At 46.9% G+C, this 121,896-nt stretch overlaps 2 protein-coding genes across 4 annotated transcripts; one reads left to right on the top strand and one right to left on the bottom strand.

Moving 5' to 3' along the window:
• Positions 1–9,329: 9,329 nt before the first annotated feature.
• Taf5l (TATA-box binding protein associated factor 5 like) lies at positions 9,330–35,859 on the bottom strand. Of its 2 annotated transcripts, none has more exons than XM_021169896.3 (5): positions 35,626–35,859; positions 22,547–22,691; positions 21,054–21,158; positions 16,029–16,753; positions 9,330–11,126 (listed from the first exon to the last, which is right to left on the bottom strand). In XM_021169896.3, exons 2-5 carry the CDS (start codon positions 22,686–22,688, stop codon positions 10,329–10,331), a joined length of 1,770 nt encoding a protein of 589 aa, XP_021025555.1. In that variant the 5' UTR covers positions 22,689–22,691; positions 35,626–35,859; the 3' UTR covers positions 9,330–10,328. The 2 variants fall into 2 exon arrangements, with proteins under 2 accessions (XP_021025555.1, XP_021025556.1); XM_021169897.3 differs by lacking the exon at positions 35,626–35,859 and adding an exon at positions 35,289–35,507.
• Positions 35,860–35,893: 34 nt separating this feature from the next.
• Urb2 (URB2 ribosome biogenesis homolog) lies at positions 35,894–63,116 on the top strand. 2 transcript variants are annotated; one of them, XM_021170568.3, is made up of 10 exons: positions 35,894–35,966; positions 37,880–38,018; positions 39,496–39,672; positions 42,311–45,641; positions 49,322–49,482; positions 51,000–51,110; positions 52,553–52,795; positions 55,562–55,649; positions 59,496–59,635; positions 61,569–63,116. In XM_021170568.3, exons 2-10 carry the CDS (start codon positions 37,893–37,895, stop codon positions 61,764–61,766), a joined length of 4,575 nt encoding a protein of 1,524 aa, XP_021026227.1. In that variant the 5' UTR covers positions 35,894–35,966; positions 37,880–37,892; the 3' UTR covers positions 61,767–63,116. The 2 variants fall into 2 exon arrangements, with proteins under 2 accessions (XP_021026227.1, XP_021026225.1); XM_021170566.3 differs by having other exon boundaries at positions 35,947–36,263.
• The last annotated feature ends 58,780 nt before the right edge of the window (positions 63,117–121,896 follow it).

The raw sequence follows: 121,896 nt of genomic DNA, 5'->3' as shown, positions 1-121,896 counted from the left end.
ACACAAGCATAATTTGATCATGGAATAAGTGACTGGATATTTGGAAATGCATTAATATATCATCCTAATACACTTAAATGGAGAATATGAAAAACTGAAAAACTCTGACACATCAACATACAAATCTGTATGTGTGTGTGTGTGTTTGTGTGTGTGCTGGGGCTAGACTCCATGCCTCATTCATATTGGGCAAAAGTCCTACCACTGAGTCCCAGTCTCAGCCCTAAAGTACACATATCCAGGAGTCCAAATGACAGAGAGGCAAGGAAAGGGCCTGAGGTCAGCTAGAAGTTCTATGCCTTACCCAGTGTAGGGCACAGCCCCCAGAACTCCTCAAATCCCATCGTTTTGGGGGAACTTAATAAGGTTTCATTACACAGCCTTGCATGATTAAATAATCAGCCATTGGTGGGTAGAGTACATGCCTGGAATTCATAGGTGATGGTTATTTTTCCATCGGTGAAATGAGCCAATTCAAGCCAGATTAGGATATATTAAGCCGGGTGTGGTGGCGCACGCCTTTAGTCCCAGCACTCGGGAGGCAGAGGCAGGCGGATTTCTGAGTTCGAGGCCAGCCTGGTCTACAGAGTGAGTTCCAGGACAGCCAGGAATATTAAAGGCAGGCACATTGGGAAGCTACTCTTTGATGAGTTCACTGCCCCAAGGACCAAGGCCAGGGGAGTCACCATGGGGAGAAAAGGGGGTGTGAGGGAGAGAGAGAGAGAAAGGGCGCAAGTGCAGAGAAAGAAGGGGAAAAAGGAGAAGGAGAAAGAAGAGAGGGACAAGAGAGAGGTGGGAGAGGTGGGGAGAGAGGGAGGGAGGGAGGAGCAACGTCACTGTTATTAAAACAACAACAACAACAAAATAGGAAAAACACATGAGAATAACCCCCGATGGACACACGGCTGTTGTGGTGGTGGGTTGTTTAAGAGGGATTGTGGAGGTTTGTTGAGACATGGCGTCACTGTTGTTTTGTTGTTGTTGTTTGGCAGAATGTCTCTATGTAGTTATTGTTAATGATTTTGGTTTTCCACAGCATCTCCTGTATAGTCCAGGCTGCCCTGGGCTCCCTATGTAAGCTCAGGCCATCCTCAGACTCACAGTGACTCTCCGGCCACTGCCTCCTGACTGCTGGAATTGCAGCTGTGCACCCTTAAGCCTGTGGATTAATGTGATGAAGCCAGCATCTTTCTTAACTTCAGGCAATCGTGTTAGGACTGAGAACTGAGAAGGGAGGTAGGAATCTGATCTACACATCACACTAGGAGCTGGGTGCAATAGCTCACAACTATAATTCCAGGACCCTGAGGCTGAAGCAGGAAGATTGCTGGGTGTTCAATCCCAGCCTGAGTTCCAGGCTAGGCTGAGCTGAACGGAGAGATTTTGTTTGACAAACAAAACAAAACAAACTCCACTCCCTAAAAACAAAAACAAAAAATAAAAAAATCCGATGAGTAAACAAAACAAAACCAAACCAAAAAAAAAAAAAAAAAAAAAAAAACCAAAAAAAAAAAAAAAAAAAAAACACCCAAAAGAAATAAAAAACGCTGACACAGTTAGCTAACTTAAGTGTTGGAAGAGTTAGCAGGGCGTGACTGACTCATGCAAACATGAAGTCAAAATGTGCCGACAATTTATTGCTCAGTAGTGGATGAGGGACCAGCAGATGCTGGGCGGGAGAAGGCTGCTCACACTTTAGGTGGGAAAGATCTTTACTTCAAAGATACAGTAAACTCACACGTCACACACAAACCTAGTTAATTTTCAATGTGGCAGTGCCTGATAACTTGAGGTTACCTTTCCTCTGAGATATCGCCCGACGCACTGCCAGCTTTTCTTATCTTTCTCCCTTAGCTGGAAACGCCCTCATCAGCTGTGAGCAGCAGAACAAACAGAGGTTTCCTAGCAGGTCTGCAAGAGTCAGACTTCACAGGGAGACCCCAATGATCGTTCTGCCTGGAGCTTTTAGGGTTCCTCTTTTCCAGCCAGAAACTCTTTGTACCATTGTGGCCTCATCTCAGACTCAAGTGTTTTTTCCAACCTGGCTTTGGACTTTTGCCCCTCCTGCCCCTACCTCCCGAGTGCCAGGGTCACAGGCATGACAGGGTTACAGGCATGAGTCTCTATGCCCAGCTTCTTTGGGGCCATTTTAAATCTGAACCAAACCACCCTGAATGTTACCTTGGTTTGTCTTCAAGCCTGAGAAGGCCCCATGTCGTGGAGGGAGGCCCACAGTATCCCAGCTGCCACTGCTGCCTGTTCCTCTCATTGTCTTGCTTATTTTAAAGCCAGGAGGGCCTCACTTTTAGCCCTGGCTGACCTGAACTCAGAGGTGACCCTCCCTTCGTCTCCCAAGTGCTGGAATTAAAGGCTTGTACCACTTCAAGATAGATCAGCATGCTGCTGTTTAAGGTATCTTTCTGGAACAAGCCCTTTGGTAATCAGTGAGAGTGGAAGAGAGATGCCTGCCGCCAGCCGACGGAAACCAGCTAGCTCCTGAAAGGCTTCTATTCTGGGTCCTGTTTACATTTTCATTTTATACTCTTTTAAAACAGTGGTTCTCCACCTTTCCTAATCCTGGTGACCCCAGCCATAAATATTTTGTTGCTACTTCACCACATTTTGCTACTGTTATGATTGTGATGTCACTGTGATATGCAAGATATCTGATATGCAGCCCCCAAAGTGGTCACGACTCACAGGTTGAGAACCAGTGCTCTAAGAGCACAAGGTAGGGAGGGCAAGCCAGCAAGACCTTACAGATGCTGACATGGCAATCGGGTTGTTAAGGGCACTGTTTGTCTGCACTGACACAGTGTTTCAGCCATTTCCCCAGCTCATTCTGTTTCAGGTGGCCAGTGAGGTTGTGTCTGGCACACAGATAGTGTAAGCAGTGCTTTAGGAAAATCACTAAATAAATCAATAAAGCAGTATCTAGTAATTTAAAAATTTTTATTCTACTTCAAAATCCTTACCGTGATATTATCATATATTACAAGCTATCAAAATATCTTTTTTAAGGCATAGAAATGGTTACTAAAAGGCTCCTGTGCCATTGGTGGTAAGTGCCTGCGATCGCCCAGGAAGGTGAGGCAGAAGGATCACCAGGTCAAGGGCTTGCGAGGGAAATTCACCCCAGGCAATTTAGTCTGACTTTATCTCAAAATTCAGGTACATAAATGGCTAGGGATGTAACTCATTGACAGTGTTCACCTTGTACATATAAGGACCTGACACTAACCCAACACTGCACACGCACACAGTCCTGGGTAGGGATAAATTACGCCCAATCTTAAATCTCCACAATTCCTTAGAATGGGACTGTGTTTGGAGATAAGGCTTTAATGAGACAATTAACATTAAACAAAGACATCTGAGCAGGTCTTAGCCTAACACAACCAGAGAAGATAAGAATAGACACCCAGAGGCATGGCCATGTCTAGGGAGGAGGAGGGATCTACAAACCCATGTTCAAGAGAAGCCATCCCTGGACTTGTCGACGTTGGACCTACAGTCTCCGGAACTGTGAGATCTGTTTCTGTGGGGGAAGCCTGGCAATGGGGTGCTCCAGCAGCCTGATAGCCACCAGGCGTGGGAAAGATGGCTATCTCACTGGGCAATGCAGAAAACAGTTTATGCTGCTGCCATCAAAGAACACTACTACATTCCAGGACAAAGGAAGAGCTACAGGAGATGCCCACTGTAGTGATCTTAAAGCTAGAGATACTCTACCCAGCCTAGCTAGACAGGCTTTTGAAATGAGAGCCTATGCTTTGCAACTCCTGAGAGGGCCAACAGTTCAGACATCTGACAGACCCAAGTCCTGTCATCACAACATTTGATAATGGCTTAGCAGGTGTATGTCACAGATACAGAAACAAAGATGTCTGTATTTGCTCAAGTGAAATAATGATGTCAAATGAGTATGTATGGTCAACCCCAGCCCAGGCCCTGCACTGCCTGGCCACACTGGCTTTGCTCTTCCTGCTCCACTGTAAAGGTTTTATTCCGTGTTTTCAGAATGGATTCTTTTTTTCAAGGTTTTTTTTTTAAATTTTTTTATTGGATATTTTCTTTATTTACATTTCAAATGTTTCCCCCTTTTCCCTTTGTAAGCCCCCTATCTTATACCCCCTCCCCCTGCCTCTATGAGTGTGTTCTCCTACCCATCCACCCACTCACTCCTGTCTTCCTGCCCTGGCATTCCCCTACATTGGGTCATCGAACACCCTGAGGCCCAAGGGCCGCTCCTTCCACTGATGTCCAACAAGGCCATCCTCTGCCACACATGTGGCTGGAGCCATGCAGGAGCTCAGGGTGGGGTGGGGGAGCAGTCTGGCTGGTTGATATTGTTGCTCCCCCCATGGGGCTGCAAACCCCCTCAGCTCCTTCAGTCCCTTCTCCAACTCCTCCATTGGGGACCCTGTGCTCAGTCCGATGGTTGGCTGCAAGCATCTGCCTCTGTATTTGTCAGGTTCTGGCAGAGCCTCTCAGGAGACAGCCACATCAGGCTCACATCAGTACTTCCTGGCATCCACAATAGCCTCTGGGTTTGGTGACTGCATACGGCATGGATGCCCAGGTGGAGCAGTTGCTTTATGGCCATCCCTTCAGACTCTGCTCCACACTTTGTCTTTGTATTTCCTCCTGTATTTTGTTCCCCCTTCTTCTTTTTTTAAAAGTTATTCTTTTTTTTTTTTTTTGATTCTCATTCTGGCCCCACTTGCCCTTTATTCCCTCTTCTAAGAAGCACTGAAGCATCCATACTTTGGTCTTTCACAGTCTGGTGGGTCCTCAGAAAATTGGACATAGAACTACCAGAGGGCCCAGCTATACCACTCCTGGGCATATACCCAGAAGGTGCTCAAACATGTAATAAGGACACATGCTCCACTATGTTCATAGCAGCCATATATATGCCACTATGTTTATAATAGCCAGAAACTGGAAACAACCTAGATGCCCCTCAACAGAGGAATGGATAAAAAAATGTGGTACTTTTACACAATGGAATACTACTTAGCTATTAAAAACAATGATTTCATGAAATTCGCAGGCAAATGGATGGAACTTGAAAATATCATCCTGAGTGAGTCACAAAAGAACATGCACCGTATGCACTCACTGATGAGTGGATATTAGCCCAAAAGTTCAGAATACCCAAGATTCAATTCACAGACCACATGAAGCTCAAGAAGGAGGAATAGATTCTCTTATGGCCTGTGAGCATTTAGATTCCTGGAAAAGCCGGCCCTCTGCCTTCTGGTTAGGAGGGCTCTATACAAATGCGCAAAGCATGGCAAGTATCTTTAGAATAACAAATACGGCATTTTAACAGCAATGGAAAAAGTAACTAACACAGTGTTGACTCAGAACTCTGTATGAAGGGCTCACCGTTCAGGAATTGGTGTCTTTGTTTACACTCAACAGTGGAAGGTCCAGGGGCTGTGCTTTCCTTCACGACACCATACCACTTTCCAGACTGCCTACAAATTTGAATTCTTGGAGGGATTCTTGAGTAGCTTTTGAGAGCAATGGCAGTTGGCAAAGGGAAACTGTGGGCAGGTGGCGCCCTCTGGTGTTATGCTCTGCGCAGACCTTGGGAGCAGGCCCCTTAGCTCTAGTGTTACAGGCTCTGGTGCAGACTTAGGAAGGAGAGGTTCTTCAACCCTTGGCAATATCAGCGTCAGAGCTTATGAATGGGCTTAGTCACCAGGACTCCTCAGCACTGGATAATGGTCAGCACTGAAGCTCCTGGGTCTGGACTGTCTGAGACCCGTGGCTCTGAAGCACTGACCACCCTGTAAACTCTATAGCAACCAGGTCGAGTTCTCCCCCCTGCTTCATCTCTACTCCCCACCCCCACCCCCCACCCCCTTTTGGATGTTAAGACAGAATCTCAGACTGGCCTCAAACTTGTGGTAATACCCCTGCATCAGCTAAGCTCTGGTACTACAAAATGAGGTATGATGCTCAGTAACATTTGTAGAAAGGAATTTTAACTTTTTTTTTTTTTTTTTCCCCGAGACAGGGTTTCTCTGTGTAGCCCTGGCTGTCCTGGAACTCACTCTGTAGACCAGGCTGACCTCGAACTCAGAAATCCACCTGCTTCTGCCTCCCGAGTGCTGGGATTTTAGCTTTTTTATTTAAAAAATACTTGGCATCTAATTCTTCTTATGTGGCTGTTTTGTCCGCATGCCTGTCTGTACCACATGCATGCTTGGTGAGCAGGGAGGCCAGAGGAGTCTCAGGTGCCTGGAACTGGAGTTACAGGTAATTATGAGCTGCTAGTGGGTGCTAGTAATTAAACCTGGGTCAGTGCTCCAAACCACTGAGCCATCTATCTCTCCAGTGTTTTATTTTAGATTGGTTTTGAACTTGGGTGATCTTCTTGCCTCAGCCTTCTGTGCTGCTGGGATCATACACTTGCACCAAGTCCAACTCTACTGTCCTCCTGGCCCCGCCCATTCTCTTTAGAGCCATTTCCACGGCCTCTTCTCAACAAGTGAGCCGAACAGGCTGTTTATATAGCCAGGTAGACTGCACTTCGATCACAGGGGACAGCTTTGTATTTGTACCAGTCACATTCATAGCACTGTTTCAGATCAGACCCAGCAGTCTCCACTACTACTAGACAAAGCGCTTCCCCTCCCTGACCTAGGTGGAGAGGCCTCGGGATTACCTGGAGTTCAGAAGCTTATTACAGAAAAACTCCAGCGCCTACCGGCTCTCCTCAATAAGGAAGTCAAGTTGTCCTAACCCCAGCATCTCTTACTGACAGGAAAATGAGCATCAGCAGTGCGCACAACTAGAACTTAAAGGATTTTACCTTACCATTTAGTAATGCTAATAATGATTTTAACCATGCTTTAACAAGGTTTAATAAAGGCCCAGGGCTTTAGGGTGTGGTATTCCTTCCTGCAAGTCTACTGTTCACCGGATACAATGACAGCCCAGAAGCTATTCAAGTCCAACTTGATGAACAGGTTTTACAGACGTGACTTAGAGGAACAGAGGTGACTCGAGCAGCTGCCACAACCCAAACCTCACCCCAATAAGAGGATTTCTTTTCCTTTTCTTTGGTGTGAGACAGGGTTTGTCTGTGTAGCCCTGGTTAACGCAGAACTCACTATGTAGACCAGCCTGGCCTTGAGCTCAAGAGATTTGCCTGTCTTTGCCTCCGGAGTGTTGGGATTAATGGTGACCTCCACTATGCCCAGCTGGAAGAAGACTTAACAAAAGCTGCCATCCCTGGAGCTCTATGCACAACGTGTAGACAGCTACAGCACCCGTCTCCCTTAGCAACTGTTTCCTGCTTATAACCTCAGAAGATGATCATGAGAACTCCTGCCTTCTCCTAACAGGGGATGCTCCAATCTGCCTCTCCAATCTAAAGGCAACAACTACCCAACACAGGGAGAGGCGGGGTCCCCTACTGTCTGATGGGTACACAGTGGCAATATCCACTGCAGTAGCCTAAGATTAGGCCACTTTTTCATCACTGTGCTCATGAAGGTAAGAAAAGGACATCAAATCCTTGGAACTAAGGAAGGAGTGAAGGAAGGTTGCAAGGCGCCACGTGGGTGCTGGGAAAAAATGCTTGTAACCTGAGTGCTCCAACCCTTTACTTTAACAGAGGATCACACTAAGGCTGCCCAGTCTGCTCTTAGACTTCTGCTCTTCCTGTCCCAACCTCCTACATAGCTGGACTACTTGGCCTGGCTCTGGGAGACCCACAGCAATTTTTTTTTGTTTGTTTTTCGAGACAGGGTTTCTCTGTGTAGTCCTGGCTGTTCTGGAACTCTCTCTCTAGACCAGGCTGGCCTTGAACTCAGAAATTCACCCGCCTCTGTCTTCCAAGTTTTGGGATTAAAGGCGTGCGCCACCACACCTGGCCCCACAGCAAATTTTAAACCTAAATTAGACCCCAAAGTCCTTCCACGGCATCTTGTCTTGCATTGGCAGCTTGAAACCCTACTACTGATGACACTTGTTGACAAGTTAGAGATGGTAGTAGTTTCGATTACCACAGCATAACACCGTCTAATACAAATTCTGGTCTCCAAACAGATACTTGCAATTACCTAAATTGTCCTTCAGTGGCTCACATGGACAGGGAGTGCCTGAATCCTTTACATTTAATGGTAGGGGGTCAGACATTAACAAGACTCCGAAGTGGACACTTTTCCTTTGTGACAGGGTATGACCAGGAGATTGTAAGCATGAGGACAAACACAAGAAATGCACAATCATGGCATCCTTAAAACTGAGAATTCCCGATTTGACTTGATTTTTCCCACTTTTTTTTTTTTTTTTTTTTTGAGAGGTCTTGCTGTGTACCAAGCTGGCCTCTTACAGTGGTCCTCCTTGCCCTGCCTCTCATAGACTGACGCACATACACTGTAGGTGTGTCTGCTACAATATGGCACACACACACTGTAGGTGTCTGCTACAATATGGCGCACAGCAGTACCACACTTTTCTGAAAACGGAAAACAAACTCAACCTTTCCATCCTAACTTATCTGTATTGTTTTCCTAGCATAACGGAGGATTTCAATGTAGACCACCTCTTGGCATAAACAACTCAATTATTTCTCTTAATAAAGTAGACTAGAAGGATACACCATCTCCAAGCAAATTTCTGAACCTTGGGCCTATCCATAAAATATTAAAGTCGCCAGGCAGTGGTGGCGCACGCCTTTAATCCCAGCACTCGGGAGGCAGAGGCAGGCAGATTTCTGAGTTCGAGGCCAGCCTGGTCTACAGAGTGAGTTCCAGGACAGCCAGGGCTACCCTGTCTCGATACCCGCCCCCCTCCCCCCAAAAAAACCCAAAATTAAAGTCAATCTATTTTAGCATTATTCTTTGTTATATATATGTGTGTGTGTGTTTTGAGACAAGGTCTTTATTAATCTAGCTTTTAGACCTCTTTGAGTTTACACCTCTTTGGGTTTACAATGGGATTTCTTTTTCTTTTTGTTTGAAACAGTGCCATACCATGTACCTATCTTTGGCTACCTCAACCTATGTAGATCAGGCCAGCCTCAATCTTCTAGAGATCCACTTTTATCTGCCTCCCAAGTACTGGGATTAAAACTGTGTACTGTCATGTCCACTGTTCACCTCTAGTCAGCAGCTAGCAACACTGGTGTATCACTGCTGCAGGTAACCCAACTGAATGACCAGAAGAGTATGATACAAAGTAAACTCAATAGAACACGGCAGACTAGTACATCTGCTCCGTCTCATCTGGCTTATGCTCTGCCCACTTCTCTAGGTCCAGTGATGCACTCGGCTATTCTGAAAGTATAAATAAGATGCCACACATTTTTTTTTTTTGAAACTAAATACATTTTAATAGAAAACAAAATACAAAATAACTCTTTTCAGAAAACAGAAATATTTAATCCTTTAGCAGACATCAAAACTTGCTTTGTCCTCAGAGCATGGTCAATACTTGCGAGTGCGCATTCATGATTCATCCCCTGTTCACTACCGACACTGCAGAGAGGTGGAAGCAGTGTCATCGATGGAGAAAAAGACCAATAAGCCACAGCTTGGAATAAACAGTTTTCTTTAAATCCAGCATTTCTCAAGTCTATCTTGTGACTTATTCAAAATTATTCTTTATCATAATTTTGTTGATGGTGTAGGGATGGAACCCTGGGTAACTGGGGCAGCGCTGAGGCCTACCCTCTGCTCACCACAGTGCTTCTCCCCAGGGTACAAGTGCTGACACAAGTGCAGCCAATGAAGAACCTCCTTTGCCACCATCCCTGCAGGAGCTACCTGCCTGCCCACAGAGCACAGCACATGGTGCCCCTTTCTCCTGATACACTGGGCCACCAAAGTCTGAATTCCCTGAACCTCAAAATTCCAAGTATTATAGCCAGTGCCGGGAGTCACTTGCTGCCAGTGCTAGGTTTCTTCTTCTCAATAATAAAATTATTAATTATAATAATAAAAATCCTGGTTTTATCATCATGGAAAAGGAAAGACGTCATCCCTTCCTTTCCTAATTCCTGTTCCCACTTCCCTCAAGGGGCAGCCACAGGAGAGACTGTCTACAGCTGCTATAGGGAGAGTTCTGCACCTGTTCCAGTACACCCATGGTAGAGGCAGATGCAAAAGCAAGGTGCCTGCATGAAGCAGGAGGCCTCGAGCCTGGGAGCCTCCCAGCTCTCAACTCGAGTCTGGTGCATCAGGGCTGTGTTGAGTGCATGTGGGATAGGGAAGGGCTCTTTTGCAATCACTGATTCGGTTTTAGCAAGTCCTGGACTGTGACCAGTCTTCCAGCCCCACCCAGTCTGCCACCTGGATAAAAACTTAATGTTCTTGATTCTCTTGTGTGATTCCAGTCACCAGGAGGAGGTTGCAAGCCATGAACTGTACACTCAGGACGTTGCTCATCTGCCCAGTGTACACGCCCACAAGCTCACCTGAAGAGCCGTCAGCAGGTGTGTTGCAGCACGTGCTTCTGATGTCCCAGACACGCACGGAGTTGTCCATGGAGGCAGAAGCAATCAGACCGCTGTCCGGGCTAAAGGCCAGACTGGTGATGCTGTCCGTGTGGCCTCTCAGTTCTTTAAAAAGCGTCCCAGAGGCCAAGTCCCACAACTTTAACCGCTGGTCCTCACCAGCAGATGCCAAGTACTTACCATTGGGAGAAAAGGAGAGGGAGAGCACGGGGCCTCGGTGACCTGTAAAGAGCCGCACCGAGTTCCCCTGCTGGGCACTCCATAGCCGAACAGTTTTGTCAGTGGAACCTGTAGCTAAGTAGTTTGAGTTGGGGTGGAATTTGACACAGTCCACATCTGCCAGGTGTCCTGCATATATCCTCAGCGGGTACGTCCGATCAAAAGACCACAGCCTGGCGGTACGGTCATGGGATCCACTGGCAAAGTACAGGCTGAAGGGGCTGATGTCCACGTCCCACACAGGGTAGGCATGTCCCTGATACAGCACAGTGTTGGTGAAGCTCCCCAGGTCCCAGTATCTGATGGACATATCTTCAGAACAAGAGAGCAGCCCTGAGCTGTCTGCAAGGAACCGTGTGCTGTACACTGGGCCACAGTGTCCCCGCAGAATCTTCATCTCTGTGCCTGTATTATCTTCTTCATTCTCCTGGAACATAATGGGTGGGATGGTAAAACACACAAGAAGAAAACATTGAGTGGTCTTACAAGAAAAACAAGCCTCAGAGAGAAAAAGCAGAGAGCAGGGCCTGCCTGGGAAGCAATGTCTGTCAGAGGGCATGCTCTTCATGGCCAACCAGCTGACAGTGCCCAACCATAGGCCACATCAGGTGGAAGATTGGGCCTTACTCTCAGTGAGGATCTGACAGCAAGGCAAGCTTTGGGGGCAGCCACTATTCATTCTGATAGGTATTTTCTTTTGAAAGACTGACTTTTAACTAGGCATTAAGTTCCTAGATTCTACCAATGGCACTGTCTCAGCTGTCAGTTCTTACTAATCACATATGCCACGTGATTCCCTGTTTCTATTCTACTTAATGAAATCTTAAGGAGATAGGCCTGGTAGCTGTAGCACTGAGAAATTCTCCACAGGAAAAGTCTGAGCTCAAAGGCCAGCTAAGACCCACTGAACACCTAATTAGAAGGATCTGAAGAACTGGAGCCAAAGTAAAACCTAACCGTGTAGAAACTTCAGGCCAGAGTATACAGCCACCAGCCAACCATGGATGCCAAGAGACAAGAGCTGGATGCAATGACCTATCTGCAACACCAGTCCTTAGGATTGTCAAGATTTTGATACTGCAGAGACTTTGGGGGAAAAAGCAAAATAAAAACAAAGGAAAAGAGGGGAAAGGAAGGTAGAGTCTCCAATATGTCTCCTAAGGTAACAAACCATAGACTGAGAATGACAATCAGGGGTGGTGGCACACACCTTTAATCCCAGCACTCAGGAGGCAGAGGCAGGTGGATTTTTGAGTTCAAACACAGCCTGACCTACACAGAGAGTAAGACTGAGAAAATAAGAGTAAGGGAGAGAAAGAGACTTAAAATAGAGTTAAGTAACTCATGCCATCCTTGGATTAATTTTCCCATGGAAACACACACGTCCACAATAGTACTTGGAGGTGAAGTATGCTCCCACAGCCTTTGTCTAAATCCACTCCTCCACCCTCTCTCAGGGAAGCTCCTGAACACTGGAGCTGTGACTCTCCACTGCAGTGGCTTCTAATGTGAGACAACCGAGCTTTGTTGGTTCCTGCATCGAAAAAGATCTTTTTAGCAGGGGATTGTTTCTTTTACTTGAAAACTACTAAGTCAAAGCAAGATAATTGCTTCTAATGTGTGTGGACTTGAGGCAGTTAAAACAGTGGTGTTTGTCTGCAATTATTCCAACTGGCTACTGTGGACACTTCAAATTATAAAGCAAAAACATTTGGTCTCATCAGACACCACCAAGAACATTTTCCCCCAAGAGGTTTAAAATTTCCCACATGACTCATTCACTATTCTGCATCATTAAGTTTATATGAGGGCCATGGAAGCAAGAATGACCCTAAGCCAATTACAGACCCCTTGGCACGAACTATGGATTAGAGGTGTAAGTGGCCTTCTTTTAGTGGAGAGTGAGATCTGCCTGCAGAAGGGACACATGAACCAGGGCTGTGGCAACCTTCCTCAAGCCTTGACTAAGATTCAAAGACACTAGAACATCTGTTACTGCCAACATCACAGCTATGATCTCTAGTGTGGCTCAGCTCATGACCACACAGGCATGTGTGCCATCCAGCGGCTAAGTCACACATGCCAGCCCAGGAGTCCTTGCATGTCCTCTTCTGCTGACAGAGCACATTCCAGAAATCCCTGCTGTGCCATGTTCCCTGCAGTTAACAGATGTGTGCAGTGCTGATTTGTACAGCATGTTTATGCCAGGCACCCAGATAGACTCTGGGAGATCTGAGCTTCAGTCCCAAGCTCTTGTCCTTAGCTTTCAGCACGTGAAGCAGTTACTTCTATCCAGGATTACGGGTATGTTAAGAATTGGAGCCATCTCTTTCATCCCAGAGGTAGGCCACAGATAGAGGTCTACAGAGTGAGTTTCTAAGACAGTTGGGGCTATGCAGAGAAGACCTGTCATGGAAACAAACAAAGACCCCTCCCCTAGAACCGGAAACAGTTGAGTCTGCTGCATAGCACGAGAGACCACCGGGGAAGGAAAGCTAGTCTACGGGGCAGACATGCGTCAAGTTCTAGGACAACACAAAGGTTAGATGTAGTGTATCACAACTTAGCTTATACAGGGAAATAGTGTCCATATCAGGGTAAAAGGAGTAAAATTAACTCTGACACTAACAACCCCTTATAACAGACTCATACACTAGGACTACCTGAATACTACTAATCTACACTAGAGTTTCACATCGAAGTAAGAGACACACTGCTGACTAACAGGGTCTCATGGAGCCTAAGCCGGCCTCAGAATATTCACCAACAGCATGCTGGGATTGCAGCCACTCCCCATGCTAGCAATAGAGCCCAGGACCTTGACATATTAGGCCTTACTTTTTTTCTAACCCAGGTCACGGATTTATCCGATATATAAAGTTCCCAAGACTTTAAGTAAGGTATGTAAACTCAATAGTTTAACTCCTTTCCATAAGGGTGTGCACACCACAGACCAGAGGATCGAGTGGAGTGGGTTCTCCTTTACCTTCATATAGATTCTGGGGACAAAGCACAGGTTGCCAGGCTTGTATAGCAAGCATTTTTACCCATTGAATCATCTGGCTGACATAGCTCAACGGTTGTCTACTACACTTACCATACCACCATAATACACTGCTTTCACGTCATACATACAAAACTCCAAGCCTGTTGGCAGTCATTGCTCCTTTTCTCATACTTAGCCTATTTCATCAAAAGTCAGACTTTTGATGAAACACAGAAAAGCCTTCTGAGACTGGCACTTTAAGGTAGGAGAAGCTAAAATTCCATGTGCCAATGCCCCACCATTCCTTTTCACAGTTACATATTTCACGACTGGGACAGATCACAATTTTGTTCATTTAACCTTGGGGATTTCAGCCATACTGCCATGTCCATTTTCACAGTTTCTTATGTGGAGTCACACTTCCATCTCTCTAGTCTATTCAGAGCATGGAACTGTTAGGTCTGAGCACTGACTTAATTGGCTATTGTACCAAACATCAAAGCAGAGTTTGCTAACTGGGTCTTTTACTTGGTCTGTGGTTCCTGTCTCTTTCTACCTTATCTTTGCAACTCACTTCTCCCCGCCTCACTCCTATAGACAGGCGAGCTTCTGACCCTCATTGTAAATTCTCTAAGAAAAAATGTTCAAATTTTCACTGAAAAGACATTAAAAAAACCCCAACTATCAGACTTTTACTTTGCTTCCCCCTCAAAATGTTCCTTGTAAAAAACTGAATAAAGAAAACATGCCCAGCCGGGCGTGGTGGCGCATGCCTTTAATCCCAGCACTCGGGAGGCAGAGGCAGGCGGATTTCTGAGTTCGAGGCCAGCCTGGTCTACAAAGTGAGTTCCAGGACAGCCAGGGCTATACAGAGAAACCCTGTCTCGAAAAACCAAAAAAAAAAAAAAAAGAAAGAAAAAAAAAAGAAAACATGCCCAAACAAACGGCAGCCCGAAGGCTGGGTGGAGCACACCGGTCCCAAGCGGTGGTGCCATTTTATGCTGAACTGTCATTTGTACTATAGCTACTTCATTGTCTAGGACACGGAGGGCCTAGGTTGGCAGTAATTTAATAATTTAAGTGTCAGTGTGATTGGACTAGAGACAGTTAAGCATAGCAACCATTTCTGTGATCACTGAGGCTCAAGGCACAGGCAGCCGATGGACACTTTCCTTTCCCCGGGCTGTGTTCCTGACTACCCTAGCTAGACAGGAACAGCAGCCTGCCCTCTCTGCTCTGATACTATCCTGGGTCCAGTCACACTTCATATTCTTCAGCCCTGGAAAATGCAGAACCCACGCCTTCAAATACACCTTTCCATGCTTCAGGGACACCATGGTGCCCCTCCCTTCTATTACCACTACACACACACACACACTTTAATCTCCCAAGTCTGTGCCATCAAAGGTAACAGGTAAGTCAGCAGCACTTCTGTACCTGAGGAAGCTGACAGCAAATGAGCAATAGCGCCTCAGCTGGAGGCAGGAGCTCAACAGCCTCCAGTAAGAGAAGTCTGAAAATGCAACCCAAGTCACCTGGAGCGCCCTAGAAATCAGACTCCACTCACAAGCCAAGAATCAAAGCTTCAAGGTCAGCATGACTCAGGATGAAGCTAGGGCCAGCATGTGTACAATCCCCACAGCACTCTCATGGCTGTGGCAACTACCCAGAATGACTTACTTCTCAGTGTCCTGCAGGTCACCACTAACAGAAAAGCCCCAGCTTTTGTGGGTGCTCAAGAGCAGCTCATTGTGTAGGCTGCTTCCCTCAGTCCATGCTCTTACAGAGCAGAGACCCTAGGACTGACCCTCAGGCCACCCCGTGCTTGCTCCTTTCACTGCTGCCCAGACAAGTCACCCCAACCACAGGCTGCTGCACTGATTAAGGAAACACCACACTTCTGGGCCCCATGTCTCTTCTCCGGGTGAGGCACAGAGCCCGGACAGGTGCCTCGCCATGCACTTTATGTGGCCAGGCCGAGAGCCACATACATTTCTGCAGGGGAACACTGCTACATGCAGACCCTGAACTACAATTCTGCTCCTCACTATTTGAACTTGCACAGTGCACATTCGTGTACATGCGACAGACATGTCATGCAATCCCTAAGTCAACACCAGCTGCAGCTCTGTCCGTCAGGCTTAGTGGTGTCACCTGCTTTCCAGGCAGTGACACAACACTGCCTACCCTCAAATAATGCTGAGTGTTGGGGAAAGAGCTTTCCTGTGCATCATCAGTGCTGTATCTATCATCTGACCGGAGTCCAGCCCTGGCTGCCTAGAAGGGAACTACAGATTACTGTTTCAGTCAGACAGTCAGGTTCAGGTTAGGCTAGCACCCTACCTCCTCCTCCAGAGTGTCACAAGCTAGACGGATCCGGGATGTGTCCACATGGTGGGGCTCTGATTTCAGCTTTTTGGATCGCAAGCTCCAGAGTTTTATGCAGGAGTTGTCAAACCCAGCAGCCAGCAGTTTGCTATCGGAGGAGATCTCTGCAGTATTCAGCAGCTGTTCCGTGTTATAGAAGGCATAGAAGCAGATGGTGGTGAGGGAGGGAGGTCCATCCTTGACCCGCTTGATACTCTCCTGCAAGACTTCCAGGGCAGCCTCGTTCTGCAGAATAGGGCTGGGCACCTCTGGAGGCTCCAGGCTGCTGCTCTCAGTGCGGGAGGAGCCACCGCTGGCGTACAGCTGGTAATCTGTCCTCTTGGCAGGCTGCACATCTAAGTGAATGTGCACGGCAAGCACCTTGCACAGGGCAGTGTTGTTGTCGCTTTGGAGGTAGCGGATAAGGTAATTGTAGCTATCTTCCTGGAGACGGACGACATACTTGTTGTCCAGGAATGCACGAAGCTGGAAGTTTGACAGAATGTCCTGGATGGTTTGCGTGGTCTGCAGCTGCTCGATGACGTCCTTCTGACTTGCATTGTGCAGGAACATCCCATGGAAGCGGCTATAGAAGCTTTCCACAGTGCTCTTGGGGCCACTCTGGACCAGGTTGAGGTGGAGGTAGACAAAGAGAGGGTAGAGGAGAGGCATAACTTCACGGCTGTACTGGGAGTCAGAATCTGCAATGAGGAACAGTAACACTCAATAACACTGGAGAAACAGGCTTCTCCTACAGCCCATACTTCCTGCCCATACAGATCTAGTGTTTCAAAATCTTCCTAATCAAACATGGAAGAGCAGACTATGAGGTTCAGTCATGGTCAGGGGACTTGGCCATGCCTTGTGACCGCTCAGCAGCTGTGGTTAGGCCTACAGTCTAGGGTCTTCTTCATTACTTAAGTCAGAAACCCATACTTCTGAGAATCCTTAGATGGGTTCTTGTCAGACTGAGTGCCATACAAAGACTTTTAACCTGATCAGCATCAAGACAGAAACACAGTATGTTCAAAATCTTCTGGGTTGCAAGGTAGAGATGGTGGTGCATGCCTTGAATTCCAATGCTTCGGAGGCAGGTAGACCTGTGTTTGAGGCCAATGTGATCTACACAGAGAATTCCAGGCTGCCAGGAATACACAGAAAAAAAAAAAAAACCTGTCTCAAAAAGTCTTCTGGGGCTAGAGAGATGGCTTAGCAGTTAAAAGCACTAACTGCTTTTTCAGAGGACCAGCAACCACATGGTGGCTCACCAAAAGGTTTAATGGGATACAATGCTCTCTTCTGGAGTATACAGCTACAGTGTACTCATATACAAAAAATAATACACCTTAAAACGAAACAAAACAAAAAACTTCTGGAAGGCACTTAGCCTTGGTTCTGTAAGCACTGTAGCCAAGAGTAAAATCAAAGCTCATTGGCTACCCAGGCTGGTCTGCCCTATGCAACAGTGAAGAAACTCATTCAAAGCTTTTACTTGCTTAGTGAAATTTCCCTTTGTAGTGAGAATTACAAATTAGATTTTTTTTGTCACTGAGATCATTGAGACCACTCATTAGCTGGAGACTTCACTGTCACGACACTCTGATAAAGCGTGCTGAGTTGCTGGGTGGTGGTGGCACATGCCTTTAATCCTAGCACTTGGGAGGCAGAGGCAGGCTGATTTCTGACTTCAAGACCAGCCTGGTCTACACAGTGAGTTCCAGGACAGCCACGGCTACACAGAGAAACCCTGTCCAAAAACAAAAACAAACAAACAAACAAAACCCCCCAAAGAGTGTGGAGTTGAGCTTTAGTGTCAGCTGAGTGAGAAGAGGTGCACAGGGCACACCAGTGTGGACCAAGCTGAGGACAGAAGGCACGGGGCTCTGCAGATACAGAGTGAGGGACAGAGGGCAGCCACCATGGCAGTGCTAGACACTTGAGGGCAGCATGGTTGATCCTGGCAAATCCATCTGTAACTTAAACTCTATTGCCTTTTGGGTTTTACCTGTTCTGTATTTTGAGGAATCTGAATTTTGTACAGAAACAAAACATTTGTTCATGTCTCAGCAAGTTGAATAAAAATGCAAGCCAGTACATACGTTCTGCAAGAACGTATTTTCTATTTAAAAAGAGCTGTTTCACAGCAGGAGCACAGGTAAACACCTAAGATGTGATCACCCAAATGTGCAGCAGTGTGAACCTCCACAGTCCTAACTCAATGTGGGAGAGACAGTTTCTCCAGAAAGCACCCTGGTCTGTGATAAAATTACTCAGTCAGTAAAAAATCACTCTATACCTTCATGCTGTAAAACTACTTTTTGGCTCTCTCCACCAGCAAGATGCCCAAAGGAAAGAAGCTGGCCCTGGCCCCCACTGTCATCAAGAAACAGGAGGCCAAATAGGTGGTCAATCCTTTCTTTGAGAAAAAGCCCAAGAACTTCAGCATTGGGCAGGACATCCAGCCCAAAAGAGATCTAACAAACTTCGTCAAATGGCCCCGCTACATCAGGCTGCAGCAGCTCTAAGTCCCTCCTGCCATTAACCAGTTCACCCAGGCCTTGGACAGGCAGACAGCTACTCAGCTGCTTAAGCTTGCCCACAAGTACAGGCCAGAGACAAAGCAAGAGAAGAAGCAAAGGCTACTACTGGCCTGTACTGAGAAGAAAGATGCTGGCAAAGGGGATGTCCCAACTAAGAGAACTCCTGTCCTTCAAGCAGGGGTCAATACAGTCAACGCCTTGGTGGAGAACAAGAAGGCTCAGCTGGTGGTGACTGCCCATGACGTAGACCCCATTGAGCTGGTGGTTTTCCTGCCTGCCCTGTGTGGAAAGATAGGGGTGCACTACTGCCTCATCAAGGGTGCTCTGGTGGAAGCTATTAGGACCAATTATAATGACAGATATGACAAGATCTGTCACTACTGGGGAGGTAACATAGGTCCTAAGTCTGTGGCTCACATTGCCAAGCTGGAAAAGGCAAAGGCTAAAGAACTCACTAACAAACTGGGCTAAATGCACACTAAGTTTTCTGTACATAAGTATAGTTAAAAACAACAAGAAAGCCTACTTCTCACTCCTGTGTCATCCTAGAATCATCCATCAGGGAACAGACTGCATCCAGAACAAGGGTCTCGGGCTCCTCCATAGTACAATTACCCGTGTGTGGCTCAAGTGCGCTCGTCTGGCTTCCTCACTGGAAGTAAGGAAGTATGTATGTATGTATGTATGTATGCATGCATGCATGTGTATATGAGTATCACTAGGTTTTTATTTTTTTAAATACAGTTTTTAAATTTTTTCTGTTTAGAAATTATTTTCTTTTTGTATATGGGTGTTTTGCCTCAATCTATGTCCATGTACCATATGTGTGCCTGGTGCCTTCTTCAAATGCCAGAAGAGGGTACACCCCTGGAGCTGGAGCTATAGATGATTGCTAACTACTTCATGGGTGACAGGATCCGAACCTGGGTAATCTTGTAGAGCAGCCGGTGCTTTTAACCCGAGCCATATCTCTAGCCCCCCAGTACAGTTTTTGGAAATGATCTTTATTTGTGTGTGTCAGGTTATGTGTGCAGAGGGCAGAAGACAACTGGCAATTGGCTCTCTCCTGATGCTGAGGATGTCGGACTGAGCTTAGGTTGCCAGGTTTCACAGCGAGTATCTTTTTGCCTAACGAGCCACCTCTTTAGCTTTTCCTGGTTTGTTTTATCACAAGGTTTCATGAAACCTGGGTTGGCTTCAAACTTGCTATGAGGATGTCCTCTGTCCTTGAACTCTCAATCTTCGTGTCCCTGCCTCCCAAGTACTAGGATGCTAGTATTCTTGGACAAATTGTAGCCCTGGCTGGCTTCGAACTCATCCTGCCTCAAACTCAGTCATCCACCTGCTTCTGCCTCCTGGATGCTGGGATGGAAAGCGCATGCCACCACACCCCAAGCCAGGATCTGCTGATCATTCTCCATCCGGGCGGGGTGGAGAATTCCTCTTAGTTCTTGTCTGGTGCTTCCAGCAAGGAGACGACACGACTCTCATCAGAATCAACATGAATCTCTTTCTGCAACTCTTCCACTTTAGGTTAACACCGGCCATCACAGGTCCAGAAGACATGGTTTGACTTAGCTGCCCAAATTGCCTCTTCACCTCACAGGCAAGGACGTGGAGGTTCCAAAACAGGGTAAATGGCCCTGCTTAAAAGCAACTGTTTTTAAAAACTCGCATGAATGAGTAGGAAGCAAAGGGAGCACATCCATGATTCTGTCTCCTTGGTCACTCTCTGGCCTACGTAAATGACACCAGCTAACGGCATCTGACTTATGAGCACTACCCCAAGAGACAATATACATTTCAAACTCACTTCACTTAAAGGATACTTTTGTCCATGGCTGATCTGACTTTCATTCAGAGGAATGTGGAGAGACTTTTGGGGCCGCTTGGCAGGAATTTGACCTTGGGCCAGGACAAGGAAGTGAGTTCAGGGAGGAATCAGATTTTAGGCTAGGACGGGGAACAAGTAGGCTCAGATATCGTGGACTTCCCAACAAGCCTTTAGAAAGTGACCACGGGACTCTGTTTACTGCCTTGCCTGTTCTTTGTGTTTATTGTATTGTTGCTTGTTCCTCAACCTAGAATTGACATTACTTGATGTTATTAAAATGGTATGAAAGCAGATTGGAAAAAATAAACCTGCCTCAGCCTCCGACCTGGCTAGAGTCATGCTACAATGTTGTCTAATTGTCTTTTTTCTTTTTAATCCTTACTCCTGCCCTGGAGAACCTGTTGACTGAGCTGGCTTGGTCAGAGGAAGTCATAAATTACGGTGCCAAAAGCCACAGGCAAAGAGAATAAATAGGACAGGCAGAGTTCTCCATCCTTGTAAACTTTAACCTCAAGATATAAGTCTCACAGTTTCATTTGCATGGAAGCATTGTGTTACAAGTGTGGTGGTACTTTAAAACACTAGGCTTGTGACAGAATCCATCACCTGTCTTCTCAGAGGACTCACCAGTAAGAAAGCTCCTCAGGCGTCCAAACTGCACTTCATACTGCTGGGGCTCTGCCTGGCATGGGGCTGCAGACACCGCATTGGTACAACCAGATTCTGATTGGACTAAAAGGAAGACACAGAGACAGGAAGGCAGTTACTGTCTACCACATAGCAGGACGGACAGAGGGAGAGCACAGAGTGCAATGGCATCTCTCAGTAGTCTCTAGGACCTTGATAGACTGGGACAGGATGCTAACACCCCTTTGTCTCCCTTCTTTTCTGATATCCCATAATACTAGGGCAGAAGATTGAATAGCTACAAAGTAGGAGAGGTTAAGAGAAGACATGCACGCAATATTCCCGAGATTTATCGGAAAATGTCTAGCCCATGATAACATGGTACATGTGCTATGGCCTGGGTTTGTCAATCTGAGAGGCCAGGCCTTCCAATATGACAGCTCACAACTGTATGTAATCTAGTGCCAAGTGATTTGGCACCCTCACACAGGAGGGAAAACATACATGCAGGCAAAACACCATTTTTTTAAATAATGCACATTAAAAAAATATCTCAAAATGTTTTTTTCTCCCTGAGCAGCATTTTTTTATCTCAGTGCTATGTTATGCACAGCTATCAGAGAAGGATCTCCCTCAGGCCTATTGCCTAGATGTGAAACAGGGCACCACAGGGATGATGGAGTGTGGGGTATCACTTAGCATGGCATGGGGAATGAGGATGCTTGCAGTGTTCTGGGAAGCTAGCAGGAGCAGCAGCCTGGGGTCTCACTCTTTAACATGCAAGCATGCCCCCTTTGACTTTATCCTTTCTTCTCCTTTCTCCTTATGCTGGAATTATAGGAGCATGTCTATCACACCTGGCCTGAGTTTTGCTTCCTAAAGAAAAAACTTAAGCTTTCTGCACAACCCGGTATAGAGTCTACACCGTACTGCTCTTGATTCCTACGTAACTTTAAGGCAAACTTTCACACGACATCCAGAGACACTGAAGCTCCTCTGCAAATGGAGAAAGACACCCTCAAATTCCTTGCAGCAGCTGGCACCCACTTAGGTCGTACTGACCTTGACTTCCAGATGTCATCTTTAGTGACCTGAAGAAAATGTCATATGTAGCTACTACATTGTGGATGGAGGGATATTAGTGAATACAGTAGGACTGAGGGAGTCCACAGTATAGGCCTGACTCCCTCCCAGAAGCAAGGTTCTGTGGCAGCAGAGGCCCTGCTCAAGGCACGCACTCAGGGTCTTATAGGGGACAAAACGCTGCACCTACCACCAGGGACACAGAAAACAATCTGGACTCTCTGAGGAAGGAAACACGGCTCTAGCTAGGGCCTCCAGAAGTTCAGTGAGGATAATTTTGAGGGACAGGAAAGATCTAAAGGCCAGTGCCCCTCAGAGCTGCTCACTGAGGCTTGGTAGCCTACCCTTTGCTGAGAATCCATATGGGCCCTGACAGCTCCCGTTCCAGGACAGCCATAGGACCCTGATACCTGTGAGGTTGGCCGCCATCTCCTCAGGGGTCTGTGAGAGTCTCAGGCCTTGCTTCAAAGGGCCTTCTGAGTCTATGTACTGCCGGCGTTTGAGGTAGCAGGACACTGCCACCTGAACCTGCTCCGTGCGCACACGTTTCATGACCTAAGAACAGAGAAAGCATGGTGTAAGGGATGGCAGAGGTGTCACAAAGCTGTTAAGACAGACACTGAAGGGACCCAGTGAGGACACAGTCTGGGTTATAAACCTACATTCTCTTTCATTTTATCTACTTTTCCAAAGGCCATAGAGCCAGCGTCTTTGGGGGAGACCAGCAGGGGTAACACCCACTGATCACTCAGACAGCACATGGATCTTCTTATCAGTGCTCCTAGCATGCAAGCAAGCAGGCCCAGTTTGAATTTCAGGCCACTTAAGCTGCTCTGTCAGAGCTGGTACCAGCAGCATAAGAATCCGTGCAGCAAAGTAGGAGGCAGAGCATCAGACAAAGGCCAGAGAAGCCCAGATCCTGGGTAAGCAGCTGCCGACCAGCTGAGAGCCTGGCAATGGGAGGTTCCCTGTGGCTCTAGGGATGGGACCCAGAGCCCCCCCCCCCCCCCCCCCCCCGCACAGCCAGGAAGCACTGCACCAGTGTCTGCACCCCGCCCGCCAGTCAGACAGCGCTGGTTGATTTGTAGTCTGGCATGGCCTTAAACTCATAGAGATCCGCCTTCTTCAAGTACAGGGATTAAATAAAGGTGCAACCACATCTAGCCCTGTCTTACTGCTGTGAACAGACACCGTGACCAAGGCAAGTCTGATAAAGGACAACATTTAATTGGGACTGGCTTACAGCTTCAGAGATTCAGTCCATTATCATCAAGGTGGAAGCATGGCAGCATCCAGGCAGGCATGGTGCAGGCAGAGCTGAGAGTTCTACAGCTTCATCTGAAGGCTGCTAGTGGAAGACTGACTTCCAGGCAGCTAGGGTGAGGGTTTTTAAGCCCACACCCACAGTGACACACCTACTACAACAAGGCCATTCCCTGGGCCCCATAGACTTGCTCAAACATATGAGTCTATGGGGCCATACCTAAACATAGCATACTGCAAAATACATTTAGTCCAACATCAAAAGTCCCCATAGTCTATAGCAGTCTCAACAATGTCCAAAGTCCAAAGTCTCTTTTGGGATTCATCCAATCACTTAACTAAAATCCCCAAATCAAGACAGAAAACCAGCCAGGCAAACTCCAAACTCTGCATCTCCATGTCTGATGTCAAAGCAGTTTCCACATCTCCAACCCCTTTTTCATCTTTGTTGAGTGCAACAAACTTCTTTCTCCTGGGCTGGTTCCACTCCCTGTTAGCAGCTTTCCTCAGTAGATAGCCCATGGCTTTGACATCTTGGGCTCCTCTAAAGGGTCACACCATTTGTCCAACTCTGCCCTCTGTAGCACTCTAAGCTCAGGTTGATCCATTCCAGTGCCACTGCTGTTCTTAGTGATCATCCCATGGTACTGGCATCTCCAATACGATGGGGTCTTCCGCTGCAACTAGGCTTCACCAATAGCCTCTCATAGGCTCTCTTCATGGTGCCAAGCCTCAAATCCTTTGCATGACCCCTTCAGTCCTAGGCAATTGAGGCTGCACCTTCATCAATGGCCTTCTATGGCCTCTCACAGCGCCAGGCCTCAGCTGCTCTTCTTGAGCCTTCATGTCCTGAAAACTAGTACCACCTGGGAGACTCTTACACATTACCAAGAGCAGCTGCATCAGGAGGTACATCTGGAACACAGCTCCTGGGAGACTCTTACACATTACCAAGAGCAGCTGCATCAGGAGGTACATCTGGAACACAGCTTCTTTGTGCTCTCAGAAAACACGTCCCAGAAGACTTTATCTCAGTGATGCTGGTCTCTCCTTAATCACAACTAATTTCTTAACTCTAGCTCACCAGCATCAATTGTCCCAGTAGTCCTTTCTATTCTGGACTCTAAAGCCAGAGCCATGTGGCTAAAGCTGCAGAGTTCTGCTGCTTGCTGGGGCTGGAACATGGCCCCCTTGTTACATTATCACCAGCTTTCTGATCTAAAACCTTTACTGCTTAAGCTTGCCTGTCCCGGAACTTGCTCTGTAGATTGACCTTGAACCCAGAGATAAGCACACCTAACTCCGGGAATTAAAGGTGTGTTCAACTATGCCTGGATCTAAACTTAGCTGGGTAGGTTCTCACCCCAAAGTGCCACTCCCTTAATCTGTTATCTCCTAGCACACAGGATTCAGCTCCATTTCACGACCTGGTGCCCCTTTAATACTTGAACTATAAATTCATATTTTCCTTTTCTAAGTTTGCTACGCTTGTTCAAAATGCTCTTCACAAGACTTAACCAGAGAACAAAGTCTCTGCTGGGCTTTTTTGAGACTTCCTTTTGTTAATGAAATTGAGTCTCTTCACCTTAGCCTCAGGCAAACTCTTCAGACAAGGGCAAAAAAGTAGCCACATTCTTCACCAAAATAACAACAACAACAACAACAAAACAGTCTCTAGGCCACATACTGAAATTCTCCACTGATACCTCTTGGGCCAGGTCTGCACAATTCAAACACTCTCTGTAACAAAGTCTTCCATCGTCCTCCTACAATAGCCCAGTAAGCCCCATTTAAAGCATCCCACTGCTTCCCAAATCCACATTCTTCCACATAAAAGCATGGTCAGGCCTATCATAGCAATACCCCAGTCCCTGGTACCAATTTCTGTCTTAGTTAGGGTTTTACTGCTGTGAACAGACACTGTGACCAAGGCAAGTCTTTTTTTTTTTTTTAAAGATTTATTTTATGCATGAGTACACAGTAACTGTACAGATGGTTGTGAGCCATCAGGTGATTGCTGGAAATTGAACTCAGGACCTCTGCTCACTCCAGTCCCACTTGCTCCGCCCCAAAGATCCATTCATTATTATATGTAAGTACACTGTAGCTGTCTTCAGACACACCAGAAGAGGGCATCAGATCTCATTACAGATGGTTATGAGCCACCAAGTGGTTGCTGGGATTTGAACTCAGGACCTTTGGAAGAGCAGTCAGTGCTCTTAACCACTGAGCCATCTCTCCAGTCCCCAAGACAAGTCTTATAAAGGACAATATTTAATCGGGGCTGGCTTACTGGTTCAGAGGTTCAGTCCACTATCATCAAGGCAGGAACATGATAGCATCTAGATAGGTATAGACAGTGCAGGCAGAGCTGAGAGGTCTACATCTTCATCTGAAAGCTGCTAGCAGAAGACTGGCTTCCAAGCAGCTAGGATGAGGGTCTTAAAGGCCACACTCACAGTGACACACCCACTCCAGCAAGGCCACTCCCTGAGCCAAGCACATACAAACCATCACCAGACACAGGGTCTACGGAGCTAGAGGCAGGTGGAGCTTGGAGATCTAGGCCAGCCTGGTCTACAGAGTGCCAGGATAGTCTGGTCTATATAGAGAAAACTTTCCAAAAACAAAGAAAATGGTATCGCCTGAAGTTGAGAATTTCAGCCAGGTGTTTCTATCTAAATCAAAATATTTGTAATTATTCAAATCACAGAGACAGAAATTGATAACATGAAGGGTGGTGTGTCCAGGTGTTAACACAAATCACATAAATTGTAAGAAAGGAAAGTACAAGATAAATAATTTTTAAAATAATTTAAGTTCATTTGAATCTTTTAAAAAAGTGAGTAAAAGGGGCTATTTTCTGTTACTACCAAATTTCTAATGGACCAGAAACACCTACAGTTGTCACGGCCTCAAACATTACTTTGCCAGAAACTACAGTGCAGAGATGACCAAGGGCAAAGGAATGAACTAAGTTCACTGTGTCCCAGCTCAGTCCCAGCTCAACAGTGTCCTCATCTCAGCAGCGGATCCCTGCCTCAGGACCCGTCCTCCACCCTCCTTTGTGCAGCCTTCCTCCGTTTCCTTCATCGCCTCAGCTCCATTCTGCCCGTTACGTGCGTTTTTAAGGAGAACCTTGGTCAGACAGACTGCTCAGCGGGCATTAGTACTTGTCATAAGGCCGGATGAATGATCGGAGATTCAGGTCTAGACTCTGTAAAGGTGGAAGAAAATCAACTCCCAAGTTGTCCTCTGACCCCCACATATGCGCTGGCACACAACTGCCATGCCCTTCTGGATTAAAACTAAAAGCCAAAGAAAAGAACTCCTGTTGGAGGAGGGAGAGATGGGCCTGTAGTAACTCCTCACTCACCCCCACCCCCATAACCCACCGCACACCCAGATGTATGGAACTCCATTTTTCACTACTTAGGAGTTGGTTTGGCTTTCAGTTTCACGCATCAATCAGCCTTTACTTTGAAAGTCACTTGCATTTAAAAAAAATATTGAAATTTGATCTTTTTCAGCCAAGAAGTGGTGGTGCACACCTTTAATTCCAGCACTGAGGCTACACGTTTTTAATTGTCTCAAAAAACGAAAATGCCAGGCATGGTAGCGCACAACTTTAATCCCAGGACTCGGGAGGCAGAGGCAGGTGGATTTCTGAGGCCAGCCTGGTCTACAGAGTGAGTTCCAGGACAGCCAGGGCTACACAGAGAAACCCTGTCTCAAAAAAACCAACCAACCAACCAATCAACCAAAAACCTAAAAAAAGATTATTTATTTACTTATTTTTTAAAAATAATCTTTACAGAACTGTTTTCTTTAAAAATTATTAATAAAGATGTGTATGAGCATTCTGCCTGCACGTGTGTATGCACTACTTCTCTGCCATTGGCTCCGCTGGAACTGGAGTCACAGGCGGCTGTGGGCTGCCACTTGGCTGCTGTTATCAAACCCAGTGCCCTCAACTGCTGTGCTATCTCTCCAGCTGCTATTTTTTTCTTTAAATACCTTTCAATATTTTACCTCTGTCATCCATCTATAATTCCTTGTAGTATATTGTGCATGAATACATTTTTTTCCTGGTTACTTGGCTAACACACTGCTTCCAAGAGTATCAGTGAACATCTTTTTCCTTCTAAACTGATTCGTGAGATCCTCCAATTTCGTCAACATGACATAGCTGGGAGAACAGGGAGGGCAGGAATTACACAGACAAAACCATATATGTTACAAAGAAAATGTTACTGACTGTATTAGTCAGGGTTCCCTAGAGTCACAGAACTCATGAAATGTCTGTATGTAGTCCAACTACCCCAACAATGGTCAGTTGTGAATGGGAACTCCAAGAATCTCTGAGTTCAAGGTCAGCCTAGAACAAACAAGTCTGAGATCCAGGTATGGCGGTACACACCTTTAATCTGGGCCACAGCTTCTGCTGGAGACCTACCTAAGGACACTGGAGGAAGGAAGATTAGCTCTTCCTTGCCTGCTTGCATTCGCCTCGTGGGCCTGAGCAAGGACTAGTTTGATTGATTCCCTCAATGTCCCGGAACTCAGCCAAGGCTACACAGAGAAACCCTGTCTCGAAAAGAACAAAAACAAAACAAACAAACAAACAAAAAAACCCAAAACTGGGTGTGGTGATACTTGCAGTAAACCCCAGCACTCAGGAAGCAGAGGCAGGCGGGGCCACGGTGATTGCACAGAGAAAGAAACTGTTTCACCCTAGACAGCCAGGGTGGTTACACAGAGAAAGAGAAAACTCTGTTTCACCCTACCGACACCAAAACAAACATTTAGCTACATTTAGAATCTAGAGAAGTTTGTAAGTACTGAGACAGAACTTACTTCCATTAAAGGCCTGACTGGGGTCACCTGAATGCAACTGCTCTCCTCTAAGAGACTCCAGGGGACAGCTGAGTCAGCTTCAGGGCCAAAGACCTCAGGCAGAAATTCAGCAGGAACACAAAACACCATAGACACGATTCAACTGGCTTAGCTGCTTCTATTCTAATGCACATATTTCAAGCAAAATAATGAAAAATGCCTCAGAGAAACTGGATTTCCATGGTAAAATACCCATAAATGGGCACGTGTGTCCTCCAGCATGAGTATACCTTAGAACAGATCCAAGTCTCAGATGCGAGTATGCTGTGGTTTTGAGATACCTGCCCATTTTCCAGAGGTCATAATAAAGCACTAATAAAATACAGGGGCTTGGATATAGTTACACACCCTTTTGTTTAAATTACAAGGCTTCTCAGCTTTCAGTTCACACAAAACTGATGCCAAACAGCCTTCTCCTATGTCTTAATGGCTGCTTCTGTACCACCAACACTCAACAAAGCTGCAGTGTAAAGCCTGACATGATCACTCCAAGTAATGACCAGGAAGGAAAGACTGCTGGCTCCTCCCACTTCCCTGCATGAGAAGGCCCTCCCTCAACATGCCTCCCTGCTGGAGCAGGTCCTGGTAACCCCAGTCCATCAGTATATTCTGTATCTCAGCCTCACCCACTTACCATCAAATACAGCAGGCAGAAAAAAGAAAGAAAAAGAAAAACAAAACAAACAAACAAACCCAAAACTCAAGCCAAGCCAAGCAGCAAGTGCTCAGGTCTGTGAAATGCCAAGACACTACTCCATAGACACAACTCATTCCTTTCGAATGGAAGCTTCAAGATCGAGTTCAATGTCAATCCAGGGAATCTAACTTCTACACAATCCTCAAATTAGCTTCATCAGAGCTGTTGGCTGTGGGCCAGGTTTTGGGGTATGAAGAGCTATTTTTTCTAATTGTGAACTTTAAAAAGTCTAGAATTAGGAGTTGGGGATTTAGCTCGGTGGTAGAGCGGCTCTGGGTTCAGCCCTCAGCTGGGGGGTAGGTCTAGAACTTTATACTTTTGTTGAGATGTCATGCAAAATAAGGTACTCAATTAACTTAAGGCCCCTCCCCCAGTTTGTTTTTGTTTTGGTGTATTGGTTTCATTTTCTGACAGGCCTCACATAGCCCGAGTTGGCTCTCCAGTCTCTGAGGATGACCTTAAACTGAGGATGCTCAGGCCTCGCCTCTCAAGTACTGGAATAACAGGTATGTGCCATCACATGGAGCAAGATCTATCTGAAGTTCACCTAAGTGGACACCCAAAAGGCTAGTATTTCCATTGTCAAGAGTATATTTGCCGGGCAGTGGTGGCGCACACCTTTAATCCCAGCACTCGGGAGGCAGAGGCAGGAGATTTCTGAGTTCAAGGCCAGCCTGGTCTACAGAGTGAGTTCCAGGACAGCCAGGGCTGCAGAGAAACCCTGTCTCGAAAACCCAAAGAGTCTATTCAGTTAGTGTTGTGAGAACGTAAGTCAACGCTGAAGGTTAAGTGTGGCACACTGAGCAGTTAGTTTCAGCTGTATCTCAGGTCATTTTAAACCCTTACTTTTCCCTCAGACCCTGTCTCATGTGTCCAGGCTGACTTTAAACTCCCTGTAGGTAACCCGAGTAGGGCCTGACTTCTGATTCCAACTCTACCTCCAAACCTGACTGCCTTCCCAAGTGGACCTTTGCTCAGACCCAGCAATAAGCTCTAACTGTAGCTGTACTTTCTCCTGAAGCTTCCTTAGAGAACAAAAGATCTTACAGACGAAGCCTACAACTAAGGCTCAGGATGACACGGAAACACCTGGGGTTTGGGGGATGGTGGTGGCTATCAAGTTTGTTCTTAGGAACCACAAAACCCAACAGACAACATCAGAAGCTTATTTTTTGGGCTGGATAGATGGCTCAGTGGTGCTCGTTCAGAGGACAGGAGTTCAATTCCTAGAACCCACATGGCACTTTACAATTGCTACCCTATTCTGGTTTTCAAGGGTGGTGTGTAGAGCTTATAAACATAAAATCTCAAAAGGAAGGAAGAAAAGCTGACTGCTCTATCACCTTCAAGATTTCCATGTTTTCTCTGGTTAACAAATTTTGTCTACAACATCCTAACCTAGTGGTTCCACACCAGTCTCCTTATCTCCTGTCTTAATCCACCTTTCCTTCATGATCCTGTGACTGGGCTAGATACTGCTGAACTTGTCCTCAGAGATAACTGGGGCAATCCTCTTACCTCAGCTTCCCAAGTGCTGAGAATGTAGGTCTGAAGAACACATAACTCCCAGCCAACTTAATGGTGCGATTACCCATCATTAAAGCAAGAGTCATTCTCTTAAGGTACCTTGCTCCTATAAGAAACCTCTAATTCTTATTTGAAATTTCTTTCTAAAGAGAATCATTTGTCCTTCTTGTTAACAGCTCAAAGCACTGGACCATCTCAACATTCACCTATCTCTAAATAAGTTCCTTTGTACCAATGAAGGCTCTCCATGTTCACCACTACTATTCCCCAGATGACAGTCCACTAGAGCGAAGGGTTTTCATTTGTTTGTGTGAGAGGGTCTCACATTGTAGCCCTTGCTGGCTTGGAACTTGCATTGCTAGACCATGCAGCTCTTCAACACAAATAGATATGCCATGCAGCTCTTCAACACAAATAGATATACTTCTGGGTGCTGGGATTAAAGCTGTGGGCCCCAGTGCCCCGAGGGAGGGTTTTTCTTGGGGTGCACACCTCTTATTCCAATCCCAGGGAAACAAAGGTGAAGAGACCCAGGTGGCCATGGGTAGACCGAGACCATGGGTAGACCCGAGAAAGGGATAGGAATGGCTTGTGATGATGCCCTTTAAACCCAGTACTCAGGAGGCAGAGACAGGTGGGGTTAAGCACAGGTTAGAACTACGTAGCAAGTTCTAGAATAGCCAGAGCTAAAAACCGTCTCAAAAAGAAAAAGCAATGCAGGACTGAAAGAGTATTTTCATATTCTGTATTATCAAGGCATGGATCCTTCATAGTGTAAAAGGGATCCGGTGCACATTATGTTATTAATGTTTAGCTTGTCCTGAGCTCAGGTGCTCCTGGGAGAGTACAAAGTGGAGACCAGCAGAAACGAATTTGACCCTGCATATCAAGAAGTAACGCTCAAACACCCACAGAATGAGAGATGAGGGAGAGACAAGGAGAGAAGCAGAGCATCCGAAGGCTCAGAATTGTGGCTGACCAAAGGCTCAAGACCGAGCTCTGGAGTGACTGACACATTGCCTCCAACCCCTCCTTTCCTTATGTAATCTGCTGGCTGGAGATGGGGTTTAAGACAGAATACAAATCTTTACTTTCTCAGATTGATAACACTGACTAAAGCTATACTAAGATTCAATTCCTATCCCACTTACTGGCTTCTGAAGGGACAGGTAGCATGAACTACATTCTGATTTAAAAGTTTGAGTGCTGTCTTAGTTTCTGCTTATTTTAGGCTTTTGATCTTTTGTGATTTCTAGAAATACTAAAGCCACAACCATCTTATTTCTACTTTAATACTGTTGTTATAGCACAGGAGAGAAGAGGGTACATATTTTCTTGGTTACTTTTCTATTGCTAATGAAGACAAACCATCACCAAGGCAACTTATAAAAGTATTTGTAGGGAGGAGGGGATGTGTTGAAATAGGGTTTCTCTGTGTAGCCCTGGCTGTCCTGGAATTAGCTTTCTAGACCAGGCTGGCCTTGAACTCAACAGATTCACCTGCCACTGCTTCTTTAGTGCTGGGATTAAAGGTGGGCACCACTGCCATTGCTGCCAGTGTCACCACCACCACCAGACAAGAGCAAGCATTTAACTGGGGGCTTGCTTACTATTTCAGAGGGTAAGCCATGAGTATCATGGTGAGGAGCATGGTGGCAGACAAGCAAGGCATGGCACTGGAGCAGTAGCTGAAAGCTTACGGCTTATCCACAAGTTGGAGGAAGAGAGATTAGACCAGGCATGGACTTTTGAAACCTCAAAGCCTTAAACACCTCAGTGATACATTTTCTCCAAAAAGGAAACATCTCCTAATCCTTTCCCAAACAACTTCATCAAGGGACCAAACACAAACGCCATGCTGGCTGGGTATGGTTCATCTTGTGATGCACACTTTCACACACCAGGAGCCCGGCAACCCTGGTTGGTGTACATAGAGAGCCCCAGTACAGCCAAGGCTATGTAAACAACATAACAAAAAAACCTCACAAACAACAAGTTAGTCTATGGGGGCCATCACCATTCTAAACACTACATATATAAAAGACGTAGAAGTGCATAGCAGTATAAATACCAAATGTGGTACAATTATGCTCCAACTATTTATACACATCTTAAAACCAGTGTCCATTAAACCACTATAGATTATCAAATTCTATTTTTTGGTCTGGGTATTGTGGCACATTTTTTTTTTTTTTTTTTTTTTTTTGGTTTTTCGAGACAGGGTTTCTCTGTATAGCCCTGGCTTTCCTGGAGCTCACTTTGTAGACCAGGCTGGCCTCGAACTCAGAAATCCGCCTGCCTCTGCCTCCCGAGTGCTGGGATTAAAGGCGTGCGCCATCACACCCGGCTATTGTGGCACATTTTTAACCCGAGCACTTAGGAGACCAGACAGGAGAGTTGCAAGTAAGCCCCAGGCCAGCCGTGGATAACAGGGAGACCATGGTTCAAAAGAAGTCCACATGGACATATAACTGACTTTTCAAAGCATTGTATCTTCCTACTAGGTCACCACAGACAACACAGGTTTTTGGGGAGAGGTGGAAGTGGGGGTGGGCAACAAGGATTAAGCCTAAGGCTTTCTTCCCATGCAGGCAAGCTCTCTACCACCAAGTTACTCTCAGTCCTCACAGCACTTCGTCCTTTCCAAATCCCGATCTGCTCTCTCTGCTGCAAGTCTCAATCTAAGCTATCAATAAGCTCGTTTTCATTCACCCCTTACAGTATTTTTTTGTTGTTTTTCCCCCACGTCAGAGTTTTTGCTATGTAGTCCATGATAACCTAAACTCTGTACCTAGCCAGCCTGACCTTGAACTTTCCATCCCCTTGTCATGGCCGGTTGCACTAGGTCAACAAGAACAAGCCTCCATTTCCACATTAGTTTGTGTTTTATGTGCGATCTGTACAGTGTTCTCTGAGACATGACCCCAGCACTCCTCAGTGAGCATTAATTCTTGTTGTTCTGTTTATATAACTGATCTGGTGAGACTGAATAAAAGCTCCAACCCAGCACCAGTGGCTTGCTCCAGCCTGGCATGCCCTCCTGAAGACCATCTTGGTGTTGGAGCAACAACTAAGGCTGCCTTGAAGCAGAGACCACAACAGGGGATAACATTCTCCAATCACAGGGAGACTCCTCATAGAAACCTGCTTTGTAACCTGGTACATGACACACACCAAAATATGGTTTTTAGGAAATACTGTCTAGAAGGACCTGTAGCTTCATGTTTTGTTTTAATGTTCTCTTAGCTTTGAAATTCAGATTAAAATTTTCTGTACTAAGCTAGAAGCTGTACAGAAGCAGGGATGCCTCTTTACTGCGACCCAGCCCCACTCCATTCCAGGCCTTCCTCCCAAAAAAGCCAATGTGATGCATCAGTTTAAAACTCACTGCTTTCACTGGAGGGTAAAATATAAAACCCATCATGTCGTTTCGAGGTTTCTCTGGAGTGCTGCTTACCCACTTCCATTTTCACTTCACTGAGGCTCCCTCACTTTTTAAGCAGGCTTTGGCCAAGTCCTCTCCTACGGAGGCATCTTTACAAATGCTTACCTGGTGTGAACAAACCTTGATGCTCTGTCTGGCTATCTCTTCCTCAAATGGCTTCCTGGTCTTTGCCGTTCTACTCCCAGAGCCTGGAACACCATCCCAGTCCTACACTACCATTGATACCTAATGTTTACTTAACATTCCACTGCTGAGTAAGACGCCATCTTAAGTACTTCCCACAGACTATCTGCTTTTACCCTATTAGGCAGGTAAACTCTTCAGGTGGGAAGCTGACGCCTGTAGTAATCGGACAACTTGCCCAAAGTCATGTAGTTCCTGAATGGGAGGGAACGCAGTCTGGTGGACAGGGTCTGAGCCTGCACCCTATGCTCCACTGATCCCACAGGGGACTGCAGGGGAGCACAGGGGCAACCGCTCACTGATGCTTATGTCAATGAGAACCTGCAAGCTAATCAGCTAACATGCTGATTGGCTACATGGAAGGCTGGAAACGTGACTTCAAGTAGTGTTCAATGAACGGCGCTGGCGTCACACAAGGTCAAGCTAAAACAAGTCAGAAAAGCAGCAAAGCCCCTTCTTTTGTCCCAGATGTTGTTCATAGACTCTGACAGAGTAACAAAAAGAATAATCAGTTACTAAGCAGTCAGAAGAGGTTTTTGCCTCTCTTCAGTGACAGAAGCACACACAAATCTCACAGTTGGAAGACTGTCCCAAAGCACAGGAGCCTAACTTATTTATTACTGATGGCAAATACTGAAGGCAAACTGACTTTTTGGGTTTTCTGATTTAATATTCGCTTTATAGTTCATAAAACAAGGCTCACATGTGTGTCTGTGTGTGTGTATGCACGTGTATTTAGACCAAGTCTCACTCTGTGGCTTAGACTGGCGCAGAACTCACTTCGTACATCAGGATGGCAACAATTCGCAGCAATCTTTCTGCCTCAGCCTACAGAGTGTGGGGAATACGGAGTGCGCCACCACTACCACCAGCAGAGCCTGGGCTTAAATTACCCTCCCATTTTACAGGAGGAGAAACCGAGGTAGCAAGCTCGCCAGCTACACGGCTTGCAACTCCAAGTCTCTGCGGTCACCAACTCCATCCGTGACACTCTGCCCAGCCAAGAAGTCTGTAACCTGGAGAAAGGCAGACTCCCTTCCTACTTCACTTTCTAGTAGGGCGGGTCTGGACGGGACGGGACTCTTGGCAGAGCCCCGAGGCCATCCTCCACCTGCGGGTCCCCGCGAAGGGGGAAACTCACCTCTCGACGGCGGAGCCACAGCGCCTGCGAGGTCCGCGGGGCCGCGTCTCCCCGCGGCAGCCGCGAGCCCTCCGTCCGCTGCCCACTTCCGCCGAGCGCCCTCGTGAGCTCGCAGTTGGCTCCGCGCGAGGGCGCCCGGCGGGGCCGCGGGGTCTCCGGGCGCGTGCAGCCGGGGCCGCCACGTGCGGGGTCGCTCGGACCCGCGCGCGCGCGAGCAGGGCCGGGACTGCGCAGGGGCGGGCGCGCGGGCGCGCGCGCTCTCCCGCCCGAGGCCCCTCCCCCGCGTCCCCTCCCCTCCCCCCCCCCCCGCCCTGTCCCGCGCCCCGCCCGCACTCACTGAACATCCCAGGCGGCTCCCGCTGCCCCGCCGCCGCCGCCCCGGCCCCGGCTGCTTCCGTATCGGTTGCCCGCCGTAGGACTCCGTACGGCGGCCGGCTAGCCGGGTCCCCGCGCCCTACGTCCTGCCGCGCCCGCGGTTCTCGGTGGCCGCCCCATGACCGCCTGACGGAGCGGGCACGCCGGGCTAGGCCGCGGACGCGCGACGCCGCCGCGGCCAGGGCGCGCTCGGCGCTCCTCTAGCGATGTCTGCGTGACGCCCCTCCCCGCCCCGAGCCGTTGGCGTCAACGTCTGCCGGAAGCGCCTCCCTCACATGTGGCTCGGCGCGCTGGAGGTCCCAGGTGAGCGGACGGTTGGAGAGTTTGGGCTTCTTCTGCGCCGAGGCTCCAGTTTGGCGGATGCGGACACCAGTCCTAACAGGAGGGAACCGGCTGGAGAGCCGGGATCGGAGGAGCCTCTGCCGGAGGGATTTCCGGCTATGGAACCCTGCTTGAGGTTCTGAACTGCTTTACTCGGAACTGAAGGGGCTCCACTTGAGAGAACCTTCATCAGAGGGAGACCCACGTTAGAGAGCACCCCGATCTCCTACACGGAGCTCGGACTCGAGGGAGCCCCGTTCCGGGTAGTAGGATTTGAAGGTATCAAACTAGAACCACCACCACCTCCTCCTCCTCCTCCTCCTCCTCCTCCTCCTCCTCCATCTCCTCCACCTCCACCACCACCACCACCACCACCACTAATTTTTTATTTGTATGGGTGTTTTATGTACACCCGCAGAGGATAGAAGAGGGGCGTTCGTCTAGAACTGGAGTGATGGTTGTGAGCCAAGATGTGGGGTATTGGGACTCGAACCTGGGTTCTCTGGAACAGCAGTAAGTAATCCTAACCACGGAGTCATCTTTCCAGCCCCTAGAACATTGGTTCTCAACCTTCCTAATCCTGCGACCCTTTAATACAGTTCTTGTTGTGGTGACACGCCCCCCCCCCGCGCGCCATAAAGTTATTTTTTTTGCTATATTATAATTGCAATTTTCCTACTGTTGGAAGCATAATGTAAATAAATACCTGGTATGCAATCCTGTGGGCGTGTGACCCGCAGGTTGAAAACCCCTGCCCTTAAACCCTTCCCGAGGTAATCTGAGGGGGAGGACAGGAAGAGATGCCTCTCAGTTCTGAAGGCCTGTAGTAAGCTTTCCAAAGTGCACAGTCTCTTGCCTCGACCCAGCAGCGTGGTGAATGTTCTGTCAGGGTTTGAGCTAAGTTGTTTACCATAATGGAAACAAACTTTATGACTTTTAAAAACTCAAAAGGTTTAGCTGGGTTTCATAGCAAGTGTAGGTTGTTAATGTATTCTTTCCTTTGTTACTTGGGATTTTACAGATTGTATATGTTTTTTGTCTACTGTAGCTGTGTGTGACCAGTTACTGTTACAGTAGAAATAGGAGCATTTTTATTGAAATTAGTGCCTGAATTCTTTTTCTTTCCTCCTTGCTCCTTTTGTCTGACATTCATGAGGATCCTGGGGAGAAGATGCAGAATTCCCTGGAAGTTGACTTACAGATGGTTGTGGGTGCTAGGAACTGGACTTGGGCTCTCTACAGGAGTAACAAGTGTTCTTTACTGCTGAGCCGTTTCCTCAGCCACAACACCTAATTTCTTTTTCACTTCAAGAAGCATTATTTTCTTCAAGTACTGTATTGCTTGCTTTTTTGCTGATTTAACAGTGCTAGTCCTGTTACACAACACAGTTTTGAAGCTATATGCTAAACCATCTCTTTCGATCTTAAATCATGAATGGTGACTGTCATCCTGTGAGTGAGTTACATACTTTGATTTCTCCTCATTGAATTCCTGTATTCTCTAAGTGTGATCACAGCAGGAGTACTTACAATCTATTGTCTACCTGCTTTTGATGAAAGCCAGTTTCAAATTAACTATATATTTGACACAACACCATGTATCCTAGGCTGGCCTCTGCTTCCTAATTGTACCCAATAAGGTATATAGGGAGGGTTGGAGAGGTGGCTCAAAGTTAGGAGCACTGCCGCTCTCGGAGAGGACCTGGGCTCAGTTCACAACTGTCTGTACTCTAGTCTCCAAAACTCTAATGCCCTCTTTGACCTTCTTGGACTCCTGAGTGCATATACTCAGGCACATACACATAAAAAAATTTCTTTTTAAAAGATACTGTCCATTTTCTGGTGTCTGTTCAGTTAGGCCTTATTATAATACTATTTTCCTTTTTTAATTGTAGAAGACGTGTAGCAATGGCTGCTGTTTATTCTGGTATTTCCTTTAAACTTAAAAGCAAGACAACTTCCTGGGAAGATAAACTAAAATTAGCTCACTTTGCTTGGATTTCCCATCAGTGCTTTCTACCAAATAAAGAACAAGTAAGTTTAACGTAGAACTTATACGTTTTATGATCTAAAATAATTTCATGTACAACTTGGATATTGACATTTAAAAAAATTAGAAAACATGTTGGGGAGGAAACTTCATTTGAAGTGTACTGTCAGTGAAGAAGCAGTGGGGCTTTTGGATTGCTAGGCGGAAGGTTGAGAAGTTGGAAAGTGCTAGTCTGTGTGAGGGCAAGCTAGAAGCATGTAGGTACCAGTTATAATGTTCTATTGGGATTTCTTAAGTTGCTGTGGCTAAAAAGTAGGCAGTGCAGCTGTGATAGGATGACAAGCTCATGGAATAGGGCTGGCATCCATCCAGTGCTGGTATCAGACTGTGTTATCATTGTGAGAGAAGTGACGAGGTGTGGTGTGCAGAACACTTAGCAGCGTACCTGTCAGTGTCCACACCCACTACATGTTTGAGTCATCTTGACAGCTAGGCAGTTCCTTGGTCAGCGCTGCACAACATGAAACAAAAGGGTAATCCTGGTAGGCTTGAGCAAGAGCCCAGCTCGTCTGTCACACCTACGGACAGTGCTGCAGAGTAGAAGTGAGCAAGGGTAACTCAGTGCCAGTGTTTGCCCAGCACACCCGAGGCCCTGGCTTTCTTCTTATCGTCAGCATCACCACCACCATCTTCACGATCTTGCATATACGGCACACACAGAAGACTCATACACACAGCTCTGTGAGCTGAAGCATCACCTTTTCTCAGTGTTTTGTGCTTGAGAAAACACTGTTACAGGAATGGGAACTGCATGTGTCCAAAGCCCTTCTCTCTCGTAGACACTTGTGCATCCCTTCCCCTTGGCTGTGTTTCCTGAATGACGGAGACTTAGAAGTTACTTGTCTTGGGAAAATCAGCACACGTGTCCGAATGTTCTGATTCTCATTCCTTTTTTTTCTTTAATTATCCCTCATTGCCATTTGATTTGCATATGTGATCGCTTCTGTGGTCACTGTGGATATTTATGTGTTTCTCTTAGAAAAGACCATTGAATAATGTTAATTTTATTGAAACTTTTCTTTGAGGCCAGATGAAGACATCATTGTTTTTCCTTAATAAACATTTCAAGATTTCAAAACATTATTATGTAATGTTAACACAAGTGAGGATTTAAAAAAATATACTTTGACTCTACATGTCATGCTGCCATTGAATTGAGATCTTTTGGCCTCAGCTTCCGAGTTCTGATATTACTAGCATGTGTAATCATATTCAGCCTGTCGGTTTCAGATAGGATCTTGCGCTGTTGCTCAGTCTCATCTGGAACTTGTAGACTGCAGTGCTCCTGCCGTGCTTCACCCTCAGTGGTAACTAACTCACACTGCAGACACATTTTTAACAGGAAATCGTTTTTGTTTTTCACGCAGTAGAATTTGGTCATGATTGGGTGTCCCTTTAATGCTGAAAATCTTTCTCTCATGTAAGAACTTCATTTACAGAGTATGTTTTCTATAAATCCAGGTTTTACTTGATTGGGCAAGACAGTCATTGGTTGCATTTTATAAGAAAAAGCTTGAACTGCAGGAAGATATTGTTGAAAGGCTCTGGATCTACGTAGATAACATTCTACATAGCAAGAAATTGCAGAATCTCCTTAAGAATGGGAAGACTATAAATCTCCAGCTCTCCCTTGTCAAGGTAAATAAGTAATGGCCTCTTCTGTTGACCTTGCTATGTGCATCTTTGTTAATTTCTTGTTACTGCCAAGTTTTAGAAAATTATGTGAATATGTGGGAAATTTCAGGGAAGAGAAGGAAGTTGTAATAGTACTCCCCCCCCCCCAATTTTTTTTTTTTTTGAAACAGGGTGTTTCTATGTAACCCTGGATGTCCAGGAACTTTCTACATAGACCAGGCTGGCTTTGAACTCAGAGATCTGCATGCCTCTGCCACCTGGGATTATAAGCATGGGCTACCATGCCTGGTGTATGAATTAGTTTTTTTCTTTTTTTAAAAAAAAAAAGATTTATTTTTATTTATATGAGTACATTGTAGCTGTCTTCAGACACACCAGAAGAGGGCATCAGGTCCCAAAAAGTCTGTATTTCACTGTCAAAACAATATTTTCAGATACCATGATAATAGGTATTACCATTAAAATACAGTACTAATGAGCATTTAGTACTCATGACAGGCTCAAAGGCCATAAGGATATAGCTGTTCATCACATGAATAGTAAGTGGCAGTGTTGGGATTTGAGCCTAGATGTGCCTGGTGACTAAGCTGTTCAGCCAGAGCCTCACAGAATAGAATGGAACAAAACAGAGAACAAAGAAGCAGATTAGGTGCCAGTAATCCTTAAGACCACCCTTATACTTTTTAAAAAAATTTATTATTCTAAGTACACTGTAGTTGTCTTCAGATGCACCAGAAGAGGGCTTCAGGTCCCATTACAGATGGTTGTGAGCCACCATGTGGTTGCTGGGATTTGAACTCAGGACCTTCAGAAGTGCAGTCGGTGCTCTTAACCACTGAGTCACCTCTCCAGCTCCTACTGTGATACTTTTAAATAATGGGGCATTTTGAGTGGTTCTTCAGGCAAGGCTAGAAGATCAAGTATCTCTGTATTTAAAAAATACTTAAAAGCTTTAAAATAAATGTATGTTTATAGCTATATAAAATATTGTTAAAGGACACATATTTAATTTGAACACAAGTTATGCTTTAGGGTCTAAGTATGAAAAAGATTTTTTATTGATGATCTTTATAATAAGATATCTGGAAGCCACTGGTGATATGTTGACACCTTAGGATTCAGCACATTTGCTGCAATTTTTAAAAACAATAAGCCAGTATTTAACTTGAGTGGAAATAATGATTGTTTTTTGCAGTTGCTAATAGGTTAGCACCTCAAACAGTTTTTGGTTTTTTTTGTTTGTTTGGTTTTTTTGGTTTCTTGGTTTTTCGAGACAGGGTCTTTCTGTGTAGCCCTGGCTGTCCTGGAACTCACTCTGTAGACCAGGCTAGCCTTGAACTTAGAAATCCACCTGCCTCTGCCTCTCAAGTGCTGGGATTAAAGGTGTGCACCACCACGCCTGGCTTCTCAAACAGTTTTGATTCTAAGATTTTTGTTAGTCTGGGAGCAAGTCACTGGCCTAACAGTAATTTTTGGGATCTGCCTGCTTTAGTGTCTAAATTTGAATTTTTTTTTTTTTTTTTTTTTTTTTTTTTTGGTTTTTCGAGACATGGTTTCTCTGTATAGCCCAGGCTGTCCTGGAGCTCACTTTGTAGACCAGGCTGGCCTCGAACTCAGAAATCCGCCTGCCTCTGCCTCCTGAGTGCTGGGATTAAAGGCGTACGCCACCACGCCCGGCTTTGAAATTTTGAAAGCTGAAAGCAGTGTCTGAAATCTATGATAAAAAAGGCAGGTGCTCGGGCTGGGGATGAGATGGCTCAGTAGTTAAGAGCGCCGACTGCTCTTCCGAATGTCCCGAGTTCAAATCCCAGCAACCACGTGGTGGCTCACAACCATCCATAACGAAATGATGCCCTCTTCTGGAGTGTCTGAAGACAGCTACAGTGTACTTTGATATAATAAATAAATAAATCTGCTCATCTATCATAGGCTGGCCCTGAATTAGCTGGGTAATTGAGGGATGGCCTTGAACTCCTGATCATCTCTGCGTCTTGAGTACTGAGATTACAGGCATGCACGACACACTCCGTTTATCTAGTGCTGGGGGTTGAACATAGAGCTAGCTTCATACTTGTTAGGCAAGCACTCTACCAGTGGAGTTACATCTCTAGCCCTGCTTTGGTCTTAATAGGAAAAATCTGACTATTTTATGTATATCTCCATCCATCCACAGGGTCATAACTCAAGTGCTACCTGATGGCACCTAGATAAAGATTTAGGGTCTATACCTTTCTTGCCACATCCAGCCTTGATGTGAGGGTTTGTGCCTAGCCTTATTACATCTTGTTATGTAATGTTCGGTTGTTATCCCTGGTAGACCTGCTCTTTTCTGAAGGGAAAGGGAGGAACTGTGGATCTAGGGGGAAGGGGAGGTGGAGCTGGGGCAGGAACTGGGAGGAGGAGTGGAGGGAGGAGGCTGTAGTTGAAATGTATTTTATGGGAGAAATAAATGAAGAAGAAAAAAAATTAACTACTGGCTAAAGGGTTGATACTGACAGGAGATGGGTGTGTCAAGATCATGTTAAAAGTAGAAAAATCTGGGTATTCCTCATTAAAATGTGGCAGAGAAATGATTCTTTCATGCTTTCTGAGTAGGTGTGGATTCAGGTAATCATGAGCTTTTTTCTTTCTTAATATTCAGATCATAAATGAGAGAATAGAAGAGTTCTCACGTTCAGGATGCCAGAGGAATATCTGTGCCATCCTGAGTTGTTGCCAGGGCATCCTCTCAGCACCTGCCCTTGCTGTCATCTATACAGCCAAACCAGAGCTCATTGTGGCTTTGCTGAGCCAGCTCTGCTGGTCGGCCTGCAGACAGCCAGAAGGAGCCACGACAGCCAAGCTGTTTGAGGTCATTCATCTGGCTCTTGACCATTACCTCAGACTTCAGCAACAACAAGCCAACCCTAGGCGTGTCTTTGGAGATATGACTGGACACCTCTTCCAGCCCTGCCTAGTCCTGAGACACTTGCTTTTGGGGGGCACATGGACCCAAGCTAGTCAGGGTCAGCTATGGCAGGTACTGAGCCGAGATATCAGGAGCAAGATTGATGCTGTTCTTCGAGGTGGTGTTTTTCGACACGATTTACTCTCATCCTACAAAGAGGAGCTCTTGGAGCAGCACCAAGAGAGCGTAAAGATGGGGGTCCTGAAGAGTCTTCTCACTCCAGTGGAAGCTGTGACTGCAAGACTGCTGGAGCCTGACTATGTCAAATCAGACCTCCATGCTTTGGTTGTGGCCAGCTCAGTGCCCTTGTTGTACAGACTCTTTCTGGAATCCTACCTTACGGAAGAGAACCAGTTGCTCTGTTTTCAGGCTCTCCCCAGGTTGTTTGGCTGCCTGCAAATTTCACACCTGCAGGAGGGGCAGATAGAAGCCCTGTCCCTATCAGATTGGACTACAGAGCTTCTGGCTGTAGAGCAACTGTTAAACTCAGTGGCCACCAGTAACATCTACAATGTGGCTACTGACAGGATTCGGCACGCGGAAACACAGTTTCAATTCTACCGCCGTGTGGCTGAGCTGCTGATCAACCATTCACAAGCGTCTCTGCCAGCTTGGTTTCGCTGCCTCAAGATTTTGATATCTCTGAATCATTTGATTGTAGAGCCAGACCTGGATGACCTGTTGTCTTCGGCTTGGATTGATGCAGAAGTAACAGAATTTCGAGCCAAAAAGGCCCAGGAGGTACTTATCAACACTGTCTTCCAGACGTATGCCAAACTCCGACAGGTGCCACGGTTGTTTGAGGAGGTTTTGGGGGTGATCTGCCGCCCAGCTGCTGAGGCACTGCGGCAGCCTTTGCTTGCCTCAGGCCTCTCTGTGGCTCTCAGTGCATGTGTTTTGGAGCTGCCACTGAGTCAGACCCTGGATTCATGGTCCCTTGTACTAGATAAGTTCCAGTCTTTAGTCATGCCCTGTTTGCAGAGTGATCCTGACATGGCTTTAAAGGCAATGTCACTGAGCTCACTGCTACACTGCATCATGTTCAACATGCAGAGTCTGGACAATAACATGCCTCTGCCCATCATAAGACGGACACAGTGCATAATGGAGAGGATGCTGAAAGAGCTTGTGAGGCCCCTTTTGTGCCTTCTCCTGGACCTCTGGAGTCCAGAGCCTGAGCTGTGGCAGCAGAAGGTGAGTGACTCTGCACTCTTACTCTCTTACACCTGGGCTCAGGTGGACGCTACCATCAGTTTACACTGCAGCCAGTATTATTCTCTGGGAATCTCCATAGCCAGGGCTGCTCTGGATAGCTCAGACCTCCCTTTGTTGCTTCCAGGTGTAGACATGGAGTTTTGGAAGAAGGTGGAAAAGTGTGTAGGCCAGTCCAGGTCTCTCAGTAGGTACTGCTTAGAACAGCTGTATCTTCAGAAGGTGAAAAGGACTTTAATGCGGAGTAATTCACAGTCCAAAGAAGCCCTTCAAACCTTGAGGTTTGACACTGCTCACATTCTTGATTCTAGCAGAGACTGTTTAAGTCAGAAGACAGTAGCTGCCTGGGATAGGCAGGTGTCGACAATGAATGAGTCCATGTATCCTGTAGCACACTGGCACTTGATTGTATCAAACCTCACAGTTTTAATACCCTACCTTTGTTTGAATGATGTGAGATATGTGGCCACTGTCTTGTTAAGAACTTTACCAGCAAGTAAAGCCCAGGGAAGCTTGGCACATGGTGAGCCACATGTCACACTTGAGAAAATATCCACAGCCCTCCTTCACAGCCCTCTTTTTCCAGAGATGCAGTCCCTCTACTCTGCCTTCCTGACGTGTATCATTGCAGAATGTTCCAGCACTCTGTGCTCTGGAGCGCATAGTCATCTGAGTCTTGTTAGTCAGCAGCTCCCCTGGCTTTTTGGAAAGGACTACCACACAATTGTGGCTCACTGGGAAACCAAATTGGCAAAAGTTGGACCTGAAGGTGTAGAACCAAGAGGAGAAATTGCCCAGAATTTTCTATCCATGGTCAAGAGTGGTTTTCCAATCAAGCTGGATGAAGAACAGCTAAAAGGCCTCCTGGAGCTCTTAGAAGTCATCTCTGCCCTTCGCCTGGACAGCCTCTCGCCATCTTACCACGTGCATTTGTTTTTCCTGCTATTCTCCATGGCTGTCTCCACATTAGGGCATTGCTCTTGCCCACTAGCCCTTCAGTTCTTGGTGAAGTGCTACCGGCTCCTCAGTAGTCTGCAGAGAGGAAAGAATGGCCGCTCTGTATTCAGGGTTATGTACGTTAGTGACATCTTTGAGGTTGTGCTGACCTCACTGTTGCAAGCCAGTGCCGAGTTTCAGGTTAGGGACGATGACCCTGCTTGGCTGCAGCTTCTTCAGGTGTCAGGGGTGTTCTTAGAGCAGCTGATGCAGATGCTTACCCAAGTCAAGCTGAGCTTGGTACTCAACTTCGGGAAAATCACTGCCTTTCTCTCAAGGTACAGGAAAGAAGCTTCCAGCAAAGAGGGGAAAATCCAGAACCTTCGGAGCAGGCAACTGCTTCTGGTGGCTCTAAGCAAGTTGTGTCAGAGTTTGGGGCCTTGTGTTAAGGAGCGGAGGCAGCTACTGGAGGCCCCAGCAGAGCTACCTGAATTGCTACAGCAGGCCATGATGCAGATGGGCACCATGCTGAAGCTTTGCCTAGTGTCCGGGACTACAGGCCGCCGCCGCCTGCCTTCAGTACTCCTCGCTGCTGTCCCCACACTTTTAGAAGTAGACATGAGCCAGCACCTCAGGGACGGACAGCCCAGAATTGCTCAAGTGGTGGATGCAGACAAAGCACTGCTTTCTCATGGGACACTTTACCAGGATGTCTACACCCAGTTGCTGCAGGAGTTGCCAGCCCTGTCGGGGAATGCTTGGTCTTTCCAGGCAGCATTGCGCTTTCTAACCTTGTTCCTTTTGGCCCCAGAGCTCCATTCCAAGGAGACCTCTGTTTTTGCTTCCATCTTTTATTCTGTGCAGAAAGTTCTTACAGGTAAGGTGTTTTTGGTTTTTAAAATTAGTGTGTATGGATATTTTGTATGCATGTATGTCTGTGTACCCTCAAGCAGAGGCTGGTGTCAGATCTCCTGGCACTGAAGTAACTGATGGTTGTGAGCTGCCATGTGGGTGCTGGGAATCAAACCAGGGTCCTCTGGACTTACAGCCACTGTTTTTAACCACTGAGGCATCTCATTAGTCCTGATAGTGTTTCTTTCTGAGCTGATTCTGTGCTGCAGAGGCTTAAGTCAGTGGGACTCCATGGCCAAGTTACCATGCTTCATTCATATCTTGTAATTCATAATGCCTCTACCTCTTCAGCACATCCTACCAGTGTGTACCGGCACAGCTGGCTGCGCTTCCCCCCCTGAACAGGGTGATACCTCACAGCTTCAGAAGGAACCACGTGAGAAAGCTTGTCCACAACCAAGGCATGCATTTGCTCTTTCTATATTGGCACATGTAAGCAGTTACCTTTTCAGCTTTCCCATCCCTGTGTCCTGTCATATTTTAGGGATTATTTTGTGCACTTTCATGCTTTGTTTGTTTGAAGCAGGGTCTTTGTCATAGCCTGGAACTCATTATGCAGACTTAGCTCATCTTGAATTCCACACCCAGATTTTTCTCTTTAATTGTGTGTGTGTGTGTGTGTGTGTGTGTGTATGTTTGTATATGAGTCTGCACATGTGAGTTACAGGTACCTGTAGAGTCCAAAGAGGGTTGCTGATTCTCTGGAGCTAGAGTTACAACGGTGTAAGCTGCCCAACATGGATGCTGGAAACTTAATTTGGGTCTTCTGTCTGAACATTATGTGACCTTAACCATTGAGCCATCTTGTCAACTCCCATTCATGGTTTTGAGTTTTTGTTTTTGGCTTTTAATTTGCTCTAGCCACAGATGACTCATATAGATCATCTTACCTAGGGAAAACTCCTGTTTCAGGTCTATAGTGATATAGATTAACTTGGAAAATTATGGAAGCTCTGCTTTCCTCAAATCAATAACATATGTGTGTGTGGGGGTAAATAGACTGACCTGGTGTCGTCTATGTTAATGAGACCAGCTAAGGCCTCAGATACAGACTAGTGAAAGAGATGTCTTCCTGCATAAGACTGACACCTGACAACTGTAACCATTCAAGTAGTTATAAAGATTATTTAGAAACATCTAAAATATTAATGTTAAACAAATACAGTACAAAATAATTCTTTTTGGCAGGACATGGTGGCACATGCCTTTAACCCTAGTACTACAGGGGCAGAGGTAGGAGGAATTCTATAAATTTGAAGCTAGCATGGTCTGCATAGCAGTTTCCAAGCCAAAAATACATAATGAGACCTTTTCTCAAAATCCAAACATAAAAAATATCTTTAAAGTGTGTGTATATGTGTGTGTATATTTGTAAGTATAAAATGGTTACTCCCTAAAGCCTAAAAAATGAATAGGTCTGATGTCTTGTGTCTAGTGAGCAGCCTTTATCTATCACAGGCAGCAGAGGCTTTCCTTTTAGTTTTGGGGGTTGCTGAAGGGCTAGGGTAGGAATTAGGTTGTCCTCTGAGTGCTGAGTAGAGATTGTGCTCAGTTGGTTCCCATAGAGAAGCTGCAACAAGGTGGGATCTGGGTGTGTGGACTGAATAGAGGAGTAGAGTTGCTGTTGTCTTCCTGTCAGTGACCTAAGAGTGGATGACCTGAAAAAACCCTGGCTCTAATGATCCTTTTTTTTTTTTTTTTTAAAGTACACTGTAGTTGTCTTCAGCCACACCAGAAGAGGGTGTCAGATCTCATTGCAGGTGGTTGTGAGGCACCATGTCGTTTTTCTGGGATTTGAACTCAGGACCTTCGGAAGAGCAGTCAGTGCTCTTATCCGCTGAGCCATCTCTCCAGCCCTCTAATGATCTTTTCTTGTCTAATAACTCAGGCATTGGTGCTTCCCTATACTGGAACTAACAGTGAATTTTTGTTAAAGCTTGTGACAGCATTCTAGGTCCGTGTCTTAGGATGGCAGCTGGCATCTGAAGCTGTAGCTGCTGTCAATTTGTTAAACAGAACTTCTGCATCCCCTTTCCCTACCTCTGATGAGATGAGTCAGTTCTCAACCTTACTTTTATATCCCCGGGCCTGTGGTACCTCAGACCTCTAGGACAGAGCCTCAGATACAGTGAGTCCAGCATGTGTATCTGAACCATTAGAATGTCTGGTAATGTGCTGGAGGAGTAAGCAGCCTGGAAGAAATACCAAGTGAGGTGAGGCCCAAGGCACTGAGGAAGAAAGGGAACATCGAGGTTGCTGAAAGGTAGCAACGACTTGGGTGGAGGTGCCCTGTCCTCCAGTGGTGCTAAGGCAGCGTTTCATAAACAGGAGCGTTTATGAAGAATGCTTTCAGGTAACAGAGACATTGCCTTAGTGAACGGGGGAGCCAGTGCTTTAGAGCTGGCCTTTACTATAGGACTATCTCTGCTCAGGCTGATTTGGCTTTCATTAACACACATTTATAGAGATTGCAGAGGAAAGAATAAGAGGTATAAAACCCAACCTGAATGTGGGACTGGGGCTAGAGGGCACATGTAAGCAAGTGTAAGTGGCTGTGAAGTCCGGCCAAGCAAGTGCATCGGCTACGTGGCACATCAGTCCCCTGGAAAGGCTCCGTGACATGCCACCTTTGCTGATGTGTGCATTGTACTGAGGAGCAGTACAATGAGATCCAGTAATGAGATCTAGCGCCCTCTTCTGGAGTGTCTAAAGACAGCTACAGTGTACTTAAATATAATAAGTAAATAAATTTTGAGCCGGGCGTGGTGGCGCACACCTTCAATCCCAGCACTCAGGAGGCAGAGGCAGGCGGATTTCTGAGTTCGAGGCCAGCCTGGTCTACAAAGTGAGTTCCAGGAGAGCCAGGGCTATACAGAGAAACCCTGTCTCGAAAAACCAAAAAAAAAAAAAAGAAGTACAGCATCGTATATACTATTTGTGGGGTGGGGGTGGGTGGCCAAATCCAGAAGAGAGTCAAGTTAGACAGTGCTGGCAAAGAGAGCATGGGCTACCTCAGACACAGTGGCCTTAGATCTGGTAACAGCCCAGGCAGAAGAAAGAGTTGGGTTCCCAGAGGCTGCAGCTTTAACTCTTGAGGCACTGGCTCCAGTTATAGACTGGCCTGGCCAAGTCCACTCCTAGACAAGGATACAGAACTTAAAGTATCAGGGCCTTTAAGAAAGTCAAGGGTTGCTGGGCATGATGGCACACGCCTTTAATCCCAGCACTTGGGAGGCAGAGGCAGGTGGATTCCTGAGTTCGAGGCTATCCTGGTCTACAAAGTGAGTTCCAGGACAGCCAGGGCTACACAGAGAAACCCTGTCTCGGAAAAAAAAAAAAAAAAAAGTCAAGGGTTGGTTTGGCTCCCCACATCTGAGTATTTAAAAATATCCTGCTTCTGCACCATTAATGATTGTATAAGGAAGATAGATAAAGAATAATGGTCACGTTTGCTGTGGTCCAGAGCTAATGAGCATCTTGGCATTTTCAGTGCATAAGCACTGTGCATAGGTACAGCTCTGGGTAAGAGAAGGGTGCATATGAGCATCCTCTGGACGCTCTCACCAGTGCCTGCTTTTGTGCTGTTGCACCTGTTCACTCCTGTTAACCAGTCACATTGTAACAGTGTTGCTGCTTTTCCTGCAGGTCCATGCATACCTGCTCCAGTCACTCAGGATACTGAACTTCACTTGGGAGCCCTGCTCACCCAGATGTTTGAGGCTGGGACAACAGAGCACTTTGGAATGGTACTGCAGTCTATTCTTCAGGGGCTGGACGTCACTCAGGCGTGGAGGTCAGATCTACAGGTGGATATCTTTCTTTTGTTACAGGCCTGGAGTGGTGGTTATTCTTGGTGAAAGGAAAGATTGTTTGGAATTTTGTGTCACTTCTGAAACTAAACTAATTAGTCTGACAGAGTGGAGGCAGAGCAGGAACCTGTGGGAAGGAGCCCAGTTGTGGACCATCTAGCTTCCACTGAAGAGTTCTTATTCTTCAAAGGAGAATTTCTTCAGAATTACAAATGCAATTCTCTCTTGGGGGGAGAAAATCACCCCCAAGTATATTAAACTAGGTAATGAGAGAGGGCTTCATAGACAAGGGAAACTTGAAATGAGTATTGAAGATTGAAGAATTTGACGGGATAAATGGGTGTGCATGGGATAGCAGTGTATGTCTGTTGAGGCAGAGGGTGTACAATTTTGAGAAAGGAGAGGGCACCGAGCCACAATGGGTAGAGATCTTGTAGATATGCGGGAAGCTGGCAACAGTCAGATTTGCAGGTTTGTGCAGCCAAGAGAAGGCAAGGGAAAAGTGCCCAGGGCAGAAATCAGGATCTGGCTGGGGTTGTGTGACTTCACAGTCTTGGGGGAAAAGAGGCCGTTGTAACACTGAGAAGCAGGACATGATGAAACACTAAGTAAATAAAAGTCAGGACCTGCCTGCTTAGCCTCTGGCTTAGAGGAGTTGCCTGCCACCACAGCATCTCACGCAGTGTCTCCTTTAAACCTTTCCTTATGTGGTTTTGTTTTGTTTTTAATCTAAAATTTTCTATCTCCTTTAAACCTTTCCTTATGTAGTTTTGTTTTGTTTTTTAATCTAAAATTTTTTCTTTATGAGTATGGGTGTTTTGCCTGCATGTGTATATCAGTGCACATTGTGCATGTCTTGTGCTTGCAGAGACCATCAGATAAAATACCTTGGGACTGGAGTTGGATGGTTGTAAGCCACAGTGTGGGTACTGGAAATCAAACCCAGCTTCCTCTGGAAGCCTAGCCAGTACCCTTAACCACTAAGGCATCGCTCGAGACAGGGTTTCTTTGTACAGCACAGCCTTGGATGTCCTGATACTCGCTCTGTAGACCAGGTTGGCCCTGAAATAAGAGATCGCTTGCCTCTGCTGTGACCCCGAGTGCTGGGATTAGTTAGACATGTGCACCACCATTGCCTAGTTCTTGGGTAGTTCTTGATCAGTGAAGGAATAGTGTCCTCTGTGAGCAGCATCTTGGCAAATGGAGTCTATGATTAGGCTATTCTTTGTACCTCACTGAACTTGGTATCCTGGACCAGTTTTGCTTTGTGACTAGTTTAGTGAGACGCTCCCCAAAGAACCTATTTTTGCTTGAGTTATGCTCATCATCATTGCTTCCTGTCTGTGCACAACTGGAAAAGATAGTCCTTGCTCTTAAAACTCAACCCTGACCAGGCCTTGTCCCTGTTCTTGAGCCCAATAACATGTACCAGTACCAGTAAAAGGCTCTCTCTCTGTGGCGTTTTCCCAGAGGACTGGCTATTTCAGTGCTAAACTTTGCCTTTTTTGTTTCAGGTTGTTTTGTGTGCCATTAGACTACTCAAACTGCTACTCAAATGTCCACTCAACGGAGAAAAGGCAAGTTTGCTGTGGCGTTCGTGTCCCCAGATCATCACGGCTCTAATGGTGAGTAGCAGGCTGCTTGAGATGTAGCCTCCAGCTCGTCTGTCATTTCCTCTTCTGTAAGACAGCGGAGGGAGGCTAGGGCTCTGTCATCTCTGGTTCTGGGTTTTCTTGAAGGTGGCCATGAACAGGTAACCCATTTGTACTTTGTGTCTGTATGCACTGTATGACAGTAGCAACCTGAGTACGAAGTAGTGAGAGAGGCTGGCACTGAGGATTCAGACAGGGAGTGATGAGATTGATGGCAACGACAAAGTGAGACTACTGTGTGTGGGCCATAGACTCAGGTGAGGAGGTCCCTGCGGCTGATCCCCACAAAGTTCTGTGGTCACTTAAGTACACTGCTGTCAGGATGGGCACATGGGATACAGTAAAGGGGAGTACTATTTAGTTTGAGTAGTAATATTGTGACAGGTTATGGTTGCATCCTACCCAAGTGTGGAATTTTCATTTGGCAATGACTTGGCTTCATTTTATACTACATGAGCCTGGTCCATTGAGGTTGGTCTTGGTGTTTGCGCCCTCCATTGACTCGGGCTCAGAGATCCTTGCCATCATCACTGTCCAGATTGCAACTTTTGCTCTCTGAGAGAATTGTTCTAGATCAGCATAGTTTCAGAGCTTAAAGGCCTAACAACTAGACTTCATGTTCCCTTCTGTTTTCTAATTTGCTCCTATGTCTTTCCCTAAGAATCTGTAATACCAAAGACCTGTGCTAAAGCGCGCCACTCCCCAGTATGTTTTTGTAGAGCAGACAATGGAGAAGCAAGTTACTCAGTAAAGTATCGAACATACTGATGGGTGGCCCTAATGATGACAGTGTGTGTGGTGACTACACTGGAATACACTAGGTTAGAACCCACTTGATGCCTCTAATGTATGTGCCAGACTGGCTGCAGAGCCATGGTCCCTACAAAATGATGGAACTTGTAAGATTCAGGACCCAAAAGCCTCCTTCCATATTCACTGTCAAATTGGGAACCATAGAGATGCTCTCTAGGTGACACAGCGAAGACAGTTGTCCCTTATCTTGAGTCTTCTCTTATTTTCCAGGACACTAACTGAAAATCTTATTAACTAGACCTTTATTATAATCACAGGCATTTAGAACTGATTATGTTTGGGAAAACACTGTTGTACGTGGTTGACATGCAGCTTCCTTGTAAGAACTTGGATGTATCTGTTCTCTTTAAGAAACGTCTTGTCTATGGTAGATACACTGAACCAAGAGTGAGGACTGACGCTGCTAGGTCTAGGAAGGTTGCCCTTGGACACTTGGGTTGCAGATTGGCCACACCACTTCCTTGTAGAGCACAGGCAGACTTCCTCTGTCACCTAGAGTTTTAGTGATTAGCGATAAGTGATTTAGCTTTAGTGAGTTAGAGATTTAGTGATTCTTTGTCGATCACCTTCACTTTCTTTTCTTTGTCTGTCTTGCTTTGTAGCTGCAACACCGAGAGGCCTGCCAGGAGCAGCCTGTGGCCCTAGCAGTGATTGAGTCTATTCTCGAAGTCCTGGCTGTTCTGCTTCGGCAAGGGGAGGAGAGCATCAGCAACCCTCACCATGTCAGCCTCGCCTTCAACATCCTGCTCACAGTCCCGCTGGAGCACCTGAAGCCCCGGGAGTTTGGCAGCGTCTTCCTGAAGATGCACAGTGTGCTCTTCTCCATCTTGCAGTGCCACTCTAAGGTGAGAGGCAGAACAGTGCAGCTGCTCCTACGTGAGCTGGGAATACCAGCTGCTGGAGGAGCAAGAGTCTGGGGGCTGCTCCGTGGGGCAGGCAGGCGGGTGGGCTTGTGTGCATGCGCATTAGGTCCCTGCATTATTCCTACTACCACTAAAAATAAAAGCAAACTGACAAAACTAAAGTAAAGAAAGCTTCACTGTTACAGATTTTGCTTCTGGTAGTTCTAATACGTAAACCTTCTCTTCAGGCCACTTGAGTTGTTGTTTACCATGTTTGTTCCTCTTGAGTGGGGTCCTATATTATACAGAGGAGGCCCATTACTCCGTGTGCTGCTGCTGCTGCTGTGGTTAAACAAGTCACTACCTTGCTTAGATATGTTGGGTTTATAATTGAAGTGGTAGGAAGTGAAAGTCTTGAGTTTCCTCTGCTGCTGTGTGTGTTATACAGAGGCTAGGAACACAGATTGCATAGAAGAGAGGATGACCAGCTAGCATTTGTCGAACGTTTGCTGCTTTACTCCGTAGTAAGCCTCTGAAGGACGTGGGAATCCTATCTTAATGATAAGGATATCGAGGCTTGCTGAATGTTTTGACCACTGCCACTTCGTTGAATCTGAGTGTTGGGCTAAGCCTATTGATACCTTTGATCAGGGTTCTCTTTATGAACTACCACTAATACGTGTGGCCAGCAGGAATTCATAAATACTATGTATGTGCCTGTACACATACATGTTGAGATATTTCTAAGTATTTTGATAATCTAAGAAGAGACAGTGTGTACACATACTATGAGGTGTGTTTGAAGATCAAAGGACAAATTTGTGGAATCAATTCTCTGTTCCTTTTGTATGAGGTCCAGTGTCCAAATTAGGATTACTATTGCTGTGAAACAACATGATCAAAAAGCAAGTTGGGGAGAAAAGGGTTTATTTGACGTACAGTTCCACATCATAGTCCACTGTTGAAGGAAGCCAGGACAGGAACTCAGGCTGGGCAAGAACCTGGAGCAGGAGCTGATGCAGAGGCCATGGAGTGGGTGCTGCTTACTGGCTTGCTTTCCATGGCTTGCTCAGCTTGCTTTCTTAAAGAACCCAGGACCACCAGCCCAGGGATGGCCCTGCCCACAGTGGGCTGGGTCCTCCGCACTTGATCACTAATTAGGAAAATTCGTTGCAGCTGAATGTTATGGAGGCATTCCCTCAACTGGGGTTCCCTCCTCTCTGATTGACTCTAGCTTGTATCGAGATGATACTAAACTAGCTAGCACATCTGGCAATTGAACTCAGGCCACCAGGCATGCATGCCATGTAACACCTTTACCCACTGACCGATCTTATCTTCCCAGCAATGCTGGTGTTTAAGAGAAATATTCTATTCCAAAGACTTTCCCAGCTGTCAACCTTTGGCCCTGCCTCACTACCTTTGACATGAAATATTTTGACTAATTATTAAAGCTGTTATGTGACTGTATAAGTGCAACACAAATCCATCAGCAAACAACAGTGTTTCTCTCCTTGTGCTTTACTCTGCTGCTCCGAGCAGTGCCGTGCAGTGCAGTCAATATTCAGTGATGCCTGCATTGTCAGTGTGGTACTCATTGGCCTCAGACATGATGGCCACTTGAAATGTAGTCGGTCTGACTAGAAATTGCAAGTTTAATTTTGCTTAATTCTACCTAAATTTGCATGAGCTTACTGCTGTTTGCCTGGACACTGTGGTTGTGTTCCTGATGTGAGGTATACAGAAAGCATGTTTGGGGCTGAGGAGATGTAAGCATGAGGGGCCCAGTGTGGATCCCCAGAGTCCACGTAAAGCTGGACATGTAGCCTGTGTCTGTAATCCCAGTGTTTGTATGCTAGGGTGGGAGGTGGAGACAGGCAGATCTCTAGATGGTTGAGGGTCAGCTAGCCTGGAGAACACAACAGTGAACAACAAAAAGGTCTTGTATCAAAAACAAGGTAGCAGGCTAGGACCCAACCCCTGAGGTTGTCCTCTAACTCATGTGTGCTGTGGTCACATATATAACTGTGTATCCACAGATACAAGGAGAGGGACTAGAAGAGGACATCTGACCCACTGGGACTGGAGTTTCAGACATAGATAGTTGTGAGTTACTGTGGCTTCTGGGAACCAAACCCAGGTCCATGCAAGAGGACCTGTTCTTGACCACTCAGTTCTCTCTCCAGCTCCAGGAGCAGGCTTAAAACCTAGTCTCCATGTTCACAGGAAAGTCCTAGGCAGGCTGTTCAGTCACTGCTCATTGAGATGGCTTGATTCCCATTGTACGTGAATGCGTGTAATCTTTTTTTAAAATATCAATTCTTTGTCCTTTTAGGGTATATTAGGAACAGTGTAGAGAAAACATAGACTTAGCAAATTTAAGTCATTGTGCCTACAAATTTTGAAAGATTCGCAATGTGGAACCCCTGTTCTCTAAAATGTTTAAGCAAGAATTAAGAGCCCGGCGTGGTGACACGCGCCTTTAATCCCAGCACTTGGGTGGCAGGCGGATTTCTGAGTTCGAGGCCAGCCTGGTCACAAAGTGAGTTCCAGGGCAGCCAGAGCTACACAGAGAAACCCTGTCTTAAACAAACAAACAAACAAAAAAAGAATTAAGGAGCCAATATGAGCCAGGTGCTTAGTCACTTTAGGGAAAGATGTGAGAAGTCTCGGTGCTGCACATGGGGCATGTGATGTGCCTCTTCTGTGTCCTGCCAGGTAAGCAGACAAGACATGACTGACCCACTTCTGTGTGCCTTTGTTACCCAGGTGATGCTGAAGGCCGTTCCATCTTTCTTGAACTCCTTTAATAGACTGCTGTTCTCAGTTATGCATGAAGGACGGCAGAAAGACAAAGGTAATTCAGAGTAATGGCGTCAGGTCCAGATTCAGATCTACTCATCATGCAGTGTTTCTGGTTATAAATAGTATTGAAAGTAAAACCAAAGGATGGATCATCCAGAGACTGCCCCACCTGGGGGTCCATCCCATAATCAGCCACCAAACGCAGACACTATTGCATATGCCAGCAAGATTTTGCTGAAAGGACCTTGATATAGCTGTCTCTTGTGAAGCTAATGCCAGTGCCTGGCAAATACAGAACTTGATGCTCACAGTCATCTATTGGATGGAACACAGGGCCCCCAATGGAGGAGCTAGAGAAAGTACCCAAGAGCTGAAGGGGTCTGCAACCCTATAGATGGAACAACAATATGAACTAACCAGTACTCCCCAGAGCTCGTGTCTCTAGCTGCATATGTATCAAAAGATGGCCTAGTCGGCCATCACTGGGAAGAGAGGCCCCTTGGTCTTGCAAACTTTATATGCCTCAGTACAGGGGAACGCCAGGGCCAAGAAGTGGGAGTGGGTGGGTAGGGGAGCAGGGTGGGGTGGGGGGAGGGTATAGGGGACTTTTGGGATAGCATTTGAAATGTAAATGAAGAAAATATCTAATAAAAAAACTAAAAAAGCCGGGCGTGGTGGCGCACGCCTTTAATCCCAGCACTCGGGAAGTAGAGGCAGGTGGATTTCTGAGTTCGAGGCCAGCTTGGTCTACAGAGTGAGTTCCAGGACAGCCAGAGCTACACAGAGAAACCCTGTCTCAAAAAAACCAAAACAAACAAACAAACAAAAAAAAAAAAGAAAAAAGAAAAGAAAGTAAAACCACTGAACTAAGGTGATGTGAGAATTATTCGGATTATCAAGTGAATATTCCAGAAAAAAAATTTAAAGACTATTTTTTGAAAAAATATTTATTTTTATTTACGTATGTGTGTTTGTGTGAATTGTGTTTGTGTGAATTATGTGTGCAATGTTAATGCTGGTGGAGACCAGAAGATGGTATTTGATATCTTAGAACTAAAGTTGCACGTAGTTTTAAGTCACCTGATAGACATAGGTGCTAGGACTATAAGTTGGCCATCTGGACTGAGATGCCTCTTCAGCGTCTTGTCTTAGGATTTGTACTTAGGATTTCTGTTGCTGTGATAAAACATCACATGGTGGAGGGAAAGGGTTGATTTCAACTCATAGCTCTCAGGCCACACTTAGTCAGGGCAGGAATTCATAGGCAGGAACTAAAGGCCATGGGGAATGCTGCTTGCTGGCTTGCTTTCCAGGGTTTGCTCAGCCTGCTCTTTTATACAACTCAGGACCACTGCCCAAGGATGGCACCCTGTGGCATGTGCCCTCTTACATGAATCATTAATAAAGACAATGGGTGATAGACTTGCCTACAGGCAATATGATGGAGGCATTTTTTCAGCTGAGGTTCTGTTCCCAACTCTAATCACTCTAGCTAATGTCAAGCTCACAAAAACAAGAACAGAACTAAGTACAACCCAACCGGGCATCTCTCAGGAAAATGTTTGTTTGTTTGTGTGCTTGTTTGTTTGTTCGTTTGTTTGAGATAGGCTCTCACATGTAGCCCTTGGCTGGCCCAGAACTCTTTATGTAGACCAGACTGGCCTCAAGCTAACAGCTATCCTCCATGCTCAAGATAATTTTTTTTAACTTATTTCAGATCATCACCTTTTACTATAACCCAAACTGTGGATGCATCTAGTGTCTCTGAAACTTCTTTTTCTGGAAAGAAGAGGAGATGAGAGGATGGCACTATTGACAAGTCCTGTAGTTATCCTTTGCTCTGACCAACTGTGGACAACTAGTGGCATAGCTAGTAGTCACCATCTCCCGTGCATGGCACAGTGCATGTGTTGACCTAGCATTAAAAATTACTGATATTTATGGCTGGTAATGAGCTCATTCTCGTTGCTAGCCACTGCTGTTTATATGATGACTGTCTGCGGTTTTGGTTAAGGTTCTTTAATATCCCAAGATACTACTCTGATAGTGATTTCTCTTCTGGTCTAACCAGGGAGGCAGACAGCTAAACCCAGGTCTTGCTGTGGACTGTGGAAGTACAGTGTGGCCAAATGCTACATCCAGGTTGTTCCTTACCACATGTTCTGAACATGCACAGAAGCAGGTGCTTCGGGCTGGCCTAGCTCAGTCCTCTCTGATCCCAAGACTGTTCTCTCTACACCTGTGTCCTGACCCAGAAGACTTTAGCTCTGTTCTTCTCCTTTTTGAGTTCTAGTGTACTCTTATTTTTATGCATAAAATTGATGACTGCAATAATCAGTGCCAGTTACGTATGTTGTCTGAAAAGAGAAGCAATAGAATGTTAGGTCGTGAAGCATGAATATGGCCTTGTGAAATACCTCCCAAAATGTTAACATAATTTCACAGAAACTACATTGATCTAGAAAGCTGCATTTATCTATCTACTTATTTATTGACAGGGTTTCTCTGTAAAAGAACCCCGGATATCCCAGAACTCACTTCATAGACCAAGTTGGTCTCAAACTCACAGAGATCCTACTGTTCTTCTCTCACAAGTGCTGGGATTAAAGGTGTGCGTCACCATGCCCAGCTTAAATTGTATTTATAAAAGATATCTGCATGTTTATTCTAAAAAAACCTAGAAATACTAGTTTTATTGGGATTGATTGTATGTATGCTGAACTTCGTCTTATTGACAATTAAGAACAAAGTGAAGCTGCACCATAGTCAAACATAGAACATTATTTCAACTTCTGAGTTCTGTGTCTTTTCTATTTGGCCTGACCCTCAGCAATAACAGTCTACCTTCCTTTTTTTTTTTTTTTCTCCTGGGTTTGTTTGCATTTTCCAGATTTATAAGTAAATTTGTAGCCATCACTGTGCCCAGCAAAGCTTGGGAGGTGATGTAGCATGGGCCAGAGCTCCCTACCTGGGCAGTGCAGGCTTGGGGAGCCCAGGGACTAGATGGTCTTACACTGAGTAGTGAGGACAGACAGGGAGTAAGAAGTGGCTCTGGGAAAATAGGGTGAGGTGGGGCTGTCTGTGGTGATAGGGTGAGGTGGGTGCTGATGCTATTACATCTCATCTCCATTTGCCAATAAAAGGAAAACCTTACACAGACAGTTTCCAAAACCAACAGAGGCAAAGACATAATTTGGAACTCCTAAATCCTCTCAAATCATTTCTTGATCATTTTAATTTGATCCTATCTTACAGTACTCTATCTCCTTTAAAATAATGATAACAATCATAGATTTTTTTACCCTGAAAAGCATTGATTTTCTAGTTTTTAGTTATTAGTTGCTTTTCTCCTGGCTGTGATAAATACTGACAAAACAGCTTCAGGAAGGAGGGGTTTAATTTGTCTCACAGTTTGAGGAGCTACAGTCCGTCATGAGGACCGAAGTGTGGGGGTTTGGTCACCAGTGTCTGTAGTCAGGAAGCAGAGAGAGGAGAATGCTGGGGCTCGCTTGGCTTTGCTACTCCTTTCCTTCCCCAGGACTCCAGACCATGGGGTGATGCTGTCCATGGTCAGGGTGGTCTTCTCTGCTCACGTAATCCTTCCTGGAGACTGCCTCTCACACACTCACTCCCCCAGAGATTTGTCTTGTTAGGGCTGTTAAAATCCAGTAGGTTGACAATGAAAACTAGTTATCACAGACCCCTTAGGAAAGCACAGACTTGAATATTGTATTTTTACTGTTGTTGTGTTTGGACATGTCTTTTACTCTATTTTTATCTACAGAATAAGCTGTTTAGAGTCTGGAAAGAGTAGAAAGTTGCAGTCCTTTCTGTTTGTATTGAAATGACTCGCAGAGATACTCTGGCCATTTCAATGTTGATCATTTGCCGTCTGTAGGGAGCGTGGATGACCTGACAGTGGTCCTTGAGTCTGCACGCCTGGTGGAGAGGATGTATAGCCACCTTGCTACTCGAGCTGAGGAGTTCACCACGTTCTCCCCGTTCCTGGTGGCCCAGTATGTGACAGAGATCCAGAAGGTAAAAACCAAACAACATACTCATCACGGGTTTTCATTCACGGTCTTAGAACATGGCTTTTACCCAGAATGGCAGTCCTAGGCCCTTTCCTGTACGTGGTGTGTGTTGGGGTGGGGGTAATCAGCAGCCTTATGGAGTTATGGTCAGGACCAAGGAATGTGTAAGGGTCATTGAAGCCCCTCACTGAAGTTGCTCAGGACTCCCAGGTCTCTGGTTCTAGTACAGGCTTGAACCTGTTTTCTTTTCTCCTTGTTATCTACCCGATATGCAAGTGAAATGTCATCCATGGCCAAGAACCCAGAGCTCTTATGGACCCAGACCATAAGGTCATAGAAAAGGGGGGGCGGTTCTGCTGCTCCCAGACACTCAGAGCAGACCATGGGGGTAGAAATGTGTTACCAGTGATTTTTGTCCAGATTAGTCTGACTTTTGGACTGGAGTTTGAATGCTGAATTCGTCATTTAGACAGTCACTTGTTGCGTTTGTCAGTGTGCTGTTCTCACTGGTCACAAGCTACTGGTGCCCATGGTCAGGCAGCTCAGGACAACACGTGGCATCAGAGCTTTACTTTGATAGTGAGTGCCAGTGTGTCAGAGAGCCGGGAGAATAGAGGGTGCGTGTGTCTTCATTTGCTTTTATTTGTATACACACATTTCATGCCTCTGTCTGGGAAATAGCCAGTCTAGTGGGCTGGCTTGGTATTGGGGTCTCTCGGTGGGCACTGTAATGGAGTGTCTGGCTAGAGACGGCAGCATTTCTCCAGGGAGGTTTGGTTGAACAGCCCTTCTAGATTACTTCCCTGTTTGAAGTAACTGTAACTGTTGAGTAACCTTCCAACCCACACCCTTGCTGACTTCGGTGTAAAGCTTGTTGTTATCCCAGGAGCTCTGACTGGGGCGGGAGGGGCAGCAATGCTGATTAAGTGCACGAGAAGATATTTTTAGTGTTCCTAGGATGGCACAAGGCCTTGTACTTTGATCTCCCTGAGTATTTAGCAGTTTTATCGAAGCTTGATATTTCCCAAGCGTGTGAGTCATTAACACAGAAGCTTTTCAGGAGAGAAAAGCTTGACTTTTTAACTGGAGACTAAAAGGAGGCATAGTAATTTAACTTTGCTGAGGGCCAAAACGTGAAGTGAGAATTGGAACTCTTAAGTCATATTATTCTAAGATTTGCTCTATGAAATCTCTGGCTTCCTGGCTTCGTTAGTCATCTCTAATTTAAACTTGTCCATTTTTTCCTTTTTGTTTTGTTTTGTTTTAATCTTGAGAATAGAAAGGCCTTGTGAATTATTTAAGACCATTACATCCTAGAACCCACTGGCAGCAATCTAGGTCTTATCTTTCATTTATTTTTAGATTTAGTAATGAAGAAAATTCTCCATATGCATTAGAGACTGCTACTGAGAGCCATACATTTTCCCAGGCAGCATGCTTAGGTTTAATTAAATGCTTAAGAGCAAAGTTAGCCAAAGAGATCTCTGTATTCATTCCCTGTGCTTCTGTAGTTTGGGTGTTGTGGGAGGACGTGCAAGGGACAGGCAGGTGTCCTGGGAAGACCCTGCTGGTCAGGAGATGGTGTAACCCACAGGCCTGGTTGTTTAGTCTGCTTTATGTGGTGAGAGTCCCAATGAAAACATACAGATGTTTCCAGTACTTTGTCTTTTACTTCCAGATCAAGTTTACAAAAAGATCTCTCCATATTGCTAGCTTGGGAGAGTAGTGGTTAGTGCTCATCTCCTCCAATGAGTTTTGAAGCTGCTGGGATATGTTTTCATTCATTGACCATTGATCCTAATGGTAGAAACTGCATCGTTTGTCTTAGAAAGTCTCAAGGCCAGGGTTCTGGCTTCACCAGTTTCATGCTGCTGTCTAAGCTTCAGGGTTTTCAGCATATTGCTTGGTTTTTGCTGAGAGCCCTCCTTCCTTCCCAGGTAACCTTGTACCCACCTGTGAAGAACCTGCTTCAGGAGGGAATTTATCTCATCTTGGATCTTTGCATGGAGCGGGATATCCAGTTTCTTCGGGCCTCACTACAGGCTGGAGCACGAGATGTCTTTAAGGATCTGCACAGCGACTACCTCAAGTACCACAAGGCCAAGCATGAAGGAGAGAAAAGATATACGGCCTAGGTCATACCACAGAGCCACCTGGGACACCTTGCAGAATATTCATGGCTCAGAGCCCTGGAGGATATAAGGCTTCTGACGTTCTCATACATGTTGTCAACAACCATGGAAACACACAAACACACACACACAGTCTCACTGTATATCCTTGAATGGCCTAGAAGTCACTATGTAGAACACCAGGCTGGCTTTGAACTCACAGAGATCCCTCTGCTTTCCGTATGCCGAGTCTAAATGCATGCATCACCTTGCCCATCTTGGGGATTATATATTTTTATAGCTTTTTTTAAAATGCTAAGTGTTCTTTGATATCCCACCCCTCCAGCAGCATAAAGATTGAACCAGGCCCTCACACACATTAATTGCACACTTCTGCGATTCAGCCACACCTGCATGCCTCAGTACACCTTTGAAAACTAAGTGTGGTATAAGAGACCTGGAATCCGGGACTGGGCTTGGTGGTGCACATCTTTAATCCCAGCATTCAGGAGGCAGAGAGAGGTGGATCTCTGTGAGTTTGAGGCCAGCAAAGTCTAGGACAGCCACACACAGAAACCTTGTATTGAAAACAAACAAACAAACAAACTTGGAAATGGGTTCTGAGATGAATTTAATGGAAAAATTCCTGACCATTATGACTGTACCTAATGTGGTCCTTTCTTTCCTCTCTCTTCTGGCTGTAAACTGTGTAGAATTGGTATTTTGCTTCTGATACGTGGGTCTATAATTGAACCCTGTTTGAGTAATTCTGCTCTTTAAGTTAAATCAAGTTGCACAGAGACACTGTCCAGCTGCTACACTGTGCCGTCCCATTGGGAATTCTGGTGGTGCTGGGGGAACAGCCAGGGCCCAGTAAGGTGGTGTGTACTTGTCTGGTAGGGAAGTGCTCTAGCACAGGAGAGAGGACTCCTGCTTGTTCCCACTTCAGTTTGAGAAGTTGATTACAAATCTTTTCCTACTCAGTTCAAAAAATAATGTTATAGCCGGGCGTGGTGGCGCACGCCTTTAATCCCAGCACTTGGGAGGCAGAGGCAGGCGGATTTCTGAGTTCGAGGCCAGCCTGGTCTACAAAGTGAGTGCCAGGACAGCCAGGGCTACACAGAGAAACCCTGTCTCGAAAAACCAAAAAAAAAAAAAAAAAAAAAAAAAAAAAAATGTTAACAGTTCTTACGACCTAAGCAATATATCGTAGTGGTCTTGATTATCAAGCCTTTATTATCGCTTGGAAATGTCTTGTTTTAGAGTCTTTGTTGTATATGTATAGATACATATGTGCATATATATATAGTAAATTGATCAAAAATCTTTTAAGGTTTCTTAATGTTTTCTTTTGTAATGGCTGTCATTATCTTAAGAGTCAATAAAAATATTTGGTATTTTTTAATGTCACATAGTATTCTGCTGAGTAGACATGGTTGCTTCATCTAATAAGTTCCCCTCATTGTCAGATATAGAAACCTTACATACTTTTATAAATATTGCCTATGGCTAGATTATTTTTTAAGACACATTCTTTTTTTCTTTCTTTCTTTTTTTGTTTTTGTTTGTTTGGTTTTTTCAAGACAGGGTTTCTCTGTGTAGCCCTGGCTGTCCTGGAACTCACTCTGTAGACCAGGCTGGCCTCAAACTCAGAAATCCGCCTGCCTCTGCCTCCCAAGTGCTGGGATTAAAGGCGTGCACCACCACTGCCTGCCTACTAAGACACATTCTCATGAGCTGTTTGTTTATTTATTTTAGAGTACTGTCTTGTATTTTGAGACAGGATCTTATTCTACAGCCCAGGCTGACCTTGAGCTCAGTCCTCCTGCCTCAGTCTCCTAACATTTTGGGTAAAGGTAAGTACCGCCAGTTACCCTGACTTGAAAGCCATATCAGTTTTAACAGACTTTTGTGCATGTTGCCAACTTACCCTCTCGAAAGTATACACGTTGATTTTCTCCAAGTGAATCTGTCACCATCTGACTTGTTTAACAGATAGGAATTGTGGGTAGGTGTCTTAGTCAGGGTTTCTATTCCTGTACAAACACCCTGACCAAGAAGCAAGTTGGGGAGGAATGGGTTTATTCAGCTTACACTTCCATACTGCTGTTCATCACCAAAGGAAGTCAGGACTGCAATTCAAGCAGGTTAGGAAGCAGGAGCTGATGCAGAGGCCATGGAGGGATGTTACTTGCTGGCTTGCTTCCTCTGGCTTGCTCAGCTTGTTTTCTTATAGAACCCAAGACTGCCAGCCCAGGGATAAGGGGCTCTCCCCCCTTGATCACTATTTGAGAAAATGCCTTACAGCTGGATCTCATGGAGGCATTTCCTGTGATAACTCCAGCCTGTGTCAAGTTGACACACAAAACCAGCTAGTACAGTAGGCAATTCTGGTGCTGGCAGTCACCAGCCCTTGAGTGCCCCATGGGACTAGACCCAGAAGTTTATGGCGTCAACCGTAGAGAGCTGGAGACTCTGGGTTTTATAACTCTTAGAATTCTGGATGTTGTGAAGTTGAAGGCTTAGCTCTGTGGTGTGCTTTAAGCACTTGGTATAATCCTTCACATCTGATAGCCATGAGCAATAGCACCAGGAAGTAGTGATATTCAACACCTGTTAGCCTTGGCTCTCACAGTAACCAGTATTGGAGCTCTCAGACCTAGTATGTCTAAGGTGCTTGGCCTTAACTATGGCTCTTGGACCTTAAGACTCTTGGTGGTTTAAGCCTTGGAAGCTTTTTGAAATGGTCAGTGTGTAGGGCCTGCAGTTCTTCCTTTTCAGCTCTGTGCTGACTTTGTCATCTCTGCACTCTCTACTTCCCACCCAGGTCAATTTCCAGGAGGCTTTAGCTACCCTTCATTGCTGCTGTGGCTGCTGTTATTGTGACCGTCTTTGCCATCACTGCTGCCCTGCCTCTGCTTGCATCTCCTACGTTACCGGCTCAGCCTGTTCTTTTACTAACAATACCAAAAGCCAGCAAGAAAAGATTGCTTGAGCTAGGTATGTTGGTACACGCCTGCAATCCCAGTACTTGGGAAGTAGAAGCAGAAGGATCAGGAGTTCAAGGTCAGTCATTCTCAGTGGGCTTGAGGCCAGCGTGGACTACATGAGATCTTGTCTCAGAGCCTGCTTACAAGGGGCCCTCGGTTGGACCTCGTGTTCATTGTTGTAACACTAGGGTGCAACACAGAAGGGTGTTTGGGGATGACTCAAAGTCACCTGAATAGCCTGCCCTGTTTGTTTAGCCAGGAAAAGTTGTGGCAGGTATATTTGTACCAGTCACAGGCCTTCTCTGGCTACCAGGAGAGGTGCTCACCAACTGACCTAACTGCTAAACCTCACCCAACCTCACGGGAAAAGTTCATTGCAGTGTTTGATGTAACAGACATAGTTCCTTCTGGAGCCAGAGTCGCGTGCAACAAGCAAGTGTGATTGCAGTGTACCTACCTCAAGGAGTGTAGTCCATGAGAGGTAGGTTACTGCCATAAACAGGATTGGGTTGGCTGCTTGGTTCTCAAGCCAGCTGGGTACTAGGAAAGGGACTAATAGCTGTCGGAATCAAAGCACCCTGGTCCCAGCATCTTAGCTTGTTTAAAGGAAACGTAAACACTGAAGAGGTGCTTACAATAAAGGCCTTCATGTGACCTCAGTGGTGCTCTGATGATTCTTAACAGTGCTCTGCTCTTGTTCAAATACTCTGAGAAAGGTTAGATTAGTTTATTGGTCTCAAATCAGTCTCCACCATCACCATCATTATTTTGAGACAAAATATCTTGTAGCTCAGGCCGGCCTTGAACTTGCAGTGTTGTTGAGGACGACCTGAGACTTTCTTCTACTTCCTGAGTTCAGAGATTCTAACAGTCATGCACCACCACACTTGATTCATATGGTCCTGAGTTTGAACACGGGCTCTACATGGCAGGCAGTGGAGCTACATCCATCCACAACAATATTTAAGAGTTTTTTGTTTCTGTTTTTAATGGTGTTACAGGATATTTTAAAAAGATTTACTTTTTTCTACTTTATGAAGTGTTTTGCCTGTATATATGTGTGTATACCTTGTATATGACTGGTCCCCAAGGAGTCCAGAAGAGGACACTGGATTCTCTAGAACTGGAGTGACAGATGGTTATAAGCAGCCGTGTAAGTGCTATGAGCAGAACCCAGATCTTTTGGATGAATAGCTAGTACTTTTAACTGCTGAACCATCACTATAGTCCCACAACATTAATTTTTATTGATTCTTTGATAAGGGAGCCATATCATTTTCTTTTTAATTTAATTGCTCAGAGTGTATTTTTTTACATTACCTATTTAAGTTTATTCTGTAAAATTTGTTTACATAATAGTCTGTTTCTTATTTAGACTATTTTTTCTCACTGACTGTAGAATTCATTTTGTAAAGTCTCCTTGTACCCTTGTTTCATTCAGTCAGAATGTAGACTTTTGAAAATGATTTTAAGGATAACCCATAAGAAATTTCTCTCCCCTTTCATTTTTGTTAAGGTCTGATGTAGTCCAGGATTGTCTTGCTCTCCCTTGTGAGGTGTACACTGGCCTTGAATTTACCACGATGCTCCTGTACAGTATCCCTAGTACTGGCTTAACAGGGAGCCCCACAATATACCGGACCTCACCATATCACACATTTAGTTTTCAAAACTACTTTTTCGAGTTACTCTAGGTGGAACAGATGTGAACTAGATATTTTAGATAGGAAAAGTGTGTTTTATACCTTAAACCTGATTTTATTCCTTGCTCTGGCTAATTCAGAAGGAAACAGCTTTGCGTGACTAGCTTGTCTCTTTTTCCCTTGCTCAGGCCTTCAGAACTGGGCAGCTAGAACTAGCTTTGAGTGGGAAAGTACCCTTTTGCTTCTTGCTATGTACTGACAGATTTCGTTTTACTTAAGTTGCTTCAGGGGATGTGGAGATGTGCAGGGAGCATTATCAGTCTTTCAAGGCCTCCTGTTATTGACGATGGAACTGAGGCTATAATCTCTGGCCTGCTCTGCCCCACACCTGATAGAGTAGTGTCTGATTTGTTTTCTGTTGCAGGTTCATCAGATGACACAGGACAAGCCAAGCGATGATCTGCTCCAGGTTAATCAGTTGTAGGCACAGCAGTTCCTCAGGTGTCCTGATGGTGGTGCTGTGGTGCTGCTCAAGGACCTCTGTGGCCAGAGAACTTGCCCTTAGATTAAGGGGATTGAGGTCTTGAGCCGGAAGGGCGGCCCAGGCAGGTTCCCATTCTAGAACTGGTTATTAGTGCCTCAGCCACTTGTCTGACCCTCAACCTTTCTGATGTGCTTTGCTGATTCAGAGGGCAGAAGAGCATCTGCCAGTGACACCTATAGAGAGACTCAGACTAGGGTGGGCTGCCAGAGGGTCACAACACAGAGACCGAGGCAGAGGGACTGATGTTGGGGTAGTAACCCTGTAGACATGCTTAAGCTCAAACCCCAAGCCATTCAACAAGCACACACTATCCCTGCAAAAGCGAGGTGTGAGGATTCAGTTCTGGGGCAGTGTTTACTTTCTAGCACGGCCATTGATAATGAGTGACAAAAAGCAAATCTGGGAGGGGAAACCTGCCTGTGTGGCAGGAGCTGACCCACAGAGAGCAGGTCATTGACATACAAGAACTGGTGGAAATCACTTGTCCTGTTGTGGACAGGTGGTGGGCATTAGGTGTGAGGGGATCTGGGGCTGAAAGGCTCCACACGGGGATTCCCTGCTCTCTTTCTTTGAAGGCACTGCTGGGGCCATCAAGAATGGAGAGGGGGACACCAAAGAGGACATAGTAACTTGCTGCTCTCAGCTACTCCTCGTGCGCCACAGTAAATGATCTCTAGGGCCTGTCCTCTGCAGTCCTCTTCTCTCCTCAGTTCCTCACAGACTCTGTCCTTCCCGTTCACGTTCTCAGTGGCGCTTTCGAGGCAGGTCTCAGGGATTACTCTGATTTATTTCTAGTGTGCTTGTACCCTCTGAGCTCACTCTCTTTATTTGAGGCAGAATCTCATGTAGCTAGAGCTGACTTTAATTTGCTGCGGAGCCAGTGCTGGCCTTGAACTCCTGATCCTCCTTCCTCAGCTGCTGAGATGTCAGGCTTGCACCAGAGTGCCCAGCCTAATTCAGAAGGAAACAGCTTTGCGTGACTAGCTTGTCTCTTTTTCCCTTGCTCAGGCCTTCAGAACAGTTTCTCATGTGTTCCTTACTGCCATGTCCTCTGGCCCTCATTAGCACCCCCAGTCCAGCACCTTCTGTTGTTACTGAGATCTGAGTCCCCTGATGTCCTTTCATTCTCTCCCTCCAGGGACCAGATCAGTTACTTCAGTGATGGATTCTCTCTCTCCAAATCCCACTTTCCTCTGCACTGGTCGCTCCAGCTGTCTCGGGGAAAAGCCGCTCATCTGAGGAAGAGTCCTCCACGAGGCAGCATAGCTTTTAGTTTATGGTTTTATGGTGAAGTTACGGTTGATTGTAGCATAAATGCTAAGAGAAGGCAAGAAGTGTAAAATGCTCTGTAGTGAATACAGCTGGTAAGAATGAGGAATGGTTTAAAGGAGGACCCAGGGGCTGTCCCTCACTCCATCCCCTAGTCTCTCTGGATGTGAAAGCATGTGTGTCTGGGGTAAAAAGCTCTCAGCTGTAAAGCCACGGGAGGACAAGGTCCTAGCAAGGAGCCCCTGGCTTGGAGCAACTTGAGGGCATGGAGCACACAGGTGAGAAAGCTGACCTGGCATTGCAGTGTGTGCCTGCTCTGCCTTCATGTCCTCATGGAGGCAGTGGCCATTTTGGAGACTGAGTGATTGTGTGGTGTCATAGGGCGCCCATGCCATCTGGGGCTTTGCTTCTCTGACTCCCCGGGCAGTTAGCCATGTCCCTTAGTCTAGCCCTGGCCCATTTTTTATCTCACTTTCCCTTCTATTTCCAGACACAGAGTTCTGTGGTTCTAAGCCAGCCGGCCCAGCTCTTTGTCCTTCCCGCATTCCATCAGTTCTCTTGTTTTCACTGAGAACCCTGGAATGAAGTGCCCACCTCTGCTGTGTGCAGGATCTTAGGGCCCCAGCCTTGTAGAGGGAACTCAGTTTTCCTCTCTGGCCTCCTCATATAGGACCTCCCTGCGTTTCTGCTTGTTTCTAAGGTCCCTGAAGCACAAACTTTCTCCTCTCCTCATCCCTAAGGCTTCTCTTCCACTCCATTAGGTCACTAGCCACCTTTGGGCAAGTTCCTCTCAAGCTTTGGGTTTCTGCCCCTTGAACCATCTGTCATATCTTGAGCTGACAGCCTTATGGCATGCAGGTCCTCCGTGATATATCCTCCACAGTATTGTCTTACTCTTTCTTAGTCTAGCCTCCTCTTCTTGCCCCTGGTCCTCCATGCCAGTGACCATTTGTATCTGTAGGGGCTCTTTCCCTCTTAAAAGCAAAATGACTCTGGGCATGGTAGAGCCCACCTGTCATCCCAGCATTGAGAGACAGGCCGGAAGATGTGCAGTCCAAGGGCTCCCCAGTCTGCTCAGCAAGAAGCTATCCTGTCCCCAAACAGCAACAAAACTCAAGCAAACAAAATAATCCTAAACCAAAGCAGAGTCTACCTGGGAGAATTGTAGTCTGGCCACTGCCGCCTCGGCAGTCCTACCCGTCCTCCCTACCCAAGACGGCCCCTGACACTTGTGCTGCCTCATACAGTTTAACATGGCTTTGGCATCAGTGTTGTCTTGGGACAGCGGCAGGAGAAGGAGCAGCTGTGGAGCTTAGTAAGATCCAGACACAGTACCGAGAACATGTGCTAAGCCGCCAGGCGTCAGCACAGCGAAGGTAGGTGAGGCCCCAAGCTTGCTTGTAGCTGAGGATGACCTTGAACCTCAGCTACAGCCCCGGACCCTCTCGTGTTTTATTAAATGCTGCCCTAAACATTACACAAGGATGTGACAAATGGAGGAATAGAACACGGGACATCAGAAAGAGCTAATCAGATAAAATCAGAACTTGGAACATTCTGCGGAACTTCAAATACCGTGTCATGAAAGAAAGAGAACAATTGGTACATGCAATTTTTTCAGACTGGGATATGTAAAACCAGCAATCGTTCTGAAACCAGACTGGATTCCAGAAGAGAAGCAATCAGCCCCCTTTCTCTCCACCAACCATCACTAAACCAAAAGCCATAAGACAAACCCTGAGAGCCATCACTGTTGAAAGACAAGCAAGAACCAGGAAGTAAAGGGTGTCACGTGGTCTGAGAGCACCATGCAGGTAGCTTAAGGTTATTACCAGATAAAGTCCACGTATAAATATGTCCAAGTATAAATACGTCCAAGTTTTGGTTGCAGAGTGGGATAGTGCTGTTCAGAAGTGTGGCCTTGACTGTAGGTGACTGTAGGTGGCTGGACTTGTTCCATCTTATCCCATGAGCAGAAGTGAGGCACAGGGCTCTTGCCTCGATTGGGGGCTGGGTTCTGTGGGTGTCTGTGGACCCTGAGGTTCTTCTCCAAAGTCAGAAGTTAATAGTGGAACAGTGACGAGGTCCCAGAAAGCGTGCTGCTCTAACCAGTGCCCTTGTGGTCTTCCTGTGTCACATACCTGGTGCCTCAGTTACTGTTCAGTTGCTGTGAAGAGATACAATGACCAAGGCGACTTAAGAAAGAAAGCATTTATTTGAGGGCTTGCTGAAAGTTTCAGAGGATTAGTCCATGATCATCATGGCAGGGAGCGTGGCAGGTGGGCAGGCATGGCACTGGGACAGTAGCTAGGAGCTTATATCCTGATCAGCAGGCAGAGGAAGACTGAGGAAGACTGAGCCTAGCATGGGCGTTGAAGCCTCAAGGCCCAGGAGCACACCTCCAACAAGGCTCTACTTCCTAAACAGTGCACCAAGTGGGGACCAAGTGTTCAGACTTGAGCCTCTGGGAGCCACTCTCATTCAAACCACTGCACCCGAGTTGTGTCCCTAGCTCTAGGCAATGAGAGCTGTGCCTTGGCTCAGCAGAGCAAAGCCTTTCAGGCTCTTGATGTGGAACCTCAGTCCCCGCTGCGCCTGAGAGGCTGCTGCCAGTGGCAGGTGTTTGCTCTTTATGTGCCATCTTTTTCCAAATGGCTTGTGTTCTCGGAGCTCTCAAATCACCGTTGCTCTATCTTACTTTAGAAACACCTGAAAATCAACTGGTAGAAATGGGGTTTGTGCCAGTTCTGGCTTCCCCCCATCCAAATTGCACATTTACTGAGAATAGCTATCCCTCTCATTTCCATGGAACATGAGATTATCGACAACAATCAAGGGTGCTGTACACCTTTTGTATTTTCAATGTAGTTCTGATTTGGCGGTTTCTGGTAAAGTTTAATTGTGTTTTCATTGTGCTGAACTGGCAAGAGCTCTGTCCATTTCCCCCTTCCTTGGCAAGCAGATGTCAGAAATACTGAAATAAGGAAATGTGACTCGGAATGGCTGTGCTCATTGGCCCTCATGGTTTCTATGTATCTTAGTGACTTCCGCAGCACTCCCAACATAAAGACACAGCTGTACGATAACTGTGCCTGCCACCCTCGTGGCCTTAGCTCCAGAATGTTTTCAGGCTATGAGGAAACTTTGCCTTTTGCACAGTCAAGGCCATCTTGAGGATGGCGAAATCCAGAGGACATATCCTGAGCTCTGGGCCTTGAGGGCTGTACCTTCTAGGACAGCCATGGACTATACAGTGCCCCAAACATTTTGGAAATGCCTCCCTCTCCTGGCTGTTAGGTGGGGCCATGTGGATCTGACAGGTGAGTATTCTGGGCTGGAGCAAAACAGGAACTGTCAGCCGTTGCTTCTGTCTGAGAGAGGCAGGATGCAGGTGTGGGACGGCTCAACTACCTGGTGGCCTCAAACCTTCTGTACCTGCTGTGCCCAGGTGCATGGGAAGTGAGGCCAGCACGGAGAGTCAGCTTGCTGCTGTGCAGGCTTCCTCTGCACCCAGGTTTCTAAGGAAGTGTGGGCTCTCTGCCATGCTGCAGGGTAAAGCACATTCCAGGGCTGAAGTCTGGAGTCAGCTACTGACACCTGGGCCCCTTAACCCTTACTGATATCCATTTCCGCTCACTCTTCCAGGACCATCCTTTTACTCTGTGGGACAGGGACTTCAGCAGGCATGCATGGCTCTGCCAATCGCCTCTGCCTGTGGAGCAGCAACTCAAAAGTGCTTGAAAGAAAGGAAGTGAATTGTGAATTCTGTTTTTTCTTTTTTAAAGATGTATTTTATGTATATGAGTACACTGTGGATATCTTCAGACACATAAGAAGAGGGCATCAAATCCTACTCCAGATGGTTGTGAGCCACCATGTGGTTGCTGGGAATTGAACACAGGACTTCTGGAAGAGCAGTCAGTGCTCTTAACGTTGAGCCAACTCTCCAGCCCAAGTTCTGTTTTTCCTCTTAAGACAAGCTGTCATGAATCAGTCTAGTCTTGAACTTTTTATCCTCCTGAGTTCTAAAATCACAGGTGTATATTATATGCCCAGTTTATGTGTGCTGGGCATCAAATCTAGTATGTTATGCAGGCTAGATAAATAGCTTTACCAACTGAGTTATATCCCCAGCTCCTAAGTGAAGTCCTGGGTTGCCATTGAATAAGCTTAGTGGCACACACTCTTGCCCACAGTGTCCACAGGAGCAGAGAGAATAGCAATTCCATTTCTACAAAGCCACAGGAGTTTCAGAATTGCTTTCCCTGTGGCTAAGCCTATTCTGACCTAAACTGCTCATGAATTGTCCATCGAGAATACTGTGGGGCAGGCCCACATATCTGTGTAGGCAGGCAGGTAGAAGGATGGATCTATATTGTTTTAGCAACTGCTTCATTTTGTGGGAGTTTTTTTTTTTTTCCTCTTTTCTGTTGTTGTTTTCAAGACAAGTTATCACTGTGTAGTTCTGGCTGTCCTGGAACTCACTGTGTAGACCAGGCTGGCCTTGAACTCACAGAGATCTGCTTGCCTCTACCTCCCAAGTGCTGGGATTAGAGGTGTATGCCATGGTCTTAGTCAGGGTTTCTAGTCCTGCACGAATATTGTGACCAAGAAGCAAGTGGGGGAGGAAAGGGTTTATTCAGCTTACACTTCCACATTGCTGTTCATCACCAAGGAAGTCAGGACTGGAACTCAAGCAGGTCAGAGAGCAGGAGCTGATGCAGAGGCCATGGAGGGATGTTACTTACTGGCTTGTTTCCCCTGGCTTGCTCAGCTTGCTCTCTTACAGAACCCAGGACTACCAGCCCAGGGATGGCACCACCCACAAGGGGCCCTCCCACATTGATCACCAACTAAGAAAATGCCCTACAGCTAGCTGGATCTCATGGAGGTACCTCCCCAAATGAAGCTCCTTTCCCCATGACAACTTCAACCTGTGTCAAGTTGACACACAAAACCAGCCAGTACAGCCACTATGCTCAGCCATTTTGTGTTTTTAATCACAGCCAACTCATATGTCACATAACACAAAGGTTGCCCCTTGTTGTTGTTGTAGATTAGTTTCGTGCTCAGAGAACTTTATTTTCAAGTTCTAAATGGCAGCTTCTATAGAAAATTCACTCATCCTTCCAACAAATACTTGTAGGTCAGCAGTTGTGTAGCAGACTGCCCAAGTGGGTTTGAGTGCCAGGGCACCGAGGTGAAGCAGGTAAGGACGCCTCACAGTGCAGCTTGCTCCTTAGTGTTGGGGTGGGAGCTCCACCGCCCTCCTGCTGCAATGACAAAGGCTCTATGCAAATTAGCTGCATGAAAAGGAAAGAGTATTTTAACCAAATTATTTTAATTCTAGGTAAAACTAAAATTGAGGGATTTACATCATAATTTAAACAGCACAGTTTCCTTGCCATATGTTACAGCAACACAAACATTGCTAAAAAGTGGGTATCCATTGTGGGGTTTTTTTGGTGAACTTTTTCTGGCTTCTGTAATTAGTCTTATAAAGCCACCAGCCTGTCCTTGCTACTCATCACCCACCTTCCTCTTCGTTAGGATTTGTATTTAATACACATCCCTCCTGCGGGGATCTTGGCCACCACTACCTCCAGTCTGCATTATGAAACCATTTCATGAGCAAAAACTATAATAAACGATTCTCAAATAGATATAATAGTTTTGCTTTTATGTTGAGACCTGTGAATACTTCATGATGAGCCAAATATGAATGTGTCACTTTTTTGGCAGCAAGCATATTACATTTTCATTTTATATCTGACTTGAATGGAAACATTGGAATATTTTGTTCTATGTTTTAAGCTGTATGATGAATATCACCTGGCTGACATTCCAAGTAATATTTCTTTGACATCTTCATATATTTTGTTAATACCTTTTCCCCACCAATTCCACATTATTCTTTTAATACCTAATAAAAACTTTCATTTACAAGTCATTTTTGTTATAAAGAAGAAAAGAAAGTTCCATTCCCCTGCCGTCTTGAATGACCAGAGCTGAATTTTGAAGAGCTGGTTCCCGTCTGTCTGTAATCCAGCTGCACATCGGCTGTGATAGATTAAGGTATTCTTCTATTTACAGTGAAACAGGAAGGGCCACTGTTCTCATCCGAAGAACAGTAGAAGGAACACAAAACAGCTTTGTCAGGTAAACTCACAGTTTGATATGTTTTTGAGTAGGCTGGAAGCTTCCGGTGGCTTGAGTCCATTCCCCTGAGAGCCTGCGGTTGGGAGCTTGGTTCTCAGTACAGCCTGTGGGGTGGTAGAGCCCTTGAGAGGCGTGACATAGTGAGAGGTGACCAGAGCCCAGGGGCATTCACGCTGGTCTCGTGGGAATCGGAATCCTGTGCTAATATGTTGTGAGCCTGAATCCCTTCCGTGTGCTCGCTCCTCTCTCTTGCACATAACTCTCATTGTTGTGATGTGCCAAGAAAGCCCTCCCAGAAATGACCCCCAAAACTGTGAGCTAAATAGAACTCTTTTCTTTATAAACTTTCCAACGTTAGGTATGTGGTTACAGCAACAGAGAACAGTCTAAGGCAAATGAGTTAGAATCTTCTTTACTGATATTATGAGGTGGAGACTTAGATTAAATAAAATGAAATAGTTCTTTTTGGCTAAGGTGACTGACTATCCCTACCTAAGTGCATGTTTAGTAGCTCCTTCACACTAGCCTCCATCTCTCTCTCAGTTCTGTTTTTAATCAGCTACATAGGCTGCATCCTAATAAAACTGAGAGACCGTAACCGGGATTTTCAAGATAATTGTTCTTAACATACATTTGGTGCATTCCCCCAAATAATGCGTGCTTCATTTACTGCTACACTCAGAGGGGATTGGCTCCAACCACTTCTCTGAGGAGCTGTGGACTGTGATGGTTTGACACATATCACTTGACTTCATGCTGGCAGTGAGCATGAACTGCAGGGATAGTTCATGGGTGTGATTACGGTGAAGCTACAGTGAAGGACACTTGCTGTCTGTGACACTGTGTTCTGTTTATAAAGACTCATGGGATACGGGCAGGTATCAAACCCTGGAACTGCCTAAGATTATGTTAGTTTTCTTCTTGAATTTTTTCCCCTACTGGGAGTAGTAAAAGAATCAATCTCAATCTCTCCCCCCCCCCCCCCGCCCCACACTCTTTGCCCTCTCCTCTCTCTCTCCCTCCCCTTCTCATTTTCAAAGGGAATTCTTGCCTTATCCTACAGAGCAGCCAGGCTTTTTGGTGCTGGGATGGGGCCCTCCCTGCTATACCCTACAGTGGTTACTCTCTACCATGAATCCATCCTTAGAGCTCAGTCTCTCACTAGTCAACTCAAAGCATGCTCTGTCGCTGAGCCATGCACTGCCCACTGCTCATAGGCTACATGTCCTTGTGTGCGTATGTGCAGTGTGTGTATGTAATTCTCATGAACGCCTGTGGAGGTCAGAGGTCAACATCAGGTGCTTCCCTCTATGCTTTCCTCATTTTAATTTCTAAGATTAACCTTTTTATTTAAAAAATTAGAATAAAACTCTTTTCTTTAATATACCAAATTAACCAGACCCAAAGTCTGCCACCTTAGTTTTTGAGAGAATGTCTCTCACCAAACCTACAGCTCATTGATTCAACTAAGCTGGCTGACCAGTGAGCCCCAAGTATACGTCCACCCCTTAGGGCACCCCAGCACTGGGGTCGTACAGGTATGTCCCCATGCCCGATCTGTGTGAGGGGCTGGGATCTGAATGCATCTTCGTACTTGCCACTGGGCACTTGACTGACGGAGTCGTCTCCTGAGAGTCAGGCCGTGGAGTTCCTAACCACGCGTTTTCTCTCTTCACTTCTCGAGGATTTAGCCCAACAGGAACTAGCACTGGACTCTGGACCCAAGCCTGGGTCAGGTTCTTATGGTTTTGCCACATATTAGCTGGTATCGCTCAAGAGTTTTAAAGTTTTAGTTCTTCAACCATGGTGAGTCTTGACATGTCGTAAGGTGTGTGTGTGTGTGTGTGGTCCTTCAGTTTTGCATGCACCATTTTCTGAAAAAACAAGTTCTACTCTGTATTTTCCATCTTGCCAGAGATGGCTAGACCTTATCCATCTCTGGTCGTCCTCATCTGCACGCTATGGTGTGGCTGCTCCATAACAACTGCAGTTTTATGTATTCATTAAAGTCAGCACCTGGGAGGCCACTGGTTTTGTTTTCTTCGTCAAGGTTTTTGTTCCTAGTCCTTTGAGAGTCCTATTTCTACAAAACAATAAAGCACAAGGAAGAGGAAGAGGAGAGAGGAAGGAAGAAGGGAAGGAGGAAGACAGAGGATGAGAGAGAAAGGAGAGAGAAGAGAGATTTTTTTTTTTAGTTTTTTTTTTTAAATTTCTTTTTGTTTATTAGGTATTTTCTTCATTTACATTTCAAAGAGAGATTTTTAAAACCTCAAAAAATACTGTGAGGATTTTTCAGGGGCTGTGTTAACTGTAAGGTGTTTTGATTATTATAATTTAAAAATTACTGTATCATATAATCCATGAACATGAGGTTTCTTTCCATGTATTTATAATATTTTAACTCCCATTGACAATATTTTGCAGTTTTTAGTGTATGAGCCTTTACCTTCTTGGGTAAATTTATTCTAAGTATTTTATTCTTTTTGATGGTGTTGATAGTGAAATCTTTTTTTAATTTCCTTTTTGGGATCTTTATTGGTTTGTAGAAATGCAACTGATTTTGTATCCTAGACTTTGTTATTTTTTAAAGATTGAATATACATATAAATATATACACATATACATATACACACACATACATTTTATGTATATGACTATGATGTTCCAAACAATGGAAGAGGGCACCAGATCCCATTCCAAATGGTTGCTGGGAATTGAACTCAGGACCTCTGGAAAACCCGTGAGTGCTTTTAATCACTTAGCCATCTCTCCAGGCCTACTTTGGTTTTTTTTGTTTTGTTTTGTTTTGTTTTTTTTGGTTTTTTTCGAGACAGGGTTTCTCTGTGTAGCACTGGCTGTCCTGGCACTCACTTTGTAGACCAGGCTGGCCTCGAACTCAGAAATCCTCCTGCCTCTGCCTCCCGAGTGCTGGGACTAAAGGCGTGTGCCACCACGCCCGGCTCAGGCCTACTTTGTTATTTGTTATTATTTTATTTTTATGTGTGGGTTTGTGTCTGGGAATGGGTATGTGCATGTGAGTGCAGGTGCCCACAGAGGCCAGAAGCCATCAGATCTCTAGGAACTGCTGTTGCAGGTGGCTGTGCGCCACCCAATGGGTGCTGGGAGCCAAACTCTGATCCTCTGGAAGAGCACCGAACCCTTAACCCCTGAGCGAGCGTCTCCCCAGCCCTGCAACTGGTTTCTTTTTTTAGCAGAACTTTTTCCGTACAGTATATTTTGATTACACTTTCACCGTCCCCAGCTTCTCCCAGCTCTTTCCCAGCTCCCCACCCATCCAACCGCATGCCTTTTTTCTCCCTTTAAGAGAAAAAGTAAGAAACACACACACACACACAGAACACCCAGAAAGAGAGAGAACAAGCCCCACAAAACTAATACCAAAACATAGAAACAAAGACCAATAAAAGAAAAAGAAAATGCTCAAAGTGAAATGAAACAAAAAGTCTACAAGATATCACTGAGTTGGTTTTGTGCTGGCCAATTATCCTTAGGAGTCTCCATTGCCGGTGGGTAGCAACTGCACATAGCTTCTTGGTTAGGTGTGAGAGCCTGTGTCCACTTCCCTGCTTGGCACTGGGATGCCGTCTAGCTTGAACTTCTGCAGGTCTTACGCGTGCTGCCACAGTCTCTGAGATTCTGTGGGCATCAGCCCCATTGTGTCTGGAAGACACTGTGTCCAGGGAGGAATCCAGTGCCTCTGGCTCTTAGGATCTTTCCAGCACCTCTTCCACAGAGACCCCCGGGCCATGAGGGGAGGGGCTTGATGAGCACGTACCGAGTGGTCCAGTCTCTGGCTCTCTGCACCCTGGGCAGTCATGGGTCCCTGTCACTTCCCACCTACTGCAAGAGGAAGGGTCTCTGATAATGGCTGAGGGGGCACCGATGTGGGTCCCACCTGCTCTCAGTTCTTCATTTCCTCTTAGAGGTGTGCACCATGAATTTGTAGAAATGCAACTGATTTTTGAGTGCTGGTTTTGTGTTGGTTTTGTGTTTTGCATTTTCCTAAATTCAGTTTTTAGCTTTAGTGGTTTGCCTTTTGAGAAGAATTTTTTAGAACTTTCTTCATGCAAGACCATGCTGTCTGAACAGAAATCATCCGATTCTTCCTTTTCATTTGGTACCTTGGAAATTTCATTTCTTTCTGCCTGATTTCTCTGACTAAAATTTCAACTATGGTATCTAATAGAAGCAGCCAAGGTCAATGTTCTTGTCTTGTTACTGGTTTGAGGATGGAAAAATTTTCAATCTTTCACCATTGAGTTTGATGATAGCTGTGGGTTTTTTTTTTTATATGACCTTTGTAATTTTGAAAGCATTTCTTTCTACTCTAATTTATTGAGTTTATTCACTAAAATGTGCTGAGTTCCTGAAAAATGTTTTCCGTGTCAGTTGAGATAATTATGAGTTTTTCTCCCTTTATAATGTGTATTATACTGATTGACTGTCCAGGGACAAATCAACTTGGTCCTGACATACTGTCCCTCCCATATACTGCTTAATAATAATAATAATAATAATAATAATAATAATAACAATAATAATAATAGTTGTTATTGTCATGCTCCTAGAGTGTCTCTCTGTGGCCGTATGTATATGTGCATGTGCTTGTGCAGAAGCCAGCTGTGTCCTCTTACTTGTGCCTATCATTCTCAGTCCCTTAGGAAAAGGCCTGTCACTCAGGCTGAAGCTAGACTGGTGACTAGCAAGCCCAGTGATTCCCCTGTCTCACCTTCCTAACCCTTCCCTCAGCCAGTGCTGGAGTTACAGGTACATGCGCAGTCATACAAAACATTTTATTTATTTTTTAGGACCTCCTCTCGCTCCGGCCCAAAGATTTATTTATTATACACACTGTAGCTGTCTTCAGACACACCAGAAGAGGGCGTCAGTCTCATTACAGATGGTTGTAAGCCACCATGTGGTTGCTGGGATTTGAACTCAGGACCTTCGGAAGATCAGTCAGTGCTCTTAACCACTGTGCCATCTCTCCAACCCCGCAAAACATTTTTAAAAAAGACATTTATCATTAACTTCTTTTAAATTTAAAAGAATTTTATACATGTATTCAATGTTATTTTTTTATCATCCAGTGCCTGTATACCCTTCTTTCACCTCTCCTGGACTTTCCCAACAAATTCTTCTCACAACTTCATCTCCTCCTCTTCTTTCTCTTCCTCCTCCTCCCCCTTCTCTTTCTCCTCCCCTTCCTCCTCCTCCCTCTTCCTCTTCTTCCTCCTCCCCCCTCTGTCTTCTATCACAACCCACTGAGTCCGAATAGTGCTGCTTATACACACATGAGTCTGGGAGTGTCCACTGGAGCATGGGCACCTACAAGTGCCATGCCTGGCTTATCCTCGTGGGTTCTGGGGACCCAACTCAAGTGCTAGTGCTTGCACAGCAAGTATCCCTCACCTGCTGAGCTATGCCCAAGGCCCTGTGCTGCTGAGTCTGATTTGCTAAATTTCATTAAGGATTTTTGTAGCATCCTAAGACAGGCTTTCATTTTATTATTTCAAGCTATCTTCACCTAGCTTTGGTTTGGGAGTAGCGGCTACTTCATAGAGTGAGTGAATCAGGAAAGGCTCCCTTAGTAGGCCTGATATGGATTCTTTAACTGTTAGCTAGAGTTACAGGAAAACCATCTGATTATGCACTTCTCTCTGTTGGAGGGTTCTTGGATCCTAATTCAGCATCTAAACGTGGGTTTATTTATAACTTATATTTCCTCTTTAGGTAATTTGCACATCTCTAGGAATTTGTCCATTTCATCTGGATTTATCCAATGGTTTTTCGAGACACGGTTTCTCTGTATAGCCTTGGCTGTCCTGGAACTCACTTTGTAGACCAGGCTGGCCTCGAACTCAGAAATCTGCCTGCCTCTACCTCCAGAGTGCTGGGATTAAAGGCATGCGCCACCATGCCCAACCATAGCAGTTCTTGAATGCCAATTTCCTCCCCCTCCCTCTCTCCCTCCTTCCTTCCTTTCTCTCTGGCTTCGGACTGAAGATCGTCATACCTCATCATGGGCTTACTGGGATCCCAGGATTCCATCAACACTCGGCTCAGACTTTACTCTTTAGCTATTGTGACTCCTCACCTGCTCGTCAGCATAGGTCATTCATTTTGTGGTTGCTTTAATCTAGCTTCCTCATTGTGTTGATTCTATTATGTTCTTTTCCATGTCACCCTCAGCTTCACTTGCCTGCCCATCATCTGTGTGTTTCTGTAAAAGGGACAGTTTGATTAGGTGTGTCCAGCCCAGTTGTAGGCGCTGGGGACAACAGAAGGACCTGGACTGCCTGGAGAGGATGAGAGTGAACTCTTCTCTGCTTTTCTTCATCTCTAGGACAGTAGCTAGGCAGAGCAGAGTGTGGAAAGGAAGTGAGGCTCAGTAGGCCAGACTCATTATCTTGCCAGCTGTGTGCCTGTGGACCTAACCACAGAGCCACCATGAGTTGGTTGTGCTGTCAGTTGGAAGGGATTCCATAAGAGCCTTGCTCATTTACTAGAGCTAGTTGTATATATCTGAACTGTGGCAGGGAGCAAGAGCCCCAGTGTAGGGAGGTGCCCTCCCTCAGGCACTATACACATAGGTCTGTCACAGGAAGCAGAATGACCACACTGGCATGCTCTGGGCAACGGCCCACACACCCTGGCATGTCACAGGATGTTGTGTTCTTCCTTCATTTTCTTCCTGTTCTGCTTGTTCCTGTCGGACTCCCTCACAAGGCCAGATTTACACAGACCCCACTGTGGAACCTCTGCTACATCCTCAAACTGTCGCTGGTCAGACCGAGTGACCTCAGGTGCCCTGATTCCTGGCTGGCCTCAAAGTCAGACTCACTGCATAGACTGCATCCTCCAGGACGTCTGTGGGAATCGCACTAGATGTGTTTTCCAGATGCACAAATGCTGAGGAAATGAGACCCTGCAAACCAAAGGAAAAGAATGCTAATGTTCTCTGGCCTGCTCCCACCCTGTTCCTGTCCCACAACGGTACTGTACGGGAGGGTTAGTGTGCTTGGCAGAGCTTGAGCTTCCTGTCTGACAGATTCTCTCTCTCTCTCTCTCTCTCTCTCTGTCATTTTTGTTTCTTTTCAGACAGGCATCTCACTATGTAGCTCTGGCTGTCCTGGAGCTCACTATGTAGACTTGGCTAGCCATAAACGCACAGAGCTCTGCCTGCCTCTGGCTCCTGAGTATGGGATTAAATGCATGTGCCTCCCAGATCCTGTCTGATTTTTCTATGCTGTTTCTTTGTTCTTTGGCTTGATCCAATGGCATCTACCTCAGTTCTTTAAGAAATAAAAACCCCAGTCTCACAGGAAGATCATAACTAAAATCCTGTAAGTACATTTTCATTCTTTTCATTAGCTGTGTGGGAAAGTGAAAGGATGCCATACAGATGAACTAATAGTTCTGCACACATGGACTCAGTAGAGACCAAAGGAAGAACCAGTCTGCTCTAAAACGAATGCATTCCTTGTCTGATGGTTACCTTATATCTCATGCTGGCTTGTGTGGACTCAGGGTATCACTGGGTTACTTCCCAGTTCACCACAGAAACAGACCCTGCCCACTAAAGCCCTGGATTAGAAACCTGACATTTTGCCTCTTTTTGGAAATAATGTCAGAAGAACCCAAGGGCGACATTCTTTGTAGACTTGAGAACAAAACTTCTAGCTCTTGCCTTTCATTATCAGCATAGAGTTGCTTTCCCCAACTTCTGTGGGGTGACTTCCACACTGACCCCCAAGCTAATTGTGTGGTAAAGGCTACTGAGCTGAGACATTCCCAAGATTCTTGTCTTACCCACCAGACATGCTAGCATAACAGGCATGGTGACAGCAGAACGCTCTAGCTACGAGCCGGATCTTTGGATGCATTGTTTTATTTATTTATTAAAAAACTGGGAGCTGGGTGTGATGGCACACACCTTTAATCCCAGGACTCAAGAGGCAGGGAGTCAGGAGGATCTCTGAATTTGAGACAAGCCAGGCTAACCAAGGCTACATAGTGAGACTCTGTTTTTAAAAAGAGGACAGGAAAGAAAACACCTAACATCAATCAGAGGTCTTGTATTCTCCGTATTTTATCTTAAAAATGTAAAAAACTGGGTCTCATGTAGCTAAGGCTGGCATTAACCCCTCGGTCTTTTCTAAGTACTTGGATTACAGGCGGGTTTCACCACATCCTCAGTCATGAGACTAGCAGTTACTCAGCTCAGCTCATCATCAGCGATGCACTTTCCGTTCTCTGTATCTTCTTTTCCAAAAACAACAACAACAAAAAAACAAATAAATGAATAGAACCCTCCTTTGTTGTTGAGATAGTATTCCTATGTCCCCCAGCCTGTTTTCTATTGAATATTAGATATAATTTTCACTGCCACATTATATGCAAGAACGTTGTGATGGTTTGAATATGCTTGGCCCATAGGGAGTGGTACTATTAGGAGGTATGGCCTTGTTGGAGGAAGTGTGTCACTATGGGGGTGGGGGTGCATTGAAGCTTCACCCAGTGAGGAAAAGTTGGTTTGCTCCTTGGCTTCCTTTGGATGAAGCTGTAGACCTCTCAGCACCTCCTCCTGCACCCTGCCTGCCTGGACAATGCCATGCTCCCTCCTTGATAATGGACTGAACCCGTGAACCTGTAAGCCAACCCCAATTAAATGTTGTCCTTCTAAGAGTTGCCTTGGTCACGGTATCTGTTCACAGCAGTAAAACCCTTATTAAGACAAACATGCTATTCCAATCTTGACAATAAGAAAATTCCAGACAATCTTGGAGTGTTCAGTTTTGTGACACTAGCTAAGAATGATACAGTCACCACCCAAAGCCAGTATAGTAGTTATTATTATAAGATAAACAGTAATCTTGGTCATCGCAACTTCTTCTTGGTCACTGCCATCTGTGGTGTTATTTTAAAAAAAAAAATAGAAAAAGAAGAGTCTGCAAACAAAAGGCTTCTCCATACTTAAGTGGAATTATCCAGTGTGAAAGAAGAAGATGCTGAATGCAACAATAAAACTATAGTTACAGCAACAGTAAAATCTACGGCAGCACTGAGGTCATCTGCCACCATCCTCCCAGAAGACCTAAAGCGTCCACAGGACAAAACCCCCTGCTTGGCTTGGCAAGCAGGTAAACCTGACAACCTGATTTAGATTCCCAGAGCCCACTTAGAAGTTAGGGGAAGGTGGGCACAGAGTAAAGGTGGGAGGAGAGAACTGACGTCAGTCTCCATAAGTGCACACCCACACTCACTCTCTCTCAGATCTCTTTTTCAAAGTACCCAATAGTCAGGGCCTAAAAAGTGTTAACTGAACTGAGATGTGGTAAATTTGAGTGACCCATCTCTGTCCCCAAATGGGGAACTCATCCTGATGGCCTGGGCCTCCTTGCTTTTCAAACACAATGAGTCCGTCTTCCAAGCTCATCTGGACAAGCATGGTCTAAAAATTCTTCAATACATGAATAAATGATTGATTGAGTCTCAAGATTCCTCTCATCAATTCATACATGTGTCTGTGTGCCTACTTACCCATTCACCTACCTGACAACCTATTCTACACACACACACACACACACACACACACAGACACACCTTGTTTGATCTCTGGTCACTCTTTCAACCAGCTGACTGGAAAGGAAGTGTCCTGAGCGATGTATATAGCGGAGTGTTTCCCTCTGAACATGTACAAGCGCTGAGCCCTCTGCCTGCTTGATCCTTGCAGTAGTCTTCTGGTCCCCTGTCCCTCTGGGACCTGCAGCTTCCCTGAGAGGCCCTGACAGAATCCCCTTGTAAGCTGTGTTTTCACATCAACTTGAGAGAAATTTCAAGGCTATAACCACAGATACAAAGAGAAAGGTACATGGGAAACTGAGCAGCAATTTGGAAATAGCACAAATAAAAATGACTATTTGCAAACAGCCAGGTCAGCTCAAGGCAGCTGTTGACGAAGATAATTACAAGCCTCCAGCATTGTCTCTAGTCCTGAGGTCCACACACACGCAGGCAGAGGCCTCTCGTTTACCCAGCATGTTCTGGGTTTTCTCATTAAAACCCACATGCCTCACCCTGCCAAGCAAAAGCCATAGTCATTTCTATTTTCAGTGCCTCTGGGCTGCTGGCTGGCATCTCTCAGGATGGCTCCTCACATTCATCAGGCTGTGATACGCTTCTGAGCAAAAGAAGCAACTGAACAGAAACAGATGTCAGCGTCCCGGGGCATAGTGGTCGCTCCCTCTGATATGTTTCCAAGTCTGCCTTTGCGCTGCCAGCCAGGAGCAGTGCTGAATGACAAGCGAGATTGCCAGCTAAAGAAGCAGAACCGGGAGCCAGGGAGGGGAAGGAAGGGAATCATTAATTAGTGGCTCCAGAAGGGAAATGAGCTCTCAACTCACATCAGCTTCTGAACTCAAGTGGGGTTAATTGTTTTCCACGCCAGCCACACAGCCACTTGCTTCTCAGGAGATGGACACAAAGGAGTCTTAATTAGCCAGCCTGCCTTGCTTTCTTCATTAGCTACAAACAGGACATCACCTAGCTCACCCCTGGTGTGCTGCTGATGCTGTAGGACCGATCAGAACACACATGCATACACACACACAAACACACACACACTCATACACAGCCATGCACAGAGCCCCTCACAACTCCCTGTACAGGAAGGTGGCTAGACATCCTACCATGGAGACAAGGCACTCACATGACCACCTCATACATCTGAAGTAAACGTTGCAGAAGGCAGGCTTGCGGGGGAGCCTTAGGCTTTTTGCTGGGATGGCTTCTGAGTAGATGGCATGTGGGTGTTGCTCTAGGCTCGCTCTTGACCTCTGTGGCTTGAGGGAATACCACAGCTTTAGCCCAGGTTGCTGTAACCTCTCTGTCTCACCAGCTGTGAATTGTATAGCACTGAGTTCCACAGCTTGGTAAGCAGAGAGCCCTGTAGCTACTCTTTCTATAGAGAATCACGTAGGAATTACCCCCAGTTCTCCTGAAAGCCAGAATCCAAAAACCCATTGGTGTAGTATATTCTAGTTTCAGCTAAGACGAGTCCTGTATAATGGTACATTTGAAAGAACCTGGCTCTGAGCAGCAGGATAGAGCTCAGATGCCACCAAAGTCCTCCCAACCATAGACCCACTCATGTATTCTCATCTGCACAGTGTTGGCTTTGGAACACGTGGCCACCATTACGCCTGTTGGCTTCCTGGAGCCTTGGCTTACTCTAAGTCCACCCTGAGCTGCCAGCAGCTCACAATGCCTGAAGGGTTTCTTGCTGAGCGCCCAGAGTCAACTAGAAAACAAAACCACAGCCATAGATCCATTTTCTGCTCTGCCAGGTCTAGAACAAGGCACAGCTGATATGTACTTTCTGGTTGCAAGTGCCAGCACCCTGAGTCTTTCTGATACTTAGTCACCCTCCACCCTCCACCCTCATCAGGGATTCATACTGTAGAGGGGACTGGGAGGCACTGGGCAGAGGTATGGATGGCTCAGATGGAATTTTGGTCCTACCTAGGGACTGATGTCAGGCAGCCACAGGAAACAGAATAACGAGTGTGTTGCTTTCCGTCTGGCTCACATTCACAATCCCTTCCGTGGTCTCTCATTCCCCCTCCCCTCCTACTTTGGAGTAATTTTTATCCTCAACAGTGCCATTGAGTCTCAGTCAGCAGTGTTTGGGCACAGTGGCCTTTCCTGGTGAGCCTTTATGATGTTTTGGTCCCAAAGGCTCCTGGGTTGGTCCTGGAGAGACAGTGGCATCTCATAACTCTCTCGTGTCTGTAGCCCAGCTGCATTTGTGCCTTAGTACGAGCTGATGTTTGTAGATCTGCCAACACCCAGCAGGTAGAAGACAGTCTGTTCCCAGTTCCTATCCAACCTCTCTAAGTGTCTCATGAGTGCTTTAGCCGCAGCTAATGCGCAGGAACACAGGGAGCCTCAAGGGTTCAGGAAGACCAAGGAGTCCCAGTTTTATATAGTTAGGCTGCTGGTTTCATATTTTGGGGAGCTGCTGTGGAGGCCCTGAGTTTTACCTCAGCCTCAAACCATCCCCCACGTGGACTTGTTTCCAGGGATTCTCTTGCCAAAGGGCTCAGATGGGACAGGAATATGCAGCTGGCCTTGGCATGTACTTGCACACACATATGCAGTGTACATCAATACAGAGGCATTCATGTGGCCAGCAGGTCTCTCCTGAGTTCTTGAGAAAAGACCCAAAGACCCAAGATCAAGGCCCTCAGTGCAAATGCTTGCCTCTCCCTGTCCTTTCTATTATCTGGTGGTAAGGACTCAAGCAAGTCAATTAATCAGCCTGCCTTCCTTCCTTCCTTCCTTCCTTCCTTCCTTCCTTCCTTCCTTCCTCCCTCCCTCCCTTCCTTCCTTCCTTCCTCCCTCCCTTCCTTCCTTTCTCCCTTCCCTCCTTCCTTCCTCCCTTCCTCTCTCCCTCCCTCCCTCCCTCCCTCCCTCCCTTCCTTCCTTCCTTCCTTCCTTCCTTCCTTCCTTCCACCCTCCCTTCCTTCCACCCTCCCTTCCTTCCTTCCTCTCTCCCTCCCTCCCTCCCTCCCTCCCTTCCTTCCTTCCTTCCTTCCTTCCTTCCTTCCTTCCACCCTTCCTTCCTTCCACCCTTCCTTCCTTCCTTCCTTCCTTCCTTCCTTCCTTCCTTCCTTCCTTCCTTCCTTCTTCCATTCCTTGACCTTCTAAGTGGAAAAAGAACAACTGATTCTGCGCCTCCAGATTTGAGGGGTGCAGGGAGATGAGCCCTGGCCTCACAGAGCTCACCATCATTAGGATGCCGTGGATGGCCAGTGCTGTTGTATCTATAAACTCATGAGTGACCGACCATACGTGAGTTCCTGCTCCACGCCTTCCCCAGGCCCAGGTTCTGCTGCGGTGCTTAAAAACCTCCACAGTGGGCATGTGCTAGGCCTCAACATTTCAAGGTTCGACAAATCCTCTGCAAATAGCACTGGCTTGGTGGGGGCAAGTGAAGACACCCCAGCAGTGCGCACTGACTGGTGAAATGTCAAAGGACCGGGTGGCATTTGGGTGTTAAAACTAAATCCAGCTTTCAAGGTGCAGGGAGTGGGTGGGAGAAAGAACTAACATTTAGTGAGTGCCAAGTCCTGTGACAACTTTTCATCCAACATGAACAAAGCCAGCATACTGGCCTGTTAAAGCCTGTCATTCAGCCAATCAAGAGGCAGAGGCCGGAGGGTAGCAAGTTCAAGGCCAGCCTGGGCAACTTAGTGAGACCCTATTTCAAAACACAAAAAGAGGATGGGGCAGTAGCTGGATGGAAGGCTTCTCACCTGTTGTGTTTGAGGCCTTGGCTCAACCCTCAGCACCATGAAAATACAACACAGTACCTGTTGACTGAGGGGGAGGCTCGCTCAGTCCCATGCTCACCCTAAAGCATGTCAGCATTATAGTTTACCCATGAGTGCCAATCTACCGATAGACTGAGGTCCCATCTTGGAGGACAAGCCCCCGACTGGAGTTCCAAACCCTCCCATTTTTTGTAGGCCACGTATGCCATCCATCATTTGAACAAAAGTTTTAGTTTGGCATTTCTTGAAGTGGAGCAAGAATTTGAAGGCGTGTGAGCAGCGCACCTGGACAGTGGCAAGGGTCTTCAGCACTTCTCTACCCTCTCCTATTGTCTCAGGCTCTCCCAGTCTGACAGTGATTTATCTTAACAACCATGCTTCATGGCGTCTTCTCACGGCCTTCCCTATACTTTTCATAAAGACAACACTGGGTGTTCTTTTCTTTGCATTCATGATTCACGGACATGCATAACGTTTAATTAAATTACAACCAGAGGACTCTAGACACAGCAGAATCAGTAGAGCACTTGCCTAGTCTGCTTGAGGCCTTGCATTTGATCCCAGTACTGCATAAAGAAGGCAGGTTGGCACACCCCTGCATTTGGGAGGTGGAGGCAGGAGGATAAGAATTCAAGGTAGTACCAGCTACATAGCATGCTTGAGGCGAGCCTAGGCTACATGAGACCCTGTTTCAAGACAAAAAAAAATATGATTAGCATGACAGTCTTTTTTTTTTTAATTACATTTATTTACTTGTGTTGGTTTGTGTATGGTATGAACGTGCCACAGCACACGTGTGCAGGTCACAGGACAAATTGCAGGAGTCAGTTCTCTCCTGCCTTGTGGGACGTGGGATCAAGGCAGTCTCGGTAACAGGCCATCTGAGCGTGGAGCCCCTTAGCAGGTGAGGGCTGCAAAGACTGACAACCTTGGCAGGCAGAATGAGGAGCTCAGCTAACAAGACGGCATGCGAGAGCCTTGCTTCCGATTGGTTCTCTCGCTGAGCCACATGCAGACTGTATGTGTTTGCTTCTACTGTCTCTATTTTATAGGTCCAGAGTGGCTGAGGATGTCCCACGATGTCACTCAACGAGCAGGCAGCTGACTCAGAATTTCCATCTAGCTCTGATTTGGGGCCATACACAGACTCACCCAGGACTTTATTTTAGGGACTACTTTCTTCATCTGTCTCATTAGGTAATATTTAATAATAAAATATAAGAAAAGCCATATAGCTTAAAAAAAAAAAAAAGGACGGGGTCTCAGGTAGCCAAGCATGACCTTGAACTTCTGATTCCCCTGCCTCTGCCTCCTGGGAGCTGCGGTTGTAGTCCTTGTGCCTTCAGGGTCAGTGTGTGTGGTGCTCAGAACTGAACCCAGCACTTTGTGAATGGCAGGTAAGCTCTCTGTTTTGCACTTCACTCCCAGTCATTTCCTTCTTCATTGTAGTGGAGAAGCAGAGAAACAAGGTGTTTGCTTGTTCATTTTCCCGAGACAGGGATTCACTCTGCAGCCCAAGATAGCCCAAAACTCATTGTGTAGCCTAGGCTGGCCTCAAACTTGAGGCAGTCTTTCTGCCTCAGCCTCCTAAATATGAAACTCCATACTAGCTTTGATAATTTTCCTAAGATGCTTTACTGGGGATTCATGATATCTGCTGGACAATCATCGTGTTTGCTCCTGATCCTTATATATAATACCACACTTTCCCATGATTATTTACTGCTGTGAAATTCTAGTATGTAGATATATTGCTCAGCTGAAACAAAACTAAAAACAGTAAAGAGAGCCAAAGGTAGCAGCACATGTCTGTAGCCTGGAGCAGGAGGATTGCTTCGAGTTCATGGCTACCCTGGACTGCATAGTGAGACCTTGTCTTAAAATTTAAAAAAGAAATTTTCTTCTCCTGTATTTCGTGAAGGGATGAGTTCCAGGGTTGGTCTCAGACTCTCTCCTCCCCCATGGTCTGAGGGCCAAAGATGACATGGACTCTGCAGAGAGGCGGGAAAGAGGTTAACTACGCTGCCTGAGCCAGCGTCGACAGGCCCGCAGCCCGCTCCCTCTGGCTTGTCAGCTGTGCAAACCTCTGGGTCTCCTTGTGCAGGAGTCACTTTGAAGCATAAACTGTCACCTAGCACTTGGGGAGCACTACCTAATGTCCACCGAGTGTCCTGGTGAGGTACCACAGCCAGTGGCTGGGCTTGGCAAGGTCACCCAGAAGTCTTGTAGGAAAAGATGTATCTACTCAGGTTTCAAAGGAGCACGAGGGCTCGCTGTAAGAAAATGCCACCGTCACTGAGACCTCTGAGGCTTTACCTGCGGAAATAGCTAAGAAGAAAAACACTGCAATTTATGCCAAGAGGGCTGTAGCAACCTTGTCCCTGTGAGAAAAAAAAAAAAAAACAACTGGAAATAGCTCAGCTTAACAATAGATGCAACATTAGGCACATGAAGGCCTGTAATATGGCATATTACCTACCCACGGGTGACAAGCCTGGCAAATATGAACATTCTTTGGAGTCAGGTAACACTCAACCTGGTTTTGTTAACACCCTCTGCTCAGTGGGGTGCTGACATGAAATGGTGCTGTGTTTTTTCTGATTGCGGGTCTCCTGCCAGCCCCCTTTCTTTACCTTAGAAATGTTTCTGGCAGATCTTGGTTTCCAATTGCTTTCAGTTAAGCCTCTGGTTCACGCCTGCTTCTGAGCTCAGGGCCTCTCTGGGGAGGGTGCAGCTGTTCTTTGCTGCCTCCTCTTTTGATGTCTTAAGGATGTGAGGAATCTGTGCATCTGAGGACCGATATTCTCTGAAGCCCATCTGTGATGGTTTGCATATGTTCTGCCCAGGGAGTAGCACTATTAGTAGGTGTGGCCCTGTTGGAGTAGGTGTGTCACTGTGGGTGTAAGCTTTAAGACCCTCATCCTAGCTGCCTGGAAGCCAGTCTTCTCCTAGCAGCCTTCAGATGAAGATGTAGACCTCTCAGCTCCTGCACCATGCCTGCCTGGATGCTGCCATGTTCCAGCCTTGATGATAATGGACTGAACCTCTGAACCTGTAAGCCAGCGCAATGAAAGGTTGTCCTCATAAGAGCTGCCTTGGTCATGGTGTCTGTTCACTGCAGTAAACCCTAACTAAGACACTATCCATTGTTAGAGATTGGTTTCTATGGTGGTGAAATGGGAGGCAGGGAGACTGAGACAGGGTTCTACCGGGAGAGTGACCATTTGGCCTGTCCTCTGGGATCCTTACTGTGGGTGCACCAGGACAAGTCACCTTCCCTGATCCCGATTTCTACAGATTAGACAGCAGAGCCTTCAGTTGACCTTCACCTGAACTACATTCTAGAAATTTCCTTCAGGAGAACGACAGTAGGTCAAATCCATAGGCCTTTATTTGAGGGTAGGATGGGACAAAGACAAAGCAGCAGACTAGCTAGGCTGAGCACGGGCGTGCAGAAGGTGCAGCTCCTCTGCAAATGCCTAAGTCCCGGAGGAAGAGGAGCTCAGAGCACTGCCACCTCAGTCAATGACAGCGGCGAGGGCCAGAACAGAGTGAGGCAAGGAAACAACTGGCTAGTGTCATTTGGTGATGTGATAGAGTTTACACCAGCAGAAAGTGACCCTGGTGGGAGGAGATCAGTTCTGAAGGCAGAAGATACAGACTCAAAGGAGAAAACTGGCTTGTGGGGGTGGGGGTGGGGAGTGGAGGACAGGTGTGTCCCCCATCTCAGCATCTTAGTCAGCCCTGCCTCTGAGCTGGGATATTCTCAGAGTCATCAGAGTCGCATTCTCCAATAGGACCGCCCGGTTAAGGAGGAGGCCATTAAATGAGAAGCAAAAGACCCATAGTCTGCACAAAGGGAAGCTGTTTTCTGCCTCCAGGGTTATTGAGCCGCCCTTTTCTCTCCGAATGACAGCAGGCTCTTCTAAATGGGCTTCCCATGATGCGCAGGATGAAGTCCACAGGAAACCAGAATCCTAGCCAGATCTGCCCTCTCTTGGACAACATTGTGTACACACGAAGGTCAAAATGTCCAGAAGCTTTTTTTTTTTTTTTTTTTTTTTTTTGTATAAAACTCACCTGCAGAAGCTCCTGGTGTCCCACATTCGATTGTTAACGGAGTTCTCTGTTTAAATTCCAGCTAAGGGCACCCCAAGGGGTGTGCTGGAACACTACCAAGAAATGCAAGTAAATACCAATAGGAAGAGGGCTAGATTCATTATTGCCCAGTTACAGTGCCAGGCTCGGTCCTCACCAGGAGGCGCTGCACCACCTACTGAGAGAGCAAAACTATAAGAAATGTTGATAATACAGCTGGTGTTGGGAACCAGGTAGAGCCAGAGCACTCCTAAGTTGCTGGTGGGAATGCGAAAGGATACAGCCATCTGGAAGACAGTTTGGTGGAGTCTCAGAAACATTCCATACACATTACCGTATCACCTGGCAAATTCTACATCAAGGTATCTTTTTGTTGTTGTTACAAAAAGACAAGAGTTTGAAGTCACACTAAAACTAGCCCATAACTGTCTGTGGTGTGGCAATTTTACTTATCCTTACCAAGAATTTGCAGGCTGTTTGATGCTGTTGTGCGCTGGATCGTAACCGGCCTGGTGTTGCTTCCCTTTCTAGTAGGAGATCTACCATGTGTGCTTAACTAGGACTTGTTAAGTGCAAGCATGCAGGAATGCATGGGAGAGTCAACTCGGGGGCCCAGTGACACAAGGAGTCTGGGGGCTGGGAAGATGGCTCTGCTGAAGTGCTTGCCATAGCACAAGGGCCTGATCTTGCTCTCCAGCATGCCCGAGGAAAGCTGGGCACAGTGATCTAGGTGCTGGGGAGGCGAAGACATGGAGGATCCCTGGGGCTTCCAGGCCAGCAAGTCGATTGTGAGCTCTAGATTCAGTGGGACTCTATCTCAAAAGTAAGGGGGAAAACAGTTGAAGATACTCTACACACACACACACATACACACACACACACACACACACACATACACACACGGATGACATAGACCTGAAATACCTGGAGAGGCATGGGTGAGAAAACAGTCTCTCACGTTTTGGCTTACTTCCTGTCCAGTTCTGAAGGTTTTACATTTTCATTCTGTTCACTCAGGAGTTCCCTGAAATGCCTTTGCTCTGGTTCTCGGAGGCAGAACATTTCTGGGTTTTTCTTTAGTACGTCTTAGCAAATCCTTCTTGGTCCTTCGATGGGGTTGTGTGGGAGGGTGCCTCCTGCCAGCTTCCTTCCTTCCGAGCAGCCCAGTCACCTGTGACAGATGGACACACAGCAATAGAAGCTAAAGCTGCAGAATAATAAAAGCTCATGAAAAATAAATGTCTCCTGAGAAGCAAGCGTCTTCAGAGCGGCCCTCTCTGTCACACCAGCAGACAGCCTGCTTAATTTGAAAATGGCAGTTCCCGGGACAGTCCCTCTTAATTTCCATCTAGGAGCATTCTTTCTCCATTTTTGAACATGCAGCATAAAGGGTTTACTGTACATAGGAGGGAGAGGAGATCTGCAGACACGGAGTGCCCCTTGGATGCCGACTTCTGTAGGAGCTAAATTATTAGCAGGTCGGCAGGACTGCAGGAAGGCTTTAGATTACAACCTCTCCCCTTTATTCCTCCAGGAACAAGAAAGAGTTCCTGCCTGGAAAGAATCACTTTTCACTGATTGATCCATTATCCGGCTATTTAACTGATAAGACCATCAATGACTGGGAAAGTTGGGATGTTGCATGTTCAGAGCCTAATTGCAACTTATTTTGGGCTATCTCTAGCCCCGTAAGCAGCCATTCCTTGCCTACTTCTGTGACATCTTGGACTGTATAAGGTTAGTAGATGTCTAGCTTCCCCCAACCCAGAGGGCTAAGTGTGTTCTCAGACAGCATCCGAGGCCACAGCAGTGATCTTCCAGCTTGGCTTAGCCAGTTTATCTAAAGTTCCCACCAGTGGATTTAAAAAGCGTATTGATTCATGACGTTTCCATGTTGACACAAGGTCTTGCTATATAGCTCAGGATGGCTTTGAACTTGAAGCAATCCTCCTGTGTCTACCTCCTGAGTGCTAGGATGACAGACATGTGCCACCATATTTGATTTAGCATCACCATTTAAACCCCAAGGACAAAGGAAGCTTGTCACCACCAGCTAAAGAATAGTAATGAAAATGGGGTGCTCCCTGCCCAGTGGATTCATGTCACTTGCAGCCATTTCCCCTCGTTCCACCCCAGCGCATGTCCACTGTTCACCACTTAGGATCCTGCAGGGGACCCCAGGGAACCCCTGGGGACAGAACAGCAGTCAGAAGGAATACAGTTCCTGGCTCTGTGGGGCACGGAGACAGGGCCTGTACTGAGCAGCCAAGGGCACATCCTATGGGAAGAGGAGGGTGGGAGATGCTGAGCCTTCCCAGGATGGAAGCAAATGAGAGGTGGTTTCAGGGTCCGTGTGGCCTACACAGTAGACAAGGACCCTGGCTCCTGTGAGCTTGCAGATCCATCTGTGCTGCCTTTCTGGTGTGGAATCCAGATGTTTTGCCGCTTGCTCAGAAAGCCTGGGACCTCTCTCTCCCAAGCAGAGTGAAGAGCAGAATATTTAGCCCTGGAGCAGGCCTGGGAAGCAGGGCAGAAAGGACTGAAGTGTCAGAGCCGGAGCTGCTGGATTTAAGTCCTAGCCATGTGATCTTCTGTTCATGATCGTACTCCAGTCTCTCTCGCCAAGCAGACATAGATAAAATTATGTCCTTGCCAACAGCAAGGACACGTGCGGGCTTGCCCTCGCATTGTCCCATAATGCACACGGTCGCCCTTCTCAGGTTCACTGCATCTATCGTCAGTGTCCTGCAGGACACTAATGCTATCACGTCTGTGGAGCCCCAGAGCTTGCCCTCTGCCTGCCTGGCTTGTGTGGGAAGTGCTGCCGGTGAGGGCGAAGACAATTTCCTTCCCATGAAACCACCCCCAAGGTGCCTGGTGGTAATTACTCTGCTGCCCACCACAGCGCCAAGTCTTGAGGCTCAGAGGCACAGTGAGGTGTGCACGGAGTCCACCACAGCAGTGTATGCGGGGGCCAGGCTTGCCTCCTTGACTCGGTGCATCTTTTCCATCGGTTGGGATTTTGAGCACGAAGTCACTGAGATGAGAGAGAGAAAGAGAGTGGGTTATGCTGCAGTAATTGGAATGAAGGCACAGCTGTGGCCTCTGAATCACAGAATGTGTGATTGCTTCATTGGGGCTGCTACTGCTTCAGGAAGCATAAATACCTGACTGGGACTGCCTGGCTGCTGCTGCTAAGAGCTACTGAGCTCCCCCTAAGCCCCGGAATTGGAGAGTGGGCTTTCACCTTTCCAGATGTCTACAGGCCACTGGAATGGGTGCTTTAGGGAAACTGTTGTCTTCTGTCAGGACCCCACCTACAGGGGCCACTAAAGTTTTTTTGTTTGTTTGGTTTTTTTTTTTTTTGTATTTTGCCCCTGGTGAGTCTCAGGGGTTAGCAGAGGACTTAAGTCCTGTTTTCTCTGCTGGCAGTTCTGTCCTAGGGCCTCTCAGGGAGCAGAAAAGAATCCACTTGGTTCCATCTCCAGAACACAGAACTTTGCCCTGCCTTCACTCTCACCAGTCTCTGCAGAAGATAAGATGTACTGGAGAGGCACTCAGGGCACTCTCTTGGACAGAAGAGCAGCACCAGGCACCATGCATCCATGGGGGTTCAAGAAGGAAGGGGGGGGGCTGGAGAGATGGCTCAGTGGTTAAGAGCGCCAACTGCTCTTCCAAAGGTTCTGAGTTCAAATCCCAGCAATCACATGGTGGCTCACAACCATGTAGCGAAATCTGATGCTCTCTTCTGGAGTGTCTGAAGACAGCTACAGTGTACTTACATATAATAAATAAAGTAAATAAATGAGTAAATAAATAAATATTTTTTAAAAAAAGGAAGAGGAAGCTCTCACACTCAACAAGAGACTAAGCAGATGTCTGTCTGTCTGTCTGTCTGTCTGTCACACACACACACACACACACACACTGTGCTTGTGCAACTTTTTCTGGGGAGATGTGAACAAATGCTTATTTACCCCCCAGATTGTGGCATTGACCTTATAGGCCAAAGAACCAGTTTTACCTAAATCTGGCTATGGGAACCAGCGAGTTTATTGGGGTGACTTAACAAGAACATGGGTGACTCAGGTGCACCACTGAAAAGTCCCATCCCAGCATGGGAGATGACTTCCTGAGAGTCGTACAGATAGGGACTCACCAGTTAACCTTCCACCCTTCATACTTTCTAGAACTTCTTGACAACCCATGCAGGGCGTGGGTGGGAGGGAGGCACAGATCTAGGTAGCTAGAATCTTAAGCGGGTCCAATGACCCTCCCTACTCTCCCCTGCTATAACAGAATGTTAACAGACCCAACCTATCAGGACCTCCTGAGTGTGGGTAATCACTATGAATTTAATAGCAGACATAGCCATTGCCATCTTGTTCCTGAAGGGTAGAGTCCCCCAAAACTCACACGGGATACACACACATCACACTTACACTCAGCCAGGAGTCTGTGTAATCAACATGACTTATAATATGTGACAGGACATGTTCATAGACTCCTCCTACACAGTGACCTACACTGTCTTAGGTTTCTACTGCTGTGATAAAACACTACAGCCAAAAGCACCTTGGAGAGAAGAGCTGAAGCAGACACCACTGGAGGGATGACGCCTACTGGCTTATTTCTCATGGCTGGCTCAGCCTGCTTTCTCATACAGCTCAGGGTTGCCTACTCAGAGTTGGTATCACCCACTGTGAGCGGGGCCCTCCCACATCAACCATTTATCAAGACAACATCCCACAGCCTTGCTTACAGGCCAATCTCGCAGAGGCGTTTCCTTAATTAAGATTCACTCTTCCCCAGATATGTCTAGGCTTGTGTCAGCGTGACAAAACCCAACCAGCACACACAGTCACCCACTCAGCCGCACATACATCATCACAACAGGAGCCATAGCCAGAAGGACCCTCAAGGCTGCTCAGCGGCTCTGCTGCAGCTGACAAGCAGCCTGACCCTGTCTGAGGATGGATGGCTGCCTGGAGACCTCTTGGAGGCCAAACCCTGAGCATTCTCCCCAAGAAGCATTAGTGTCTCTGATGGTTCGTGGTAGTTTGAATTAGAATGGTCTCCGTTCCCAGTTGGTAGAAGTTCTCGGGAAGGATTAGGGGGTGTGGCCTTCTTGGAGGGGGTGTGGTCTTGTTGGAGGAGGCATGCCACTAGGGGCAGGTTTTGAGGTTTCCAAAGCCCGAGTCATTCCCAGTTAGTTTTCTGCTTCATGCTTGTGGATCAGTCGTAAGCTCCAGTGTCTGCCCACTGCCATGTTCCCTGCTCTGCTCCATGCAGTGATGGTCATGAAATCTATCCCTCTGGAATGGTGAGTCCCAAATTAAATGCTTTCTTTGTAAGTCGCCTCAGTCATGGTGTGTGTCATAGCAGAAGAAAAGTGACTAAGACATGGTTAATACTGAGTGTCACGCCGACAAAAGACGAAGCATCTGTGTATGCCTGGGACGGGCTTTTGATTAGGCTCATTAGAGAGAGATGGCCCAACCTAGATGTAGACAGTACCATCCGATGAGCTGAGGTCCTGAACTGAGTAAAAAGGAGAATAAAAAGGGGAGAAGATGGACAGAGACCTGCTGAGCTCCATGCCGCTCAGAGCAGGTGGGAAAGATACCCCACGGTCCTGCCCACCGCCATGCCACACTCGTGGGCTGTAAACACCTAGCAGTCCACTAGCAGCCAGACCATGCAGACAAGGTTACCCAGAGACCTGCAGTCACAGAGCCTGCCTGCAGGAGGAGCCACCACAATGTGTGAATATGCAGTGGTCAGATGGAAGAGAAAGAGAAGTGAGGCAGTTTGAGCACTGTGAAGATGGATGGAGCTGGAGGCCTGAGGATGGAGAGGAATAGCCTGCTGTGAGGAGCCAGTCCTGCTGCTACCTGGGGCCATGGGGAGGTCCAAGCCTGAGCTTCCAGCTTTGGAAGAAGAGCTGCTCTCAGCTTGGCAAGGGTCAGTATAAAAGGCAAGTGACTGGAGGCGAGTTTCCTTCTAAGCAGAACTCTCTCGGCCCTTGAAAGGTCTGTCAGCATTTAAAGTCAAGCAAAGAAAGCGACGGTAGAATGGCCTGAAAAATCAAGAGGCATTGCTGGTCGGCGTCTGGTGGGAAGATAGTTGAGGTCTGGGGATAATTTAGCAGCTGAGGGCCCCAGGCTGCCTGACTGTATAAAGATTGCCTTGTCTAGAAAAAATAAGGACCTTCTACATAGGCCTGGTGGCCATGGGGTGTACCAAAAGGTATTCTCTGATGTGACCCAGGCCTTGGGCAGCTCAGACTGCTGCAACAAAGCCACTGAAGGCCGGGTGGTTGGTGGACAGCACATACTTCTTCCCTGACATTCTAGAAGCTGAAAGGCCAAGGCCAAGATAGCAGCCAAGCTCCGGTGTGGACCACTGTCTGCTTACCTTGCTATCACCTGGTCAGTGTGCAGGTGCCTGTGCCCAGGGGGCTCCAGCTCATTCTCTGGTCATCTCCCACAAGCCCTGTCTCTCAGTACAGCCACACCTGGGGATGAAGTTTAAACGGGAGTTGGGAAAGGGACTGAAACATTCAGCATTCGACACTGGCATCTTTAAAACCATCCAAGAGGTTTTTTGTTTGGTTGTTTTTCTCTTGTTTTGTTTTGATTTTTGTTTTTTTTTGTTTTTGTTTTTTTTTCAAGACAGGGTTTCTCTGTGTAGCCCTGGCTATCCTGGAACTCACTTTGTAGACCAGGCTGGCCTCGAACTCAGAAATCTGCCTGCCTCTGCCTCCCGAGTGCTGGGATTAAAGGCGTGTGCCACCACTGCCCAGCCATCCAAGAGTTTTATCAGCTTGGGAAAGAGTGTCAGATGATCAGACAATGGCTTGAACTTGTAAAATATTTGAGCAGCACATTTACCTGAGACACGGCGACAGATATGTCTGCTGTTTACAGACTCCGAAGAGCTGTTTGCAAGGGCTCTGTGTGCACGGGACATTATAGAAACTGTGCCCTGTGACATCCAGCAGGGCAGAGACAGTAAGAGGGGCTCTGCTGTAATTAATGCTGGAGTCTGCCTGCCTGAACAGCTTTCTATCTATAGATCTCAGCTTCTGTGTCCTTCCACACACCATGTACTGTGCTAATGTTTTACATGTATTTCTTACTTTAACCCAGCAGCCTTCAGGGAAAGGACCCAGTAGAACATCTACTTTGAGGATGGAGAAGATAAATTCAGAGAACCACTGAGGTACCCCAAGTCAGTAGCCATTACCAAAGGGTAGAGTATGATAGAGGTACCGTGACTCCAGGCTTAGCAAACTTACCTACTCCATCTGTTTTGGCTGGAACTACAGCTATTTTGAAGTTAAAAAAAAAAAAAAAAAACGGTAAGTAGACTGGTTTCTATTTATTGGGCTCAAAGCTGTGGAGCTTTTTGGGAGTTAGCATCTTTCCAGTGGTAACTCTAAGGACCCATATGTAGATATAGACAGATGCTAGAGTTGACACGGTGGACCCAGCCGCCTGAAGCCAGCTCTCTTAGATTCATTCCAGTGTTGGGCTCTGCCAGGCTAATGTACTGTTGCTGCCCAGGTAGCTCTCAGAGCCAAGGCCATGACCTGGAGCCAGCCTGTTGGCCAGAGGACATAGAGCGAGTCACATTGAGTCCACTGTTTGCAGTCCCCTGCTCTGAAGAATCAAATCAACTGTGTGACAAATTCAGGAATTTCCCAGCTGGGCTCCTCCCACTCCTGCTTTGACAGTGGTTCAGGTCTGAGACTTCTGTGGTGGTGGTTGGGGCCCAGACAACAGCCTGTACCTCCAGAGGCAGGCCAGGCTGCTTTCACACTGTCTCCAGGTGGAGAATGGTGAAGAATGCTACACACTTTCTTTCCTTTTTTTTTTTTTTTTGCAGTAGCAATGTCAATGGTTGTTTCTTTGTAGCGAGTTCTGCTCCAGGCAGTGGGTCAGGGGTTCCAGCTTCTGTTCCTCTGTTTAAGCCATCACGCTGCAGCTACTTTCCTTATTGGGCCAGGGGAAGAAGATAAAGCAAATGGAAAGACACTGAAACATCCCAGAGCCACTCACCTGCACTGAACTGTGGCGCCTGTGGTCAGCTTTTCCTTCTTCTTCCTTCCTTCTCTGCTACCGGCTCCTCCTCCTCCTCCTCCTCCCCACCTAGGAAAGGATCTTGCTATTTGGTCCGGGCTGGCCTTGAATTCTCCATCCTCCTGTCTCCTCTTTTATTTTCTCTCAATCTCTCTTTCTGTCTCTTTCTCTCTACGTCAGGTTTAATTAGAGACTTAGAACCACTAAGTGGCCTGGCTGTATGATTTTCTGATACGGTGTGAGGTGAACCAAGGCCCTCTTTCTGAGGCGTGTGAAGCCACAGACATCACCTGGCCATGCTGGATCAGTGTAAGTCACCGTAGGAGTTGCACAAAACTTCTCTGTGGAGCGAGTGGACCCTGCCACCAGACAGAAGAACTGGAATGGTTGAGTGGGCCCAGACCCCTTGAATCTCAGACTTGAGAACGGTAGACATGGGGCCAGCTCCCTGCCTAACTCTACCTGCTCTGGAACTGATAGCCACACCCTACTGAGAGGACCATGACAATCAGTCATGTTCAGTCTAACATGAAAACCTGGAGTTCTTCGTGCTAATGAGGTATCTAGATAGGACCAGAGTGTTTAGCCAATGAGCTTCCTTCCCTTCCTGGGCATTTCTTCCCACAAAAGGTTTATGGAATCCCTGGTTCACCCTGAGTAAGGTGTATGCATTCACATTCGCCATCAAATAAAGCAGTTTGGACAGGCAAAGCCCTTCTCTTCATCAAGGACCTCCACAGGGGAGGCCTGTCATACAGAGCCCTGCCTAAATCTCCCAGAGAAGGTCTTCTCTCTCCCAGCCCCTCCGTACTCTCCAGACTCACTCAGAACCAAACCAGGTTCTGCCTCCATCCTGGGCTTTGCCTTCCCTCTCCTGCCTGGCATGCAGACACCCTGAGGGGAAGCATGGGGGGGGGCGGGGGGAGGGGGGGAGGGGAGGTCTCTTTTCTCTGACTCCCAGTGGTACCCTGGCGGCTCTGGGTACACAGGAGATAGGGAACAGGGATCTGCAGCACCCATCCCAGATTCTAGGGCTGAGGACCTGCATTACCGACTGAGTTCTGCCTCCCCTGAGCAGTGGAGAGGCTCTGGGCACCCCAGCAGGGGAGGGGGCAGGACACAGCCCAGGACTCCTCCAGCAGCCTTCACACTCCCTGAGGATCTCCTTGTGGCCTAAGGAACTATGGAGATACTTCAGGAAAGGCCACCTAGGAGAGGTGGCTTCCCTTAGGAAGTCACCACAGTCACCACCTACCCACTCCCAAATCCTTCCTGCCACCAGATCTCAGGGCTCAATAGTGGCCATGGTCTGTATATGAGCAGGGGTTGTGTTGTGGCCTGACGTAGGGACTCTTACCTCACCTGTCACTCATCAATAGTGGCTTCAGTTTTCCCCAACATTCCACCTTGTCATATCAAGTCTGTGTCCTGGGAAGGTCAAACACCATGTGACTTGGAACCTTAAATAACACTGATTCAAAGGTCACCTGGGTCCCAGACTCTACTGACCAAATAAGGGACCCGAGCTCCATTCGTCTTTTTCTGTAGCGCTGGGACTTGAACCCACAACCTTGTGCTCATAGGCACACACTATCACTGGGCTATGCCTCAGGCTTTCAATTTTTTTTTTTTTAACCAGGAACTCAGGCTCCAGAGTCCTGATGAGAGACCCAGGCTCTGGTGTCTTGATTTGTCCCTCCTGCCTGCCCTTCACGCTGGGACAGCCTCTGAGCCTAGAGAGCCCTAAGCTGAGAGATGGCACACTGTCTAGAATTCAGGTATTGCTGACCCCTGGCTGTGGGCAGGCTGGGAAATGAGGTTTATCGTGTGCTGGGCCGCATCAGGGATTCTGATACTGAAGGAGGAAATCAAGATGTGGGACTTCCAGGATGTACGGCCAAGGACCCCTCTGTCCTCAGGCCGGGCCTGATGCTTAGCGGAAGGACCCTGTCTCCTGACCCTGACAGCCGCAGCCAGGGACTGTTCTTCAGCTTGAAGCACAGTTTGCCTTGAGGTCACCCAGGTCTGCATGTTGCTTAAAGAGGCTGCTCCCAGAATAAAAATGCTTTCCTACAGACAAACGGGAGCCATGCGGAGCACAGCTTCAGCTGTGGGAACAGGTTTCACCATCACCTTCTGAGCACAAAGCCTGCTGTGAAGGAGGGATGAAGCCCAGCTGTTTCTACTGAGGACAGGCCCCTGGCTGGAGCCTCAGCCCGCTCTCCCTCACTTCCTTTCCAGTCGGGTCTGTAGGTTCCCAGGCATCTCCACCACGCTCTTGGGCTTGCTCAGGCCCATCTGGACTCACCCTTCCAGTTCTGGGCCTTTTTCTCTGGTGAACAGTCAAGCTGAGACAGGAGACGTGACCCAGACAGAGGCCAATGGGACGTCTGTCTCTCCCCAGGTAAACTGTATGTGGCTCTAAAATCAACAGGCCCACAGGGCAGAGATCCAAGGCAAAGGGAGTTCTTGTGACAGACTGTGCGGTTGATAGGCAATACAGTCTGTGTGTGCCAAGCCTTTCCCTGGAATCACAGAGGCTCACTTTACCTGACGGACTGAGGGCGGGGCTCAACCTCACCATTGACTTGATTTTTCTTTGTGATGGGAGGAGTTGATTCCCTAATCCCCTTGGGATTTGTTTTTTTTGGAATTTATTTTACTTTATGTGTATGGTACGAGTGTTTTACCATGTGTGTTCCTCATGCCTGCTGAGGTCAGAACCGGGTGTCAGATCCCCCTAAAACTAGAGTTATTGATGATTGCGAACCCTCATGTGAATGCTGAGAATTGAGCCCAGGTCCTCTGTAAGAGCAACTAGTGAAGTGCTTTTATTCACTGAGCCATCCCTCCAGCCCCCACCCCCACCCCCCTCCACCCCCCAGGATTCTTAGAGGCAAGGGATGAAAACTGTGCCCTGGTTTGTTGCAGGTAAGAAAGGAGTGACAACTGGCACTAGGGATCTTGCCAGGAGAGCCATTCTTCAGGAAAAGGGACTTTCTTCAGGCCTTTGGGGGCAGCAAGCCTTAGCCTTGGCCATGAATATGTAAATCTCCCGAGATGCAGTCAGGCTATTGCTCTCTCCTAGGCACTGCACCTCCCTGGGCCTCCTGGACTTCCTATCTACTTCTTTTGCCTAACTCAAGTCTTATTTTCCAGCACGTTCATTCTCTGGCTAGAGGCCCACTGAGGCTGGCCTGGCCTCTGCTCCCCACGGCCTTTGGCTCCTCCTTCCCCTGCTTACTTCTTGCAATATGATCGGATGAAATCTGCTCTCCCCTCATATTTATCTTTTTTTTTTTATTTCAATTTATTTATTGTATGTATGTAAGTACACTGTCACTGTCTTCAGACACACAAGAAGAGGGCACCAGATGGTTGTGAGCCACCATGTGGGTGCTGGGATTTGAACTCAGGACCTCTGGAAGAGCAGTCAGTGCTCTTAACTGCTGAGCCATCTCTCCAGCCCCTCTCCCCTGGTTTTTAATTTTTTATTAAAAACTGTTTTTAATACAGGGTCTTGCTGTGTTGCTCAGGCTGGCCTTAAACTGATCTTGTCTTGGCCTCAGAATTGCTGTGGTCACTGGTGTGCACGCCCATGCCTGGCTCAGCTCACAGGCAGAAAGGCAGTCGAAAGAGGGATAGACCCAGCCTAACCACTCTTGTCAGCTTGCTTTTCTTCCCCCTTGTCAACGTTTGAGCATTTAAGTCCTCCACCCTTCTCTTAAAATGGTCCCCAGGTTTATAGTTCCTTTAAACCATTTTTCTACTTTATCACTGTGTGGAAATCACTCACTAAGACCCATACTTTGGATATTGATCATTTTCGAGGCTAGTCATAGGTGTTAAAGTCCTTCCTCCAGATGCTGGGTGGTCACAGTGAATCGACATGGCATGGTACAGGGGGGATGTTGAGGCTGAGCCAGGAGCTGGGCAGGTTGGGTGTGTTAGTAACATGAATCAATGATATTCTCAATGTATAATGGAAACCGTTGTATGCCAAACAGCATCTGCACACACATTCTGTCAGACTTACACATAAGCCACTGTCTTTTTCTTTCTTTCTTTTCTTTTTTTTTTTTTTTCTCGAGACAGGGTTTCTCTGTGTAGTCCTGGCTGTCCTGGAACTCACTCTGTAGACCAGGCTGGTCTCAAACTCAGAAATCCACCTGCTTCTGCCTCCCAAGTGCTGGGAAAGGCGTGCACCACCACGCCTGGCTCTAAGCCACTGTCTTAATCACTGTTCTACTGCTGTGAAGAGACACCATGACCACTGAGACTCTTCTAAACGAAAACACTTAATTGGGGCTAGCTTACAGTTCAAAGGTTTAGTTCATTATTGTCATGGTGGGAAGCATAGCAGCATGCAGGCAAACGCGGTGCTGGAGAAGGAACTGAGAGTTTTATATCTTGATATGCAGGCAACAGGTCTTCCTGTGAGCCACTAGGCTTAATTTTGATCTTCTGAGACTCCAAAGCCCATTCCGCAGTGATGTACTTCTTCCCCAAAGGCCACACCCACTCCAACAAGGCGACACCTTCTAATCATGCCACTCCCTATGGGCAAAGCATTCAAACACATGAATCTATGGGGCCATTCCTATTCAAACCATCACAGAATCACATTTATTTTACTTCGTAAAAGTGTGGTTCAAGGCTCGGGAGATGGCTCAGTCAGTAAAATGCTCATCTTGCAAGCATGAGGATCTGAGGTCAATTCCCAGAAAAGACATGAAAAGGCCAAGTGTGGTACCATACATGTGAAGTGTCAGTGTTAGGTAGGTGGATACAGACAGAGACCACACAGCCCAAAGGCCGTCGAGGTTAGACTACTTGAACTCTAGATCAATGAGAAACACTGTCAAAATCCCAGATGGGCAGCTCCTGAGGTATGAACCTGTGCATCCATACCCATATACCCATACAGAGATACAGAATTAAAAATAAGTCTTTGTCATAGTTTGTATATTCTTGGACCAGGGAGTGGCACCATTTGGAGGTGGGGCCTGGTTGAAATAGGTGTGTTACTGTGGGTGTGGGCATAAGATTCTCACCCTAGTTGTCTGGAAGTCAGTCTTCCACTAGCAGCCTTTGGATGAAGATTTAGAACTCTCAGCTCTGCCTGCGCCATGCCTGCCTGGATACTGCCATGCTCCCACCTTGATGATAATGGACTGAACCTCTGAACCTGTAAGCTAGCCCCAATTAAATGTTGTTTTTATAAGACATGACTTGGTCATGGTATCTGTTCACAGCAGTAAAACCCTAACTAAGACGGTCTTTATCATGGCTTAAGTGTTTGTTCTGCAGAATTCTTGTTGACGCACAAAGCCATGTATTAATGGTATCTGTATGTGGTGAGGAGCACAGTAGAGAAGCCATGGACATGCCAGCTCCATGATTAGGAAAAAGGATTTAATTGTGGATAAGAGTGGGCTGGAGAGATGGTTCAGCAGTTAAGAGCACTGACTGCTCTTCTGAAGATCCTGAGTTCAAATCCCACCAACCCCCATCTATTCGTAAAGAGATCTGATAACCCTCTTCTGGTGTGTATGAAGTCAGCTACAGTATACTTTAACAATAAATAAATCTTTAAAAAAATAAAAATAGAGAAAAGTACCCAGATTCATCCAGAACTGTCCAGAGCAAAGAAAAACAAAACAAAGAAAACAAAACACTGGACATGGTTAGGGCTGGGGCGGGGGAATAGCAGGAATAGGGCGAGAGAAGAGAGAGACCAGCCCAGGACAGGGGGAAAGCTTTGCAGAGAGCAGGGATCTGAGGTGAGAAGCCAGGAGGCTCTGTGGGAGCTTTGAAGTGTACCTGTGAATAAGGGTTGAAGGAGCCTGGAGGTCAGCAGAGCTTTAATGTACAACCCCAGGTATTTGTAAGTCGGGGGCCCTAGATTCCTCCAACTGTTAGAGGCAAGAGAACCTGGAAACGCATTCCACAAGTTCCTAAGGAATGGTGGCTTTTATCTAACCACCAGGAAAGAAAGAAAAAAAAACCCTTTATAATCCAGCAGGAGCTAATTTCTGGACATGTGCACTTCCTGACACTCAACGGTATCAAGAGACAGGACATATGGGAGATAATTCGGGTTTAATGATGTCCTAAAGATGACCCATGATGGCAGTGGCCTTTTAAGAAGGGAAGGGAGCCTGGAGCCTGGAGCCTGGAGCCTGGAGCCTGGAGCCTGGAGCCTGGAGCCTGGAGCCTGGAGCCTGGAGCCTGGAGCCTGGAGCCTGGAGCCTGGAGCCTGGAGCCTGGAGCCTGGAGCCTGGAGCCTGGAGCCTGGAGCCTGGAGCCTGGAGCCTGGAGCCTGGAGCCTGGAGCCTGGAGCCTGGAGCCTGGAGCCTGGAGCCTGGAGTCGCAGGTGCTTGTAGGGGGACAGTTCCCAGACTCCCCTGGAAAGAGAGAGTAGCCAGCGCTCACTCTCCCTCTTTTGGGAAGCAAGTCTCTCAGATGATCCACTTTGGGAGCATAGGACTCAACTGTGGGGGTTCCAGTGGAACTTAGAGTCTCACACTTTCCCTTCAGCCTCCCATTGCTCAATTTACTATTCATTCTTGGGTATTTTCTTTTACAAATATTTTAAATAATTCAAGGATAATTTCTGCTTTCTCTCTTTCTTTTCCTTTTTTTTTTTTTGTTGTTTTTGTTTTTTTGGGTTTTTTTTTTGTTTTTTTTTTTTTGTTTTTTGTTTTTTTTGTTTTTCGAGACAGGGTTTCTCTTTGTAGCCCTGGCTATCCTGGTACTCACTCTGTAGACCAAGTTGGCCTCGAACTCAGAAATCCACCTGCCTCTGCCTCCCAAGTGCTGGGTGTGCCACCACCGCCCAGATCTTTTTTCCTTTTTTTATTGGATGTTTTATTTATTTATATTTCAAATGTTATCCCCTTTCCTGATTCTCCCCCCCCGAAACCTCCTATCCCATCCCCCCTCCTTCTGCTTCTAAGAGGGTGTGCCCCCACCCACCCATCCATTCCCATCTGCCCACCCTCACATTCCCCTACACTGGGGCATTGAGCCTTCAGGGGACCAATGGCCTCTTCTCCCAGTGATGCCCTACAACTATCCTCTGCTACATATACAGTGGAGCCGTGGGTCCCTCCATGTGTACTCCTTGGTTGGTGGTTTAGACCTTGGCAGCTCTGGTTGGTTGATATTATTGTTCTTCCTATGGGGAAATTGAACAAGACAGAGACTTTCCACTCATTAGGAAAAGGAGACTGTGGTCCCTGTGGCATCGCTCCATCTCATCGTCCCCCTCCACTGCACAGACTTAGCCTCCCTCCTGCTCCTGACTCTCACTCCCCTCCTCCACAGCTCAGAAGCAGAGAACCCTGTGCGCAGCCAGGACCAGGGCAACATGGACACATTTGCAGCATCCTCTGTCCTTGGTGGTGTGGACCCTCGCTGAGATAACTAAGGCAGCATCCCCCCACCTCCTCTTCACGTCTGTCTCCCTTTAAGGCATTTCAATTCCCAAAGCCTTCCTTGGACCTCAGAAAAGAAGGGGTGTGTGACTAGCAGGCACACTGCCACCCAGGGTCAAGGGCACACAAATGGATGTTTGTTCCCAGTCCTCTTCCATCTCCTCCTTCCCTTCTGCCCCCAGGATTTTTCTTTGTTTCATCTTTTCAGCTTTCTGATTCTCCTCTTCCTCTTCCCTCTTTAATCACAGGTTTAATTTCCATAGTCATCTTATTTACATAATTTGAAATCAAATCCTCACACATTAACATTCTATGTTTCAATCCAAGCTCAGGACAGAATACACAAGGAGCCTGACAGCCCCCGCTGAGGCAGTTCTCACCTTTCTCATTTAATGACCAATGCTTTGGGGTGAAGGATGAAGTTAGGAAAACAACAACAGAGCTGTTGATGGGAAAAGAAGAGAGGGTCAGCCACCCAGATAACAGTGTGTAGAACTCTGGCTGGGAGCGGAACACCTCAGAGCCAGGATACTAAAGGCTTTTCGGGAACATGTGTAATGTCGTGTCTGTATAACATGGGAGTTTAGGCACTGGGCGTGGATGTGAGGATGTGACCCATCCAAGGTAAGGTTGAGGGGAAGAATTTTATTGTATGTATGAGGGAGAGCGTAGGCAGAGGCATCTGGAAAAGTGAACTGAACATGGCTGACAGGCTGGACCAGGCCTTGAGAGGGGAAGGGGTGAGGGTGAGGGGGGAACAAGAGAAGAAGAAAAGAGTGCAGGAAAAAGAGAGCAAGAGGGAGGGGGCCGAGAGGGTGCACGGCCAAAATGGCAGGGCTATATAGGAATGAGAAGCAGGAGGAAGGGAAGCCCATGAGCTGGGAAGTTTAGGGTAGGAATGTGGAGAGAAGAGCTGAGAGGAGCCACAGGTACTGAGGGAACCCTGAGGGGAGCATACCTATCGGTGTGTGAAAAGGCGCTACATTACATTTGTCCTGAGTTTCTTTTGGACCAGACAATGTCCAGCCTGAATTAGCATGCACAGGTACCAGGCTACCTCTGTAGTGTTTCTTGGGGTAGGACAGTGTTGCTGTGATAAAATACCATTACGGAAGCAACTTAAGAAAGGAAGGCTACATCTTGGCTCACAGTTGAAGGGCACAGCCTACCGCTCACAGCTGCAGGAGTTGAGGTAGCTGCTCAAGAAGCAGACAGAGATCCACAAATGCTTTAGCACAGTGAATGCTCTACTTTCTATACTGTGCAGGATTCAAGCCCAAACATGGCACCACCTACATGCATAGATAGTCACTTCACGTAACCAAGATAATCCCCCACAGCTGTGCCCAGAGGCCTGCCTCCTAGGTGAGTCTAGATCCCCTCAAGTTGAGATTAATCATCCTGTGTGAGGTGACAACATCCTTCTGTGGTTAGCAGATGAACCATGAAAAAAGAATTGCCTGGACTCTGCCCAGAAGAGTCCTCCCTGATGCGGACTTCCCAGAGCCTTACAGGAAGTCAGTCCTCCCTGAGGCAGGACTTCCCAGAGCCTTACAGGAAGTCAGTCCTCCCTGAGGCAGGACTTCCCAGAGCCTTACAGGAAGTCAGTCCTCCCTGAGGCAGGACTTCCCAGAGCCTTGCAGGAAGTCAGTCCTCCCTGATGCAGGACTGTGGGGAATTGCAGGTTGGTCTCCAGTTGAGCTGAGGTCTGAACCCAGGTGGTGATAATTCACCTACATGACACGGTAGGCGTTCCATCATGCTCCTGGAACAATGGCCCCTGCCTAAGTTACCACCCCCCACAGCACCCACAAGAGAAGCATGGTCAGTAGTCATGTAGGCAATGGCCCAAGCTTCTGACCTTCAGGCTAAACTCCTCCCCAGTTACCTAGCAACAGTGAAGACCATAAAAAGGGCTGTTCAGCCCCACCTCGCTCTCTCTCACTCCTTTGTTCTCTTACCTCTCACTTCTCTCTCCTTTTCCCTTTCTCTTTGTCTTCTCCTCTCCTCTCTCCCTCTTACTCTCTCTTTCTCTCTAGCCTTTTCTCTCTCTCTTTCCCCCCTCTCCCTCCCTTTTTTCTCCCTCCCTCTCTACCTTCTCTCTTTTCCCCTGCATTTCTATAATAAAGCTCTAAAACCATAGAGAGTCTCTGCTTATCAAGATCCACTGCACTCACTCTGGTCAGTGTTGGGAACCTCTTCCCTCATCCCTCTCTCCTATAACCCTGGTGGCTTTAGCAAAGTAGCTCTGGGGCTCCCAAGTAGGGCTGCCCCTTGGCCACCCCCTGAAGAGAGGGTCAGAAGCTTGAATGCCCACCCAGGGAGGAGTGGAAGGTAGTTAGCAGGCCTCCCATGCCTGACAGACCAGAGGATAGGTAAAACTCTGGCAGGGCGTGGGTCTTCCCCCCATTCTTCCCCTGGGCCCCTTTTTTAGTTCCCAACACAGGACTTCCCAGAGCCTTGCATGAAGTCAGTCCTCCCTGAGGCAGGACTTCCCAGAGCCTTACAGGAAGTCAGTCCTCCCTGAGGCAGGACTTCCCAGAGCCTTGCAGGAAGTCAGTCCTCCCTGAGGCTGGACTTTCAGATCCTTACAGGAAGGCTTCCCTGCTTATCTCCGCAGGAGCTACACAGATGCAGCTTCTCCTGAGTCCTCCTTCCCCATCCTACCATGCCGAATCTTCAGAATGATCTGTGAAGCAGTAGTTGGAGGCATTGTTATGTACTGATAGTGCTCTGGAGCATTGGCTTCTCATCACTGGTACAGAAGGGGCTAAGGATGTGGCTCAGTTGGTAGACGGCCTGCCCAACACTCAGGAAGCAGCAGGCTCTGTCCTCATCATGGCATAAACTGGATGTGATGGTGCATGCCAAAAATCCCAGTATTCAGGATGTGAACAAAACAAATGCAACTAGCGACCAATCAGGGGCATAACGGGGACAGGCAATCCCAGTACTTGGAAGGCTGACACAGAGGGCTAGCCAGGGCTGCATAGCAAGATCCTATCTTATAAAAGAAAAAACAAAACAAAACAAAATAAAACACAGGGCTGGAGAGATGACTCAGTGGTGAAGAGCACTGACTGCTCTTCCAGAGGTCCTGAGTTCAACTCCCCACAACCACATGGTGGCTCACAACCATCTGTAATGAGATCCAATTACAGGATCTTCTGGTGTGTCTGAGGAGAGTGACAGTGTACTCACATATCATAAATAAGTCTTTAGAAAAAGAATAAGAAAATAAAATAAGATAAAAAAAACCCATACCTCAGAACAAGATGCATTACTGACATAGATAAAATAGATCTGATGCCTAAGGAGTTCGACTGGATGTCACCTGCAGTGCTTGATGGGTAATAGGTAGGGAAGGTCACTTGGGCTCATGCCTGCCTGGCTCCTCTGTCACACATGCACAGTGGAAAGAAAGGGCCCTGTCAGGGGTCAGGGTGTGAAAAGAAGCAGTGGTTACTGGCTTGCTGACATAGGGTAGAGCCCCTGGTAGGACCAGGACTGTCACAGCAGGTCCCAAACTCTTGGGTCTCCCATGTCACCCAAGACCTATGTATAAAATAAAACAAAGATTAAAAAATAAAAGAGGCCCTGGGTCAACAGAGACTGACTGAGGTCATGAGAGGGTCTGAGTGGGAGACCCAGGTTCCAGGACAGCGCCACAGTCTTGTCCTTGTCCTCAGTGATGGGAGGGAGGCTCTGCTCTGGCCCCACCCTACTGTAGTCAGGCTTTTCTTCAAGCCCCTCCTTACTTGAAGAAAGAAGGCATCTGCTGTGGCAGGGCACACGTGTGGCCGTTTTACTTGTAGATTTAAAATTATTTCTTTATGAAACCACAGACAGAGATGATCCCGAATGCAAAGCTCACGAGTTGTCAGGGTTAAACACAAGGCTTCGAGAATGTCTGTCTCAGAGGCGGGCTGAAACGTGGGCAGGCGTGGGAGGAGGAGGGGTGAGGGAAGAGCTGGCTTGGGCCTCCTGCCTCACTGTTCCATTCCATAGGGCCTCCACCAGCACCTCAGCGACCAGGCCCAATGTTGCCATGGCAACGTTCCTGCACTGGGTTTGTGCAGGGCCCCTTCCTCCTCTGGGCTCTTTCAGCCTCTCTTGATGTGCTCCAGCTCCAGTGCTTTCCTGGCGTGATCCCGGCTTAGACATCTCGGCTTATGCTTGTCTTTTATCACCTGTACTGATGGGCTGACAAAACCCCTTATCCCTCTTGAGCAAACCAAACCTACAGCAAATCCCAAAGTTGCTCAGGGTCCGCCCCCATCACCGCCTGCAATTGGATTGGTGTGGGCAGATCTGGTGGCTGGACACCAGGGAGTGTTGAGGGACAGCATGCAGGTTGCTACCACCCTAAAGATGTTTGCCAGGCAGAAAGAAGAAGTCACCTCGTATACCCAGGCATGGATGTTGCATGGGGTGTCTATTGCAGGATTAAATGTGCTGCAGTTGATAGAAGATTCACATGAATACAAAGCTTCCTCAAACAGGGGAGCTAAGAATGTTCCCTAAAGAACTGGGCTGGGGCAGCAGGTTCTATCTGGTCTCCAGGAGACCTCCCAATTTCAGCCTCACTCTGTATGGCAGAACTCCATATTCAAAGTTATTTTTTGACCCAGATCATCAGCTGGACTTCCAGCCACTCTATCTGTATTCCCATGGGCAAAACAAAATAGCTCTCTTCATTTGCCCCTCTTTTAAGACACCCCCAAAGTTCCTCGGTGGCACTCTCTTGTTTCATTTCCTGGAATGCCTGGTAGCAAAGTGTCCTGGTAACACCTTCATCCAGGTGCCTTATCAACCATGATGTCATATGGGGCGTGATGTTATACAGGGCATGATGTTATACGGGGCATGATGTAATACAGGGCATGATGTCATATGGGGCATGATGTCATATGGAGAATAGCCACTCAGTAGTAACTCCCACTGAGCTGCAGGTGCGGGCAGGATGAGGGTAGGTGCTGTGGTCTGAATGTCTGTGATTGCTGTAAAATTCACCTGTGAATTCTAACCCCAAGGTGATGGCGGGGCTTAGGAGGATGCTGAGGTAGTGGGGGTTTGGGAAGTGATCTGTGTCCTTGTAAAAGACTTCACAGAGCTGCTTCAGCCTTTTCCTCTGTTAGGTCATTGCAAGAAGCCAGGAAGTGGGTTGCCTGACACCACACCCTCTTGGTCTCATGTCGACTCCTAGTCTATCTGTGAGTTTCTGTCAATCAATAAGCCCAAAAGTTGGGTGGTCCCCTGAGCAGCTGCATGGACCAAGTCAGTGGGGGCTTTCTCAGGCCTGTTTCAGCCAGGCTGTGCTCCAGGGGATGCTCAGACACACTGAAGCTGCTCACAGGGTGTCATGGATGAGCCCCTGTAAAAACCCAGTGCCGCTGAGACAAGCCCGTGAAGCAATCTCCTGTGAGAAGTGCTGCGTGTGCGGCCAGTGCCTGGCTTGTCATATGGCTTTAGGAAAGCAATCTCATGCTTGTACAGGGTGCATGTTACCGAATGAGCATCTCCCCAGCCCATGCCTGTCTTTCATCCTCTGGTGAGGAAATTATCACAGGTGCTGGAGATCACATGTGGTTGAAAGGTGCTACCAGCCTCACTGCCCGCTTGCTTCTTATATATAGTCACAATACTGTCTGTCGGTCTAGGGTGGTATGCCAACGGTCTTGGAAGCAGTCCTGGGGGAAGACATACAGTAGCACTTGAACGACAACTGATCCTGCCTCCCATTGTGTCCACAGTGGCAACCATGCATTCTTTGAGGTGTCACTATGATGCTGTGAGAAGCATTCTCAGGATGAGCCCAGATCTGCCAGTGCCCGTGGCTGCAACCTTCTTGGTGGGGATTTGTGGGTATGATATGTGACTGTGGTCCCTTCTTGCAGCTGGCACATTGACACAAGGTTTAATTTGCTGGATAAGTTGCTGGGTGGCTCCTGTGATCCATCCCCAGTGGCCATAGCTGTCACACAGTACACCTAGACACTGACCAGGGGCCGCCTTGCACCTCTTTCTACAGCGAGCTTCCAAGTTGCCCTGTGGCAGTCCAGGCTGGGGCTCATAAGTTTCAGGTCCCCAAAAAACCAGGCTGAGAATACACTGTGAGGCTGCAAACCACAGCAGATGAGGGGTGTGTATTAGTGTTAATTAGGGCCCTTCCTCAGGAAGGGGTGGCTGTAGGCATAGGCAGGACCTGTGTCACTCACCTAAAGACAGAGCTGGGAGTAAGGGTGAAGGAGGAAAGGGCTAACCTTGCAGCCAGCATCTCCATGGGACAGTCACGTGACTAGTGTTTCCCCTGTGCCCAATACTTGGGACCAGATGTGTTTCAGAATTCTTTTATTTTTGTATTATTATTATTATCTTGGCATGTTTTTTGTGTCTGTAATGAAATAGCTTGGGAATGGACCTCAAGTCTCAACATGAGACTCACCTGTGTCTTACACATTTCATCCCGGAGCCTGTGGCAGAGTTTTACATGATGATTCATCTGGCTGGCTATTGGCTGTGGCTGATCACCTGAGGTTGGGAGTGAAATTTTGACACTTGTATTTTTCGTGTTAGCATCAAAATGTTTTGGATTCTAGAATATAATTGGATTTTAAATTTGGGGGTTAGGGATGTTGAACCTGCAACTATAGAGAGTAGGTCTGGAAGGAGAAGGAGAGGGGGGAGACATGGTGGGAGCGGGGAGGCAACAGTGGAACTGCGGGAAGGAGAGGCAGGAGTGGGGGCAGATACTGCGGATACAGGGAAGAGGACGGGACCCTGAGGGGTCCTAGTGGCTACAGGGTTGGGAATGGGGTGAAGTAGCTGAGGTGGGCCAAGAGTGTGTCTGACTGGATAGAAGGAACACAGAGGAGGCAGGCCAAGGCCAGGGCGGTATGAAAACCTGCCTTTAAGAAGAGCTGAGGGGCAGAGAACTATTGTTTTGAGACAGGGCCTTATGCAGCCCACACTAACCTTGAGTTTGCTATGTAGCCTCTGATCTTTCTGGCTCCTAAGGGCTGGGGTGACAGGCACCTGGCTGCAAAGCCTCTTGTTGGCTGACTCAGTAAAAAAATGAGCTTTCTAACCTCGATACCTCATGTTCTTGGTGGGACGGGAAACGATGCAAGGTTCTTCTCTTCATCCACAAGGTCGTCTCTCTGGAGACTCAGGCATCCTCATTGCCTCTGAGCACACAGGTCAGACCCAGCATTCTTGAGCATTGCTGAAGGGAAGCTGAGCTTCTGGCAGGTCCAGAAGACCTAGCAGCAGGTTGGTGGGTCATTCCTGCTGTCTTAGGACTTTAGAATCCAGGGTCTCCTGGATATCCCTTGAGTGGTTCCTTTATCTCTAGGTAGGGCAGAGATCTGTGGACAACGGATGGGAAATTGTGCAAATGCATGTCATGTGGTCTTTAAGACGGAGCAGACATCCTGGGGGTAGGTATGAGAAGGTCTTTGAGCAAGGACACAAGAGTCTCCCAATTTAAATTCCTATCCGAAAGCATGTGTCGCTTCATCCTCTTGAGAGTAAATTACTTCTATAACGCTGGATTAGCCCAGAGGTCTCATCAGCACTCGAGGTCTCGTCTATTTGCGTTTAATACCGAGAGGTGTGAGGCCCAGGAAATTGGGTTCTGACGCTTGTGAATGATCTCTCTCATGCTCATGAACCAAGCTGCAAGGCCACCTCAACTTGAGAGTGTTGGCAGTGCTGCTGCGTTTGAGGGTCACCTTTTCAGAAACACTGGCCCAGGGTGACTGCTTTCAACCCTGGAAACCATCATCTCTCTTCCAGCTGAGTCTCGTCACCATGAGCTTTCAGTCCAAACTCTTGGCAGGGAAGCCCCTTCTCCCCTGGCCTCTGACCTATGCAGTAGCCCCTCAGCCTGCTAGGGCCTGTTTGCTTCCAATCTGTTTTTGGCTGGGTATCCAAGATTTTTATTTTTTAAATTTATAAATTTTTATCATAAAAAATAAAAATAAAATAAAATATCACACGCCCAAATGAACGGGACCTGAAGTCTATTCTGTTTCTCTGCTTTCTATTCTATGCAGTTAAAATAGGTATCTGGAGTGGAAGCTGTGGGGCTTCACAGTATAAATCTCTCAATCCCAGGCAGGGCCAGAATGAATGTGCTTCGTGTCCATCGTGGTAAGCTGCCCTCTCTCCTGTTCTGTTTGTGACATGCCACCCTCTTGCTTTTTATTTATAACCCCAGGGCCTCCTTCATGTGTTTGCTATTCCCGGTAGCCACTTCCACTGGGTCTCTGGTTGTTATTAGCCTTGTGAACTGGCTGGCTGTGGCTTTACTCTGTGTGACCCTTCTGTCCGCTGTGTTCTTCTGATCTCTGGTAGAACTTCCAATTCTGCCTCAGTCCCATGGAGTTCCAGGTTCCTCTCTTCTCTTCTCTTCTCTTCTCTTCTCTTCTCTTCTCTTCTCTTCTCTTCTCTTCTCTTCTCTTCTCTTCTCTTCTCTTTTCTTCTCTTCTCTTCTCTTCTCTTCTCTTTCCTCTCCTCTTTCCTCTCCTCTTTCCTCTCCTCTTTTTCCTCTCCTCTTTCCTCTCCTCTCCTCTTTCCTCTCCTCTCCTCTTTCCTCTCCTCTCCTCTTTCCTCTCCTCTCCTCTTTCCTCTCCTCTCCTCTTTCCTCTCCTCTCCTCTTTCCTCTCCTCTTTCCTCTCCTCTTTCCTCTCCTCTTTCCTCTCCTCTTTCCTCTCCTCTTTCCTCTCCTCTTTCCTCTCCTCTTTCCTCTCCTCTTTCCTCTCCTCTTTCCTCTCCTCTTTCCTCTCCTCTTTCCTCTCCTCTTTCCTCTCCTCTTTCCTCTCCTCTTTCCTCTCCTCTTTCCTCTCCTCTTTCCTCTCCTCTTTCCTCTCCTCTTTCCTCTCCTCTTTCCTCTCCTCTTTCCTCTCCTCTCCTCTTTCCTCTCCTCTTTCCTCTCCTCTTTCCTCTCCTCTTTCCTCTCCTCTTTCCTCTCCTCTTTCCTCTCCTCTCCTCTCCTCCTCCTCTCCTCCTCTCCTCCTCTCCTCCTCTCCTCCTCTCCTCCTCTCCTCCTCTCCTCCTCTCCTCCTCTCCTCCTCTCCTCCTCTCCTCCTCTCCTCCTCTCCTCCTCTCCTCCTCCTCTCCCCCTCTCCCCTCCCCCTCCCCTCCCCCTCCCCTCCCCTCCCCTCCCCTCCCCTCCCCTCCCCTCCCCTCCCCTCCCCTCCCCTCCCCTCCCCTCCCCTCCCCTCCCCTCCCCTCCCCTCCCTCTCCTCTCCTCTCCTCTCCTCTCCTCTCCTCTCCTCTCCTCTCCTCTCCTCTCTTCTCTTCTCTTCTCTTCTCTTCTCTTCTCTTCTCTTCTCTTCTCTTCTCTTCTCTTCTCTTCCTCTCTCTCTCTCTCTCTCTCTCTCTCTCTCTCTCTCTCTCTCTCTCGTGTGTATACTCCATGTATGAGTATGCATAAGTGTGGTGTATGTGGTATGAATACATGTGTAATTTGCACATGTGTTTTTTTTAAGATTCATTTATCTTTCTTCTATGTGGAGGGGTGTTCTGCCTTCATATTTGTCTGTACCCCATGTACATTCAATACCCATGAAGGCTGGAAGAGGGTATCAGATCCCCTGAAATTGGAGTTACAGATTGTGTTGGCCACCATGTGGGTTTTGGGAATTCAATCTGGGTCCCCTGGGAGAGCATACATCCATTGTTCTTAACTGCTGAGCCATTTCTCCAGACCCTGTGTGCTGGATCTGTGCATGTGTAGACACATGGTATATGTGGAGTTGTGACAGATGTATGACAATCTGTCTTCTCTGCCCGTGGTCAAGAAGAGACCAGACCCCACAGGCCAGACAGTGGCCAAGGGACTGCAGGGTTCTTTTCCACTAATGACCCATTGATGTCACCTGAAAGATTCTTTAACATTGTTTATGTGGTCTTTATTTTCACCAGTGTTGCCCATTGCGTACAGTGAGTTACATATGGGCCCTGGCAAATTGCTGAGCCTCCCCAAACACAGGTCTATTTGTGTTAAACAGCTTCCAATCATGGTGGCAAGATGCCCAAGAAAACAACTCAGGGGGAAAAGATTTCCCCTCACAGTTCTGGAGGGCTCTGCCCATGGTCATGTGGATTTGTTGTTTCTGGGCCAAGGTGAGGCAGAGCATCAGGGCAGAGCAAGCTGCTTGTCTCACAGCAGCCAGGAAACAAGGCCTCCTCTGCAAAAATAACTCCTTGTGACTGCCCATCTTCTACCACCTCCTAATAATGAGATCAGATTGTAATTATTTTTCTGTAGGGCCATGTTTCCACAAATGTGCTGGTGTGGATACCCACAAGTGTGGGAGCCAGAGGTCAACTTTGGGTGTCACTCCTCAGTTTCCATCTATCATGGTTTGGGGGCCAGTGTCACTCACAGGACAGCAAGCCCCAGGAATGTTCTTGCCCCCAGTTCCCCAGTGCTGGGATTAAAATTGTGCACCACACCCAACTTTTATGTGGGTTTTGGGGATGGAACTCAGGTCCTCTCCTCATGTTTACAGGGTAAGCATTTTATTGCTTGAGCTATTTCCCCATCTGACACTCCCAAACGGTATCACCTCAGAACCCTGCAGCCTTCCGATCCACAGCCCCACTCAGAAAAGCAGACCACGTCTCTCATTTGTCGTCATAAATAACATTCTGCTAGAAATCACTTTACAGGAAGCTTCTGGTAGCAGCTCTGGAATGAAGACTTGTGTCCTGGGGGCGGGGGGCTCACAGTAGTGGGGTTCACATCATGTGAGAGCCACGGAAAGGCTCTTCTCTAGTAACGTTGAGAGAAGAGAAGCAATCGTTCTTTACCAGCTCCATGCCTGCATTTAATATTTCCCTTTTCAAGTCAGTGTGATAACCACCAGGAGCTGGCTGTTCCTGGGATGACTGATCATCTATCATCTATCTATCTATCTATCTATCTATCTATCTATCTATCTACTATCTCTCTATCGTCTACCTATCAATTATTTATCTACCTCTTATCTATCCACCTATTATCTAACATCTATTATCTACCTATTATCTATCTATCTATCCATCTATCTATATATCTATACATATCCATACATATACACACACATACATATACATGCACGTAAACATGCATGCAGCCTGGTGGTCTCATGGGCTGGAGGAACAGTCTGTCTGTGATGGAGAGACTGACAGCCATAGAAACCCTGGTGTCTGTGCTTCCTGCTCAGACCATGATACAGTCTCAGCAGAGGCTGCAATAGCCTTTGCCAGTCTTTCAGTCTATGGGAGTCAGGACACACAGGGTAGGGCTGGCAGGAGAAAGGGGACAGAGGACAAACACTAAGACCAAAGGGCCCAGGGACCCGCTACCACAATCTGAGTTCTTGACAGAGCAAATGCTTAACAAATGTTTGTAAGAGTGTGAACGTGAGGCTGGGAAGACCCAGGGACCAGTCTTGACAAGCCTGACACTGTCCTCAGGGAAAAGGTGTGAAGTGGAACAGCCTGCTCTGTCCCTGGCGGTGGGGATGCAGACATGGCTCCACAATGCTGCTCACGGCTGCATTCAGAGACCTCCGCTCAAGTAAAGCCAGGTCCCCAGAGAGCCTCAGAAGAAAATGCTGGAATGAGCTGGCATGAACTAGAGTTGGTGCTTATTAATAAGCACATTTAACATAGATTGGACACAGGTGTAAATGGACTAGAGGCACACAGGGAAACAATCAGACACCCTTTTGGGGGGAGGGAGGGAGGGAGGGAGGGAGGGAGGGAGAGAGAGAGGGAGAGAGAGAGTGTGAGAGAGTGTTAGAGAGTTCTGCCTTCCTGTCTCTAAGATAGTAGCATGTGTGACCTCTGCAGGCATTGTCATGGTACCCTTAAACACACTCTGTGGCTTCTCACAGTCTGGTGAGCTGGGGGCATTGCCTCAGTCTGGAGTGGCTGTGGGCCAGGCATGCTTGGGAAGGAGGTGAAGGCTGGGATGGGGGCTGGAGAAAGGATGGAAAGAAGGGTAGACAGGTTTGTGAGCCAGTTTTGGGCTCCTGACCTTTCTGGCTATGCTTTCTCCCTGAAGTCAGCTGTCTTGTGCCTAGCCACATGCCTGTCTGACCTTCATGCACCTCAGGCTGGAGAGGGCTTCATCCTGAGAACATTCCCTGGCTGCAAATGACCACTGGTCTCTTTGCCAAATTTCCTCTGTCTCTGTCTCTCTGCCTCTGTCTGTCTCTGTGTGTGTGTGTCTGTCTCTCTGTCTCTGTCTCTGTCTCTATGTGTGTGTCTGTCTCTCTGTCTCCACCTATGCTTGTGAAGGCCAAAGGCGTTCCTTTTTAGGAAAGGAACTTTACCAGCTGAGCTATGTCCCCATTCCCCAACACTGTCTTTGAAGGGAGATGACTGGCTTGCCCCTGTGACTTTGGTTGGAAGCTAAAATCTCCCTTGGCATGCTGGAGACATGTGGTGAAATGCTATGAACATGGCACAGCGTTAAACCGTAAACTTATTTAAGACATTATGACAGGTTTTTTTTTCCCCTGATTTCTTTGTAAATTGGATAATTCTCAAATGTGATCTTTGTAGATGAAGATGTGTTATAATGTCAAAATGTTGGACTTGCTTAGCGTTGACTGTACTTGCCTTTATTTTGGGCTTGGAAATCTTTCCCAACTTTAGTGAAATATCAAGTAATCTCTGGCAAACTGAAGCTGCGGGAACCCAAGAGGGGAATCTCTCCACTGGCTCCAAATGCTTGTGCTCCAAAGAAAAGAGCCTCCCAGGCCTGGCCACCAGTGAGCATCACCAAGCAGCCCGGATCTCTCCGTGATGAATCTGTTTAATAATCTGTTCCCCACCGTTCTCCTGTGGAACATACCACTGGATTCAGGAGTGGGAGTGGTGCCTAAGACTTCCTGAAGATGTGGTATGGTCGATGTGAGCTCTCTTTAGAGGCTTGGAAACAGCGTGCAGTCACCAGGAGCAAGGTCACAGAAGAGCTCCGTTGTGGGACTCATGGTGGCCCAGGTTGGGCACCATCCTACCCAGCTCCACTGTGGCCTCTCTTTGCTTTCTAGCAGTCACAAGCTTTGTGGTCCTATACTATTGGGTGGAGGAGGAGACCTCAGCAGCCTACCAAGTGTCACATAGCTTCTTGGCCTTGAGAGCTTTCTGCACTGTGGACTCCTTGTTTAGCGAGCTAAGAACCTGTGTGTTTCTAGCTCTGCGCCATCTGTGAGGACTGACTTGAAGATCCGGGCCTGGTGATATAGCTCAGTTGGCAGGGTGCTTTGTTTAGCACCCTGGGTTTGATCCTCAGTAACAAATTAGCCAGGCAGGGTGGCACATGCTCTAGATCCTAGTACTCAGGAGGTAGAGGAGGAAGATCAGAAGTTAAAGGTCATCTTTGGCTACATAGATAGTTCAAGGCCAGTCTGGGCTACACGACAACCTGTCTCAGAAAAGCAAAAACAAACAAACAAACAAACAAAAAACCCAACCCATATCAATAAACTTTCTTGGGCACATTTTATACAGCATGTGACCCATGGATGTACTGGAATCCAGAGCTTAAGCCAGGCCTCACCCTAGGAGATTGCCAATGTTCTCAGGGACAGACTCCATCTTTGCCCTAAGGGAGTATGTTAACCCCAGAGCATCCGGGCTCCAAGACCCCTATTCCTTATCTGCTCAGGGAACTCACACCTGTGAGCAGCAATGCCAGCAATCTGGAAGACCCCTTCAAGGTGTCAGAAACATTTGGCTGTGGATGATGAACACAGCCCCGCTTCTCAGACCACCTGCTTAAATCTAGATCAATCAGTTGCCCAGATGCCTCTGCCTGGTGTCAGCATGAGATTTCACTACAGCCAAGATACTGTTCTTTTCCTGCATTATAAGAACAGTTGCCGGAAGAGCCCAGGATCACCCAGAGTGTGAATTCTGCGGTGCTCTCTGGAGGACACTTTCAGAAAAGCCACTTGTTATAGTAAATTCCTAGAACAACCTGAATCTGACATATGGAGGCAAAAGTAATCTGCAAAATGTGGGTGGCATGATCCAGAAGCTGACATATCTCTCTGAATGGCACTGTAGCTGTTCAGAGCATATTGCTCTGTGAGCAATGTGGGCTATCAAGTGATATTTATAACCATTCGACTATTGAGAAGTAATATACTTTACATATGTACATATTACCAAGCATGGCCCTGGGTTATCTCAGAGGGCTAAGACAGAGCCACTTTCTGCAACTGGCCTGCTAGTCTTAGAGCATCAAAGAGCGGTCCAGCCCAGGACCCACCCTTCCCCTCCTCCCAGCTCCACTTCTGGCCCATAATCGCATTTCAATTGCCAGCTGGGTACCCAGTTCCAGGAGTTTTGGCTGGTGGGTCACTACCAAAGCTGCACAGGAAAGAGGACCTTCTCCATGTGTGGCGTCCTAAGGAGTAGGAGTCCCGTGAGTAAGGGTCACATGGCCATAACAGAAAGCTGGGTCTCTGGTTTCTCAGGTGCAGAACATCCGCTCAGCAGAAAGTTTGCTTAGGCCCTAAAGCCATGAGATTTGGCTCAAGCCAGAGGACTTGTGTGGAGAC

The sequence above is a fragment of the Mus caroli genome, unplaced genomic scaffold, assembly GCF_978045245.1.
Source record: "Mus caroli unplaced genomic scaffold, Mus_caroli_1 scaffold_10, whole genome shotgun sequence".
NCBI lineage: Eukaryota > Metazoa > Chordata > Mammalia > Rodentia > Muridae > Mus > Mus caroli.
Note: the sequence above shows the minus strand (reverse complement) of the source record. Positions and strands in the feature narration are given on the sequence as shown.

What these genes read in the sequence shown, in the direction of transcription:
- Taf5l (XM_021169896.3), bottom strand. Translation starts at nt 22,688, where the DNA reads ATGAAACGTGTGCGCACGGAGCAGGTTCAGGTGGCAGTGTCCTGCTAC. An exon ending in GATGGCGGCCAACCTCACAG is followed by an intron (nt 21,159 to 22,546) that starts GTATCAGGGTCC and finishes TCTTCCTTTTAG; the next exon opens with TCCAATCAGAATCTGGTTGT. An exon ending in CCTGAGGAGCTTTCTTACTG is followed by an intron (nt 16,754 to 21,053) that starts GTGAGTCCTCTG and finishes TCCTCATTGCAG; the next exon opens with ATTCTGACTCCCAGTACAGC.
- Urb2 (XM_021170568.3), top strand. Translation starts at nt 37,893, where the DNA reads ATGGCTGCTGTTTATTCTGGTATTTCCTTTAAACTTAAAAGCAAGACA. An exon ending in CGTGGAGGTCAGATCTACAG is followed by an intron (nt 49,483 to 50,999) that starts GTGGATATCTTT and finishes TTTTTGTTTCAG; the next exon opens with GTTGTTTTGTGTGCCATTAG. An exon ending in AGGACGGCAGAAAGACAAAG is followed by an intron (nt 55,650 to 59,495) that starts GTAATTCAGAGT and finishes TGCCGTCTGTAG; the next exon opens with GGAGCGTGGATGACCTGACA.